The sequence below is a fragment of the Hemicordylus capensis genome, chromosome 3 (genome assembly GCF_027244095.1).
Source record: "Hemicordylus capensis ecotype Gifberg chromosome 3, rHemCap1.1.pri, whole genome shotgun sequence".
NCBI lineage: Eukaryota > Metazoa > Chordata > Lepidosauria > Squamata > Cordylidae > Hemicordylus > Hemicordylus capensis.
Window position 1 is genome coordinate 265,153,728 of NC_069659.1, and position 144,179 is coordinate 265,297,906.

Genomic DNA, 144,179 nt, shown 5'->3' on the forward strand with positions numbered 1-144,179 from the left:
ATATTCGTAATAGTAGTAGTAAATTGTTTTCATACTCAAACTTGCAGCATTGGTTTGGTCCAGATAAAAGAAGGGCTGTAGAGTGTCCAATACTAAACTGGAAAAAGGGGTTCAAAGCTTGAATTATACAACTTTCTTGAAAAGAGAACCATATGGCCCCTTAACCAGCTGTAATATAGCCCCACTTTGCATTATTAGAACTCTTGTCTAAAACTAGTGTGTCTGAGTGGACTTTGTGAAGTTTATTAAGGGATACCTCCTCCCTCTCCTCCCACATAATTTGGCTCAGTCAAAGCAATTACACACACACACACACACACACACACACAATTTGTAAACAAGGCATTTTATGGTCTTCACATGCTTACTCCCCCCTTTTCAGTTTCAGTTTAATTAACCACTTGTACATGTTGGTTCTTATCTGATTTTCTTCAGTTATTTGCTCTGTTCCTGAAAAATATCTCTTCCCTAATAGTCTTTGTGAAATAATCCAGCTCTTGCTCATAACATCATTTTCTGTGTCAATAAATTATTATTTTCCAAGACTCTTAATCTATCCTTTCTATTTGTTTTTACTACAGTCTATAATTTGCACTTGGTGAAGAATCTTGTTCACAAGCTCTCTCTCCCCCCTCCACAAAACACAAACACATATGCACACACTGAGATCTGGATTCTAAAAAAGGCAGATGGATCGTGTTCTAAACTAGTATAAGGCTTTAGAAAACAGTATTTTTGATAACCGATTCATTAACACAGTTCTGGAGATAAATGAACTGAAATATACTCTTTTCAAGTTGTATCTGGTCACCTGATGTGAGTGCTAAATGACTTGCACCCCACCCCATTAGCAAGGACCTCTATTTAGCAAATAAAACTTGATCTGACTGACCTAGGGTATCTTCACACATGCAATGGTGGCAAGTTGGGCTTCACCACCTGCTGGTTCCCGGTGAGGACACATCACAAGTTTAGTGCATTTTGTGAAACCCACCAATGTCTGGTTCCCAAGCAGCACTTCTCATCACCCAGTTTCAAATCTTGGTTATAGATTTGTTTTCTAGATTATTCTTCAGATCTCTTCTCTGTTTGCCCCCTCCCTTACTCCACTTCCTTTCTTTTCTGCCCTTTTCCTCACGCCTGTGTTGCCTCCACTTTCCTTAGACACGCCTTTCATAGCCAACTGCCTGATTTTTATCCTTTACTTATATGCCCTCTGGGGTGTTCCTATCCCTTTGCTTGTCTAACATCCTGCTCCTTTTTCTTTTCAGTTTTTCAGTCTAAAGTTTCCCCACCTCCTTCTAATCCTAGACCATTTGCGCTTTCCCCAAACTTAACTTTCACTTCCCTCAAAAAAGGTACATCACTTCTGAATCTTCTGTTTAGGTTTCTCATTTTTGTGACAGCCAGCCCACCAGTGGCTACAGCTAACAAACAGGCAGAGGTAGCCTGTTGAGTAAAAGAGCTAATGCCATGTGACAAATAATGTAACAGAATCCAGAAATAAACATTTATCGTTAAGCAATCCAGTTAAGCATTTAAATGCCATCAGTGTCAATGAGGCATAATGCAAGCTCCACTTTCATTGAATGCTACTGCTTAAATATCATAGAAAGATAAGAGATACTGAATTTCCAGGATTTAAACGCAACTTAAAAAAAGACTTAACAGGTTTTTTTTAACTGATTTTAATAACTTGTCAATGACTTAACAAAAAAGTATTTTATAATGATTTATTCATCTTTGTACAAGAAATGGATGGAGACATTTTGTGCTGTGCAAAGTATACAGACCATATTCTGAGGGTTATATCCAAATACTTTCTGCAAGAGCAAAGACGGACTCAGTGAAAATTGTGCCACCCTTTGCACAAGTGCAAAATAGCACAGTAGAAGGTGAGGGTTGGATGCAAATCTAAGGTTGCAATTCTATGCACACTTATTTAAAAGTAAATCTCAGTGAACACAGTGGGACTTACTTCTAAGTAAGCATGCATAGGATTTGGCTTTAAAGCACACACATATAAATACATCCAGTATAAGTAAGGCTTCCTTCCACATTAACAAAGGACATGACGATACAGCTGAAAAATTGATAACTTCTAATAAAATGAATTTTCAGGGTGACAATTCCAGTTTTTTAGAAAATACTGCTGCCATTATGTTTGCGGTTTATCTTAAGGACAGCCCTTCTGAAACCTACTGAAAAGTAACACTCTACTCCATGAAAAGATGATAATACATTACTTATACTTAGTGTACTACTTATTCCAAGTAAAAGCTCTAGGCCAGTTTATATATTCTTTGCCAAGGGCCAAATAGACATTATGGGGTTGGGAGGTCCACATGGCTACTGCTGACTGTCATCGTCTCCCAGGCATATCCTGGTAATGTTTAGTAAAATAAACTTGTGATGTGATGTCATTGTGTTCAACATGACTGTTTCCCACTCCAGTTTACAGGATGTAGCCTGCAGGGGCAGGGAAATGCTGAACACATTGATGTTGTATCACATTTTCACTAGACATTACCAGGCAGATGTGAGTTAATGCCAGCTGCATGTTTTCTGTGTTGTCCAGTTAGGTCCTAAAGATATAAAAGGATAGTACATTATATGTGAAACCCGTGTTCAGAAGACTTCAAAGGCAGTGTCTCTGAAGCAGTTCTATTTACTGTATGTCATAAAAATTACTTTGAATAATTAGTCATCAGAAGTGCTTTGTTGGCTAAGACCAAAAGAAAAAGTAATATGACCACATATGTGGAAAGTTACCATTTATCTTTAAGAAAGAGCATGTCAAGTGAATTTAAAAATATAATGTTTAAAGTAGGTGGTAAGCCTTGCAAAAACAAGCTGCATAACTTTTGTAGAGAGAGAAAGAGCAGAGAGGAAAAAGAAAAAAGGGAGTGGGACAGAAAATGGGAGAGCGGAACAGAAAATGGAAGGCAGACACACAGAAAGAAGAAAAGACAGACTGTAACGTTCACTATGGATTTTGAAAAACCCCTACATTACCAAACTGGTAAAATAAGGGTTATATGATTTCTAAGCAATTAGAAATCTATAGAAAGTTAAATAAGCAATATTAACTATTACTATGAATTAACCATTTCCCGTGAGTACAAGGTCAACTTGCATCCTTTCCCAAGGAAGCATCTTGGACCACTAAGTCGGAAAAACACCACTATGAATCAAATAACTGACACATGCCTCATTTCAGTCCTCTGTGTGTTTTCCATTATGGAAGTCTTGCTAAGTGAAGTACCACATTAATTCCATTGGCAGAAGATCCATGCATATGTGCACAAATCTCTTGCTTCTACTGAAATTAATGGGGCAGACTCAGGAGAACATTTGTATAGCTACCATTTTCACACATTCCTCAGATTATCACTATGCTGAAGATACAAATGCTTCCAGACATCATAAATGGGTCCTGAGCAGTTCTATATATATAGCCAGTATAGTTTCCATGGATGATATCTCTACATCTCATTAGTTCTAAATGGACAGCCTTGCTATTATAGTAAAGACCTGCTCATTATCAACTAGCACTTGCTATAGAAGGCAATACTACACTTAGACTTCTTATCTGTAAAAGGTTTTACACCACTAGAGTGCAGTCAGTGTTTGAAGAAGTCTGAAAGTTATAATCATCCACAGGTTTAGGTCCCTAACATTTTTAAAATCCCAATCCCAACTGATTGGAAGTAGCAAAAGTTCTGCAGCTATGAATTAATCAGTATTCTTAGAGAGCCAGGTGAGATTTTCAAACACAGTTAAATAAACTCACGATCCAACCAATACACACTGACTGAGAACTGACTGTCTAGTTCCCAAAGATGCATTTGAAAATCTAAGAACAAGAGTATTTTCTTCACAAGCAGAGGGTCACTTAGCTCTTCTCAATTTAGGAAACAGTTCATTATTTCCTTGTGGCTCGAGTCATTAAACATGATGCATCAGTTTACACTTCTTGTGATCCAAGTAAAGATACATACTTTCCACAATAATCTCAGTATTACACTATTAACTGACCAACAATTTAATTCAGTGCACAAATCTGCTGAGGGTCAGGAACGTTTCCTTTCTTCCAGAGCACTTTTAGAGCGTGAACAGAGCGAGGACGTTTTGCTCACTTGCGCAACAGCGTGCATGTAGAGGAACTGGGAGATTGTGTGTGTGTTCCAGTTGTACCCCCACAGTTCCTCATTATGTGTGTACTTCATTAAGAGGTCAGTCAGTCTCTTTAAATACTCTCTGTAACCCATGTGACACAACACAGGACTTTTAGCAGTCACGTGGAATAGTGGGGAGAACTTACCCAGAGCATATAAAGAGGGAGCCTGCCCAAGCTTTAGGTCAGAACAGAAACCTTGGTCAGACAAGCTCAGGAATTACACAGCTCCCTTGCCTCCAAGGATCAGGAGCTGGTTGGAGGATTTCGAACGACTCCCTTAGCTGTGATTAGTGGGCAGCACATGGACAAACGTTTTTTCTGTTTATGGAAATTACTTAGCTGCCTGATGTTCTTCTCCTTTCTTCTCCTTCACTGAACATGCATTCTTTAATATACAATTTTGGCTCAGCTCTGGCCCTGTGTGCACAGTTTAAATGGTTGTTTGGAGCAGCAATATTGTTAGTGATGCCAGTAAAAGTGCCCAATCGGAAAGTTGGCCCCATTTTCCAGTATTGTAGAGGATGCTGAAGTGCCACTCTAGGCTTTGTACAATTTAAGAGCTTTATCCAAGCAGCACCATACCCCTCTCAAATCATGCAGGACAGCAAAATAACTTAGACTGGCCCTGGTTCTACGGGTTTCAGGTATTTCCAAAAACACCTTAGAGGGTTTTTTTCCCCTTTTCATTTTGTGTAAATCAAACACTATTTCTTAACTTTGGTTAAAGTGAAATTTAAGAGTTCTGATTAACGTTTCTATCAGTTTTAAAAGAGAACTGCCCATGCACAACATTCTGCATTTATACTTTCTATTGCGACTAAAACAGTATTTTTTACTAAATGAAATTTACTTTCATTGTCTTTAAATGGAGTAACCACACTGATGATGCCACCTAATGGGAAATTTCAGTATTTAGTGCTCCACAGAGGGTTGTTACTCTTTAAGTCCTTCCTCTTTCAGTTGTTCAAGTTCATGCAATAAATCTTTGCCAGCTTCTCCTGCTTTGGAGGCAAATGAAGCAGCAGCCTGTATAAAGCCCAGCGTCTTCAGGTTTCTCGCATAATCTGCAAATACTGCATGGATTAGTTTCTGTAAAGCACAGATTAAGGAACACAGAACTGAATTAATGGGGACAATCAAGAACTCTTCATACTTGTTTGGTAGCATGTGGTACAATTTGAATGGGAAAGTTGTTATGAATTGTGATGGTTAAAGCAAGCATTATCTGAGAAAATGACACCTCAGAACTTTGTCTAGGAGAGGGATAGACAGACTCCAGGCTTTTAGGATTAATAAGTGTTTTTTGTTAGGGTTGTTTTTTTTTTTAAACTAGAACTCCTTGGTGCACCAACCAAAGCCCAATGCAAAATTGTTACTGGAAGCAGTGGGGTGTCGAAAAGAGACACATACTTAGACTTAAGGCAAGTGGTTTCCCGAGCACATGTTCAGCCCATGAATTGCTTTGATACCAGAACTCAGATCACAGTCCTTTCACAGAAAAAATCCACACCTGGTTTTCCACCAGGCTCTGTTCATTGAACAGAGAGGAGGACCATCTGAAGGGCTGTAACATGCAGAAGTCTGGAGACTCTACAAATCTAGGTAAGGCCACTCTTTTTCTCCCTAAGGCGACTGGGCCTGGAATAGGAAGACATCTCTCTGTAATGAAAGTGAGAACTGAACATTGGGACAAAGGAGGGGGTCTGGTCTGAGGATTGCCCTACTTGCAAAAAATGCAAGGGATGCTGAGCCAGCAGACAGGGCTGCCAGTCTGGAAACCCTATGAGCTGAGACGATGGCTATCAGCATAGTGTTTTGACTGAAAAGAACAGACACATCGTTGAATAGCTCAAATGGCTGAAAGTACCGGGTAATTTGTCAGGTGGGGAAACTGATGACCCACCAGATAAGAGGTGCAAGGTTAGTGGCAGCCCTTGCCATGGGGATGGGAACCAGTGATCAGGGACAAAATGTCAACATGACGTTTGCTAATGTGGCCCAGCTGAAGCCAATTGCATGCAAGGTAGTGCCGCCCACCCCAATTTCTTCCACTGTAGCGGTCCTGCCTAAGCTCCATGAAGTTAGACACAGCCAGGAACAGATTCCCATGCTTACAGCCTGAACAAGACTGGGTGTACATGGCACTTCTAGAATCAGTGGGTCTTCAAAGCAAGGCAGCAGGAAGAAGACAGATCCCATCCTTCTGGACCATCTGTGGGGATTGAGGGAGAGCAATTTGTGTGGGAACAAAGAACTGATTGGGTGTGGAGGGGGGCTCTCCCTTGCAGTCAGCAGCCTAGCCTTCCCTGCTCCCCCTTGCAGCCTGGTTCACATTCCCTCTGCCTCAAATCCAGCAGTTAGAGAGAATATCCTCTGTACCAGCTTGTAGTGCAAAGAAGTTGGGGTGAGAGGTGTAAAAGCCCAGCCAGAGCCAACCAAAAATTAAAGCAAAGATGGGACAAGGAGGGGGCGGGGGGTAGAAGGGGAAGGGTAATGCAAAGGAAGAATGCGAATCCCTATGAGGTTGGTGGGGGGGGGCATATGCCTGGGCACACTTCCCCTCATGATTCTTCCTATGAGCTTTGTTGCATGCCAATTCCTGAGCAGGAACAGGAAGGCTGAGACATAGCCATGAAACTAGTTTGGTTTCCCCCAGTGAATAAAGACTGCAACCATTGTGTTTAGTCTTATGACATTTTCCTTGGTTAGAGAGCAAGGATTAAAGCAGTCGGGACAGGCTCCTGAAACCAGGCAGTGAATCTCCATCTGTTCACTGCAGAGGCAAGAGAAATACCGGAAGGGCCTCCTAGTCCAACTAAGTATTTCCAAAGAAAGACCGTGCCCTACTGGATGGAGAGGGGACCATTCCAGTGTCTAGACCACTGGAAGGCAACAAATAGGAAGAAAAGCCTTTTGTTGTTACTGTACTAACTAGTGAGTCAAATGCATTCCTGATCTCAATCTACCTTCTGCTCATCCTTAGTCAAGCGCATGAAAATGCTTGAGACTAGTTGTACCTCCTTTAATATATTGCTCATTATCATTAGGGCCTCCTCTGGAAATTCCCCCCTGAAAAATGCCACTCTTCCCTTCTTCTTAGAGCACAATTGTGTGTTTAAGTATAAACACACTGCATAATACTTAACTTTCAACTAGCTTCTTTATTAATACAGAATCCTACTAAATAGAGACTCGGTGCATCATTTCAAAAGGATATTTGCATCTTCATTAACTTCAATTGTGCCATACTTGAGGCAGGCTTCAATAAACAAGGCGGCCCTATCAAAATACCTCATGCTGTTGAAGAGAAGAATAAACGGTTAGGGTACAAAAAGAAAGCTTCAAGTTATTTCTGTTACTATGTACCAAGATCCTCTGAGGAGTTTGCCACAGAAGTTCATGCTATTACAGATCGCTCAGTGATATCTTTGCTACAAATTTTTCAAAGGGTCAAGGGTTTAGGCTCCCAATTTCAAATAAGACTTAATATGGTAGAAGTAAAAATAATCTTCTTCAGTCAATGATTCAATGAAGAACATCCATCCAAACACACTAATAAGAGAGGTACTATACACCAGGATTTTACTTCTTGCATTTTGCAGTCTTTTGTTTACTGTCCTACTGTTTACAACTGTTTATGTGAATGTTGTATGTGGTGAATTCTAAAGATCTGCCAACAGAGGTTAATACTTCAAATATCTGATGAGGTGGGCTTTAGTCCACAAAGGTTTATCCTACAATAAATCTGTTAGTCTAGGATGTTCCTCAAAGACTCTCTTTTTGCTATAACAAACCAGCACAGGTACACCTTTGGAATTGGTTACTCAAGAGACCACATCCAATGAGAACACAGCAAGTTGCGTACACGGTTAAAATTATCTGTCAGAAAACACATTTTCGAACTGAAAAATAAGACATTTTTATTTTTATTTAGAAAGGCCTTTAAGTATTACTGTGGATTTAATTTCCAATTGGACCTGTCTGCCTGCAGCTGCAGCTTTCTTTTGCGTGTGTTTATATTAATGGTGCTAACTGTATAATTGTTATAATTTTTTATGTATGCCTCTTTGAGTATATATCTATAGAGGATAAATATTCAAAGTGACATACATAAAATGTGCTAGTTTTTTAATTAGATCTGTATTTTTATATTCCAGCTTCATATTTTAATTGTGTAGTTGTTATAGTCTTGTGTTAACTTTTGTGTGAACCGCCTTGAGATTCTTTTAATGAAAGGCAGTATAGAAAGTTAGCAATCAATCAATCAATCAATCAATCCTATTCTATGCTTTTAGAGCAAAATGTGGTCATAATATTTTGTTTAAATAAAATGAGACAAGAAAAATGCCTCACTTTACCTGTGTAGCATCTCTGCAACTCTCAGGAAGCAACCTAGGGAAAGGAGGACCAGGATGGCCTTAGATTTCTGATTGATTTGTGGAGAACAAAGATGATCAACCCAACGCTTCAAAACATCAGCACATTCCTCCACATTCAAACGAACCTATGAAAGAGTGGAAATATGTGAATAAATTTTAGAATGCAAATCATGGCCTCCGTGTGAGCAATAAGGTAATTTGCAAAAATCTGATTTGCAGCAGACTTCATTCCTTCTTATAGGTACCAGTTACCTATCCTTTGGTCAAAAGCTTAGGAACATAGGGAACATAGGGAACTGCTATATACTGAGTCAGACCATTGGTCTATCTAGCTCAGTATTGTCTTCAGAGACTGGCAGCAGCTTCTCCAAGGTTGCAGGCAGGAATCTCTCTCAGCCCTATCTTGCAGAAGCCAGAGAGGGAACTTGGAACCTAGATGCTCTTCCCAGAGCAGCTCCATCCCCTGAGGGGAATATCTTGCAGTGCTCACACATCAAGTTTCTCATTCATATGCAATCAGGGCAGACCCTGCTTAGCTATGGGGACAAGTCATGCTTGCTACCACAAGACCAATAAGGAAGAATCTTTGCAAATAGAGTCATGAATCTAAATCTTGAAACATCTTCAAATCTTGAACAATCAAACACATTTAATTTGTATTCAATAAGTACTGAAAATGAAAACTTTGGTGAAAATGCATTGTCACCATTCTCAAAATCTATGGTCCAAGACCATGAGAGTCTTTGTAATGTTATAGTTTGAGTGAAATATGTCTCCCCCAAACTAAAGCATTCTTTCTCAAAGCAGATCATCAGGAAATAAGCAGCAGAGCTCAGAAGCCAAATCTACAACAACAGTTCCAGTGGAGAACCAGGAGGTGATTGATGCCCAGGAGCTACACAAGTTAGAGAGGAGTCATGAAAAAAGACCAGTTGGGGAGCACAAGAAAAGAGCTTGATCTACAAACTGTAGGTTATTCCCATAAGCAGTTGCTTTCAAAAGGCAAGGGTACTGATTCAAAATCCTTTCCCTTTTACTGATACTTAGGAAGCTGCCATATACTGAGTCAGACCATTGGTCCATCTAGCTCAGTATTGTCTACACAGATTGGCATTGGTTTCTCCAAGGTTGCAGGCAGGCATCTCTCTCAGCCCTATCTTGGAGATGCCAGGGAAGGAACTTGGAACCTAGATGCTTTTCCCAGAGCACCTCCATCCCCTAAGGGGAATATCTTACAGTGCTCACACATGTAGTCTCCCATTCAGATGCAACCAGGGCGGACCCTGCTTAGCTAATGGGACAAGTCATGCTTGCTATCACAAGGCATGCTTGCTACCTGCAAGTTTTTAAATAGGAAATCTACAATCTTCTTCCAAATAAATATTACTAAAGTATAAGATCTGTCAATGTGATGTTTGTTCTATAACATGTGTTCGCCAAAATATTAAAGTATTAAACATTCCGGTTGTGAATTGTTTTGCATTAGTATAAACAAACTAGGAATGTGCCAGCATTTTTCTTCTTCATTTGCCTGTTTAGAATGTAAGTATATCATTATAAATTAGCAAGAAGCACCTCACATAGAATAGCAGAGCAAGAAAACTGCCTACTTTTGCAAGCCACGCAGCTCGATTCCATTCACCATAGGTTTGCAGATAACGACACGCGTCAGCAGCTTTATCAATTAAACACAGCAACTGGACACCCTCTGGAAAAAGATACCCAACCTTAACGAGTTGCAATTTAAGTGTGAAAATTCACAAAGGCCCTGTGGCTAATTCAGGCTATCCAAGAGACCCTCCAACCAGACCCAGCTATCCTCATCTGTGGAATGCAAAAGCTCTCCTAGCCAGAGGCGTATCTAGGGAAAATAGTGCCTAGGGCAAGCACTGAAATTGCGCCCCCTGTCCAAACATCTGACACCCATCTGATTCTCTGTACATAGTGCAAAACTGAATATGTGTACAGTGACTTATATTAATTAAAAAAAAATTTTTTTTTTAAATTATCTCCAAAAAGGTCAACACACTAAGTCCGGGGCAGAGGCCTGATCTACCTGCCTCACGTGGTGGGTAGACCAGTCCTCTGAGGTGGGTCAACTCACTAAGTCCAGAGCATTGGCCTTCTTTGGAGGACTGGTTTACCCACCAACCCCAATCAACAGACCAGTTCTCCCCAGAAAAACAGCCCTCCCAAATGATGCTCTTTAAAAAAATTACCTGTAGCCCCTTCGGGGGGCTTCCTAAAGGCTGTGGGGGGGGGGGTCTGCAAAGGTTTCCCCTCCCCTCTCTGGCCTCTAGGGCCTCGCAGGGACCATTTCAGCATGTGCGGTGGCCTTTTTTTTTTTTAAATGGCCACTGAAAACAAAATGGTGACTGCGCATGCTCAAATGGCCTCTGCGAGGCCTGGCATGGCCTAGGGCCTCACAGAGGCCATTTGAGCATGCGCGGTGGCCATTTTGTTTTCAGCAGCCATTTTAATTTTTTTTTATTTTAGAAAAATGGTGCCCCCCCTTCAAGTGGCGCCCGGGGCACGTGCCCTGCCTGCCCTACCCCTAGATACGCCCCTGCTCCTAGCCCAATCTGCTGGCAAGCAAATTTTATTACAAAGAGTTGCTTATGTTTTCTGTGTTACAAAATATTACAGAGTCCTATGGATCAAGATAGTTTTCTAAAGGAATTTGTTACAGTGCAGTGTTTTGTAAAAGACCTTTAAGTCCCCCCACCTCTTTCCCCCCATTTTAATGACCTATTCACACAAAATGTTATGAGTATGCTCTTTTCTAAAATGTGTCTATTTATCGATTTGCAAAGAACAGTCCCAACTGCCTATATTTGTAGCCAGAATGTCTAAAAAGTGCTTAAAACTGCAAACCAAGCACTTCAGCCACATAGTCTCCTCCTTCTGCCCCAAGCACTTTTCAGACTCCAGGGAACGGGCTCTGATGTATGTGCTTAAGAATTAGATCACAGTGCAAGGTACATAACCAGAGGAGAGATGGGATCTAAACTGAAGTTACTCTCATGCTCCAGTGCACAATACATTCTCAGGATATAAGTAGTAGAAATACAATATAAGTAGTAGAATATAAGTATATATATTTATATTCTACTTATATATTCTATACTTATATATTCTACTTATATTTTATATTCTATAGTAGAAGTAGTAGTAGCACCATCATCATTGCAAACTGATCCAGATCCTCAAAACAATCTTTGTTTTGTTTTTGATGACAAGAATCCATGTTTTCCCAAGGCAGATGCTCAGAACCAAAATTCATTATTTTTCTTAACAGAATACTGTTCTCAGCAGTATTTTCCCACTCATATAGTACTAAGCAACACTCAGTTCAATTTAGGTTTACATTCAGGTAAACATGCCAGAGTCACTATGTCCCACTTCTGAACTGAAGAAAGAGAAGGAATATTTCACCTGCCAGTTTTCCATTTGCAATCATGTTAGTTGCTACCAATTTGATGGTACTTTGGGAAGGACCTGAGGAAGTGACTGTTGTGACCAGACATGCCTTGAGTGAATCACAGTAGTAATAGGGGTTCTCTGCATTTGTTTCCAAAAGTAGCTGCACAGCTCTATCAGTCTGGAAAGGAAAAAATATATAGTTATACTGCTTTCAGTACATCCTGCGGGCGCCAAAGATGCACTGCATAAGTTTGAAATTTTTTTAAAGGAAAAATATATCGCAACGTATATCAATGTCTATTGTCAATGTATTCTTATTTTTACATGTATTTTACATTTATTTAGCTATCCTGCTCTTTCTCCAAGGAGCCCAGAGCAATGTAAATGGTTATGTTTCTCCTCACAACAACCCTGTGAGGTGGGTTAGGCTGAGAGATACAAGACTGGCCCAGAGTCACCCAGTGAATTTCATGGCTGAATGGGGATTTGAACTCAGGTCTCCCCAATCCTAGTCCAACACTTTAACCACTACACCACATTGGCCCTTTTTAAAGAAACACTTTAAAAAGTGCTTCTAGTCTGCTAATAAACTATTTGCATTATCCAAAACCAAACAAATGCAGATGTCTAAAACCCGCATCTAGCAACACAAACCTGGCCCAGAAGTAGCAGCTGGTCAGTGCATTTCCTGGTGTGATCATAATTTGATCTTTTAACTTCTTGGAGATTGACCCTTTCAATCTGGAATTTCTGCAGGGAATATGTACAGGGTTAAGAAACTGAGAATGGCCGTTCATAAAAAACAATGAGCCATGCAGTTGTATAAGGATGACCGACAAACCCAGGGGTGTCACAACTGAAGGTCCCATTATTATGGTTTAAACATTACAAATTCCTCATGTAGTGACGCTATCATGGCGAGGAACATAAAAGAACCCACACGGAAAAGACAGATGACAACCCAGGGGTGGGGGGAACTTGTCAAGTATATTCTCTTTCATTTACTTCGCCTTGTCAATAAATAATGTGTAAATTTGCCCTAAGACAGAAAGGGAAAGGGAAACTGAGAGGAACAGTTGCTGTCTCAGGCAAAAGAGACAGCAATGATGCATGCCATTTAAAGAACAGTACATTCTGTTGGTGTTTGAGGCTTATTATAGAGGTGGAAATTACAGGTGGTCAGCAAGAAAACGGGGAAACACATGGCTATGAGAAGGCATTGGATGGATGTCAAAAGACAGAGCGAGTTAAGCGAACTAAAAATGGCAAACTCTCATCTATATATCTCTATATATGGAAAATAAGCAGACCTATCAAAACCAGAATTACGGAACATAAGAACTGCATTAGGAATAAAAGAATGCAGGCCTCTCTAGTTAAACACTTTGTGCAACTGAACCAGTAGGGAATATACATTTTTGGTGCACTGAGAAAGGAGCATTGGTTCACTTATCGTGAAGGCTTCTTCTGGTTGCTGAGGCCAGGGACATCTCTATGGGTTATCCCTCTCAGGAGCTCCAAGGCAGGACAGGAACTAATTGGTTAAAAAGAAAAGACACAACTACCCAAGCCTGAGGGGGATAACCCTGCCCCAGTTCTTTCGGGTCGAGATAGTATAAGAGTACAGGCACTAGAAACATAATTCAGAAACCGTAAAGAGGGGGAAAACAGATGCAACCTGAACAGTAGAGAAGAAACACAGATGCTCTGAACTTGTGCTAAACTGGAGGTAATAGATCTTATCGATATCAGGCCAGAGCACCAATTTGCTGGGTGGGCCAAGATGTCCCTGGCCTCAGCAACCAGAAGAAACCTTCATGGTAAGTGAACCAATGCTCCTTTCTCGGTTGCTGAGCTGCCAGGTACATCTCTATGGGACATACCACAGCTGGCCAACCTGGGCGGGAGCACTCTGGCCTACTGTTGAGGAAGTACTTGCTGTGAAACCCGCCTCCCAAAGGAGAGGCATAATCATCTATTTTGTAATGCCTCATAAAAGTAGACGGAGAGGCAGGGGCGTAACAAGGCTGGAGTGGGCCCAGAGACAAAATTTTAAAATGGGCCCCTCGCTGATGCACACACACACACTTCACAATATATAGTCATGTGACTTGCCTCACGTGACTTGCCTCTGGGGGGCCCCTTGAGGCGTGGGGGCCCCCAGGCAGCCACCTCCCCTTGCCTAATGGTAGTTACACCCCTGCGGAGAGGCCCAAGTAGCGGCCCTGCATATCTCTTCCACGGATGCATTTGTTGAAAAAGCCGCCAATGCCCTTGGTGAATGTGCGAGGATGGAGGGTGATCTGAGATGTTGGGCCTCATAAGCCATAGCGATGCAGGCCTTTATCCATCTAGCAATTGTTGTAGATGATACAGCTGATCCTATTGCTCACGGATGAAAGGAAACAAACATGGCTTCTGATGTTCTAAAGGAAGCCGACCTCATAATATAAACCTTGAGGCAACGCCTGACATCTAGTTTGTGCCACTGCCTCTCTGTAGGATGAGATGGCTTGGGGCAAAATGAAGGAAGAAAAATGTTTTGTGAAAGGTGAAAAGGCGACGGCACTTTAGGACGTACAAATGGATCAGGAATGAGCCTCACAGCGTCTTTTAGGAAGATGCAGTGGGCCTTGTTGATCGAGAGAGACCTCAGTTCAGACACACATCTGGAAGATGTCACTGCCACCAGAAATGCCAACTTGAACGACAGCACCTTAATAGGGATGTTATTAAGAGGTTCAAATGGAGGAAACTGAAGAGCCCGAAGGACGACATGTAGATCCCACGAAGGAAACCTATGAGCCGTTGGTGGAGAGATTAAAGAGGCACCTCTCAGAAAATGACATAAGTGTGGATGCTGAGTGTTTTGAGCCGACCCGCTGGATATTAGCGTAACTAATGAGGCTGCTTGTCTTTTGAGCATATTAGGACGCAGCCCTTTTTCCAGGCCCTCCTGAAGAAATTGGAGGAGATGTTGCAAGGAGGCCATGCCACGGGGAATGGAGCGATGGCCCATCCAACGTAAAAAGGTTCACCAGGTATATTGATAGATTCTCTCCGTGGATGCCAGCATGGTCTTTAGTACATTTTCAGGGTACCCGTGCTGACCTAATATTCGCTGCTCAGTCTCCAGGTGGTTATACGTAACCATTCTGGGTTCGGATGATGAATTAGGCCCTGCAAGAGTAGATCGTGGTCCGTGGGTAGCTCCCAGGGAGGTTCCTGCGATAGATGAAGTAGTTCTGGAAACCATGTCCTTTGGGGCCAAAACGGTGTGATGAGCAGGACGTTGGCCTTTAGTAGGCATATCCTGCGAAGAACTCTGGCTAGCAGGGGGGTCAGAGGAAACGCATACAGCAGGCCTTGCGGCCACAGGCTCAAGAGAGCATCCACAGCTGTTGCCCCCTGACTGGGAAATCTGCTCATGAACACAGGCAATTTCGCGATGATGAGAGCCGCAAACAGGTCCATCACCGGGTCCCCCATGTGCTCCCTGATCTGACTGAAGACCCTTGGATGTAGCGACTACTCCCCTGGATCAGTGTCTGAGCGGCTGAGCCAATCCGCTATCATGTCTAACTCTCCTTTGACATGATGAGCTATGATTGACTAAATTTTTTTTCTGACCATGCTAGGAGAACTGCCTCCTGTTGTAGGGACCGAGACTGAGTCCCCCTGTTTGTTGACATATGAGTTTGCTGTTGTGTTGTCCGTTTTAACCAACACATGAGTTGCAGACAGCTCCGATTTGAAGGCTAGCAGAGCCAGTCGGATGGCACGTAGTTCCTGCCAGTTTATACTGTGTGCCCTTTCCTGAGGGGATCACAGACCTTGCTTTGAGCAATTGCAACAGAATGCCCCCCAGCCCCTGTTACTGGCGTCAACAGAAGGACCCTGGGTGGATCTAGGAAATGCTTGCCCCTCAGCAAGTTGTCAGATATCAGCCACCATTGGAGTGAGGACTGAACATGGCTTGGGATTTGAAGCAATAGTTTCCTTTTTCCTGCGATGGCCTTCTGATAGGTGAGCAGAAACCATTGCAGGTCGCGCAAATGGTAACGTGCCCACTGAACTGAGTCCAGCATGGCCACCATCAGGCCCAGCAACCTCGCCAAGGCCTTCAGTGATTACTTTGGAGTTGATAGAACCATCCTGACCTGTAACTGATGAGAGAGTAAATGATCTGGGGGCAGAGTCAGATTGTTCGCTTCCATGTCCAGAATTACTCCCAGATGCCGCAGCTTGTAAGATGGCGTCAGCTGACTTTTTTTCCTGGTTGAACAGAAAACTGTGAAGACTTAGAGCCATCAAGGTTCAATGTATGTCCTTCTGAGCTTCTTGTAAAGAGCGAGATTGAAGAAGCAGGTCGTCCAAATATGAAAATATTCGTACCCCCTGTAATCGAAGATGCGCCACCAGTGGAGCTAACACTTTTGTATACACACGGGGGGCGGAGGAGAGACCGAATGGTAGTGCCACATATTGAAAATGTTGGCCCGCATATTTGAATCTTAGGAACCTCCTGCTGTCCAGATGGATTGGGACGTGCAGGTATGCTTCCTTTAAGTCTATGGATGAGAGTAGATCCCTGTGGTGTAGCGCTTTGGTGACCGATCGGAGGGTCTCCATGCGGAAGTGTTCCTGTCAAACCCATTTGTTTAGGAACTTCAAATCCAGCACGGCTCTCTTGGAACTGTCCTTCCTGGGCACAGTGAACAATATAGAATAAACCACTCCTCCCTCCTGCAAAGCTGGGACCAACTCCACTGCTCCGATGTCCAGTAGATGTTGAATGGCTTGGAGTATCTCTGAGTGTTTCGTGAAGGCATGGGACCTCAGGATCGGTAGAAATCTGTAGGAGGGAGGAGTGTGGAATTCTATCTTGTAGCTGTAACGAATGATCTGCAGAACCCTATTGTCCATTGTTGAATCTTCCCATGCCTGGATGAACCTGGACAAATGCCCTCCAAGCAAGGTATGCTGCCCGTCATTGCTGTGACTTTGACTTTGACTGCATGGTGGTTGACTTGAAATTTGCGGAACCCTTGAAAGGGTAGCGCTATCGGTTCCAGGAACCTCTCTGGCCTCTATTATCTCCCCTGCCCCGAAAGGGGTGAAATCCACAAAAAGGCTGAGCAGACAGTTGGTTAGTCTGATTATACTGAAAAGACCTCTGATGAGGAGGCTTTTCAGGCCTCTTAGAAGAAGAAGGCATTGTTTTACGCCTATCTTTAGACTCCACCAGAATATCCTTCAAAATTGAATCCCCGAAAAATTTGGAAGAGTCATATGGGACCGTGGTCAAATTAATCTTTGAGGTAGCGTCTACTGGCCAGTTTTTAAGCCATAGATGGCGTTGGCCCACAACAGAGGAAGCCGGGACACGAGAGGATGGTGTCCAACGTGGCATCAGCCATAAAAGCCTGTGCTTTTTGCAGTTTTAGCAACTGTTGACACATTTTCCCTGGGTCGGAGGGTGGGTTGCTAATCAAGTCATCCACCCATAGTAGTGAGGCTCTGGCTGCCATAGATGCTGCTGCTGCTGCACATGTGACCAGGGTGGAATTATCATGAATGCGCTTGAACGCTAGTTCAGCCTTCCTGTCTCCTAGGTCTCTCAGGATGGCCTCGCCATCCTTTGGAACTAAAGAACCCGACACCAACTGAAAGATCAGGGCATCTGTACTTGGAGTCTTGAACATATCCGTTGCCCCTGCTGGAAGGAATAAAACTTATTAGCAATAGACATCGGTTTGCGATTTGATGCCGGCTGAACCCATTCTTCCTTTATCACATAATGGTGCATAATGTAGGGGCTGATGTTTATCCTGTGGCTGCACCTGTCCAGGTACCTGCAAAGCTCTCCACCACAAAAATTCAGCATAATTATTTGGCAGCATATGGTGGAATCCACAGGTATGTTCTGGCTGTCTTGGTGCTTGAGAATGTGTCGATATCGAGGCTTGTTGCGACGTAGAAGGCTCCGTCGGTATTGATCATGAAAGCTGTGTCGGTATCAATGTTGAAGGCTGTGTCGATATTGGAGGCAGTCTCAATCTTGTAGACTGCGTCAATGTCAAGGGCTGTGTCAATGTCGAGGGCTGTTTCGGCATGGATGGTTCCATCAATGTTGAAGAATGCAGCAAGGGTAACTGCTGGACCTGGAAGGGTGAGCAAGACGGAGTTTTCAGTGGGTGATCAGGCTCCTCCTCCTCCATCTCGACATCGAGTCCAGTATGCAGAAAACCATGGAAGGTGGACCCTGACGGAGTACTCGAAGCCGAGTCCATCAGGTCCCTCAGGTCAGTATAATGTTCTCCGTCCTGTGGCCGCAATCCTGGTGTCCTTGGTGTTGAGGGAGATTGGATCGGGGTCCGTGCAGGGGACAACAAATGGCTCACTCTCGCCCTCAATACCGGGGTGGTCGATGTTGGCGGGGCGGGTAGGGCCAGTTCCGTCGATGTCGATATGGCTAGTTGCACCATAGGCTTCTGTGAGCTGTGAAGAGCAACAGAGGTGGACTCATCCGAGTTGCCTTCAAACGTCTGCGCTGCTGCAGGGGAAGGAGTGCGGTGCTTCTTCATGAGCAGCGCCCCTGTGTCTCCGGATTTTGATTTCCCCTTGTGCTCAACTTCATTATGTCCCTTTCTGAGAACATCCTTTGGTTTTTTAAAGCCATTGTCAGCAGATTTCATTGTGCTCATCAATGTGGTTTTAGACTGCTGCTGTACAGTTCCACGGACATCATGCTGTTTCTGATGCCATGGAGCTCGATTCCGAAGGCACCTTCGACATCGTAGTGCTTGTTGCCGGCTCCAACATTGACTGCACATTCGACATCGATGGGGAGGCTGGCGAAGTACTCGGGCACGGTGTTGGCGGGCGAAGCGCTTCATCATACAACGCAGCCCAAAGGCGCAGCGCTCTATTTTGTCTAGTTTGTTTGGAGAAGGAACAACAAACTTTACATGTTGCAGTATTGTGTTCCTCTCCTAGACACATCAGACACACCTCGTGGTAATCTGTTGAAGGCAGTTTTGCGCGGCATTTAGTACACCTTTTAAAGGTCTTTTTAGTTTCCATGGTTGTCAGGCAAACAATCTTTTGACAGAACCAGTCTGCTTAACAGAGTCAGTCAGTTTTCCGGTTCGAGGTCAAGCACCAGTAAAGGAAAAAACAATCTTTCGCCAAAGTTAGTCCGTAATACAAATCCAGTCACTTTGCCGATCCGAGTTAAACTGTTAGAAAAATCTACTAATCCAAGTCCATTGTCTGATCAGTGAAAGAAAAAATAGTTCAGAGGAGCTACAGCTACGAGGTTTGAACGCTAAGGCAGTCAAAGAGAAACTGGAAAATGGACGCCCCAACCGCCTTTTTTAATGACTTAGCACAGCACGTGCAGGCGGGGAGGGGCGTCACAAGGAGCTAATCAATCAGCCCGCGAGGTCCCTGTGCAGGCGCAGAACCCATTCCTTATGACCTCAACGGATCACGATCCAGATCCTTCTTTGCCCTAGCCCTTGGAAATACCAAATCCCCTTTAGCTGATGGCTCAGGATTTATGGCATCTTTGGACTTCAAACCAATAGTCTTAACTTTTGTCATGAGAGGCGTAAAATCCTCTGCCACAAATAACCTTTGGGAGACAGGATTGGGGTCTATGTCCTCTCCACCTGACCATTCACCCTCCTTCCTATCAATGGGAACCTCTGGGTCTGGTTCAGGGTCCTCAGGATTAGGTACACTGTCCTGGTCACCGTTGGAGGCCTCTGAGGAATGGACCTCCCGCCTTGCAGCTGAAGCTGAAACAGGCTGAGTATGTTTAGTCTTTGCCTTAGCTTTTTTAGGCGGTGGGCTAGCAGAGGCACTGGATGCAGAACTAGGACTAGGTGATCTACGCCTAGTGCCCTTCTTGGCCTTTTTAGGTTTCTTAGGCGGCCGCACCTGGTATACTGTATCATTAATTGCGTTTTTAAACCAGGCCTGCCATTCCGGTGGTATGATTCTAGGCAGTGTAACAGGTGCTTCAGATACTGCTGCTGTTGGATTCACTGATCTTTTATAGCCAGGCTAATCTCACTCCTGAGCTGCTTGTGAGCCTGAGGTCTTTGGGGATGATGAGGAGTGCCCCTTCTGCCCCCCCCGCGACACATTTTTGGTCTTTCCAGAGGCTGGCGCCATTTTTTGAGCAGAAGAAGAGGAAGATTTTAAACTCACTATGCCCCGCTTAAAAGCCAATCAGTCTAATCTTCTCTGAAGTCGGAAGGGGGTCCTGCCTTCTGAAAATGAGCTCCCCTTCAGAGGCCTGGCAGGCTACAGAATTGGCAGTGCGCTGGGCCACAGAGGATCGCATTTCATGGCCTGAAGGTGGGAAATGCACAGCTGGCCCAGCGGCGTGTGGCGTGGGAAGCTGAGAAGCGGCCAGCACCCATGCTGTGGCGGCAGGGACCTCGGGCAACTGAGCAGCGGCCGAAGGCACTGCCAGCTGAACTGCAGAGGCACAAACGGGCAGATCATGGGCGGCCGTTGCTGCTGCATTCAGAGAGCCGATGGCGGGTGGCGGGCCTTGAAAGAGCTGCGAACACCCCGGCCCAAAATTCTTTTGCGGTCCCCTGGGCACCACCACTAATATAACCCCTCTGTCCCCCTGCTCCATACGAGGGAAGGGGATGGGGCGGCGAAGGGAGGAAGAAAAGAGCGAAGATAAATGGGGGTTGCGTTTGTTTGTTTTTTGAAGTATTATTGTGAGAAAGATAGTTGATAAGAAAAGCTCAAGAAAGGGGGTTGAAAGTGAAAAACCAAAGAGAAAGTTGTTAAAAATGCAGAGCTGAGAAGAAAACGCTGCCTGGAGCTGCCAAGGACAGAAAGAACTGGGGTGGGGTTATCCCCCTCAGGCTTGAGTAGGTGTGTCTTTCTTTTTTAACCATTTAGTTCCTGTCCTGCCTTGGAGCTCCTGAGAGGGATAACCCATAGAGATGTACCTGGCAGCTCAGCAACCGAGAAAGTGCATGCACACGCACGTTAGCCTTTTGCATTGTGATGCTGACCAGGGCTGCATGGAGGCACACTGCAGCCGCGCATGTCTGCTCTTTGTGCCCTCTCAAGAATGCACGGAACCGTTTCCATGCACATCTCCTGTTATAATATAAATCAAGAATAAACCATAACCTCATTTCAGCCAGTGACAGAGGGTCAATGAATTCAAAAGATTGTAAACTGTACTAAACTTCCCCAAGCAAAGCAAGCAGTGTCAACTTAAGTACGCACAGTTAGGTACTCCAGCAGTAAAAATGATTATACGTATATACCTAAATATGAACACCCAAAATAACATGAGAGACTTACTAGTTGAAACATCTAGCAATACCTGGAAATAGGAATTTTCACACAATGTATCAAAACATATATCTAGTGGACTGATCCATTTTTCCAGATGAATGAGTGAATCTCCTGTTTTTGCAGTTAATGTTTTGTCCTGGGAAAAGGCATACAAATAATGGGCAGCAACAGTCCAGAAATGCAGTTCAGATTCATCCCCATACAGTCTAGGAAAAGCAAAGATCTGAATTAATGGTGCTATAACATATAAGGTTTTGAAAGCCTGAGGGCCATTATTATGATTTTCAAAAATCAATAATTGCAAACAGGTAATTATGAAAGTAAGTAGCATATGAAATACAGGTGGCCCTCGTTATTTGTGGGTATTCCATTCTTGCCTATAGGCATGAATACAGAAAGTGTGAATAACAAAACCTTACCCCTATAGGAATCCAGGGGTTAGGTTCCTGCACTCAAAAAGGGCTAAAAAAGCAGTGGCAGGGGGTGGGGGCAGAAATAAGAAGAAAATACTGCACCTTATTCTCTAGGTACTAGAGAACATAGGTCTCCAGCAATACCTGCCCTCCCCCCTCTGATCTTTTGTGGGAAATTGTGGGGATTTTTTTTAAATACAGAGCCACAAAATGGCTCTGCACTGTAAAATGGTGGCCGGAAATAACGTCGGAGAATTTGCCTGTTTAAAGAAACCAGGTCTTTAAGAGACCTGCCATGCACAGGATCATCCTCGGGTACGCCTTAGAGTATTTACATACATACATACATACACACACACACATATAAATCAACAAAACAAAAACCTAACATTACATTCAATACAAATGATTAATAGCCTCATCCTCAGCTATAATGTTAGAAGACGTGCTTTGGTCTCTCTGTTCTGGCTCTGTGAGCTAGCACTATTTCCTGTGACAGGATTTAACAGTAACTAGTAACATAACTGAGATGGAAAGGAGATGGAGTAGAATTTGCCCCTTGTCCATAAAATATGATGTTAAGGCAATGGGAGTAATCCTATTAATAGCTTCATCCTCAGCTATAATGTTAGAAGAGGTGCTTTCGTCTCTCTGTTCTGGCTCTGTGAGCTAGCACTATTTCCTGTGACAGGGTATAACAGTAACTAGTAACGTAACTGAGATGGAAAGGAGATGGAGTAGAATTTGCCCCTTGTCCATAAAATATGATGTTAAGGCAATGGGAGTAATCCTATACATCTTGTACAGGTACAAATTTGTGCTAGCAAAAAGGAGTTAGTGGTGACTTGATAGGCATTTAAAGGTTGGGAAGGATGGCATTATTCCATTTGCCTCAGAATGTGAGCTCTCTTCAATATCTACTGTAGGGATACAGATGTATTAGAATTTGAAAATACAACCTGTATTTATTTTCTGACTTACACAGCAACATTTTTCAGTCTCTCCAATGTTTCAGTTATATACAATGCACTCACAAAGACAAGCACAGATCATAAGAGAAATTTCTCTCATATCTGTTGTCTGTATGTTGCCTAGCATAGCCTAAGGAAAACAATAAAATAATAGAAATAACAAGCTGAACCCACAGAGAGCATCTGTGTGCTAGGATTTTGTTGGTCTCCTTGCCCCACTGCCACAGTCCCTGCTTTCTTGCTCAGTGTCAGCCGTCCCTCCCCGCTACCTGCCCACTCCCTGGTCCCTCCACGCCACCTGTCTGCCCCCACCACCCATCTGCCCCCTACCCACCATCTGTCCGCTCGCCCGCGACATACAACCTTAATGCATTATATATATATATATAGAGAGAGAGAGAGAGAGAGAGAGAGAGAGGGGGAGAGAGAGAGAGAGAGAGAGAGAGAGAGAGATGTCTATTCAGATGAACTTCACCTGATGTTTGCAACACAACTAAGGTCAGACAAATATACACACTCTGCAACAAACTCCCTTGCATATCTCATTGTATAGGTATATATTTAAGTAATGAGGATCCTGATGTAGAAAATTTATGTATTTATGCATGACCTTAATCATGGGTATTAAAATGTCCACTGGTTTTAACAGAAATATCTCAATACTCAGACATAAGACTACATGATAAGTAACTGCAAGATAGGGCTTGTGCTTTTGACTTCAACAATTTCTCCATTACCTTGATATCAGTAGACATCGCTGTAAAAGGCTGAACTCTGGATCAAGCAAAAGTTTCTTTATGTCACTAGAAAAAGAAAAAAACATATATTTGTAGCATATTCTACTATACTGTGTGGGTACACCTAGATAATGCAACTTTTAAAAGAAAATGAAGCTTGTGCTCCATGACAAAATGTAAAAATACAAATCACATTTCAAATGTGAAAGAACTTGAGACATGGATTAAAATTGCATTTAACTGCATGAGCTAGATGCCAAGAAGAGATTACCATTCACGGCACTCATCAGCTTTGATAATACTTAACTGGTTGCCACTTGGCCGTAAAACTACTTAGACTTAGTCTCCACTATTACTGCAGTGTCTGATGTGGAGGTGTCCAGAGATTCCTCTTGTGTGGTTAGGTTGGATCAGTTCCAGTTCGAGATTCCTAAGGATGTGGATAAGCTGTTTGGAACGGTGCGGCCTACCACCTGTTCTCTTGACCCTTGCCCAACATGGCTTATACTATCAGGCAGGGGAGTTGTTGTAGAAGGCCTAGTAGAGATTATAAATGCTTCTCTGAGGGATGGCAGGATGCATTCTTGTCTTAAGGAGGCAATTAGACCATTTCTGAAGAAACCTTCATTGGATCCCTCAGAGCTGAACAACTACAAGCCTGTCTCCAACCTTCCGTTGCTGGGCAAGGTAATTGAGAGGGTGATGGCCTCTCAACTCCAGGCAGTCTTGGATGAAACCGATCATCTAGACCCATTTCAGACTGGCTTTCGGGCAGGCTATGGGGTGGAGACTGCCTTAGTTGGCCTGATGGATGATCTCCATTTGGGAATTGACAGAGGAAGTGTGACTCAGTTGGTCCTTCTGGCACTCTCAGCAGCTTTCAATACTATCAACCATAATATCCTCCTGGAGCGTTTGAGGGGGTTAGTGGGAGGCACTGTTTCGCGGTGATTCTGCTCCTACCTCTCTGGCAGGTTCCATATGGTGCCCCCTGGAGGCTGTTCTTCAAAATCTGAACTTTTGTATGGTGTCCCTCAGGGCTCCATATTGTCTGCAATATATTTTTTTAACATTTACATGAAACCGCTTTGAGAGATCATCAGGAGATTTGGTGCAGGGTGTTATCAATATGCTGATGACACCCAAATCTATTTCTCCATGTCAACATCATCGAGATAAGGCATAACCTCCCTAAATGCCTGCCTGGAGGTGGTGATGGGCTGGATGAGGAATAACAACGAGGCTGAATCCAGATACTTATTGTGCGGGGTCAGAACTCAGGAGATGAGTTTGGTCTGCCGGTTCTGGATGGGCGTCACATTTTCCTAGAAGGAACAGGTACAAAGTCTGGGGTGCCTCTGGATCCGAGCCTCTCCCTGGTGGCCCAGGTTGAGGTAGTGGCCAGAAGTGCCTTCTATCAGTTTTGGCTGATACGCCAGCTGCATCCATTTCTTGAGATAAACAACCTCAGGACAGTGGTACATATGCTGGTAACTTCCAGACTGCAATGTACTCTATGTGAGGCTGCCTTTGTATGTAGTCAGGAAACTACAGTTGGTCCAGAATGTGGCAGCCAGGTTGGTCTCTGGGTCATCTCGGAGAGACCATATTACTCTCATACTGAAAGAGCTACACGGGCAAAATACAAGGAGTTGGTTATAACCTATAAAGCCCTAAACGGCTTGGGCCCTGGGTATTTAAGATAACGTCTTCTCTGTCATGAATCTCACTGCCCATTGAGATCATTAGGCTCATCTGGTGGCTACTCGGGGACAGGCCTTCTCCTCTGCTGCCCTGAAGCTTTGGAATGCACTCCCTGCTGAAATAAGAGCCTCCCCATCTCTGACTTTTAAAAAGTTTTTAAAGACACATTTGTTCACTCAGGCTTTTAATTAAATATTGTTTTAATAGTTTAAATATTGTTTTAAAAATTTAAATTGTTGTAATGTTTTAATTTTTTCTGTTGTCATTTATTTTGTTTTATTGTAAACCACCCAGAGACATAAGTTTGAGATGGTATAAAAAATGTTAAAAGAATAAATAAAATATTCTCCAAGTAGGAATACAAAAGTGAAATATAAAACAGACCCACTGTAACCATTCTAAGCATTACTTGGCCAAAAATTCTCAACTGAGAACTTCAGGTTAAAAATTCAGGAACATTTGGGGATGGGAGAAGGCAGTAAAAGGCTTTTTAAATTTCATGGGGGCTTTCTGTTGGTGGCAGAGGATTGGTAGTTCAACACATGGTCTAGCAGGAAACTGAAACATTCTTTGTTACCATACATGTATATAGATTTATAAATCTGTCAAAGTTTACTGGAAAATACAAAGTTAAAGAACACTGGTTACATATTTAACTCTAAAGATGCACACTAAGATTGGATGGGAGAGTTGCAATCAAAAATAACCATGTTGCTTAAATACTTCAAGATTAACAAAAATTCGAACTACAAGATACTTACTTGGATAATGAGTGCAACTGTTCCTGCAGTAGGTTTTTAACATTTTCATTCTCTGGATAATTTCTGCAAAGTAAGCACCAGATTGAATAGGCAAATACTGAGTCTCATCTCATCTGCAATCAAGCATGTCACAGAGGGCTGCATACTGCACCCTCTTGTATAGATTCACCCTGGGCACCTCCTTCTCCCTATGTCAGATCGCTATTGTGTTGGGTTCTAAGGGAAGTCCCTCCTAATACCAATAATTAGACAGGGACTCCTTACAGACACCAGATAGAGTGTATGTAAAGCTTTCTTATTGCAATGCAATATTAAGTACAAGTCCACCCATGGTAACAGAAGCAGTGGACACAGAGAAATCCTTGACGCTGTGGTCATAACTGGCCACATTTGGGGAGGTCTTTAAGAAATGCAACTCTCTTAACTCAAACCAAATCAAGCAACCTTTAAATGTGCTTTTATATTTTGAACTTTTAATTAATTTGTGTAATTTCATAGCTGAGTCATTCTAAAAAAGCTAAAATAAGTACTGCTTTTCATTCTGTAAATTCTTTATGCATTGCAGTTTGGTACTGCAACAAGTAAAATGTCTATCCCTGCTGCATCCAATCTGGTGTTCCATGCATATCCAATGTTCGTATGAAATCCCTGCTAACTTGGCAAAGAGGCACCTTTTAACATGGTGACTCTCTTTATCTCTAGTGACTGCTGCTGGTGTCTATCTTGTGTTTCTTTTTAGATTGTGAGCCCTTTGGGGACAGGGATCCATCTTATTTATTTATTATTTCTCTGTGTAAACCGCCCTGAGCCATTTTTGGAAGGGTGGTATAGAAATCGAATAAATAAATAAATAAATTTCCTATGCGCGCAAGTTTCTCTATTTCATCTCATGGGAGAAGTAGCCCTGGGATGCATGCCTACACTGTTCTACTAGTTGGAGCAGGAAAGACTCAAAGGTAGAGAAAGTTCTGTGTTCATACATCACAGAACCTGAGCATGTTCTGCATTTCACAAAGCAGCTCAATAAAAATCCACTTAAAAGAAATGCAATGATGATCCATTATCACTTCTAAACTCATTCAACTCAACTGCTTTGGAACTGGGTCATCATATACATATAGCCATGTTATAAAACTGGACATTTGAATATAAATATTTTTAAAAGCAGTCTTACATGTGTGAAATATCCAGAGTATATTTATTATTCCAAGGTTGGTGCAGCAAGAATGCTTTTAAAGCTAAGGAAGCTCTTGGAACAAGAAGGTATGGGCACCACACAGGTTCTGAAAACAAAAGAGGAGGGGGCAGAAACAACAATCAGTTTCATTTGTTAACAATGATGAAAGGCCCACAGCATGGATAGAAAGAAGGACCTTTCCTTACATACAGCATCCTTTCTATGTCAGTGTTGCAGATTGTAAGGCTGAGAGACGGTGGTTTGATGAGGGCTACCCAGTGACTTCCTGGCTGATGGGCCAATTACACTCATACTCTGAGTGTGACAGAACAGATAAAAATGGCATCTAATGCAAAGAAGTATATAGTGAAGATCATATGAGGAAAATGACCACACAGAGCCAAGGTTTTATCCATGAGTGTTTTGATACTTTGTGTATTAATAAGAACTAGCCAGGCCGGGCGCAGAACACCTGAGCCTCTAGTTCGCTGGTGCCACTTCCTCCCCCCCACACACTTTTTCACTTTCCTGCCCCATCACTTCCTTCTTGCCCTGCCCACCCCCGCCTGCCACCTTCTTCCCCCCACCGTCTTCTTCCCACTAGCCCGCCACCTCTTTGTCCAGCCATCGCCAATCGCCGTCGTTTTCTATGCCTGCCTGCCCACCAGCTTCTGCCATTCCCGCCTGCCCCTATCCAGGCAGCTGTTTACAAACTCTCGCAACAGCTGCCACGCATGGGATTAGCAGCGGGTACACCTACAAGATCTGTCTCTGTGTGTGTATGTGTCTGTGTGGAGAGAGAGAGAGCGAGAGAGAGCGCACATAGGTGGCCCTTCACTGCAGTCACAGATCTGAGGATTTTGTAGAACTTACTCCTGATAAAGAGCTGTGTTCAAAATGTATAGGGCTCTTACTGTTTGATTAAACCCCTGTTGAGAGTACCTGTGGCTTTGCTCTGTGTCACATTCCTTGAAGCAGCAGTAGCTTCCAGTTTTGTTTGTTCACTTGTATTGGAGGGCAGAAAAACTGTGGGTGCCTTATTGGCAACAGACCTATAAGCAGAAGGTGCATAATAGGGGGCAGGTGTGTAGACTCAGTGAGATCTCTGTTTTGTTGCATTGGGGATAACACAGATGAGCTATCAGGTTCTGGAAGATATGTAGCACTATGAAGTTGAAAAATACTAACCTATGCTTCTAAAATCTATAAAAATGCTGTCCTTTTTGGAGATTTCAGAGAGGAAAAAGTAGTTCTTATTTCTCTACGACTCTTATAGTACAGTACTTGCTGTCTTTCAGTGTTTTCTATGTGAAATTCATTATTAGAATTCTAATTATTTTGCTTGTCAATTTCCTACCAAACTGCTCAGTTGTGTATATGTCATTTTTAAACACAAAAATAGCAAAGTGCCAGAATGGAAGTGCATGTAGCTGAATGCCAAGTGCTCATATCCGCAAAATAGGTCTATCTCAAGTTCTGAATATATGGATCAGAATGTAAACAATGTTATAGTTTTACATGGAGGAAATACACAAAACATGAAGGACTGACAAACACATTTCCCAACTTGCTTGCAATCACGACAATGAAACTGATTTTTCTACAGGAAACAACCTGACTGGGTTCAAGTGGATTAAAGTATGAAGATTGCAATATCCATTCCAATTCCAATCTAACCTGCATCATAGTGAGCAGAGGAAAGATTTTTCTTCCAGAAAATGGAATTTCTGATCTCTACCAACCCCTGCATCTCTCTCTGGAGCATCAGTCTGTCTCACAACTAATAAAAGAATGGCATGTAATTGTTCATATAATACATTTTGTTATATTTTTTGGCAATGAGTCCTCACATCAAGCATGTGGCTGATGACCAGTGGTGCCCTCCCTATATCCCCCTTCAGTTTAGTTAAAGACTCTGATGTGAGTACTGATTGCCATATGTGGCTTGGTTACACAGGAAACATTTGGATGCAAAATAAGCCACACTGGAGTAGAGTAACACGAGCCCTACAAACCGTACCATGGCTTAAAACAAGATTCAAAGCAGGTTTGAGCTAGGTAATATTTCCACAGCTCATCAGAGTTTCATTGTGATATAATGTGTTTTTGTTACTCTGGCTTTAGTGCATCAATCACATTTCAAATATCGGTCTCAGCAACAAAGATAAAAGCCCGACAGCCTAACAATGAGATCACAAGAGAATAAAGATGGTTTATCAAAATACAAAAATGATGGGGGAAAGACACATTCTCTAGAGATAGATAACACAAGCTATTTCAATGAAGTCTCGGTGTTTTCAAATGGTATCTTGAAGTCGAATGAACATACTAAATAAGGTTATAATAGAAAATCTGGATTTGAGCCAAACTATAAAGCCATAAACAATAACTGAAGTGGTATCTATTCTCTACACACTGACATTCTAATACAACAGCAGAAAGTGTGATCTACAACATCTGCAAAGAGCACAGTGATTACATATGCAAAAGAGCACAGAAGTAGAAAGGTAAGTTTCAGAAAACAGTGACAGGAAGAACAGTAGTGATGTGCACGGTCCGGAGAAGTCCGGACCGGCACCGAAGGGGGGCCTTGTTTTTAGGGCGGGGAGGGCTTGCTTAGCCCTCCCGCCTCCTTGCCCCCGCCAGCGCCCGTATTTAACAGTATAGGGGCGCTGGAAACCAGCCGCCCCCCCCCCCGCCGCCGCCGCGAAATAACCCCCAAAGCCAGCCAGCCCTCCCTCCCTCCCAGCTAGCTGCCCGCCCGCCCGCCCGCTCACCCGCTCACTGGATAAGAAACGAGAGGAACTCCGGCACAGAGCTCCTCTCGTTCGGAAGGCCTCCTGCAGAATGGCGGCTTGCGCGCGCGCGCATGCGCGCGCCGCAAAGCACACCATTCTCCGGAGACCCGGTCTACCCGCCGGGAAAGGGCCGGGTAGACCAGGCCTCCGATCGCTGGGTAGACCGGGCCTCCGATCGCTGGAGGCCCGGTCTACCCAGTGATCGGAGGCCCGGTCTACCCGGCCCTTTCCCGGCGGGTAGACCGGGCCTCCGGAGAATGGCGTGCTTTGCAGTGCGCGCATGCGCGCGCGCGCAAGCCGCCATTCTGCAGGAGGCCTTCCGAACGAGAGGAGCTCTGTGCCGGAGTTCCTCTCGTTTCTTATCCAGTGAGCGGGTGAGCGGGCGGGCGGGCGGGCAGCTAGCTGGGAGGGAGGGAGGGCTGGCTGGCTTTGGGGGTTATTTCGCCGCGGAGGCGGCGGCGGCGGGGGGGGGCGGCTGGTTTCCAGCGCCCCTATACTGTTAAATACGGGCGCTGGCGGGGGCAAGGAGGCGGGAGGGCTAAGCAAGCCCTCCCGCCCTTAAAGGCATACCCCCCACCCGGACCCGGACCAGGCAGGGCCGGACCGGTCCGGCAGTTCGGCCATTCTTTGGAATGGCCGCCGGACCGGTTTGGGCACACCACTAAAGAACAGTGCTTTTTGAGCTCACAGAATCTGCAGTTTATTTTAAAGACTGAGACTGTATAAACATTTTTGTTATGAAACAGACAGAATTACTGATAATGACCAAGGTACAAAGAAAGAAGTAACTCTTGCTGTGTTAATCTTCGAAATAGATAAATCTAATATTTTAACGCAATGAGGCTGTTCTCATGCGCAGCCTAACCCAGGCTAGGGATGCCCAGCCTGGGTTAGGTTGCTCGTGAGAACCACCAGGATTGGGCCCAGTTCCAGCAGGGCAGCATTGCCTATCCCGGCTTTTTAGCCTGGCTGATGAGATTTAGGGAGCAAGCGCTCCCTAAACCCAGGCTAATTGCTTGTGTGCGAGCCGGGCTGCTTCCACGATGGCCACACACAGAGACAGTAGAGCACCCGTCTCTTGGAGGAATCCCCCAATGCATCCACGTGTCACATGGAGCATTGTGGGATTCATGGAGGCTGGGACAAGTCCTGGCCTCAGATTGATACATCCTGCTGTGGGAGCGTGCTCGGACTGCCCCAGAGCTCTAGGGTGGCTAGAGATCTCAGCTGTGGTAAAATCCCCCAATACATCACACTCCTTGTGCAGTGCACTGTGGGATTTCTGGAGGCCGGGCTGTGTTTCCCTCTCCTCCAGAATGCCACGCCGCTTGCCGCAGTGGTGGTGTGTGCACGGCCGAGCAGTACAGTGAGAGGATCGCCATGGTTGTGTGGGGGAAGGTAAGTATAATCCTGCCTTCTTTCCAGCCTTCACTAGTCCCAGGGATTTTGGCTGTGTGAATGACCTTACTGTGCAGAATAGAAGCCATGGTCCGCAAAGAAATGTTGTTCTTTTCATTCACCAGTAAAGGTAAACTGTGCTGTTGAGTCAGTGTTGACTCCTGGCAACCACAGAGCTCTGAGGTTGTCTTTGGTAGAATACAGGAGGGGTTTATCATTGCCTCCTCCCATGCAGTATGAGATGATGCCTTTCAACATCTTCCTATATCGGTGCTGCCCGACATTGGTGTTTCCCATAGTCTGGGAAACATACCAGTGGGGATTCGAACCGGCAACCTCTGGCTAGCTACTCAAGTCATTTCCCCGCTGCACTATTACTCAAATACTCTTTAAGATAAAATATCCAAATAGTTCTGGAACATGACAGTTTTAAAGCACTACATTTTCAAAAAAATGTTTAAGTGTTAGGGCACTTTCCTAATAATTACTAACATTATTTCCTAATAATGACTAACATTAAACCACCCAGAGACACAAGTTTTGGGCAGTATAGAAATATGTTAAATAAATAATCATTGCTTTAGATCTAATGATCCACTTGCATTCTTCGTATGGACCAGTGTTTCTCAACCTTTTTGGAGTCAAGGACCGCTAAATTCTTCGTGCAGAGTTTCAAGGACCGCTACATTCTTCATGCGCAGTTTCCCGGACCGGCAGTTAGTAAAGGGGTTTCAAATCTATCTATCTATCTATCTATCTATCTATCAGACTTCTATACTGCCCAAAACTTGCATCTCTGGGCAGTTTACAATTAAAATAATATAAGCATTAAAATAATTAAATTTGGAATCTTTTGCAAACATGGAATATTAGGGGTTCTTAACCTTGGGTCCCTCAGTTAAACTCCCATAACCCCCAACAACAATGGCATTTGGCCATTATGGGTGGGGATTATGGGAGTAGAAGTCCACCAATGTCTGGATACCCAAGGTTGAGAACCCCTGAATCTAAAAGCCTGGGTGAACAAATTTGTCTCCAGTATGTCTTCAGTATGTGTGGGGTGGGGGTGGAGGTGCTTGTGATTACTCAATGGAGAGGGGATGTTGGGCCATTAGAAAAATTCAAAAGCTACATGGGGGCAATGAAAACAACGCACAAGCAAGCTTTTGAATCCCCCAAAATGCTTCATCAGGCTGGATGTCAAGCAAAGCAAAAAGGAGGTGAGGAGAGCAGGGCAAGCTCAGTAGAGCCGGAAATCTACAGTTTAACCCTCTCATGATGGAGGTGGAGTTTTAGCAGGAGTTGTGTAGTCACAGGGCAGGATCCAGACAACGTTAGTCACGACCACCCACTGAAATTAATTTAGTCATCTCTCATTTGTGTCAATGCTGCTTGGTCATGATCACCTGACTTGATCTGGATCCTGCTCTTAGATGTGCACTTTGTGAGGTGGACCTAATGAAACCCGTGCAGCTCCTCCAAAACTCGTTAAATTCGTTACATGGCAGGTGCTGGGAATGGGGTTTTTTTAATGGTGAAAGAAAGTGTGAAGAAGAGCGGTGGAGACCTGGCATTAAAAGAAAGGGGGTGATTCTGAGATGGCGGAGGGTGTGGGGCATTGTAGTGGTAGATGCCTCATTTTCCTCGCTGGGGAGACGAGGCACTGTTCAGGGTGGGTGAGGCAATGGTGCACCGGACTGCACTCGGAAGGTCGCCTGGGTCCAAGAGCTGCCGCCACTGTGCTTGCGCACCAGAGTGTAGCAAGTGTTCCCCATCCTCTCTCACAATGTGCACTTCTGTGCCCCCCTCCCAACTCCCCTGCGGGAGCCAATCACACCAGCCTGCCTTTGGGGCCACGCAGCTCACGTGGTCCCACATGCTGCCCGCGCATACCTGCGAGGTGAGCCAAGGCGGCCCTCCTCCCTCCCTCCTCTGCTTAGCCCTCACTGCGGCATGATCCCGGCCAGAGATTGTCCCCCGCAGCCGGCGAGGTCATAAAGGGGACCGCCGTCCTCCACCGGCGGTGCAGACCAGGGGGTTACAGGGGGCAGAGGGACCACAACACCACACCGATGCAAGAGGGAAACAGCGTTCCCTCTCAAGGCGCCTCGACCACAATAGGCAGCTGGGTTTCAATCAATCAACCTTTGGCTGCAAACAATGAGCATGCAAGAACCAGCAGCCCTTCAAGTGGCAGCCCTTCAGGTGGCATACCTTCCACACCGCATACAGTTTGAAGCTGTAAAGATAGGGAATAAAATAGCTGTAGGAAGATCACAGCAGCACGTGGAGGCAAGGGACAAGAAGGTGATACTCTTCCTCTTCCGTACCATGTGCAAAATTGAGGAAGTGAGTGCCTTGATTGCAGTTGTTGGGGGGGGGGGGGTTTGACTCCCAGTCAGGGACCGGCGCTCAACCCTTCGGGGACCGGCAGCGGTCCCCGGACCGGTGGTTGAGAAACTCTGGTATGGACTTCCACTTATAAACCAGGATGTTTACAGCCTCCCTTTCCTGCTGCAGCCCCTCCCATGCACTGAAAAACTGCTTCTTATGATCAGAGAATGTTCCAGAGCAGCATGAAACGTAGAGTGGCGAGCATGCAGCCAAACAAACAAAACAATTGGGGACTCCACCGAATGCATACAAATGATGCAAACGTCTTCTCTGATTGAGAATGGATATTTTTTGAAGGTATATGCAGTATAATTAATACTTTATATGAAAGAGCCAAAAAGAAACAGAATCTTTTAAATCAGAAAGTTATTTATTTACAGGAGAACTTTAGTTGTGGGACTGCCTAGGAAGACCTCTCTTCTTTTACAGCTTTAATGGTTGTAACACAGCCACCCAGAGGTGTATCTAGGGAAAATAGCACCTAGGGCAAGCACTGAAATTGCACCCCCTGTCCAAACATCTGACACCCAACTTTCAGATAACTTTACCATAATATCAGCTGAAAAATGCAAGTCAAACTTGTTAAACTTTTCATCTTTCAAAAACTATTTAGCAGTGGAGGGAGCCAGAACAAAAAATGCTGCAAAACTACCAGTATGCTGGGGCTCATGAAATACCCAAATACAGGTGAAACTCGGAAAATTAGAATATCGTGCAAAAGTCCATTAATTTCAGTAATGCAAATTAAAAGGTGAAACTGATATATGAGACAGACGCATTACATGCAAAGCGAGATAAGTCAAGCCTAAATTTTTTATAATTGTCATGATCATGGTGTACAGCTCATGAAAACCCCAAATCCACAATCTCAGAAAATTAGAATATTACATGGAACCAAGAAGACAAGGATTGAAGAATAGAACAATATCAGACCTCTGAAAAGTATACAGTGTACTGTGCTTGATTGGCCAGCAAACTTGCCTGACCTGATCCCATAGAGAATCTATGGGGCATTGCCAAGAGAAGGATGAGAGACATGAGACCAAACAATGCAGAATTGCTGAAGGCCGCTAATGAAGCATCCTGGTCTTCCATAATACCTCATCAGTGCCACAGGCTGACAGCATCCATGCCACGCCGCATTGAGGCAGTAATTGCTGCAAAAGGGGCCCAAACCAAGTACTGAATACATATGCATGCTTATACTTGAGGTCCGATATTGTTCTATTCTTCAATCCTTGTCTTCTTGGTTCCATGTAATATTGTAATTTTCTGAGATTGTGGATTTGGGGTTTTCATGAGCTGTACGCCATGATCATCACAATTATAACAAATTAAGGCTTGACTTATCTCGCTTTGCATGTAATGCGTCTGTCTCATATATCAGTTTCACCTTTTAATTTGCATTACTGAAATTAATGGACTTTTGCACAATATTCTAATTTTCCGAGTTTCACCTGTACTATGTGGAGGTATACTTGGAAAACTAAACAGAAGTGCCTGTCTAATTTTTTACTATGCAATGTAGCATCACTATTAAGCATCATTAAGTGTCACTGCTTGGAATATATTCTAGTATTTCAGAAAGACAGTTAAAATGAGAGAAAGAGAGCAAGAAACTCCCAGTGGGCCTTCATACTAAGGATTTCACACTGATTCAAAGACAAACTCACCATTAATAGCCATATTATTAAGACATCGCATTTAACTCACATCACAAGAAGCAAAGTAAAAGCAAATGAATACAATCCTAGCTCATAAGCTTCAGCTCAGTATTCACAAGCCCTGATTCTCTGTACATAGTGCCAAACTGAATATGTGTACAATGACTTATATTATATTTTATTTAATTTTTTTTAACCTGTAGCCCCTTTGGGGGGCTTCCTAAAGGCCATGTGGGGGCTTTAAAGGTTCCCCCCTCCCCGCTGGCCTCTAGGGCCTTGCAGGGACCATTTGAACATGTGCAGTGGCCATTTAAAAAAAATTTTTTTTTAAAAAAAATGGCCGCTGCAAACAAAATGGCCACCACACATGCTCAAATGGCTTCTGTGAGGCCTGGCATGGCCTAGGGCCTCACAGAGGCCATTTGAGCATGCACGGTGGCCATTTTATTTTTGGTGGCCATTTAAAAAAAAATTTAAATGGCGCTCCCCTTCAAGTGGTGCATGGGGCACATGCCCTGCCTGCCCTACCCCAGATACGCCCCTGCAACCATCATAATGGAAATTTAAGACTACAATGCTATACATTCAGGGGAACAGCTGTTCATTTTCGACTTCCTTGCTGTTATAAACTATTATAAAACCACTGGCTGACTTACTGCACAGAGAAATGCTGAGGGCTGCAGGACTGCCAGTGCCCCATGGGTCTATAAACACATTGATGGTGTTGCGCGTCAGGGGTGTACTGCTCTGTAGATATGCAAATGCATCTGTGCATGAAGTTGCACAAATGCAGTTGCACGATGTGATGCCCATAAGAAATAATGCGCATCACATCACGCAGCTGCCCTGAAGCTCAACACCATGGACAATGTTTACATATGAAGGGATGCCAGCAGTGGTGCATCCATTGGCATTCCCCTGCACAGTATGTAGGGATGTGCATAAGACCGGTTCTCCCGGTTCGGTTCGGATCCGAACCGGGTCCGAACCAGACCAGGGTGGTTCGGTTTGGGTTTTGCCGAACCACCCCCCCGGTTCGGTTCGGATCCGAACCGGTTCGGATCCGAACCGAACCGGTTCGGATCTCAAAAAATAGCTGGTTTGAAAGGGGACCTTGTGTTCTACCTGCCACCCAAATTTCAAGTCGATTGGACCTTCCTCTGATTTTTGGCGATTTTTTAAAGTTTTAGTGACTTTGGGGCAGTTCGGGGGCATAGCATGGGATCTGGGCAAAAGGAGTGGGGTGGGGTGGTAGTGCCTAATGGGTGCAGGCTACCACCCCAATTTCAGGGGGATTGGGCAAAGGGCTGATTTTTGGTAAATTTCTGAAAATGTCATGTCTTTGGGGCAGATTGGGGCATATTGGGGCAGAAAGTGGGGGCTGGGGCAGAATAGTGGGGTGCGGTGGTAGTGCCTAATGGGTGGAGGCTACCACCCCAATTTCAGGGGGTTTGGACAAAGGGGTGATTTTTTGAGAATTTTTGAAGTTTTACTGACTTTGGGGCAGTTTGGGGGCAGAAAGTGGATCTGCCCCAAAATAGTTGGGTGGGGTGGTAGTGCCTAATGGGTGGAGGCTACCACCCCAATTTCAGGGGGATTGGGCAGAGGGCTGATTTTTTGAGAATTTTTGAAGTTTGGGTGTCTTTGGGGCAGATTGGGGGCAGAAAGTGGATCTGCCCCAAAGGAGTGGGGTGGGCTGGTAGATAGTGCCTAATGGGTGGAGGCTACCACCCATCCCCAATTTAAGAGTGATTGGGCAGAGGGGTGAATTATGGTGAATAGAAAAGGTGTGAATTCTCATTCTATCATAGCAAATGAGATATTTTTCAATTAAACAACTCTCATGACCCCACTTTCACTTTTTCACACTTTCCTTTACTATGAATAATATGAGGAAGTAATCAATTTAGCACACTTCACCTTATGAAGACAACCTCATACAAATAAATTCACCATAATTCACCCCTCTGCCCAATCACTCTTAAATTGGGGATGGGTGGTAGCCTCCACCCATTAGGCACTATCTACCAGCCCACCCCACTCCTTTGGGGCAGATCCACTTTCTGCCCCCAATCTGCCCCAAAGACACCCAAACTTCAAAAATTCTCAAAAAATCACCCCTTTGTCCAAACCCCCTGAAATTGGGGTGGTAGCCTCCACCCATTAGGCACTACCATAACACCCCACTATTCTGCCCCAGGCCCCACTTTCTGCCCCAATATGCCCCAATCTGCCCCAAAGACATGAAATTTTCAGAAATTTACCAAAAATCAGCCCTTTGCCCAATCCCCCTGAAGTTGGGGTGGTAGCCTGCACCCATTAGGCACTACCACCCCACCCCACTCCTTTTTCCCAGATCCCATGCTATGCCCCCAAACTGCCCCAAAGTCACTAAAACTTTAAAAATTCACCAAAAATCAGCCCTTTGCCCAATCCCCCTGAAATTGGGGTGGTAGACTCTACCCATTGGGCACTACCACCCCACCCCAAAATTTTGCCCCTGGGCCCCTTTTTACCTCCCCGAATCGATTCGGATTCGGATTCGGATTAAATCCGAATCCGAACCAAATCAAGGGTGATTCGGGTGACCCAGATTCGGGCACAAAACAGAACAGCGGTGATTCGGTTCGGGTCCGAGCCAAATCACCCGAAATCCCAAATTGCACACCCCTACTAAGCACACACACAGAGAAGAAGCAGGAGGCGGAGTGTGGATTCTATGATAGCATATTAGAGTGGATTGATGGTGTCTCATTGAAAATCTCATTTGCTATCATAGAATCCACACTCAATACCTCAGAAACAAGAGAACCCTGTACCCATGGGGGTGCCCCTACCAGAGATCCCTGTACCCCATGGGTTAGAAACCCATGGGGGTGGTTGGCACCCTATTTGCACTACACCACCACTTGCTCTGGGCCACCCCAGCACCCCCATGTGCACTTATAGGGCTGCTGAAAGCTCCATTATAACTTATTATGAGGAAAAACCTTAAAGACGCGTAAACTTCAAAAATCACTTAAAAATCACCTCTTTGCCCAATTCCTTTCAAATAATTCTGATAGCTTCCTTGCCCACCCTAGGAACTACCACCCACCACACTGCACTCTACGACACCCCTTTTCCCCCGACGTGAAGCTATACATTTGCTGCAATCCTAATTATTCTCTATGAGGAATTCAAAAACACTTAACAATTCACCAATAATCAGAGGAGTGTCCAATTGCCTTGAGATTTTTTGGGTGGTAGGCACCCATGCCTGTCTACCACCCACCCTGCTTTTGTGCTCCTAGGTCCTCCACAACAGGGGATATGGACTGGTTCGGGTCCCATTATACTCAATGAGAAAAATAATTAAAAATATTTCAAATATTCATAAAAAATCATAGGGGTGTATGATTGCTTCAGGGTTTGCATGGTTGTTGGCATCCATGAGTGCTCCACAATAAGAAATAATGGCCTGGTTCGGGTCCCATTATATCCTATGAGAGAAAAATAAAAATATTTTTCAAAAATTCATAAAAAATTGTATGAGTGTCCGATTGCTTTGGGGTTTGGGTGACAGGTACCCCTGGGTGCCAGCTACCATCTGACCAATTTTCAGCTTTCCGAACCGATCCGAACCGGTCCGAACCGGTTCGAAACGAACCACCCCCAGTTCGGTTCGGATTCGAACCGAACCAGGGGTGGTTCGGTTCGATCCGAACCTCCGAACCGGAACCGGTTCGGACCCGAACCGGTTCGGATCCGAACCGGTTCGCACATCCCTAACAGTATGTCAGTGACTATTCTTATAAACCAGGAAACTTGGCTTCCACTTGTTTTCTTATCTATTGCTCTTTGAAACAGGGGGCACCCTCTACGCCGACCATTTAAAGATACTGCAATCTAACACTGCATGGTTAGACTTTTCTTCTGTACCTGACAGCTCTTGCTCATCCATTCTAAAACAGGCCGATTTCATTGTCATCTCTAGCACTCTGATGCATCCGTCATCTGATGCTAAGATCACTTTGTCTGAAGTACACCAATCAACATCGAGTACTCGGAAGTTGACATTTCTTCCACTTCTGAGACTGCTTACCATCTGTACCTTAAAAATGCAACAGATTTGGGCTTCAGAAAGGTTATAATCATCAAGACGTCTTCCTTTCCATGCACATCATTATTTTTGTTCATAGAAATAAACCATTTTTGTGTCTCTCCAAAGTGTTGGTTTTTTTTAAAGAAACCACCAGTTTGGAATCAGTATTTTTGAAATAATTTTCAAAAATATACTCAAGTCATGGGTTGAGGGCTGGGAACATCTCTGAAGCCCATCTTTAAAAGCTAATCTTTAAATTGAAAATCCTGTTGGTAAATCTAGTCTTATGTGTCCCAGTAATGCAGCAGAGCTCTTCAAACTAAAAGATCACTCAAAAAGCTTTGTAATTTATTATTATTTCCCATTCTCAAGTACTGTGTGGTTATTTTGTTTTGCCAGTTCTGATTTAAAAATAAGACACCACACAAACCTTTAACTATAACTAATTAACACTTGGTAGTTTTTTTCTCTCATGGCTGATTAATACTATTAATATATGAATAAATAACAACAATAACAATAATTTTGATTTCTATACCGCCCTTCCAAAATGGCTCAGGGCGGTTTACACAGAGAAATAATAAATAAATAAGATGGATCCCTGTCTCCAAAGGGCTCACAATCTAAAAGAAACATAAGATAGACACCACCAGCAGTCACTGGAGGTACTGTGCTGGGGGTGGATAGGGCCAGTTACTCTCCTCCTGCTAAATAAAGAGAATCATCACGTTAAGAGAATAAAGAGAATCACCACGCCTCTTTGCCAAGTTAGCAGGGAAAGAGACTGAATTTGCATATCAGATCTAATCTACTCAATTCAGCCAATGGTCCCTACAATACAGGAACCACATGAGGCTGTTGGGCTCCTGGGGCGGCCCCCACCATGTTGCGGCACTCCCAGCCACAACAAAGAAAGGCAAAGAATCCCCTGGAGTCAGATGAGAAGCTGGCAGGGCAGGGATGCTGGAACCAGGATACTGGGTGAAGTGTAGGAGGTGGGTGAGCCAAGGTCTCGCAAGACTCCAGGATCTCACAAGACATGCTGTGATTGTGGGTAGGCATTTCATCAGCCAGCTGATTATGAAGCAGCCACAGAGGCTGCAGAGGAGGGGGGGGGCAGGAGCAAACAGCCAACCTGCAGAGTGGGTGCGAGTGAGCTTCCCACTCCTGCTGTGTCCTCCGTGGCATTCTGAGGCCTTACAGGGAGTAGGGAAGGTTGACTGAGGTATCTGGAAGGTGACACTTGAAAACCTACAAGCTTTAAGCCTCAAAGAGGCTTTACTTGTAGGGGAGTATGGCAAGATAAATATTTAAATGGCTTGGTTACATCTATTAAGCAGAGACCAACTATTGGAAAAACAAGGAAAATCTAAAGTTCATAGATAGTTCTGTTTGATTAAGCTTCTGTGAGGAATACATTTAACTTTTAAGAGAGGCCCCAGGCCTGCAAATCATCAATAAAATACATATACAGTTTAGTAACCTTTATTGGCAGACATATCTGAGTGATAGCTAGCAATCTGAAAGAGCCAGGACACGCACAATTCAATTATACCAATGATACTTGTAAACATCCTTCTGATTTCCATATTTATATTCTTGCACTTTTATTTAAAACATATTCAGAAAAGTAAAGCACGATGGGTATTAGGGAAGTGCACGGAATGGGATTTGTGTTCCGTTCCAAGCTTGGAAAGGAACACAAATGCCCGGAATGTTCCATCAGAAGAACCAGTTAAGCTGGTTGTTTCAACTGAACTAGTTTGGAACGTTTCAAGTGTTCCGAGCGCCATCTTGGAGGCCTGTTTTTCCCTTGCTGATTTTGGCACTGGCTTCCAACTGGCTTGTGATCTTCTTACATCTTGGTTGGCTTGTTATCATACAAATCAACTTGATTTGTATGACAACAAGCCAGCCAAGAAGCAAGAAGATCACAAGTCGACTGGAAGCCAGTGCCAAAACCAGTCAGCAAGAGGGAAAACGGGCCTCCAAGATGGTGTTTGGGGCACTTGAAACATTCTATAGAACAGGGTTCATATAGAACAGGGTTGTTCTATACTGAGATCAAAACAAACCCTTTATTTGAAGCGTGTTCTGTTTCAAACCCAAACACACTTGAAACAGCCTGTTTCGAATTGGAACATTTTGAGCTAAAAACATTCTGGACATATCTAGTGGGTCTTTATTTACCTCCTTGGTATCCCAAACTTCAGCCCCATCATTGTACATTGCTATCAGCTTTTGGTTTCCTTTCCCAGGGGCAAAGCGAATTTTCCTCACCCAGCCTCGGTGTGTGGGGATGCCTCTGGAAGATAAAGGTTAAAGGATGTGAATATTCTGCTTGAAGAATTTACTCTTTGATATGGCAAAGATTTATAGAACTACATTTTAGAGACCATCTAATGGAAGAGTGTTGAGGGAAGGGAGAACTTCAGGAAAGGAAATGTTGTCTGTCAATATAATCTTCACTTCTGCCCTTTGACCATATTCTTGCTCTGATTAAATATAACATGGCAAATTATCATTCAGTACAAATCAGTGGATAATGTTTTAAGAGAACAGTGCTGTGCCAGCATTATGGATATCTTGTATCAATTTCTGGAAGAGCTGGAAATGTTGTGATCCTTATGGACACATAAATAAAACACCAGCAAGCGAGAGGGAGGAACCGGCAGCTCTAGGTAACATGCAGATATGGCAGTTTCACAAAAAACTTGAAGGGGAAAAAAACTGAAAGGGGGCGGGGGAAACACCAACTGCCCCAATTCAACTTAATGGAATAGAATTCTTTTGGATTTGGACAACTAGGAGGACAGAACTAATGATGAGGAGAGGGGAAGGAGGGTTTGAACAAAAGAGTGGAGATCTTTTCATTCTGTTGCAGGTTCATACTAGTGATGTGTCCGGACCAGTCCGGAGGCCATTCTAAAGGCCTCCGGAATGGTCCAGACCTGTGCGGTTCGAGGTTTGGGCGATTCGGGTGGCGGGTTGCTTTAAGAGCGGAGGGGGTTTATTTACCCCTCCCGCTGCTTTCCTCCACCAGTGCCCATAGTTCCAGTAGTAATTGGGGCGGCAGGATATCTCCCTGCCGTCCCTTCCCCGTTTCACTTCTAAAGGCTCCCAGACATCTTCTGCGCGCACGCACGTCACGGAGACGTGAAGCAGGACACAGCAGCAGCAGCCGTCGCAGCGCCCCCACACAGCGCCTAATTGATGCCACCCACCAGGGCTTGTAAAGTGGGTCGCCAGTGCCGGACCGCAGTTCGGTTGTTCCGTGCACACTCCTAGTTCATACGTGTTCCTAGTATTTCTGAAAAGTTTAACTAACACATCTCCACTAATGACTCAGCAATGGGGGCAAATTTCGATGGCCTCCACTTCTCCAGGAAGTGCTCTGTGACACCCCAAAATAGGTCTGTGGCAGTTGAGACAGAGGGCTTCCGTGGGAAGGGAAGGTTGTTGAAATTCTCACACACACAAACACACACATGCAACAGTAGTCTGGAACTCTTCAGAAGCACTAGTGCTACACCATTGTTTCTCCTGTTGAGCCAGCGCTTCTTTAGTTATGTTATCAGCCACTGTCATCTTTACTTGAGGAACAAACAGACCTAAGCCCTTCTTTGCTTGTGAATTGTTGCCTGTTTCTTCCTGGCCTGCCTTTGTCATTGATCTGCAGGCCTGCTCAACTTCGGCACTCCTGCAGATGTTGGCCTACAACTCCCATAATCCCTGGCTATTGGCCACTGTGCCTGAGAATTATGGGAGTTGTAGTCCAAAAACAGCTGTGGGGCCAAAGTTGAGCAGGCTTGATCTAGAGAGTGGTGGATACACTATATGGCCCCTGTTCATCTTGAAGATATTGTCTCATCTCAAAGAACCGAGAAATTGTGTTTCACTTTCCTACACGCAAACAAGCAACCCATTGTCCTACTGGCTTGTCTGGAGAGTGTTAAAACAAAGTCAAAGGGGTCTGATTCCAGAAGGGGTCTGATTGTTGTAGGTGCCAAAGCATCAGGAGAAACCTGTACAGATACCAAGGGGCACAGCAACAATAGAGCAAAGAGAGAGAAATATCCCTGGGCACTGGCAGGGTGATATCATGCTTTTTGGCATCCTTTTATGCTCATCTAAAGAGAGAGTCAGGGAACAGAGGCCTATCTTCACTTTTTGTCCCAGGCTCCACTCCAACCTTGTTACATGTCTGCAGATACTTCAGGCTGTAGCAGCTTGCAGACTGATCTCTAACACTGGATATAGCTGTAATTATTGTTTGGTATACTTATGAACTGTAAAAAGACAAATGTCTTAGTTTAATGTTTTTTAATGGTAAATCTTACATGCTAAGCTACATAGTTCATTTGGTACCTTTAAAGAGCAAACTAAGTTTAAATAAGATACAAAATAAGTATTGCTTTTGGTTCATTATTTTCCAAAATACTGCAAACCGCCTCCCCACACAAAACAAAACAAACTACCACATTTTCTTTCCATGGCTTCAAAATTTCCAGAAATTTTACATATCTACTCAGGACAAATGTTTGTTTTAAAGCAAAGTTTCTGAATTAGTATCCTCCCATCTCCTTGCTTTTGCAGTACCATTTAAACATTCTTTTCAAACACATGCTTCGAACTAGGTCACATTCATATATGACTAGGATAAATTGGTTCCCACCAAAGGCAAAGAACACAGATCTCCGATCAATATGGTAAGCGATTTGGTGAAGGGTTCCCTATGCAAGTATGAAAAATGCCAAAGTATTTGAACTCATGTAAACACCCAGGATTTCTAGTTTCTCAGAGTTTCCCTAGTGCTGCTGAAAACTGCCTGAACTACATATATATTGCTTTACACAAAGCGACTTACCACACAGAATGCAGCCTGAAGTTTGGCTTCTTGGTGACAACCATATCAACTGAAAAATGTGTGAATTGAAATTGAGTGAAATTCTGTGCAGATTCCTACCTGGATACCCTGCCTTTTAAATCCCAGAAATTCAAATTCCCATCATCATCTCCGAGAACCAAGATATCTCCTTTCCATGCAATGCATGTAATGCTACCCATGCTTCCCTACAAAGATTTCAAATGCAGAAGTTAAAGCCACACTGAACAAAAAAGCATAAATTTAAGGCAATCTAACATATATACTTGGAACACATAATCTGTATGATTTTTAGAAATCTTGTAGCTGATCCAGGCTTTCCGAAGCTGAAATTATTGCTTCAAAACCAGCAGGAATCAGTCACATTATTCATTAATCACATATAAAGCAAGTAGCTGCACTTGTAGCAACACACAATATTCCATTAAACCCCAAGGAGAATGTTTACATAATATAGGAGCTATTTTGCCATAATTATTCTTATCTCGCCAGACCATAATCTTCTCTAAAGTATTTACTAAAGCCATCAGTGGCTGGATCCTTAATAGCCGGTCGCCCTTTGTGAAAACTGCCACTATCTCTAAAAACAGATGCACTGGCAGCTTGAGAAGAATGATCTATGCAATATCTTGGTTGCTGGCCTATACAAAGAGAGAGAGATCACACAGTGAGCAAGCTTATCAACCTTTTTGAGATGCTTTAAGGAATGGGGCGGGGGGGGCTGCAAACGGAGACTGAGCACATAACAGGATGACATTTGAAAGACAACCAGTAGTCATTTAGGCTACAAATACTTTGCTGCGCCACTCCAAGGATGAGTAACCCAGACACTTTAGAAGACAGATAAAAGTTCTTGATCTCAAAGTTCCCAGTTGTTTTGTGGTTACTACAGCTGAAAATTGCCTCCAAGAGTCCATCTAGCAGTTCTTTTGTTCCTTGGATTTATCAGTACAGAAGATTCCAGAAAACCAGTAGCTTATCTTCTCAACCACATAATAAGTTTTGCATAGTCTCTTTTATGCTATCATAACTTTAGCATAAAATTGGCTTTGGGAGAAAAGCAAGATATTTTCAAACATACATAATTTATGTTTGAAAATGTTCAACACACATCTGAAGTTTCTGTCTGAAAGGAAACAGTTTCTGAAGGTACAAACTTTGAAATTACAGTCCAGAGGCGGCAGATTTGGGAGGAAATGGCTTCAAAAAAGCAGTTTTAGGACTGTGGCAAAGGGCTGAAATTTATAACATTTCAATTAGGAGGTTTACAAAAACTTAAGAGAACGTTGTTCTTTTAAAAACTTAAATTATATGGCCACAAGAGGTCAGCATTTCACAAATGTAACTAAGATTACAAAGAATATGTATTTAATTGTGCTACTGTAATTCAGAGGTAAAGCAAACAAGCATTTCTGGAGCTTCACAGCCTCTGGAGCAATCCCACAAGACACAGTGGGAGAGTACAGCAGTATACCAAGTGCTTGGAGGATTCATGGCTATTAGGGATATGCACAGAACCGGTTCCGTGCGCACCCAGGAGGACGCGGGGGTGTGTGGTTCCTTTAAGGTACAGGGGAGGCGCTGCCTACCTGTCAACCCCCGCCCTCCTGCTTCGCCCCTCCCCCCGCTGGCACTCTCGTAAAAAGTGGGTCCGTGGGTCTGCAGCGTGCCTCCCTGCAGCCCCGGTCAGCGGTGCCCTGGAAAGGGCAGATGTGTGCGTGTGCACGGCACGCACACACATCAGCTATTTCCAGGGCACCACTGACCGGGGCTGCAGGGAGGCACGCTGCAGACCCACGGACCCACTTTTTACGAGAGTGCCAGAAGGGTGGGGGGAAGCAGCATGGCAGGGGTTGGCAGGTAGGCAGTGCCTCCCTTGTCCCTTAAAAGGAAACACCCCTCTTCCTCCAAACTGGCTCAAACAGCAGTCATGGAACCAGCTTGGCACTCCCAGAACGGAATGCCAAATGGTTCCATGCACATTCCTAATGGCTATTGGGTCTGCTGCCAGAGGAAATAGGTACAGTCTAAATCCATGGACAGAAGTGCTACATCCATGTTAAATTTCCCTGTTGCAAGTATGAAGTTCCATGTGTGACATTTCACTGCATGAGCAATAAGGCAACTTACTGGTTCACAGGGTTTACCTTTTGCATATAACATGTTGTTAAAAGACATTCTCTAATGATTCTTATTAGTTAAAATACTACAACTGATTTTTGTTTCGTATAAGATAATTGGGTGGTTATTCCAGTCTTCAAAGTAACACTCTAACCTAAGTTTTTATCTTGCAAGGTAGATTTTTTTGTTGAAATATTTTTTACATTATCTTTACTTTTTTGAGGGTTGAATGCCCTCCAACCACTAAGTAATACCAGTTTGGGTTCTACTGACTTTCTGCCTGGTTAACACATAAATCAAACTTATTTTTCAGCTTTGTGAATATAAAAATTATGACCACTTTTCTCTTTTACTTCTATACTCTGCCTACAAGGGGCATGTTCTTCTGTTAGTGATGCGGGCAGAACAGAGTAAACTGCTAGACATTTATATTTTCTAAAAATGTGCTATTCTAAAAATGTATATTTTCTAAAAAAGTAAATATAAATTATTTACTCTTCTTCATTCCAGAAAACTTGGGCGCAGACTGAAATTAGTTAGTCTCATCAACATGAGTCTATCTTTTTATAACATGCAGATCTTTTGTAGCCATTTCACTAGTTCCAGTTCCCCTGCTACATACCCATTTTTGCTTTTCTTACCATCCAGCCTAATGAAGGATTCTCAAGAACTTGGAAGTTAGTTGTTCAGGTTTTTGCACCACTTTTTGTTTGCCCTAATAAAGGTATAATTAGAATGTGGCTTTTGGATCCTCCCCCCACCCTCCCCAGCAAATTATCTGTTATTAAAGACATATCCTTCTATGACTAATACTCTAATTAACATTAACATAATTAAATAAATTCAGCATTGAACTCACGTCAGGAGGAATTCTTGCACTGTCTTTGACAGAATTCCCCTCCACTGTCAAGTGAAAGACTTGCCCATCGGTATCTGTAAACACAAAGTGTTCCCGAGCAGAGATGTTCTGGCTCAGTTCGGATTTACTCTCAGCCTCCTGCAGTAAGCTTTGGAAGAAAAACAAAATATTTCCCTTTTTGGATCAAAAAGTTCAGGTTCACTTCATGAACACATTATTTATTTGAGGATCTATATCCCACCTTTCCATTTCCAAAAATGGAACTACTTAAGAAGGTTGATAAAGTTGAAACTCAATAAAACAATACAAAGCAATACACAAAATGCAGCAAAGAAAAAACAGTAAGGAGCTAATAACAAAGCAAGAACATTATTAAGTGACAGATAAATCAAGAGGTTGTTAAAAGGGCAGGGGGTGGGGGGAGAAATTGGCAGTGAAACCATGGCCAAGATGAAGGCACATGTACTTCCCAGAGAAAAGACTTCTATCGCCTGGGGGCCACAATAAAAATGTCTTACCACATTTCACAACCAAACACATCTCAGACGACAGCAGAGTATATAGAAAGACACCACTGGATGACAGCAATGGACAGGCACAATGACAGACATCCAGACTAAGCCTGAGCTGACATGCCACAGTTTTCCATTGCATGGGGGGGGGAGGTGGAGGTTCTGCTACTGCCGTTCCCTCTACAGCCGCCTGGGCCTACTGAAACTGCCATATATCTAAACTAGGGTTCAGACTAGGGCTTGGAGAGACCCAGGGATATAGTTTTGGCTGCGGAAAAAGGCAGGAAGAATAGCAAAAAATGGCATTCTTCCCCTTCAACCGCAATGGAAAATCCTAGCATGTCAAATGCAGCTTATTCTGGATGTCGGCCAGTACACACTTACAAAATAAAGAGTAACCTATTATTTCAACAGGATGAATACACATTCTTCAGTGATAAAAACAACTGGCCTATAGACACAAAAAAACTCCTTAGGAGTGAACAGCTGCTTCCATGAACATACCAAGGTTGTTCTCCCACTGCCAGAGCATAGCTCTGTGCCTCTCTTGTCAGATGTTGAGCTTAGAAAAAGCAGAGGCAGCTGAGAAGTCCTGCAGCCCGAAGACAAAGTTTGCCACACAGCCCCACTATAATATGCACATTCATGGTATGCAATACTGGATCTGGTGCACAAATCAGCTTGAAATCCATGGTATCATAACAGAAATTCAGACAGCTTCTAAGTGACATTTGTGGATAACGTTTAGAGAGTATAGTGGTTTTGCAAACCAAAATTCGATCATATGTATGGAATTTGTATACATATAAGAACTTTCATGTAACCTTAAGTTAGGGATGTGCACGGACCGGTTCCTGGGAGGGTGGAGGGGGGTATGAGCGTGAGTGTTGGCCATGAGCGTGGCAATGCTAATTGGGGCTGCAAGCAGGAATACTGCAGCTCAGCATGTCCAATTTTTTAGAGGTTGCTGGAGGTGGGGGGAAGCAGCAGGGTAGGGGCTGACAGGGAGGCAGTGCCTTCCCTGTCCCTTAAAGCTACCTCCAGCTACCCCCAGGTGACTTTTGAACCAGTTCGGATGCCAGTGGACCAAACCAGTTTGGCGCTCCAGAAATGGAAAGCCGAACTGGTTCCGTGCACATCCCTACCTTAAGTGTCAGGGACAGATCTAAATGAATGAATGAAGATGAATGGTGAAAGGCCTTGTGCACTAGCAAGGACTGGCTGGATCCAGGTGAGTGTCAGCTATTAAAACAGAAAGGCACATTAGGCAGACATTTAAGTGTACAGAGTCAGAATCTATCACATCAGTATTTACTTCCTATTCCTCCTACATGGCTTCTACTCCCCTTTCTATATCTCAGTGTTGTCTCATTATCTTTGAAGATAAAGGTAAAGGGTGCCGTCAAGTTGATTTTGACTCCTGGCGCCCACAGAGCCCTGTAGTTTTCTTTGGTAGAATACAGGAGGGGTTTACCATTGCCTCCTCCCATGGAGTATGAGATGATGCCTTTCAGCACCTTCCTATATAGCTGCTGTCCAATATAGTACCAACAGGGATTCGACGTGGCAACTTCTGCTTGTTAGTCAAGCATTTCCCCACCGCGCCACTTAAGGTGACTCTCATTATCTTTACCAACCAAAAATATTCAAAATGCTGCAAATAGCCAAAGGAATAAACGAATAGAATACATGTTGCCTGAATACTTGCGAACAGTTTGAGCATGGAATTTAGCGACTACTAGCAACGGTTTACTAGTCAAAAACAAAATGTGTGGTGAGCACATGTAAATACTATTCTGAACTGACCACTAAGAAAGTCCTTATTGTGACTATTATTAAACAGATGATTTATTCACAAAGGATGCTATTTATATCTCAAAATGTTGCCAAGTTTTGTTGGACAGCTAGCAAAATCTGGCAACAAACATTAGCCTCTGCACAATGAAAGGGCTCGAATTTACGCTGCATAGGTGGACATTTTCATATACAGTATTAATTGTGCTACTGTATTATGCTTAATTACTTTGTTTTTAACACTTGTATTGAGTATTTGCTGGTCTGTGACTACATCAATAAAGATTGATTGATTGATGACACACACACACACACACACAAGTGCGGGCGTATACTCACTCACTCAAGCTGCAATGGGAGTGAACCCCATCAAACTGTGGGATTTACTTCCAAGTAAAGATGCACAGGATTGCACTGTTAACCATGATTAACAGGAATGCTACACATCAGCTTCCAGGCCATGCTTTGGCTTTTTACACTGCTCTCACACAAAGGTGTTTCAAAGGCAGTTGGAATGGGAGGTCTTGTGGTAGCAAGCATGAACCAGGGGGACCCTTTGCTAAACAGGGTCCCCCTGGTTTGCATTCAAATGGGAGACATGTGAACACAGTAAGATAATCCCCTAGGGGATGGGGTCGCTCTGGGAAGAGTATCTGCCTGCTTGCATGCAGAAGGTTCCAAGTTCCCTCCCTGGCATCTCAAAGAGAGGCCTGAAAGAGACTTCTGCCTGTAATCTTGGAGAAGCCGCTGCCAATCTCTGTAGACAGTACTGAACTAGATGGATCAATGATCTGACTCGGTAGAAGGCAACTTCCTGTGTTACTATGATTTAAATCACAACATGATCATTTAATTTCCAAAATTACAAACAGCAGAGTATCTCTGGAAACAAAGCAGTGAAAGGAAACCCGATACAGTTTCTCACTGAGAACAGTGCCGATACCTGATCACAGAAGATTCTAAACTGCTCAGTTCAGTATCCGATACAACTGTTTGCCGGGCCATAGCTTCACGGGCTGCAAGCTGCTTCTTTTTTAAGCTCTTCAAGTTATGCGAAGGTGACCATTCCTGACAGAACAAGGCATTACTTTTCACTTGTAAGGATTACTTATCAACTCTAAATTCAGTTCAGATTTACTTGCAAGGGAAAAAATACATATTAATTAAAAAGGCAGCAATATGCAAGTCAGATTCCATTTCCTTCCAGTCTGTTTACATTAAGAGGGAGCGGGGAGGATTTCTACACCAGAGGATATAAACGGCATAAATCATTCCACAAGCAAATAGTCATATTTCAAACTATGCAAGATTTACTTATAATTTACATTTCTGATGAGAAGCTGACAGAATGAATTCCTTACCAACGCAGTAATTGTAGGGAAGTTTTTTGGCATTTCTCTAAGGAGAGTACATGTTCTGATATCCCACAGTTCCAAAGGTTTGTCTTTAAATACAACTGCTAAGTACTGCCTGAAATGAAAAATAAAATAATTTGTTCCACACAGCAGGAGCACAGAGCACTGGGCAATTCTCCTGCACAGACTCCAGTGAAATGAATGGAGCCGCTCCCTCAAGCCTAGCCCCACAACTTCGGCCTTCTCTTTCTTCTGCTAACCTTTTGTAAACCAAAACACATACTGCATCATCACTGTGTTGCAATCCCCTGCCCCCATCACCTGCTTTATTTTAGTAGAGCTGTTTGTACAGCCTGGGAAACTACAAGAGGATAGCATCACGCTAGTAGTGGCCGGTGCAGGCGCTGCCGGGGGCCAGCGGCGAGAGGCACCTTTAAGGGCAAATTAATTGGTGCTTACCTCTGCTCTTGCTGCACCTGAATGCTGCTCGGAGCAGCAGGGCACCATCCAGCACTTCCTGCAGCGGGGATCGCCTCCACTACTCATCTGGCCGCCCGCGGGGGATCGGCTCCACGGAGGCCAGGTGAGTGGCAGAGGGAATCCCCCACCGCAGGGGCTGCTGGGCAGTGCGCTGCTGCTCTGAGAGGCGTTCAGGTGCAGCGAGGGTGGAGGTAAGCACCGAATAATTTACCCTTAAAGGTGCCTCTCGCCGCTGCGCCCACCCACCCCCGGCAGTGTCCGCACCAGCCGCTACTGAATCATGCCCCACATTTTGTCTAGAGTGAAGGCCAGGGGGGAAACACTGAAAAATTCAGAATATAAGTTCTCTTCCAGCAAACTAAAAGGATTGGAGCAGAAAGACTAAAGAAAACTGTGGGAAAAGTTAAACTGAACGTATGCATAACATGAAACTGCAGAATGAGTTTACTGCTTATGATGTGCATAAGGCAAGTGCCTTAATTTACAATTTCTATGCTTTCTGTTGCATTACATGAGTGAATGTGTAAGCATCTCTCATTTGTAAGTTCTTTCCTAAGCTGAAGTTTGAAGTTATTTGCTGAAACTTTCATTAAGGTTTATTCATCTACCTTCCTTTCTAGATAGAATTCTATACCTACTACTGTGTGTACTTGCCAGAGCCAAGAGACTTAGAGCCTATTCCCACGATCACTAGAAAGTGGGCTTGAGCCTACTCGCTTTCTAGGGATCGTCAGAACCACCGGGCTCGTGGGAAAGCCCGGTGGTTCCAAGGTGACTAGCCCACCTGACTCCTCCTCCTCTTAGATGAGGTTAACAGAGTGAGTGCTCCATTAATCTTGTTTTTTTAATCGTGTGCATGGCGACACACGAGTAGACCCCCAACTGGGAGGCTACAAGCAGCCTCCTGGTGTCGGGGGTCCCCCCAGAATGCCCCGTGCACGTGTGCAAAGCATCCTGGGATTTCCGGGGGCTAGGAAGCCCCCGCTCCCCATGACGGAGCCAGTAGTTGTGTGGGTGGCCACACTAGCCTAGGAGTTTGGTCGTGTATGGGGAGAACGGGCTTAGTCCACTCTCCCCGCCAAACCCCGTCTTGCACTTCGCAGAGGTCATGTGAAGCGCCTCTTAGTGTAATTCAGTGCAAGATAAATATACCTGCTTTTTCTGTGTTAATCCACTTACTTCAAGTGAGACACCTTTATCATTTCAATAGCGGGTTCATCGTTGCCTCGCTCCCCACGAAATGCAATGCTTCTACCTAAAAACACAAGAGATACAGAATGTGTAAAGCACAAGCAAAGCCTCTGTAATTGTCCTGTCAAATACCTTTCCTTTCACCACACTGATCATCTTACATTTTTGTCTTCCTAGTCTATGTATTAGGTTCAGGCTTTGGTGCCTGCAATAACACACTGGAAGAACTTTCTGTATGATGGACACAGGCCAAACGAGATACTGAACATGAGATGATACAAGAGCTTTGGCTCCAAGCCATCCCATTACACTCCCTCTCCAACAAGAATGAAACCTCCAATTTCAACCTGTATTTTGCCATCATTTTCTTCCACCTTTTTTTTTTGCTTTCATGAATTAAAAATAAATAAATAACTCTCTGTGTGCAAGGTTCCAAAACAGCTGAACAGTCAGAACTTTACACTGAAAGTCTCCAATGTGCCTTATTCATACAATCTATTGCTATGGGTGCTGTAAGACAGGGAAGGTACAAAGAGATTCAGGCCTTTAAAAAACAAAATCCTGATATTCAATACATATGAAGCCCTATATATGTTAGCAGATCAACCTGATATTTCCATACATGCAGATTAATATCGGTCACCTTCAATTCTGCCAGCATTTCTAAAAGTGAGTGCATGAGACCAATTGTCCTTGCGTTCTTGGCAATCAGCCTACAGACAATCACAGGGATTCCCAAACTGTACGTTTCAATATTTATGAGATCACTGAAAGGGATGAATGGAGCCAGCAGTACTTAATGGCCACTGGATGACATGGCTCCAAGTTGTGCAAGGAAAATGTAGGGGCGGTTGAAGTGATATATCCCTCCCATCCACATGAGCCAGATGGATGGGAAAGTGCATGGGTTATGGAGCCAGGTGAATAACTGTGTTTGGGAAATGCTGACTTAACCAGGTTTTTCAGCCAATGCTGAATGTATTTGCATTCTCAGATGGAGTTATAATGTATTCAGTTTTAATAGTGTTCAATCTTTAGCTGACAATAGCGATTTCTTCTCATGCCCTAAGGAGGAGTCATAAAATGAATCTTGACTCACAGAGATAAGATTGTCTAAAATGTTTTTTTCATACAGACTTAAAAAAAACTTACATAAACTGCCCCATTCAATTATATCATCTTTGCCATTCTAACAGAAACAAAATCAACAGACAGGATCCCGAAGAAGCTAACATCACATAGATATAATTCCTCATCTACCTTGTCACAAGCAATTATGCTTCATAATATGTTTACCTGTGGGGAGATCAACCAACTGCAGCTCATTTCTTACTAGCCCTACATTATTGGGGGTTGATGTGGCAAAGGAAAGGAAGCCGCTCAAGCTTGTCCATTCAATGCCCCTGTCAGAGAAAAAGTGTGTTCACTGCATTAAATCAGAATAAGTGTCCCAGTTTTAATATAGTAGTTAAGCAGCAGCATTCCAGCAAAAGAAAGATTTCCCTTATTCAGATATCACAAAATCTACAGCAGCATTCCAGCAAAAGTAAGATTTCCCTTATTCAGATATCACAAATCACGAGTGCACAGAGCATGCTGGAGACACCCCCGAGCCAGGAGGCTGCTTTTTAGCCTCCCGGTCAGGGGTCTCCTTGTGAGTTGCCACGGCACGGAGCCGCACCGTGGCAAAACACAATCCGGAAACCCTGGTTAGTGGAGCGCTCGCTCTGCTAACCTGGGCTAAGGGGAGGGCTTTGCAAGCGGGTTACCTGCTTGTAAACCACCGGACTTGCCTGTGAGCCCGGAGGTTTACATGACCAGCAAAAATAGGGCTAGGCTCTCGTAGCCTGATTTTTGCTGGTCGTGAGAATAGCCTCAGTGAGTGCAATTAGGAGTTACACTACACTAATTTTATATACTAGCTCTACTCTTCAAAAATGTAAGGCTCATGGATTTTATATACAGTGCAAATTGTAACTGCCACTTTAATGGAACTATGGAACAGAGAGATGCAAAATCTCACTATTTTGAAACCTCAGAGTAAAACTCAGAGTAAAACTGAGGCAACCAAATGAAGTCACTCTTTAACCAGGTTAACAATAACTTCACTGAAGAAGTAGTGGTTTGTACCCAAAGGGCCTTTTCTCCTGGAGAAAGGACACCTTTGGTAGCAACCCAGTGACTGCAGGCTGGACGAGGGCTAGGGGTAGAGAATTAAAACGGAGAGGTCTACTTTCCTCCACCTTACCCTTTTAAAAACTCATACTTCACAATCCAAACACTTCTGGTTAACAGGGCAGTGGTGGCAGGGTGTCAAATGAACACCTACAAATTGCCATACATGCACTAAAGTTCCATATATCTTTAGAGGGGAACCCTCAACTGATTGCCTGCTCACAATTTTTCCAGTTTCAAACTTAGATTTTTCTGCCTATTTTTGTATGGTTTTTGTAACATGATACAATCTTCTCATTGGCAAGCTACCTATTGCATCTTTAGAAAAAGAACTTCATTGTTAGACTCACAGTAGACTGCTTCTATTTGTGCAAAGTTTGTAAATGAGGGAGAATATTTTATCTAGTGACAGATAGTGATTTATCCTTAAAAAATAAGGCCTTGATTCTCAGGACATCCCATTCTCTTCCAAGGGAAGGGTAACCTAAGAAGTATGTCCTGTGGAAATGCCACTCACAAAAGAAACCAGGAATCATTCATGGACTTTTAAAACTATCCAAGCTAGGTCATTACTACTTCTTGTGGCAGCAAATTCCAGAAGTTAATCATGAATTGTGTGAAGCACTATTCTTCTATACCGAATGTGCCAACAAAATGTCTAGTATTTTGTGAAAAGAAGAAACATTTTCTGTCCATTTCCCCCCAACACCATTCCTTCTCCCTCCCTCCTCTCAGCTAAAATGCTCTAAATGCTTCAGCCTCCCTAATAGGAGGGTCGTGTTCCTATGTCGGCACAGCTGCAGGCAAAAAGGCAAAATAAGAAACTTCTAATATGTACATGTTCGTTTAACATTAAAAGTCAGTAACAAGTTATTCCCACCCGTGCAATCCATTCGATACACTGCAGACATGAAGAAACATCAGTGAAACCGCTAGATGCCAGTTCTGCTATTATTGTGATTGGAAATCGTTGCCAGCTATACTGCTATATCAACATTGTTAACACTCAGTTCTGTCCATTAGATCCAGCAGGATTACAGAGGAGTAGAAAGTAAGTCTAGTAGCCCACTTTTACTTACAGGCATCAGCACTAGGGAGGTGCACGAACCGGTTCAGTGCCTCCTTTGGGAAGTGCCAAGCTGGCTTGGGCAGCTGCAGCCAAACTGGTTTGGCAGGGTGGGGAGTGGTTCCCTAAAGGAGCAGGTAAGCAGGTCCTTACCTGCTCTGCTGCCATCCTGCCGCTTTTATGGGTGCGGTGCTCGCTCGAGCAAAGGCCGCATGCAGCTTCAGCACTATTCCCTGCAGGCTGCGTGTAGCGTCAGCACACACGTGGCCATGTGCATGCTGACACCGCGCACCACCTGCAAGGAACAGCGCTGCAGCTATGCGCAGCCTTTGCTTGAACGAGCGCACACACGTAAAAGCGGCGGGATGGCAATGGAGCAGGTAAGGACCTGCTTACCTGCTCCTTTAGGGAACCCCCCGCTGGCACGAATGGCTCGTGCACATCCCTAATCAGCAGTACACTGGTTACGTGTATAAAGTAACCAAAGTTGTAAAATGGACATATTAAAAATTAACAATCTAAGACAACAAGGTGTCCATAATTTCAGAAACTATATAGCAATAACATGTTCTTCCCAAATTAGATTTAATGTCATTCACCTCATACAAAACTGAGAAAAACTCTTTCTTTCAAGCTAAAGAAACATGTGCTTTTAGTCATCTGCCCATCTTCACAAAAATAATTTTTAAATTTCATGTTCTATTCAGTTCCTCTCAGTAGTTTGGAGGCATATGGGGATTTCAATTTAATTTAATTTAATACCTAAATTGTTGAAAATGTTTTTAATACTTTCATACCACAGCATTTATGATTAGGAAAAAGCCCAAGCTACACTATCAATTATTAAACAGAGAAAAAGATGAAAGTATAACTATGCTTAAAGTTATGCATATAAAATTGTATAATGCATTGGTTGAACTTTAATGAGATAAAACATTTTAAATACTTTTAAAATTAACATTTGTGAAATATTAGCACTAGTATTTAAACTTTAAAATGTTACAACATTAATATAAAAATATGACAGGGTTCAGAAGATTTCAGAGGCTGAACAGGAAACTAAAGTTAAAGTTCCACCAGCAGTTAGTTACTTACTTAATGTATTCATTCATTCATTCGATTTCTATACCGCCCTTCCAAAAATGGCTCAGGGCGGTTTACACAGAGAAATAACAAATAAATAAGATAGATCCCTGTCCCCAAAGGGCTCACAATCTAAAAAGAAACTTAAGATAGACACCAGCAACAGTCACTGGAGGTACTGTGCTGGGGGTGGATGGGGCCAGTTACTCTCCCCCTGCTAAATAAAGAGAATCACCACATTAAAAGGTGCCTCTTTGCCAAGTTAGCAGGGGCATGTTAGCAGGGGCAAGTTAGAAGGGCTTTACATGACTGAAGAGGAAAGAAATTATACAATGATTAAAAGCAAATCTTCTTTCCCCAGGTATGGCTGTATGCAATATAAAGCCTCTAAATGATCTTGGCCACAGACCTCACAACAATGTTAACCATTACTTACTTCTAGTTGTTACTTGTGGTCTGACCTATTTAGCAGTGGCATAAGTCAAACTCTGAACTGGGTTGCCACATGACACAGATCTGATATGGCTTAAAATCCCAATTAATAAAGCATGAATGCTTCAAGGTACTGTGGGGTTGTGATGGGAGCCCTAACATAACTTCCCCAATCCCCCTGCATGTGTGCTGCTGCACAAGAGCCTGTAGAGTCCAGAGCACTCCCTGTGCTCTGGAAGAGCTCTGGAAGAACTGGACATGTCATTCACCCTTGCAGAACCTTTCCAGAACAGAAAGAGAGAGGGCCTCTTTCTTCCCACCAGCCTTCCACTTTCTATTTGCACCTCTCTGGCTTTTTGTTGTTGCTTTTTTCTCTAGAAAAAAATCAAACTGCCCATCATATTTCTGTGATTTATAATCAAATTTATGCTAGGCAGAATTATGTATGCTGGCTGACATCCAGTCTAAATTACTCATGAGTACTCCCACTGAAATTAATATGACAAGTTAGTCATGAGTAATTTAGTCTGGATGTCAGACTTAAACAGCTGCAATGTTTTAGAGCAAGCAAGGCTAATAATGTTCAGTCTTGATCAACAAGCACATTAGTAACCAGTTCAAATATTGATACTGCAAAAGAGCATCAAGACTAATTTTCACAATGAATCAATGTTTTCATAGAACTAGAGCTCTATATGCCGAGGAAGGTTACCCTACTGAAAAATTATCTGATACACTATTTATGATTAAGGCAAACACTTGCATTGCTTATAGCACATTAAACACTTTAATTTTCCTTTCCCCAAAGCATCATAAGCAATTAAAAGAAACTCACTTGACTTCACAGGAATGGATGCTTAACTCTTTATGTAGAAGCCCACTGGTAAGATTATACACCAAGACAGAGCCATTGCTTGTACCTGCAAAAAGTCATTTGTATATTTATAAAAAATTACAGAATCAGAAGGTTACCTTAACAACCTTCAAAACAAGCAAAACGGAATTTGTCAGACTGACCTTTTCACCTATTTTGGTCAGTTAATCCACACTTGAGTAATTAACTGGCCACTAGCAATGTTATCAAGCTGCCCAAATACTATGGGGAAAATCTTATAAGCCAGCTCCTTCAGTATAACAGGAGTTGGGTAGATGCTTGTGCAGGACACATTTCCCATAGACTGGAGCTCTACTTTTAAATACTGAGTCAGTCAATCATGTGGAATATACTAGGTCATTCTGAAGGCCAGTTCTGGCAGAATACCATTGGGCTATTCATTCCAGCAGCTACTTAATTAGGAGTTTCCCACATTCACAGTTCCCCCCCACCCCAATGATGGATGTAATATATGTAACATTTGTCTAACTAGTTTGTCTTAAACTAGCAGAATTATCACATTGGTCTTGAGATTTATTTCATACACACATGCTTTTTGTTAAAAAAAAAATCAGTGAGAAGTTTAAATCAGAGCAGTAGAAATTCTGGATTAAATACTTTAATAGCTGGCATAGTGCAAGGGAACATGGGTAGCTGGAGCACTGCCCATGCCCCTGTGTGCATGTATGCACTGCCAATGGGTCTGTGATGCAGTGTAGCAGCACTCCACCATAAGCGCTTTGTGACCACAGTTGCAGCCTAAATCCATTAATTACGTTGGACAAATGCAACAGCACTGGGAAAATTTATGTTAGGAGCTCCTGTAACCTGATTAAAGAGTGCATTGCATTAGCATCATCAGCTAAATGAAATTTATAAAAAGGATCTTAAGGTTGGGTTTGTGTATCAAATGTTGAGATTTGAGAATGAGCTGTGTGAAAATGATGAAATATTAGTCTCTAAGATGTGTAAGTTGTTGCTTTTGGAGGAGACAAGAGATGAAGTGGTTAAAACGACTATGATAAAATGAGCTCAAGATGTGGGTCATAATATAGATATGGCTGCTTGGGAAAAATTATGGAAAACTGGTTTAAACTTTACTGCATGTTATACTTTAAAAGAAAATTATTATAAGATGATGTATAGGTGGTATCTGACACTGAAAAAATTAGCTTTAATGTATAAAAAATGTTTCAAACAAATGTTGGAAATGTGAACAATGTGAAGAAACCTTTTTCCATATGTGGTGGTCATGCGGGAAGGCAAAGGCTTTTTGGGATATGATATACAATGAGTTGAAGAAAATTTTAAAAATGACATTTCTTAAGAGGCCAGAATCCTTCCTGCTGGGAATAACTGAAAGAGAGTTCTCCAGAAGAAATTTAACATTTTAAATGTATGCAACCACAGCGGCTAGGACAGTATATGCACAGAAATGGAAAGACACTAAAATGCCCCCAAAATAATACTGGTTGATAATTTTGGAATATGGAACATTTTGGAAAAATTTTGGAAAGCTTACAGCATTAATAAGAGACAAAAATTTGGAATGCTTTAAAGAAGATTGGGGACCATTTCTGCTTTACTTAAAGAACTATTTTTCTAATATGGACTTTTCAGTAGGGTTTGAAATATAGTAATAACAGCAAGTTGGGTTGGGTAAAATCGAGTAGTAATATGGAGTATGTATGTTTTGAATTATTATAGCAATGGTTTATATGTATAGTTATCATGAACCACGCAGATAGGTAAGAGGGAAGTCAATATTTACTTATGTGTAGAAATGAATGTAATTTGAATGTAAAGCTATTGTAAAAGCCAATAAAAATTTAAAATGCAAAAAGAGTGCATTCCATTAGGACAAAGTCATATCCTTCTGAGCTGGTTGGCATTTGTGGGGCAGAGTTACTAAGTATTCAGCAGGGGATCATTTTAGTTCACAACATTTCCAGCATTTTTTCAGTACTTATTTATTTGTTTGTTTGTTTGTTTGTTAAATGTGTATACTGCCTTTCATTAAAACAATACGAAGGCAGTTCACACAAAAATTAAAACAAGACAGAAAAACTGTGATGGAGACTGAGGAGTGAATAGCAACTGGGAGAGCATTCCTAAGTCTGTGGGCAGCAACAGAGAAGGTCCTGTTCCGTGTGCTCGACAGCTGAGCCTCCCTCGTTTTCGGCACCCGGAGCAGAGTCCCCTCAGATGACCTCGTCAAGCAGGCAGCAACCCTTGGGAGCAGGCAGTCCCTCAGGTATCCTGGGCCCAAACCATTAAGGGCTTTAAAGGTCAAAACTAGCACCTTGAATTGGACCCGGAAACAAACTGGTAGCCAGTGCAGCTCTTTCAACATGGGTGTGACATGATCCCAGTGGGCAGTTCCAGATAAAATAATTTCTGCCGCATTTTGCACTAGCTGCAGTTTCCAAATATTGTTCAAGGGCAGCCCCACGTATAGCACATTACAGTAATCCAGCCATGATGTGACTAAGGCATGGGTAACTGTGGCCAGATCCGCCTTCAGTTTGAAAATGCATTGTTAGCCAAGATGAGGCTGTTGACTTCATTTGCAGAAGCTTGTTGAAAATGTCGACTCAATGTGCTGCAGCTGTGATAAAGGTTAATTTCATGCTAGGGATCATTAGGAAGGGGGTTGCAAATAAAACAGCTAATATCATAATGCCCTTATACAAAACTATGGTGCGGCCACACCTGGAGTACTGCGTACAATTCTGATCACTATATCTAAAAAATGACATAGAACTGGAAAAGGTGCAGAAGAGTGCAACCAAGGTGATCAGGGGCCTAGAGCACCTTCCTTATGAGACAAGGCTACAATACCTGGGGCTATTTAGTTTAGAAAAAAGATGACTGCGGGGAGAGATGATAGAGTTCTAGAGGAAGTGGATAGCGAGAAATTTCTCTCTCTCACACATAACGCTAGAACAAGGGGTCATCCCATGAAATTGATTGGCAAGAAATTTAGGTCTAACAAATGGAAGTACTTTTTCACTTTTTCACACAACACATAATCAACTTGTGGAATTCTTTGCCACAAGATGTGGTGAAAACCGACAACCTGGATGGCTTTAAGAGGGTTTTGGATAATTTTCTGGAGGAGAGGTCTATCAACGGCTACTAGTCTGAGGGCTACAGACCACCTCTAGCCTCAGAGGCAGGATGCCTCTGAGTACCAGTTGCAGGGGAGTAACAGCAGGAGAGAGGGCATGCCTTCAACTCCTGCCTGCAGGCTTCCAGCCGTATCTGGGCCATTGTGTGAAACAGGATGCTGGACTAGATGGGCCTTGGGCCTGATCCAGCAGGGCTGTTCTTATGAATGGAAGGAGAGCTATGTTCATAGAAGGGGGCTTAAAGGAGGGAGAGCTATACTTGCAGAAAGTGTCCTTCTGCACTCTGAAGATCCCTTTCTATGAATGCAATTCTGCTTCTCTTCATAGAATGTGTTTCCTCAGATACAGTGGTAAGTTTGGTTCCAAGTTTATGGCAGGAAAATACACATTAAGTAAATCTATTTGCAGTTTCCAGGATTAAGAGGAACCCAATTCACCTGTTCTGCAAACAACATTTAGTAGCAAAAATAATTCAATGGCTAAAACAGATCAAACACATTCTATTTTAAACAGAAATAACTCCCAATATGTATTTGGTTTATTGCACATACTGTACATATTACTGCAAGAACATCAAACATGCACCAGACTTCACTGGTTTAAGATACCTACCAACAGCAAGAAGAGGCTGATACTGCTTTATATTTTTTGTGGTAAGAGGTGGGCACATGCGGATAGCAAACGGAGGCAAAGGAAGTCCTGAAAGAAGGCCTGTTAGCAGAAACTTCAGGAGCACTTCTTGAAAATAGTAGCTTTTTAGTTGCTCTTTGTTAGAAATTGTCCCTTGTCCTGTTTTATTGCAATACAAAGAAAGTATACCTGAACTTTGTTTTATTTACCAATACTAATTATCAAGCACAACTGTAAATATAGTATGTATGAATCGTAACCCTATTTCTACCCAACTCTTTGTTGCTCTGATTTCTTATAACAGTATCTGTCACTACATTAAAAAATTAGCAAACACCATGTCACACTGAACAGAAAGGAGACTGAAGTCCCCATAATTAATACGACAATTATTTCTGTCTGCTAAAATAGTTATTTAAGAATTCACATTGACTTTGTCAGTTACAAACTCAGCTCATCAAAACAAAAATCCTTAAACATACAGAAAAACCCTTTCACCCAAGTATAATGCTTGAACTGAATTTTACCATGTTCCTTAAGCTGCGAGTTGTCCAGTCATGCTTCACAATTATATCAAAACAAAGTATATTTACAAATAATGTTGGCTTTTAAATGAAAAGCTGTACATCATCTTTATATTTTTAAAAAGAATATTTTCAAATTTCAAAGAATTTACCTCATAAAAACCTGAGCAAATAAACTGAAGGATGTACATAGGAAGCTAGTAACCCTTTCACCCTTCACCCCCAGCATTCAGTTTTGAACCAACATCGTTCCATACAATTCTCTTTTTAGAGGCTGGAAAACATCTAGTCACACAGTCTTACCTATCATATTTTCTAATGACAAGTCCAGAAGCTTATTCTGGTGTGCTCCAACAGGAATTCCACAAAAAGAAACAGCAGAATACAAAGGAGACACACTCATATTGCTGCAAGGATGACAAAAACATCATAAAAATTGAGCTTGCAACATTCCACCACACACTAGCATAACCAAGACACAGAATCCAGGTGGACTATACAAAAAAATGGGTTGGGCCTTGCAGACAGCAGCACCCCCTGATAGGGGTCAAAGGGGACAGGAAATAGACATTTCCCATCCAATGTAATACATCTTCTCCCATAAAAGGCACTGTTGTGGTGTGCATAAAACGTTCCCCTAACATGAAATAGTTGAACAGTTGTACATGTGTGTATGTATACACACACATGCACACACACACATATGCATACATACACACAGAGAGACACACCCCTTAGAGGGTCATTTTGTTTAATGCACAGAGCATACTAACTACCTGCACACAAAGTCCATCATAATGCTGGGTATTGAGACTGTTAAAATACATTTCAATTCATGGAATAATAGAGGGAATAACTGAAATCTGATAAGAACACTACAGCTCTTTATCTAAACAGTGCTTGTGCTCCAAACCCAATGCTTAGTAGCCAGATAAAATAGATCCATTCCCTCTTGCATATTTCGCTCAGCTTAGAATTGCAGTAGACTTGCAACTGTAGAGAGGTCCCCTCTCTAGGGTATGACAAAACCTAGCAGCGGATGGGTATAAAGCTGATCAACAGGAATGCGTAGAAAGATCACCTTAATCGCTTTAGGTGGACATCTAGAATTTGTGTGGAATGCTATGTAGTTTCCAAAAAGTTTCACCCCACACAAAATAAGCTTCATGCACACCTGCATTTAAAACCATGGACACTGTTTCAGGAGAAACAATTTAGTGTTTGTCTTATTAAGATCCAGCTAAGTCTTCGACATACTGGAACTGTCTGTGTTGTACTTCACTGCTTATGTAAATTTTAAGTTCAGAGATGTTGCCATTGCCCTATATATACTTTATTATCTCTACTAGTTCCAGGAAAATAACTTTACACTGAGGGAAATAAGTATTTGAACCCCTGCTGATTTTGTCCCTCACTACAATGTATTTGATCCCCTGCTGATTTTGTCCCTCACTTATTTCCCTCACTACAATGCAAATCCATTGCTGACTTTTGGGCACTGGGCTTTTGAGGGTTTGTTTGTTGTTATTCTGTCTCTCACAGCTACAATAAACCTACCATTCCAATTATAGCCTGGTCATTTCTGTGTCAGAGGGCAAACGGACAAAATCAGCAGGGGATCAAAGACTTATTTCCCTCACTGTATATCCCAGACTGACAGCGTAGCTACTTAACTCAAGATAGCAAGGAAGTTTGCATGCAAGTTTTTTTTAAGATTGTGAGCTCTCTGGGGACAGCAAACCACCATCATCTTATTCTCTTTTCTATGTAAACTGCTTGGAGAACCATTTTTTGTTAAAACGCAATAGCTAATAATAATAAGTCAGTGGCATGGCATAATAGCCCTCTGGCACCCACGTTGCATCTTAGGTGGCAATTTGTGGATGGCCAGTGATTTCAACTGTAGAAAGAAAGGTATGCCATGTTTTTGACTATGACTCCTAGAAATGCAGCAGCATAAATTGCCTTCATGTATTCCCTTTGTTAAAAGAATAATAAAACAAACTGAATGTGTAACATTACCTAGTGTGAAGGCTTCGAGGTGAAATGGTTGACTTCAGCTCCCATATCATCACCCTACCATCACTAACTATGAGAGCTGCAGAATTTTCATTAACTGGACAACACACCATACTGAATGGACGAACAGTCTTGGTAACCCTGATAGCATCACACTGACTTCGTAAATCATAGACCAGCTCCTGAATAGGGTCGGGTTCTGTGAATATCAAAAGTACCAGATATCAGATACCTACAGTAGTTAAGGAAAATGAAGTTGCTGTGCTCTTCTTTCTGTCACTGTTACATCGTCAGTAAGTCCATACATGTCTCACATCTTCAGTCTGTGCCTGCCAAATTATGTTCAGGTTTATTTTAAAGAACATTATGACCATCTTGATAATTTTACTGTGAGTAAATTATCTGTATTGTGTAGTCAAATATCCTCAATCTACTGAGATGCTATGATCCTGGTTTTAACTGCTGATAGCCCAAGTTTGAAAAAAAGTAAATGCATATTTTGGCTATAAGGTTCTGATATCAACCACTGGTTTCCTAGATATTAGTAGCATCCTCACCTGCATCTTCATTTGGTGTACCACTTATGCTACTGGCAGACCTGCGAACTCTCAGAGTTATACAACCATTTTCATGTAAACAGAACAATCCATCGCGTTGAAAACATGGGATCACCTAGATAAAGACAAAGAACAATACCTCAAGTTAATATTCTCCAAGCTGCTGCCTTCAAAATTAATAAGCTAACACAAATCCCATCAGCTGACATCCCGACTAGATTTACTCACTTTCAATGGTACTTCCATGAGTAAATTGAGTCAGGATGTCAGCCATTGGTATTAATAAGGAGAAATAGTAACACCTGAGTCAAATATGCTTTAAGTGCTCTTGTACTGGACCAAGACTAAGTATGGAACAAGACAGGGATTGCCAAGTCAGAGGAGATAGAACAAACCATTGAATAACATTCTGAAGACACAAAACTGCTAGCCAATTATTCCAATCATTCACATGATCCTATAAGACACAAGATAGCTTGAGCAATTTGGCAGATTGTTTGTTTAAAAGAAATTGCTAAAATAATGTCACTCATTAAATTGTTACTATATAATGAACATACTGTTTGGATTGAATGTGATTAGCCTTGTAGCTAATATCAAACTGAAAGTGTTCCGATAAAGATTTGAGTCTCCTGTAGGTATTCAGCACACAACACAAGAAGTCTTTTAACAGGATGCACTCTCAATATCACTTATAATTAATATCACAGATATTAACTGCATTGCAATGCACTTTATTATTATTATTATTTGATTTTTAAACAACCTCACCCAGATAGCTCTAAGAGGTTCACAAACAGATTTAAAACAATAATTCATTAAAACAAAATTAAAACAAGTTTAAAATAATTTCAGTACTCCCTAAAGGCTAGGGTAAAAAGAATGTTTTTAAGGCTCTTTTAAAGGCTGCTAAAACTCTTAAGCCTCTAATATCCATAGGGAGCATGTTCTAGAACCCAGGAACAGCTACAGAGAAGGCCCAATCCCGAGTCGCTGCCAGCTGTGATAGTGGCAGCTGGAGCTGGACATATCCTGATAACCTTAAAGTGCAAATCTGATAAATGTTGAAGATGTGGGGGGAAAGAGGTGGGACTCTTACATCAGTTCCTTAATTGTAAGGTTATCTCTCCACTGTGGAAAAAGATAAGTGACCTATGTCAATTTAGGTATAGTGAGGGAATATCCTCTTAACCCTGTTTCAGTTTTGTTAGGATTGTCTCATGTTGTTGATCCAATCCAATCTTTATTACGGTCATAGACCAGAGTGATGTTGCAAGAATAACTCCAATCAATGGAAATGCATTGTAAGTGTAATGTATGTATGTACTCTTCTAAATAAACTAATTAAAAAGGTGCTGTGAGGATCATTCTTAAGAAGGCATAACCCAGTCCCAAGCTGTTCAGGGCTTTAAAATGGTAATTACCAGCACTTTGTATTTTACCTGGAAACATATCAGCAACTACAGCAGCTGTTTCAAGACAGGCTAATATTATTTCTCCAAGAAACCCCAGAGACCAATCAGACTGTTGCATTTTGAACTAACTGAAGTTTCTGGACGACACAAAGGCAGCCCCATGTAGAGTGCGTTTTAGTAGTCAAGCCGAGAAGTTACCATTGAGCGCATCACAGTTTTGAGATATTTATCTTCAAGGAACGGATGCAGCTGTCACATCAACTAAAGTTGAAGGAAAGCACTCTTGACCATAGCCTCCACTTGAGACACCAGGTCATACCTTTTCCTTTAGAGGGGAGTATAACCCCATCCAGAACAGGAAGTTCTATCACATCACTCAAATTATGACCCCCTCACCATTAGTCTTGTTTGGATTCAGCTTCAGTTTATTATCACTCATCCATCATGTTACTGCCTGAAGGCAGGCATTTAGCGGAGCTATGCCATTTCCTGATGATGATGTCATGGAGAAATAGATTTGGGTGTCATCAGCATATTAACACCCTGCTTCAAATCCCCTGATGATCTCATCCAACGGTTTCATGTAGATGTTAAAAAGGCATCGGGGATAGGATGGAGCCACGAGGAACACCATACAACAGATCTCGTTTCACAGAGCAACTATCCCTGAAATAGTTGAAATCTACCTGAGAGATAGGATTTGAAATCACCATTTGAAATCTACCTGAGAGATAGGAACAGAGCAACAGTGCAAGGCAGCACTGCAAAGCAGTACCCTGGAGAGAGGAGAGCTGGTCTTGTGGTAGCAAGCATGACTTGTCCCCTTAGCTAAGCAGGGTCTGCCCTGGTTGCATATGAATGGGAGACTTTATGTGTGAGCACTGTAAGATATTCCCCTCAGGGGATGGGGCCACTCTGGGAAGAGCAGAAGGTTCCAAGTTTCTTCCTTGGCATCTCCAAGATAGGGCTGAGAGAGACTCCTGCCTGCAACCTTGGAGAAGCTGCTGCCAGTCTGTGTAGACACTACTAAGCAAGATGGACCAATGGTCTGACTATATGGCAGCTTCCTACGTTCTGATGTACAACCCATTCCCAAGTCCCTCAGACAATTCAGACGGATACTATGGTCGATGTTATCGAAAGAGAGATGCAAAAGAACCAGTAAAGTCACACCCTCTGTCGATTCCTTGGTACAGATCATCCATCAGGCTGACCAAGGCCCATAGCCTGCTCTAAAGCCAGTTTGAAATGGGTCTAGTTAATCAGTATCCTCCAAAACTACCTGATCAGCCACCACCCTCTCAATCACCTTGCCCAACCAAGGGAGGCTGGATATAATTATCCATCACTGAAGGCTCTAGGGCAGATTTCTTAAGTAAAGGTCTCACATGGAGGCATCCTGCCCATCTCCAGTGAGGTACTTATGATGTCAACTAGGCCATCTCTAACAGCCTCCCTACTAGATGATATAAGCCATGTTGGGCATGGATCCAGAGCACAGGTAGTAGGCCAAACACCCCCATGAAGCTTGTCTATATCCCTAGGAGTCATAAATTGAAAGTGATTCATTCGAATCAAAACAAGAGGACACCCCTACCATTGACTCTGCAGTAACAGAGTCAATGGTAGTAACAGAGTCAACAGAGTAACCACTCTGAGCCATTTTTGGAAGGGCAGTATAGAAATCGAATTAATAACAACAACAACAACAACAGTAGATTCCAAGTCAGATTGAATCAGAGATATTTTATCTGCAAAAATGTTATTAAAGGCATCACAGTGGGATGATGATGAATTTAATTCAAAATTTAATTTCAGAGAGAAGGAGACCCGAGTCAATCCTCCCACAATTCTGAACAACTCTGCTGGACATGAACTGGCGGATGCAATAAGTGAAGAATAGAATTACTTCTTTGCTGCATGTATTGCCACAGTATAAGCCTTTAAATGGGCTTTGCATTGAATATTGTCAGATTCGAGTCGCGTTCTCTTGGACTTGTGCTCCAATCTTCTCCCTTGCTGTTTTAGCTCCTGTAGCTGTTCTGCATACCATGGGACCAATTATGAAATATAATGGAGAGGACGCTTAGGGGAAATTGTGTCTATTGCCCTGGTAAGTTCCCTATTCCAAGTCTCCACCAGGACATCAACAGAATCACCAGCAGATCCAACTCTAAAACCTTCCAAGGTCTCTTGGAATCCTATAGGATCTAATAGCCTTCTCTGGTGGACCACCCTAATAGGCCCTGCAGATGTGGGTTGTGGCCAGATGGTGGTTCGTCCATGACAATGGAGACACTATATGAGTCCCCACGGATGGAACACCACCCTGAGCTGAGCAAAAACCCAAATTGAGGGTGTTACCAGCTGTATGTGATGGCCCTATGTACATTTGGGATACGCCCATAGTTGTTATGGCTGCTGTGAACTCCTGAGCTGCACCAGACAAACTGTTCCCAAAGTGAACACTGAAGTCCCCCCAACCAAAAGGCTGGCCAAAATCAACTCCACAACCAGCTCTGTCAACTCAGTTAGGGACTCCTTTGGGCAGCAGGGTGCTTGATACACCAGCAGAATCCTCAACCTATCCCTGGTCCCCAGGCCAACATACACACTCAATTTAGGCCAACCTTTATCACAGGGATTCTGGTAAGGGAGATTTTATTCCTATGGATCATATCTACTCCAACCCTCCCTCCAACCTACTTCCCCTAACCTGCTCCACAACCGAGTACCCAGATGAGCCCAAACTGGGCCACTAGTCTCCCCCAGCCAGACATTAGTTGTGAAATGTTCATCACATAATAGCCAGGACCCCCACTTCCTTAAATGGATCTGCTGATGGAGGGATCTCTCTAGGGATGGGTTAACTCCTCAGGGCTTGCCTCAGACTAATGTGGAAGTGATCCAAGCTCTTCAAACAATTGGGGAAAATCCAAATCACTGGAGAAGCCAATCCAGGCAGCTTGGAGCTTATTTACTGAATGTATAGAATAATTTTCTACATTTGAGTATAAGCTCAAAAATGTAAACAATTTTTGGAGGACCTTTATTCTTTTTCCTCTAACTGGCAGGAGTCAGCGGGTTGGAGAACCTCAGGGTCAATTAATTTTACTGCTGCCATTACTGTAGTGTATCTCGGGACCACAGACTCTCACTTCTCCAGGCAGGTCAGATGCCACTGTTCCAATTGGGGCAGTGCTTCCTTACTCAGGAGTTGTTCTTGCCCTTTTCCTTTTCTGCTGGCTGACAGGTATATCAGCTGGTCAAAGAACTTCTTGGTTGATGAACTACGCTGCAGCAGCAGCTTAATTTCTCAGGGCTTCAGGTGGTCCTCCAAGTTCTCAGCCTCTCACTAGCAGTGGTGGCAGGAGAATTAACTGTAGTGCCATGGAGCAAGGAGAAAGCCACCTGTCCCCATGTCAGGACAAAAAGCAGTAGTGTTGCCACAAAGGACCCAAGTGCCTTTTCTCTTTATCTTCTTGCTGTTGCACTGACATATTGCTCTTCAGTGCGCCAGAACAAAGATGCAGTGGTGCTTAGTATTTGAAGTCTTTACACAGGCTACTGCAATGCATTTGGATAGCAGTAGCCCTTGGGCAGACTCCAGATTCCATGGCACACCACACTTCACTCTGGTGCACTGCTGCACAGCACAGACAGACAACAGGAGGGGAAGGAGGAGGCTTCCAGGTCCTGCACAGCAGCACTGCTGCCTTTTTCCTGATGTTTATGGGGGGCTTCTCCTCCTAGGTTGCTCAGGTATATCCTCCTGCCACCCCACTGATAGGAACATAGGAAGCTGCCATATACTGAATCAGACCATTGGTCTATCTAGCTCAGTATTGTCTTCACAGACTGGCAGCGGCTTCTCCAAGGTTGCAGGCAAGAATCTCTCTCAGCCCTATCTTGGAGATGCCAGAGAGGGAACATGGAACCTTCTGCTCTTCCCAGAGCAGCTCCATCTCCTGAGGGGAATATCTTACAGTGCTCACACATCAAGTCTCCCTTTCATATGCAACCAGGGCAGACCCTGCTTAGCTAAGAGGGCAAGCCATGCTTGCTACCACAAGACCAGCTCTCCTGATGTTGAGACCAGTAAGTAAAAGGTGGGGAAGTAGAGGGTGAGAGCCTGCAGAACTTCCCCAATCTCAGAAAACTCCTCTTGAGGCTCAGTACTGAACTTAGCACAGGCAGATTAAGAAATAAAACTTCAAAAGGCAATATGCCTGATTTGACACCAGAAACCACCACCATGTGGAATTTACCAAAAAGCTATTCTGCACTGATTATTTTCTCTGATTTTGGCAAATAGTTTTTAAAAAATCTCTCTCCATAAAATGTAGTTGTTGGTATACATGGGATTATTTAACAGACCTAACATGTTTCAGGTGTGTGCATATTCACATGGGCATACATTTATCCAAGAAATGATTCAGTGTCTCAATACTTTTCTAAAGTTTTAAATCTGAGTAAGAATCACAGGAAAGTGATGCTACTGAAGCATGTAAATTGTTTTTGAGTAAGATTTTTATGGAGAAATACTTTCAAAATGCCACCATCTCCATTGTCATAAATTTATCCTATCCACATGAGCAAGCATGCATGTTTTATTCCCACACATTTACAATAGCTGTGATGTTTAGCTTTCTTTTTCTCTAGCTCACATAAATTAATGATTCTAGAAGACTGAACATGCTCAGAGAAGCCCTCAGACTTGACTTAGCTGCCTAACCAAGCAGAGGCAGATGTTCAGACAAGCGCATGTCATTGGTGGAGGAAGAGTCTAAAAAACCATAAAATGAAATTTCCTTTCACCATGGGATTGTTTCCACCCTGGTAACTTTTATAATGCTACAAAATGAGGTGGAATTTGCTGCAGACTTTAAAGAACTTAATTAAATAGTACTGGGCACATCAGGGTCTAATTTTCTCCCACCTGGTTTATTGCTTTGTAGTGCATGTTAACCACAAAAATATAACCATCCCCAAACCACAATAAAAACCTACAAGTATTCCCTATCTGTTGTTTTCATAGCCTTCTGCCAACATAACCACTATTCCCCATTTATTGGCTCAGAGTCCCTCAACAACATGCACATATCAAATTGGCAAAAATCATCCTGGCAAAAGCACTGACAAAAAGACAGAAGTGACCCCATTACAACAGCTGTCAGTTGTAATGCTCCTTCAAGGTTAGTTTTTAAAAAATGTATAGCATATTTTTTGCCCTAGAACCTTTGTTTTCCTGCTCCCCAATGAATCCCAACTGCTGTCTTGGGTGATTTCCACCTAGAGACTTCAGTAACGAGTGGAATACAAATTCATTAAATACATACATACATACATACAGTCTATCAACAGTTATATCTGTATTCAATATGTAAAGCTAAGCAAACGAACCAAGGTATAAGATGACAAATTTTTTGGAAGATGCTTTGTGAAAGGAAGCTGGTTCAATTTAAAACAGCTATTTAGCGCTGAGGGTTGCATTTCGGCTGAAATGAATTCCTGTCCCTCTCCACATATCAAACAACTCATCTATAGTCATGGACATACAGAGCCAAATGGAATTAAAATCTATAAAATGAAGATGAACACACAGTTCTGCAAGATGAATTAACTTACCTGCAAAAAAGGCACTCCTGTTCTCTCAATTGCTATCACGCCTACTGTCTGGTTTACTTCGAGGTCCAGAATCAAGATTTCTCTTGGGTAGAGTAACAACATGTAATTTCTTTTGGATGGCAGGTAGGATAGCTGAAGACAGTCATTCAGTGTTACTGATTCAGCACTGGAACACATAACAAACAAGTCCTCTTAAACTACTTCTAACTGCAGATGGGCAAGCAGGAAATGTTTTTTCAAAGCATTTAATAATAACCAAAACCAAATACCCAACAGTTTGCAAGACAGTACAAAATTAAACAGCTATGTGTAACAGCTTGCAAAGTGGTGGTTCTTTTTATATTTAGCAGGAGGAGAGCAATTCTCCAGCGATTATTGCTGGTGTCTACCTTGTGTTTCTTTTTAGACTGTGAGCCCTTTGGAGACAATGAACCATCTCATGCATTTTTATTTTTATTTTTATGTACACTGCTTTGAGAACTTTTTTTGTTGAAAAGCAATACATAAATAATAAAAGTTAAACTTTGATAACAGCTACAAAAGCTATTTTTTCCTTTAATATCTGGTAATGTAAATATAGAAAAACAATCTCACCATATTTGTAAAGAAATCAGATCTAGGGAAAACTTGGGGAGCAGAACAGGACAAGCACACATCTGCAGAACCATGTACTTAAGCCCCATTGGAAATAACTGAAAATCGGGATCAGACCCACAATATTTAAGGAAACATTCAAGACAACTCCAAAACAGGCCCTTCACAACTGGGCTATATAGAGACTGCAAAAGCATAGTCAGTTTCACTTGTAACAAATTTGAGGATTCTGCTCATTGCAACATAAATAGATATAGGCCTTACATGTCCTTTAAACTGATACAAAAATATTATATTCTGCAATGAATTTCAAAATGGTATGCCATCAAGCCTTTTGTTTGAAACAAGCTTTCAGTCATATGCATTAGCATCTGGCGTTAAGCACTGGTTCACAATACCGTCTGATGAATTTGTTCAGACTATCATCGACAAATTAAAAGATATTCAGGATGAAAAAAGGAAACAAGATGGAATACATCAAAATGCAATGGCAGATTTTCTTTTTCTAAAAAATATGTCATGTCTTTTTTTAAAAAATGAAGTCTTACAGACATTTTTAAAAAGACACCAGAATCACAGATTTGCAAACATCCCATTCATTAGAAAGGGATTTTGTAGAAGAAAAATTCCAAGCAAACTGTTAACTCTCAGGCAGATGTTGACCACCAGATTTCCTCTGAGCATGCATTCAAAAGAACACAAGATCAGCTCTGCTGGATCAGGGCTAAACCCATTTAGTCCAGGATCCTGTTTTAGTCAGGGGCCCACCAAATGTATTTGTGAAGTCCACAGGCAAGAGATCAAGGCATGCCCATGCTCTTAACATGGCTCCCTTGCAACTGGTATTTGGAGGCATCTATAGCCATCAGACTAGCAGCCATTGATTGACCTGTCCTCCATGTATTTGTCTAAGCCCCTTTTAACACCATCCAAACTAGTGGCAATCACCACATCCCGTGGCAGAGAATTTCATAGATTAATTATGCGCTGTGTGAAAAAGTACTTCATTTTTTTGGTCATAAATTACCTGGCCATTCAGTTTCATTCACCCACAATCATATCGGAATATTGTCATTTATATTCATGGTACCCAAGCATAACTCTGCAGCAATTGCTATGGTCTTCATAACAGTTTCTGGAACTGCCACAATTGCAAAAAAAACACCTTGGGAACTGCCATCCCTCCTTCCACAGTGTTTTGTTGCAATACTGATGCTTGGACTCTGGTTTATAATCACAACCATTTACAGGAAACAGTCACACCCACCACAGGAACATACAAGCTAAGGTTCTAGGGCAGTGGTAGGTAGGCAACCTTTGGTACTTCAGCTGTTGTTGAACTACAACTCCCATCATCCCAGCCACGGCAATCCAGCTGGGGATGATGGGAGCTGTAGTTCAACCACAGATGGAGTGCCAAATGTTGTCTACCCCTGTCTTATCCGCTGCTAACTGAGCAAAGAGACACCTTTTAAAAGTGATGATTTAGCAGGGGAAGAGAAACTGGTCCTATCCATCTCCAGCATAGCATCCCTCCAGTGACTGTTGCTGGTGTCTATCTCGTCTTTTTTTAGATTGTGAGCCCTTTGGGGAAAGGGAGCCATTTTATTTATGTATTTATTTTATTTCTTATTTTATTTATTTATTTATTTTTGTGCTGTATAGTTCTCAATACATGCTTCGAGAACTTTGGTTGAAGAGCGGTATATAAGTATTCATCATATTAGGGTATGCAAAGTAAACTTTAGTGTGGAATCCACTTCCCCAGGAACCTGTCCATAAACTCCAAATACCTGAAAATGTGGGTAAGGGTTCATGGGCTACTCATGTAACACACCTTAAGGAAGAGCTGTGATTGACCAAGAGTAGAAAGTATTGTAATCCAAATGCAAGTGGATTATTTGTTGAATGTAAAACCTTCTTTGGGCACAATCATCTTTCGGAGTGAGTCAGAAAATCCCAGTGTCACCTCTTCCCCATGGTAAAGATATAATAAGAATCTGCATAACAGATCTGTTTCTCTAGTCTGTAATCCACCACCTGAGGCTAGTTGCCTTGACTTGCCTAATGGTAACACAGTCCCAGAGTCGCTTTTCAGACTGGAGATGCACTCACAGCCTCCTTACATTTCCAAAAGGAAAAGGCAAGTAAAAGCTTTTTGAAGGAAAGGCTATCTCTATGGAAAAAATGAATTGCCTCTTCAAAGTCCTTAAATGCAAGACCTCATCCTGAGTGCCTCACATTTCAAAGTTATATTTCAAAGCAGGAAGCCCTTTAGTTTTGACAATGGAGTAAAATGAATGACCAAAAGGTCTCATTTCAGGGATCGTCAGGGAATATTGTTCTTGCCTTGTCACATTCCAGCTAAATCAATGAATAAATAAGCACTACATTGGTTCATCCATATATAAGCCTTGTGAGCATAGAAGAGCACATGCCCTTAATACTTACCTTGGTTTTTCGTTAGTGATGAGAATTTTAACTTTGTCCAGGGCCTTTTTAGCCCCTGCAGCAGATACCAGCTTGTTATGAACAGGACTAGAACGCGGGCTGGAAATGTAAACCTTTTTCCCTGAACTGACCGGGGCCTTGGAATGAGAGAAGTCCGAAATGAACACTATTCCCTCGCTTGTAAGCACTGTACCAAGAAAAAACATTTATTATGGTAAAAGATGAGGAGGAATTTTCTCATAGTGTTTCATTTTTTTAATGTAACTTTGGAATTAAATGTGGTAACAATTTTATGAATGCCAAAATCGTTGGCAAACTCATAAAAGGAATACTTTGGGGAGAGAGAAGCAGATGGCCAATTACAATTCATTAGAGAGCATAGAAATTGGTTTTAAGTGTTCAATCTGTATTTCTTTTTGTTTTAACAGTGTAGGGTCATTGGCAGAGATGGTTGGTCTTTCACACTACAATTTTTAACTAGCAATAGCTCCCCAGAAGTATAACACAGCTTAAGATAGCGTTACCCCAAATGATGGCTTCTCCAAACCCAGCATTATCCTTTCAGAACTTCCACCTCTTCCTACCTACATAACTCATATGCCTAATGTGAAATATGTTTATACCCTTCCAGCAGCAATCCAATGCAAATCACTTGGGAGAATGTTCTGTTGAATTCAGTGAGATCTGCTTTTTAAAAATATGCTCAGGGTCATGCTGCTAGTTCCTCTCATACATGCCCCCCCTCAAACAAACACATTAGCCTAGAAAAGAGAAAACTAAGGGGAGATATAATAGCCAGCTTCAAATATTTGAATGAGTGAACTTGCTCCCCAGGGCAGGAGCAGAACTAATAGGTTAAAGTTACAATCAAACAGAAGATGGAAGGGATTCAAATGTCAGAGATCCTGTAGCGGTTTCCTGCACTGAGCAGGGGGTTGGACTAGAAAACCTCCAAGATCCCTTCCAACCCTACTAGCAATGATTCTATGCACATTCCCATGCTCGCTCACATGATACAACCTTATTGCCAATTTTTACATAAAAGAAGACAAGAGTGGAGGGAAAATGCACCAATTTATTACGGAATTTAGTTTCAAATAGCTATTTTAATGCATTAATTAAATGCATTATTATTACACTATTTAGCGTACTATTTTATTGCAGTGAACCATTCATATATTCTTAACCTATCAAACAACTCAATTAACCGAGTCACATATTACTAGGCAAATGTTTTGCCCATGTTTTCTCTAGATTATGGGTAGCTGGATGGCAGCACACCCACACAGAAGCAGAGGGGCCCTGCTAACTTGGCAAAGAGGCACCTTTTAAGGTGGTGATTCTCTTTATTTAGCAGGGTGGGGAGTAACTGGCCCTATTCACCCCCAGCACAGTACCTCCAGTTACTGTTGCTGGTGTCTACCTTATGTTTCTTTTCAGATTGTGAGCCCTTTGGGGACAGGGATCCATCTTATTTATTTATTATTTCTCTGTGTAAATCACCCTGAGCCATTTTTGGAAGGGTGGTACAGAAATTGAATGAATGAATGAATGAATGAATGAACGAATAAATTAAATTAAATTAAATTAAATTTATTTAAATAAACCTGGCTGTGTCCAACTCATATGGCATCTCGCCTCTTCTGCACTATTCTGTTGCCAGTGTTTCAGCTCAGCAGACTAAAGGCAAAGTCACTCCAAGACAGAAGGGGCTACAAATGTGCTGTACTCTCAAACTCTGGGCTTGATTTGAGTATATTTGATTGACCATCACTACTTGCTCCACAAATAGTCTCATTTGGCAATTTCAGATTCAGTTCTTTTCCAAACTATGAGCTCTTTCTCACAATCAGTGAAAAAAGGCTCAAGGGAGAGCAGAGAGGAAGACTGCTAGCACTTACCTCCCCACAGACGATCCCTCTTTCTTTGCTGGGCGGCTGGATCACCCGCCCAGATGATTGCTGGCTGCACCTGGCAGCACGAAGGGTCAGGGCCTGGGAAGCGTCTCCCCACCCCCACAAACTCCCATAATGCATCACACAAAGTGCCAGGAGGCCCGCAGTCTCCCTGCTGTGGCTGCAAGCAACTGGGGCTAGCAGACAAGCAGAAAAATGGGGCTAAGGAAGTGCTTGCTCTCTTAACCTCCTTTTTGGAGTCGGGCTCTTGAGAAGGGTTTGCCACTGCCGGGAGCCAAGTCTGGGCTTCCCTAACCTGGTTTTGCCTGCGCATGAGAATAGCCTCTGTGTCCAAGATCTCACATACTAATTGGTCCCAAGTTAATCAATTACTGTTCTCATTTATTATGTGGGCAGAAAGAACATGGATCTCTTCCAATCTGCAGTAGATCAGCATGGGTTCTGAACTCCCAATATTTAATAACAGCAACAATCAAAACGCTCACCCTTTCTCAAATGAGCTACTGAAAAAACAACAGCTTGGTAGGCAAACCAGGATGTTTGTGAAAACTAAATGTGAGCTGGTTCTCAAAGTGGATTGCTAAGCTGGGCATGTGCTCAGAGGCACCCTACTCCTTAACTTTATTTCTGACATGCCCAACACCCACTATATTACACTTGATTTCAGATAAATCAGTTCTATTAAAACACAGAGTAGATCCCACAAACCTAAAGTCAGGTCACTCCTCTTTATTGTATAACTTTGCAAGTTATGATCCAACATCAACCTGATGATGATGATAATTAATAAGAAAAACTTTGTTAGCTGCCCCATAACAAATTGTTCTCTGGGCGGTTTACAACACGAGATTTTTTTTTAAAATTAAATAATAACAGACCGGGGCAGGCGGAGGCAGGAAAAAAAATACAAAAACAATTTTTAAAACATTTTTTTAAAAAACCAGTTACAATCAGATCTAAAAATTTAAAATTTAAGATATTACCCTTATTGAGTCAAAAGGCAGTAAGTACTTTTCTACATGATACTTACATGTTAAATTTGAAGGATCAAAGGGATCAAATGAAAAAGACAGAATGTTTTCTGCATAACTTTTCTTCCAAAGCTTGGTTCCTGTATCTGCATTCCACAACACGATGAAATTTGGCGGGTGAACTGCAAGTAGCAGATCTCGAGAGGCATCTTGATTCCACAGCCATTGCATGTCTGCCAAAAGAAAAAAGAAAAAGAAAATAGACAGTCTTAAAGCCAACAGTGACCCTATCCTTTTCAGCAGATATTTTTCTAATATAAATCAGAAGAAATGGCATACTGGAAGCATCAAACTAAAAAAAATAAAAAAATCTTTATGTTGCATAAAGAATAGCAAAAAAAACAAAACAAAACACAATGATGTAGGCATTCCTGACTTTCAGCACAGGTAAACAGGTTACTAGGATGTGGAAAATACCAATATTTTCTATTACATTTTGTTCCGTGAAGAACACCATTCAAAAAGTCTTGCCTAAACATCAACAAGTAGCAGGAGCCATTCATCCAGCATCTTCTTTCTTACCTAAACACATGACCCTTGGAGTTTATCACGAACCAAGCCCAATTTTGCTTACAGACCTTGCCAGCATAGCTGGCATAATCATCACAGAGCATGCATCATGACCCTATGTTCACTGGAAGAGCTTTGCTGCCAGACAACCCGATTTGGGGGCAGCCCAGAGAGCACCCATCTATCTATATCACTTTGGATGGCTGAAACTATGAGATCGTAGTCCCTATGGCAAACTTTTCACCTGCCTGGGTTTGGCAAGACCCACAGCTGGTCGCTCATCATGACTCATGAGCAAAGCATGGGGCAACGTACTTCAAGGTCAGAATAGCAAAGACTGAATGGGACACCCCCACCCCTCTCTCTTTCACAGAGAAGGCAGTAGCTAGCAAGCAGACTCTATTTCAAAAAGGTGAAGCAATCAGGAAAGGAAAGCTCCCTTCCACAAAAGATGATCCTGAAGCACTCCTAGGGAGTCACATAGATAAGTAGGGCATTTCCTAACACAGTCTGAATTAACAATCAGCTGGCAAGGACTCCAGGAAACAAGTGGATCAAAACCGAAGATATGTGATTTTGCACACCTGAAGGCATCCTATTCTTTAGATAGTCAATCCAGCACAGCCCTATTCAACCCGTACAAAACACCTACATAACTTGACTCTTGCCTCTTGTTAGGCAATTTACACTCAAAAGTGACTAATGCATGCAAAGAACTTTGTTGTGCATGGAATCTGCCAACATTAGGGTGGGTAGAATGGTTTGGAAACATTAGGGGCACAATTCAAGGTATATGTACCTCTGGCCAAAGAACATGGCCTTGGAATCTGTTTGGATCACTATCCTGCGGACTCTCATACTGGCAAGTTGTAGCTCTTTGCTCCTCACGTCTATCCCCCACTTTTCTGCTGTCCCCCCAAGAAGACGTCTGCCAGCGTTCAATGGATGCACCATCTTACCTGGGAAGGATAAGTAAACTAACCTCTTACACTAAGCTTCCTCACCCTCTCTCTTCAGCCTCCCCATTCTTCAAAGCACTTTCCACAGCAACCCTTAAGCCAGGCTCTGGTCTAAGCACCTTAGCCAAGCCGATCGATCAATAATTAGAACTTCAAGCTAAATTACTGCCAGCTACTCTTGCCTAGAATATCAGCTAATATTTATTGTCTTTCCTAACTAAACTCTTGCAGTCTGTACCCCCATATAACTGTAATAATACTTTTGGACTGTATTTCTACCTCTTTGTCTTTTCCAACACACCAAAACTTGCTCAAATTGATGCTGGAACCAAACTGCTCCCTCTAGCCAAGCTAATTCCCCACGCTGAGCCAAAAGTACAGTCGGAGTGTCTAGCCAGTGCTCTGGGGGAGTTCTGGTAACAGCTTTCACTACGAAGAGATGGTGGCCAAGAATTCCTGAGTCAAGGCGAACCTCACTATTTGTGGATCCAACATCTGCAGTTTTGCATATCCGCAGTTGGGTAATTGACACCCTACCTTGTCATATGCAGTGGGAGGAGGAGGTCAAAATGGGTTAATTTGAAAACTGATTTTTCGTGGGAAGAAGCTGAATTTGGGACTATTGGTTGGGGGGGTATTGCTGGACACCTGGAGACCCACAGAGCATGGTAGAGCACTTACCCCCACTCTTTAGGGTCCTATCCCATCATTTCACCAAGTTTCTGGAGCCTCCAGGAACCTAACCCCCTGAGTCCCATTGACTCAATGACTTGGTATCAGGGATTCCATTATACATGGTTGTAGCAGAGAATGTAACCCCTGCAGATACTGGGGTTTAGCGGTACAATATACCTTCACACATGTTGGGGAGGAGGAAGAGAAGTGGTTTGAAAACAACTGAAAAACTGACATTAACAAACTGACATGATATTAGATGACATATTCTAACAGATTTGGGTGGGAGCCAAAGAGCCCATTAGGTATTCACAAGCTGTTCCACACATGCAGTAGGACTGCATTAAGTTTTCCCACTACAGATTGTCATACTGCACCAAAAGAAACAGGTCTCCTGAATTTCAGATATGAATCAGAGGTTGAAAAGAAAAGCCTCAAAAACCCCACTGGCCTACAGAATAGAACCAGATCTGTGAAAACTAGCTTTGGTCAACATCTCTAAAAAGTGTGAAAGGTTCAGTTCATTCCAAGTTATGCAAGGTAATATCGTAATGAAGCAAAATAATGCAAATAATGCCCCCCCCATCTATTTTCTGACATGATTGTTTTATATAAGTAATTAGAGCAACAATATCCCATTGGCTATATTGCTTATCAAGAAGTTAGTAAGACAAAAACTGACTAACAAAACAACAGAAACTTCTTTAAATATATCAGAAGCAGAAACCTGCCAGGGAAATGGTTGGACCCTTACATAATGAGGGCATGAAAGGAATTATTAAGGAGGATAACGAGATTGCGGAGAAACTGAATGAAAAGCTTTGCATCTGGATACTGACCATATACCTAATCTGGAACTGAGCTTCTGACAACTGAGTGTCAACAGGCATGTGGATAAAGGTGATCCAGTTGACAATGGCTCACAACACTAGAACAAGGGTTCTAGTTTCAAGGGTCATCCCATGAAACTGAACGCCAGGAAATTTAGGCCCAACAAAAGGAAGGACGTTTTCACACAGCACATAATTAATCTATGCCACAGGATGTGGGGATGGCCACTAGCTTGATGGATTCGAAAGGGGCTTAGACAAATTCGTGGAGAACAGGTCTATCAATGGCTATTAGTCTGGTGGCTATAGGCCACTTCCATCCTAAGAGGCAAGATATTTCTGAATACCCATTGCAGGGAAGCAACAGCAAGAGAGCATGCCCTCACCTCTTGCCTGTTGACCTCTTAGAGGCATCTGGTGAGCCACTGTGTGTAACAGGGTGCTGGACAAGATAGGTCTTGGGCCTGATCCAGCAGGGCTGTTCTTATAATGGGACTTTCAGTCAAGGCATACCTAAACAATTTTTAAAATCATGGATTGTACATCATTACCGCTCCCTGACATCAACATGAAACCCTCAGTCAGTTTTACTGTACTGTAATACCAAGAGCCATTATCAGAAGATAAGGAACTGTCACATACAATCCCAACAGAGAGCTGGATCTCATCCATATTATGGAAGATATATGGAGTGTGGCACATGCAACACACAGTGACCAAAAGCTGGTCACCTATATAGGAGTCAAAAGGATTGCAAACCTTCTGTTCTAAAGCTATTTCACAGCAGCCCAACAAGCTTACATAAATGAGTCCTGATCTTACAAACAATGAGTTTGTAAGATACTGTGCAATATAGGGGTGTGCACGAACCGGTCCGGAGGCCATGTTGGAGGCCTCCGAACCGGTTCGGAGCCGGACCGGTCTGGCGGTCCGGCACTGAGAGGGGTCTAACTTTAAGGGCGGGGGGGTAGAACTTACCCCTCCCGCCGCTCTTCCCCCTCCAGCACTGTAGTTTAAAGTGAAGTTTTTGGGGCGGCAGCGTTCCTCGCTGCCGCCCCTGCCCCCGTCGTCACTTGTTAGTCTCCATAATAGCAGCACGCATGCACACCACCCAGTGGTGCCACAGACACACACACAAAGCAGCTGCCACTCTGGTCTTCCCTTCCACTTGCTCTATCCAAGCTATAAGAAGGAGCTCTGTATGGAAGAGGTAGAGGGCAGCACGGATTGGCAGCAAGCATCTTTGAATCGCTTCCTGCAACTTCATTCCCCACTCTCTGGCTTTTCAAAAGGCAGTGCAGAGCAAGGAGCAGTGGCCGCTGCCACCACTAGGCACAGGGAGATGGGGGTGGGGAGGGAAATCGTGTGGAGCAAGTCTGTGTGGTACTCTGTGGGGGAAACTGGCATGGTGACAGCTGCTTATCACACTGCCTCAGATGCTGAGGAGACCTTGTCTGGGTATGTACATTGTGACTATAGGATTCCCACATCATCATCATCATCAGATGCAACCAAGATAAATTTTAAATTACTTCAGCAGCATTACATGCAATGTAGTTAAGAGAGAAAATCTTTGGGTCATTTTGGGTGATGAAAAATTTTACAAGCCAGCTTGGTAAGCAAACTATCAATTATTCATGGAAGCACATATTGGAAATTTCATTTCACCAAGATGCTGAGAGTTTTACTTCAGGAATAAAACCCATCTATAACTGATGATAATGAGGAATGTGAGTAGCACTAAAAACAGCAGGGGATGCAGAGCTTCTTGAAGGAAAAATAAGTGTTTGAGGGAGCTTAAAGACATTAGAGAGTACCAATGCGGCAATACGTTTTTAAAGAGAAAAACAGAATACATTTTATTTCTTTTTGCTCAAGCTACTATCATCCTGTACTTGAAGACAATCTCCGTATAGAGTAGAGCTGTTCACTGAAGAAGATTAAAATTGAGCAATTTGCTTCTATTTATGGGTGGAATACCTAGCAGTTACTCTATATAAGTATTTATCAGCTTTCTAATACCATATATGTATTTATCAGATTTCTAAACTCTGCAATAAATCCCCTAAAGCTGAAGTGCACAACGTATGGCCAGGAAGAGCATTTTGGACAGCCTGCATTCAAGGGTGTCTAAATCTGGAGGGCTTGCACCCTTATCGTTTCTCTCCAGCCCAGTCCCAAGACTTGTCAGCTGCCTGCTAACCAATTCTGGTGCTGCTCTGGGGCCAGCCTAGAAGACAGGTGGCAAAAGCAGCACTGGGCATGTAACTGCACGCAGCTGTAGAGCTTGAGTTTTGGCAGACTATGCCTGGAGCAGAAGTTGTAGAAACTCCCATGAAGTATCCAGTGCTGCTGCTTTGACTTGCTCCAGTGACAGTGGGGAAACAAGGAAGCAACCAAGCAATGGGCAAATGCAGGGGCAGCACCACCTGCAGGAAGACAAAGACAATAAGCGGTAGCAGCACCAGAAATGGCTGTCTACGGATTTTCAAATGATCTTACTTTTAAGGAAAATTGCAAACCTATCTATAATGTGTCCCGGCAGCCCAGCTGATTGGTTGGGCTGCGGAGGCGCCTGATTGGCTGGCACACCCAGGAGGAAGAGAATTGGCCGGCTGCGAGCCAGGGCCGCTGGTGGGCCCGGCCTGCTGATGGGTGGTGGCTGGGGGCCCGGCCCGGCCGCGGCAAAGCGGTGGCGGGCCCAGCCAAGGGCCGAGGCGGTGAGCGGCTGGACAGCGGGCCCTGATACCGGGGCAGAAGGTGGGGGTGGGGGAAAAGGTGGCAGGCCTGTGGCCGGCTGCAAAGACTGGCAAGCGGCGGCAGTGGACACGACAGGCTGCGGAGGCGGCACTTGGCGTGGCGGGCCCGCCGGTGGGACAGGCCGTGGAAGTGGGTCTCGGCTAGGCAGCGCCGGGACCGGCCGCCGAGGCCAGGAGGAGCCCGTGGGAAATTGGGGTGGGAGAGAACCGGCCGGCGGGACCTTCCTGTTCGCCGCCCGGGAGGAGGAGCGGCGGTGGCAGCCCGGTAAGTAGAACTTTTAAAAATGCAGGGGCCGGGGGGAGGGCAAGAGGGAGTGGGGCCGGGGGGAGGGCAAGAGGGAGGAGCAGGGGGAGGGGAGGGAGGGCAGGAGAGACTGGGGCAGGAGGGTGAGATGGAGGAGAAGGTGAGAGAGGGGGTGGGAGGGGGAGGGAGGGCAAGAGAGAGTGGGGCGGAAGGGGAGAGAGGGCAAGAGAGAGTGGCGTGGGAGGGAGGGGAAGAGAGGCAAGAGTGTGGGGCAGATGGGAGGGAGAGAGAGTTGGGCAGGAGGGAGAAGGGAACAGCCAGCCCCAAAGAGTGCACAGATGCTCTGTGCGGGTTGGCTAGTTTTAATTAAACCAGGAAAAACTCCCATTGAACTAATTGGCCAACATATTCCAGTCTTTCATCAGTGTTACCAACACACTGGGGCTGCTGCACAAGAAGTTCTGCTAGGAACTAATCTGCCTACTTTCCTTTTATCATCATCTTAATTGATAATTACCATCTTCACAAGTTAGTCCACTTCCATCTCAAATATTCATGCACGCAAATGTTCATGCATCCACCATCTTGAATTGGAGTGGATGACATCATCACAAACTACACCGTTGAGGTGTCCCTATGTGTCACTACAATTGTACCAAATTTGATCCAATTCAAATTTGGTCCAAGGCAGTTACAAGTTAGCCCCCTTGTGCCTCAAACATTCAGGTGTCTGCCATCTTGAACTGGGATGGAGGACATCATTATAAGCTACAACATTGAAATATCCCTATTTATCCCTACAAAGGTGCCAGGTTTGGTCCAAATCAGTTAGGCGGTTCACAGGTTAGCCCACTTGTGCCTCAAACATTCATGCTTCTACCTTCTTAAATTGGGGTAGATGACATCATCACAAGTTACACTGATGAGGTGACCCTACAACTGTACTAAATTTGGTCAAAATCAGTTCCCACTTGCACCTCAAATGTTCACACGTCCCGGTCTTGTGGTAGCAAGCATGACTTGTCCCCTTAGCTAAGCAGAGTCTGCCCTGGTTAGATATGAAAGGGAGACTAGAAGTGTGAGCACTGTAAGATATTCCCCTTTGGAGATGGAGCCACTTTGGGAAGAGCAGAAGGTTTCAAGTTCCCGCCCTGGCTTCTCCAAGATAGGACTGACAGAGTCCTGCCTACCTTGGAGAAGCTGCTGCCAGTCTGTGTAGACAATACTGAGCTAGATAGACCAATGGTCTGACTCAGTATATGGCAGCTTCCTATATTCCTATTTCAGTTTCAGGGTGATTTCAGAATACCTGTTTTATCTCTAGATTGCATCCCAATGGGATCCATTGTGCATCTTTTAATTAATCTTCACAACACTTCTGTCTGGCAGGGATGCTGTGGCTGGATGGGAACAGGAGTATAGAGATTTGGGCTCCAGGACCAGCAGTCTTGCCTTTATGCTACCTTTTGCAAACCAGTTCCTCCCCCTCCTTCAAACCTGCCCCCCCCACAAAAGGTCAAATGAGTCCTTGCCAAACAACAATCACACACACATTGCTTTGCTTGCAATTTGAAATTGTGAGAAAGAGGTGCAGATTATTTATTTACTACCACTACTAAAGTTTATAGTCGATTAGATCAGGATGAATTCATACATTATTGGCATTTTATGAATGCATTCCATCTCTTGGCTAGAATCAGTGGACTAGTTTGTTAGAGACTTATCCTATTCTTGGTAAATAAACTTTTAAATTTCACTCCTATTTTAGACAAGGAACACTCAAGAATAAAGCTGGAAATACTTGTTCTCTTAACATGTATGATGAAGTTGGGGGAAAGTCATATCTAACTGAACTTTGTATCTTCCTGAATTTACATTATTTTTGCACGGAATCTCCTGAAAACTAGCATAAAATCAAATATCACATATTTGACAAGGGGAATAACCTTTGCAAGCCATTAGTGAAAGAGTGAAGAGTTCATTTTTCATCAGCCGTTCATCTTTAAAAAACTCATTCATTATCTATTATTCATATTTATATACCGCCTGATATATGCACCTCTAGGTGACGCATTTAAAAAATGATTCATGACATAGCCCATTGTGGTCTTTGTAAATGAAGATTGAGATAGCAGAGGAACTTGTTGCAATGTTCTCTCTCAGAGTACAATTGGATAGTGTGTGCATTAGTCTGGGACTACCATGGGAAAGCTTGCAGGCATAGACACCAACAGAACATCTTCAGTGGTTGAAAAGCAGAAAGGTGATATCTCATTCTTAAAAAGGAATTTGCCTCCAAAGCATCAAATGAAGCAACATCATTGGGTTGTTCACCAGAATCTTCCTGTTGCAGTAATGAAAATTGAGTGTGTAATATCAGTCGTACGATCTGTTGTAAAAAAAAAAAAAAATCTGCTCTCATGGTTTGTCTGGAGGCAGACAATGGTGATCTCTTTTGCCATACAGAGGTGTGCTAGCTAAGCAGAGGGCAAGTACTGAAGCAAAGCACACTGTTACTCTCAGGGCAGAAATCACAGATTTACTCCATAAAGAAAGAAGAGTAGTGTCAGAAGGCTTTTGATAATGATGAACAGTGTTGTCATCCAGCATTTGTTGCAGATATCACATATCACTTCAACATTATATTGAAAGAAAAAAAGACAGCTTATAAGTGACCAGTGCTTTCATCACATTCCAGAGTAAATTGTCGTTGCTCAAATTATTTTGCCAAGTACAGAGGGTTCCTTCTTCTACAGAAGAACCAAATGGAATACACAAAATATGCAGACTTTCTAGCAGCATAGCAACTTGAATTTGAAATCTGTTTTCAAGAATAAGTTTCAGATATATTCAGATTGCTTTTCTTTTATTATTTATTTTTATTTGATTTCTATACCACCCTTCCAAAAATGGCTCAGGGTGGTTTACACAGAGAAATAATAAATAAATAAGATGGATGGCCCCCTGTCCCCAAAGGGCTCACAATCTAAAAGAAAGATAAGACAGACACCAGCAACAGTCACTGGAGGTACTGTGCTGGGGGGTGGATAGGTCCAGTTACTCTTCCCCTGCTAAATAGAGTCTCCACTTTAAAAGGTGCCTCTTTGCCAAGTTAGCAGGGGAGCAACAGAAGACACTGAACCAACACTACAACTGGAATTACCTGAGTTGCTGACTTGCTGAAAACCAAGTAATCTTCATTACTCGATTTTTATTCTTCTGTAGAAAAAAAAATACCTTAATGTTCTTTAGCTTGCACTGAAATTCACTTGACTATTTGGGACTACATATGTTTGTGAACAAACATTTTATCTGATGAACATGAACAAAACCAAAATGAAACCTTGTTTAGATTGCACAAACCTGGAGACCTGCAATTAGCAAAATAATACCAGAAACAGATTTTCTTTGAAAATAAGCAGCATTTCTAACTAGTAATGTGAACATTAATGTAAAATTGCTGAAACTCCTTTCTCCACCTCAATCTCTCTTAAGGCACTTCAAATCCTCTCTCGTAAAGTCTCTCTAATCCAATGCACGCATACTCAGAAATAAATGCTGCCAAATTCAGTAGAGCTTGCCTCTCTTGTAACTGTGTAGGTAAATTGCTGCTGTTAAATTTTCTTTGCAGCTGTTTGTGAATTTAAAATGTATGTTTGCTGTATAACAAATGTTGTTTGCTGAGACATGTATTTTCGAAACCGACTAACTGAATAAAGTGGTATAGCTTCTCTAATAAAGACTCCTCTCTTGGTTAACTTGCTTAAAATCTCTGCTAGAAGCCCAGCAGAGGTGAGGAAGAGCACAGCTGATTCCCCCTTCAGCGCTGCCTGGAGTGAGAGGCCAGGTGGGTGCTGTTGGTTCCTTCTGCTGTTACCTGCCTGCTCCTGCTTCCTCTGTGGGGCTGCTGCCTGCTGCCTCTGTGTAACATCTGTGGGGAGTGTGTGCAGGACTGGGACAAGCTCCTGAGTGACTCAGTTCCTGAGGTCACCTGCTGAGCTTTGGACCTTTATAAGAACACTGCCTGTGGCGGCAGGCCCATCACCAGCGGGGTCGCCACTGAAGGGGCAACACCAAAGGGGGTTGCCCCTTTGGGGGATAATGAGGGTGACCAGGCTGTTTGGCCCAAGGTTCCTTGTGGGTGTGTAAGGGTGGGTGGGTATTTTAACTCGGCTTCTTTTTGAAATCCTAGGTGAGTTGAGTTAATGAGTCTGGGTCTCTCTGGAAATGGGGAGGCAGGGGGTGTATCCACTGATTATGGGGCAATTATTCCAGTGGTGGTGGGGAATAAAAGAAGTTACATTGACAGGTCAGCAGGCTGTTGCAGGGGAAGGGAAATCAGAACTTAATTGCTGTTTCTCCTTCTGGCTGTCCTGCCAGCTCTTTGACCTTGGAAAGCAATGCCAACCACCCACAGAGCCTCATCTTGCTTCTTTGTAATGCCAGGTTAGTCCAGAATAAACCTGAAATCATCCATGATTTGATTCTGGATGAAGGGGCCGATCTGGTATGCATTGGGGGAGGACTTGGATTTGATTGGGGGAGGCTGCTGGCCCAGTCTGGTCCCAGTTTCTCCCTCCAGGGTACACTGTTGAGGAGCAGGGAAGGGGAAGTGGGTGGGGAGGTGGAGTGGCTGTGGTCTACAAGAACAATATCTCCCTTGCCAGGATCCCTGTCAAAGTGTCTGACCATATTGAAAGTGTGTACTTAAGTCTGGGAACCAGGGATAGACTGGGACTTCTGTTGGTGTACCGATTGCCCCGTTGCCCGACAGAATCACTAACTGAGCTGATGGACTTGTTCTCAGGCTTGGTGGTGGAGTCTCCCAGGCTTGTGGTGCTGGGCGACTTCAATGTTCACTTTGGGACCAATTTGTCCAGGGCGGTTCAGGAGTTCATAGTGGCCATGACAACTATGGGTCTATCCCAGGTGGTCTCTGGACCGACGCATAATGCTGGTCACACTCTTGATATGGTCTTTCACTCTGAACAGGGTGGTGTTCCATGGGTGGGAACTCTGGTGATTCCTGTATCGCATCTGCAAGTTGACGTCCTGTGGAGTTCTTCAGGGTCGTGAAGGGGCTAATATGTGCCCCTTCCCCCTTGAATCAGTACTTGGAACCAATAATTACTCACTGTGACATTTTTAATGAGTTCTTTGTGGACAAAATCTCTTGTATTCAGGCCAAATTAGATTCAAACTCCACAATTGTTACAGAGTCTGATGCCAAGGCGTCCAGCAGCTCCTCTTATGTGATGACCCTGGATCAGTTTCAGTTCGTGACTCCTGAGGATGTGAACAAGTTGCTTGGAATGGTGCTGCCAGCACCTGCCCTCTTGACCCTTGCCTGACATGGCTTATACTATCTGGCAGGAAGGCTGTTGTAGAGGGCCTGGTAGATATAAATACTTCTCTGAGGGAGGGCAGGATGCCTCCTTATCCTATGGAGGCAATCGTTAGACCGCTTCTGAAGAAACCTGCCTTGGATCCTTCGGAGTTAAACAATTACAGGCCTGTCTCCAACCTCCCATGGCTGGGCAAGGTGATTGAGAAGGTGGTGACCTCCCAGATCTAGGTGGCCTTGGAGGAAACTGATTATCTTGACCCATTTTAAACTGGCTTTCAGGCAGGCTATGGGGTGGAGACTGCCTTAGTCGGCCTGATGGATGATCTCCAACTGGGAATTGACAGAGGGAGTATGACTCTGTTGGTCCTTTTGGATCTCTCGGCAGCTTTCGATACTATTGACCATAGTATCCTTCTGGAACGTCTGAGGGTGTTGTGGGTGGGAGGCACTGCTTTGCAGTGGTTCCGCTCCTACCTCACGGGCAGACTCCAGATGGTGTCTCTTGGAGTCTGTGATTCTTCAAAATCTGAACTTCAGTATGGTGTCCCTCAAGGCTCCGTATTGTCTACGATGTTGTTTAACATCTACATGGAACCGCTGAGAGAAATCATGAGGGGATTTTGTGTAGGGTGTTATCACTATTCTGATGACACCCAGATCTATTTTTCCATGTCAACATCATCAGGAAAAGGCATAAGCTCCCTAAATGCCTGCCTGGAGGAAGTAATGGGCTGGATGAGGGATAACAAATTGAGGCTGAATCCAGATAAGATGGAGGTACTTATTGTGCAGGATCAGAACTCGGGAGACGATTTTGATCTGCCAGTTCTGGATGGGGTCATGTTCCCCCGGAAGGAACAGGTATGCGGTATGGGGGTGCTTCTGGATCTGAACCTCTCTCTGGTGTCCCAGGTTGAGGCGATGGCCAGAGGTGTTTTTTTTCAGCTTTGGCTGATACGCCAGCTGCGTCCATTTCTTCAGATGAACAACCTAAAAACAGTGGTACATCTGCTGGTAACCTCTAGGCTGGATTACTGCAATGTGCTCTATGGGGCTGCCTTTGTATGTAGTCCAGAAACTGCAGTTGGTTCAGAACGAGGCAGTCAGGTTGGTCTCTGGGTCATCTAGGAGACCATATTACTCCTGTGTTGAAAGAATTACACTGGCTGCCAATATATTTCCGGGCAAAATACAAGGCACTGGTCATTACCTATAAAGCCCTAATCAGCTTAGGCCCTGGGTATTTAAGAGAATGTCTTCTTTGTCATGAGACCCACCACCTGCTAAGATCATCTGGAGAGGTTCACCTGCGGCTGCCGCCAACTCATCTGGCGGCTACTCGGGAATGGGTCTTCTGTTCTGTTTCTACTTGGGAACCGGCCTTCTGCAGCCCCTCGACTTTGGAATGTGCTCCCTGTTGAAATAAGAGCTTCCCCATCTCTGGCAACATTTTAAAAGGCACTGAAGACACATTTATTCAGCCAGGCTTTTAATTAGATTTATAGTTTAAAAAATTTTTAATACTGGGTTTTGAATGTTAATCTTTTAAATGATTTTAATTGATTTAATGTTTTAAATGATTTTAATTGTCAACCGCCCAGAAATGCAAGTTTTGGGCGGTATATAAATATTTTAAATAAATAAATAAATAAAAGAGAACAAACACTTTTCTGCAATTAATGTGGCAACGTGGCCCTCTTGCATTTGTAAAAGTGCAAAAATAGCCCTTGGAGCTATTTAAGTTTCCTCTGTCTAAATGGCTGAGGTAAAAAATCTATTTCCTTATTATACAGATGTCGAATGCCTGCGACGACCAGTGAGGTAACAAGCCAGTATGGGACAAGGGACTGACAGAAGGTGTGTGCACACAAACACCATGCTGACCAAGCAAATGCCAGAGGCCAGGTGAGTGTAGGAGTAGCAGCAGTCGCCACGTGGGATGCTGGTGGGCCACTGCAGCTTGCAAGTGCCAGCGGTACCTCCAATATTATTATTATTATTATTATTATTATTTTACATTTATATCCCGCTCTTCCTCCAAGGAGCCCAGAGCGGTGTACTACATACTTGAGTTTCTCTTTCACAACAACCCTGTGAAGTAGGTTAGGCTGAGAGAGACGTGACTGGCTCAGAGTCACCCAGCTTGTTTTCATGGCTGAATGGGGATTTGAACTCGGGTCTCCCCGGTCCTAGTCCAGCACTCTAACCACTACACCACGCTGGCTCACTTTAATTAATCACTTTAATCACTTTTTTCAAAAGGTACCTCTCGCTACCCACCCACCCCCAGCACCACCCTCACCAGTTGCTGCTGCCAGATACTTGGGCATAACTTTATTTATTTATCTATTTATACATTTCTATACTGCCTTCGTTAAAAGAAAACCGCAAGGCGGTTTACAAAAATTAAAACATACAATAAAAGCAATAAAAACACCAAGCAATAAAAACACCAAGCTAAAAACATATCAAACAAGCATAAAAAACAAGACAACAGACAACTTCTAGAGGTGTCAACATTAGGAACATAGCCTTATACCGAATCAGACCACTAAGCCATCTAGCTCAGTATTGTCTACGCTGCTTCATTATTTATGTCTAGTTTACTATTAATGGTTTGAAGTAACTCCCAGATTTCACCAGCAGACCTATCCATTTGGGAAATCGTTCCCACTGATAGTTTTCTAGCCATATAAGTTTGTGATCCAGTTGGAATATTTTTATTCTTAGACATTCTAATATACCAACCATAACCTACATTAACATATTAGATGTTTACAACAAAATTAACTCTTTAAACAAATATGCACCCCCTATAACTACAAAAGGAGAAGTACAATGTTCACTTTGATTCCACTTTATCATATGTTAACTCAACAACTCAACAACTAAATCCAAACCGATGTAGTGAGTGTTGTTCTATAATCCACAATAGTTGCTTTGCCTTGCTTTCAGTTCCTTTTTTCCTTACTCTCAAAGGTTTCAGGCAGGAGTCTATCCTAGGCCTACTTGGAGAGGTCCAGGATTGAGTTTTGGACCTTCTGCATGCAAAACAGAACTTTGTTGATGGAGTTACACTGGCTGCCAATAGGTTTCTGGGCAAAATACAAAGTGCTAGTTATAAAGTTATAAAGTGCTAGTTATAAAGTGCTAGTTATAAAGCCCTAAACGGCTTAGGCCCTTGGTATTTAAGAGAGCGTCTTCTTCACTATGAGCCCCACCGCCCATTGAAGTCACTTGAGGAGGTCTGTCTCCAGTTGCCGCCAACTCGTTTGATGGCTACACAGAGACAGGCCTTCTCGGCTGCTGCCCCGAGATTGTGGATTGCGCTCCCTGCTGAGATACGATCCTCCCCATCTCTGGCAATTTTCAAAAAATACCTGAAAACACATCTCTTCAACCAGGCTTTCTCAGCTTTTTTAAACTTGTTTTTAAATTCTTCTGATTATTTAATTGTTGTTTTACAATGTTTTTAATTGTTAATTATTGTTTTTATGCTTTATAATTTTTGTTTTAATTATTAACTCATTTTAATGGTGTTTTAATGTAAACCACCCTGAGCCTTTTGGAAGAGCTGTATAAAAGCTTTAATAATAAATAAATAATAAATAATAAAAGGATTGAGAATTATTGCAAGGAATTTAATTTTTTCACAGAAAAAAATCATTGCAAAGCAAAAATTACTAATCCAGCTTTGCTTCACAGCTTTCACCAGCAGTAAAGTGCAGATTCAAACAATTCCTTTTGGATACTCCTCTTGCAGACAAGAAACAATGAGACTAAATACTATAATCTGACTAAAGACTAAAGACTAAAGACTATAATACTATAACATTATAATACTATAATGTCTTAGCAATTGTCAGCTATTGAAAATGGTTAGTATTTTCATATCTGAAACCTAAACACCTTGCATGGGGAAAGCCCAACAAAATCAATATGAGTAAAGCAGGTAGCAAATAATGACATTTAGAAATGCGTATTCATCTTATAAATGATATATATTTATTTCTATAGTACATTTGTGCATTAAGATGTCAATTAATTTCTTAATATGCTTTCAATGCCTGTTACCTTGTATAAAAATGTGTGTTGCACACTGATATATTTAGAGGAGTGTTTTATTTTAGTGATGCTTAGCCACAACGAGTTCACTATGGTCAGGATCCCAACTAAGGCCAAGTACGCAGATCTGATTGCCACCGTAGTCACTTAGTTGCGGATGTCAATCTCCCTCATGCTATCTGCTGGTTTACAACCCACAGCAGCAGCTGAAATGCAGTTACTGAATTAACTTGCTACTGCCTTGCAACCAAATTGCCCACTCCTGACTACTAACATGCTTAGAGGAGTCCTTAACAAAGACCTATTGAGGCTGTTCACACAAGCAACCCTACCCAGACTTGGGCAACACTACCTGGGTAGGGCTGCTCTTGTGAAGGGCCAGGATCGAGGCTGATCCCGGTGCTGCCTCCCAGGGTAAAAGGGTGCAAGCATGCCCTTTTACCCAGGTCTGGCGTTGTGTGCACGCTTTTACTGCAGACATACCTAACAGACACAGAGCCGGGCGCCTAGAGCACTTGGCTTGAGGGGAAATCCTTCAGTGCATCGCACTCCTCAGTGCTCAAATGAACCGCACGGTGCATTTAGGGATATATGGAGGCTGGGCTTCATTTTCCTAGCCTCCAGAGCTCTGCACTGTTCAGAGCAGCGTGGATCGTGTGGGAACACAACCCACACACCACACAGAAGACCAATTATCATCGGGGGGGGGGAGTTAGACCCTGCCTTCCCCCACACCCAGCCCTCCCTGCCCCAGTAACAGTCATGTGAATGACCTTATTGTTTGCCATATGCAACAGGGCTCAAATGTCATTACAGGCCTAACTCTGCAGGCCCTATACCAGTGATCTCTCTAATTTTTTTCATCTGTGTGTGGAATGAGTTTTATTCTGGGTGGTAGTGTCAAGGTAATATGTGTGGGATCTAGAATTAACTGAGTGGACATCAAAAAATTTGTGAGCACATGCACGCCTTAGAGGGAAAACTGCCCTGTACCTCTTTTCGCAGAAAATTAAAGCAAACAGATATGAGCATCAGCATCTATATATTTATTTCTCCTAGGCGTACTTTCGCTAATCCCATGTGTGGCAGCTCTCGCAAGAGTTCGCAAGCAGCTGCCGGACTAGCAACGGAGACAAAAATAGGGATGGGGAGGCGGCAGCAGGCTGGCCCGGCCGCCAGGATCAGGTGGCAGGCCAGCCCGGCCTCTGGGAATTGGCGGGCGGGCAGGAGAAGGTGGCAGGCCAGCTTTCCGGCTGACCCGCCAGGCAGAAAGCGCTAGGCGGGGGCGCAGAAGAAGCAGGCTGCTCCCTCCAGTGGGCGAGTGGTGGGTGGCCGGCAGGAGCAGGCGGCGGCCCAGTTCAGCTACCGGGAGCAGCAGGTGGTGGCGGGCCAGCCACTAGGAACAGGCAGCAGCGGGCTGGCCCACCAGCCAGAAACTGCAGGCAGGGGGTGGGGGAGAAGCAGGCGGGTGGAGGTGGAGAAGCGTGCTGGCAGAGGCACAGATACTCTGCACCCAGCCCAGCTAGTATTGAATTAAATACACTGGCTGACATCCTAACTAAATGTATTAGAGGAAGCCCTATTGGAATTTAATTTTTTAGACTACTCCCTGAGTAGTACAACACAGTAAGCTAATAACTGCCATGCAGGCTAAGTGTTTACTCAGGACAGTTTATGTTTATTATAATGCCTCCTCAGTCTGATTAAGGCAATCAGGAAGAGGACAGATAACAAACCATAATGGGACAAGGGACTGACAGAAGGTGTTTGCACACAAATAAAATAAAACCAAGAGAAACAATGAAGAACAGCTGTGAGGCGCAAGGAGAAAGAGGACACTATATGAAGAATTTAGGGGAGGAATGTGTTGTGATCCTGAACAACTTTATTTTAAGAGCAGCAAGTAGAAAGGAAGCAAGGATTTATATCCTAAAACTTCTTCCATTCACAGGAAGTGTTGTTTTTATACATGGGGCGAGGGCGGGGAGAGAACCGTGATTCTGTCTCTGGAGCCCCATGTAGGGATGGGCCCGGACCGGTCCGGAGGCCATTGTAAAGGCCTCCGGACTGGTCTGGACCTTGGTGGTTCGGTTCGGGGGTGGGGGGTAGCTTTAAGAGCGGTGGGAGGGTTTACTTAACCCTCCCGCTGCTTTCCTGCTCTGGTGCCGTAATCTTCAGAGTAATTGGGGCGACAGGATACCTCCCTGCCACCCCTTCTCCGCCACTGGTCTGCAAACCTCCCAGGAGTGCTTTGCGTGTGCGTGTGCACGTCAGAGACGTGAAGCGTGCGCACAATGTGCGCGCACGCAAAGCACTCCTGGGAGGTTTGCAGACCAGCAGCAGGGAAGGGGCGGCAGGGAGGTATCCTGCCGCCCCAATTACTCTGAAGATTACGGCGCCAGAGCGGGAAAGCGGCGGGAGGAGTAAGTAAAGCCTCCCGCCGCTCTTAAAGCTACCCCCCACCCCAGTGCCGGACCGCAGTGTGGCGGTTCCGTCCACACTCCTAGCCCCGTGTCCCCCACCAAATCTGAGTGCTAGAAACCAATTTCCAGGTTCCAGAAAGAAAGCTAATTAGAGAAAAGCACCTCTCCTCCCTTGTGTCCTCAGCAGTGCTATATGGTAGATATGGTAGGATTCCTTATTCTGAATGTTACTGTCCATGTAGTACACAGGCCATAGAGAATGTGGGTCATGTTTTATTATACTGTAATTTTTATAGGGATTCGCGTGAATCATTAGTTTTACCCTTGATTAAAGACCTACCAGGCAGAGGAGATGAAGCATCTATATATATAATTCTCCTGGGTGTGCCCAGGAGAAATGCGTCCCGGCAGCCCAGCTGATTGGCTGGGCTGCAGGGGGCGCCTGATTGGTCCTGGCACACCCAGGACAATGGCGGCGGCGGCCATGGCCGGGGAGCCAGGCAGGCCCGGCCGCGGAGTCGAGGCGGCGGGCCTGGCCGGGCCCGGCCACGGAGGCGCGGCGGGCCTGGCCGGGCCCAGCCACGGAGGCGAGGCGGTGGGCCTGGCCGGGCCCGGCCGCGGCGGCATTCTTGGGCCCGGCTGCGGCGGCGGGCCCGGCGGCGGCGGGGGCACCCTCGGGCCCGGCGGCGGCGGCGGGGGCACCCTCGGGCCCGGCGGCGGCGGCGGGGGCACCCTCGGGCCCGGCGGCGGCGGCGGGGGCACCCTCGGGCCCGGCGGCGGCGGCGGGGGCACCCTCGGGCCCGGCGGCGGGGGCACCCTCGGGCCCGGCGGCGGCAGCGGGCGCACCCTCGGGCCCGGCGGCGGCGGCGGAGGCACCCTCGGGCCCGGCGGCGGCGGGCGCACCCTCGGGCCCGGCGGCGGCGGCACTCTCGGGCCTGGCCGCGGAGTCGAGGCGGCGGGCCTGGCCGGGCCCGGCCACGGAGGCGCGGCGGGCCTGGCCGGGCCCAGCCACGGAGGCGAGGCGGTGGGCCTGGCCGGGCCCGGCCACGGCGGCATTCTTGGGCCCGGCTGCGGCGGCGGGCCCGGCGGCGGCGGGGGCACCCTCGGGCCCGGCGGCGGGGGCACCCTCGGGCCCGGCGGCGGGGGCACCCTCGGGCCCGGCGGCGGGGGCACCCTCGGGCCCGGCGGCGGGGGCACCCTCGGGCCCGGGGGCGGGCGCACCCTCGGGCCCGGCGGCGGGGGCGGGCGCACCCTCGGGCCCGGCGGCGGGGGCGGGCGCACCCTCGGGCCCGGCGGCGGGGGCGGGCGCACCCTCGGGCCCGGCGGCGGGGGCGGGCGCACCCTCGGGCCCGGCGGCGGGGGCGGGCGCACCCTCGGGCCCGGCGGCGGGGGCGGGCGCACCCTCGGGCCCGGCGGCGGGGGCGGGCGCACCCTCGGGCCCGGCGGCGGGGGCGGGCGCACCCTCGGGCCCGGCGGCGGGGGCGGGCGCACCCTCGGGCCCGGCGGCGGGGGCGGGCGCACCCTCGGGCCCGGCGGCGGCGGCACCCTCGGGCCCGGCGGCGGCGGGGGCACCCTCGGGCCTGGCCGTGGAGGTGAGGCGGCTGGCCCGGCCGCAGCGCAGGCGGTGGTGGGCCCGGCCGCACTAGAGGCACAGATGCTCTGTGCCCGGGCCCACTAGTATATTTTATTTCTCTTATCAGACCATCAAACCCACATTGCTAATAACGTGGCTAGGTTTTGTGTAATAGCAATGAGTATACGATGGCATCTACTGGAGTAATCTACTGGAGTAATCTACTATATTACTGTATATTCATAAAGTTATTGTTGCTATATTATTGTATGGACTTGATTTTGTGCTGCCCCCCCCCCTTCTTGCTTCTGTACTGGTCAAAGACTAATAAAGTGTATCTATCTATCTCTCCTCCCTTGAACAAACAGCAGATGCTCTTAGGATTCAATCCATTAAACTTTATCTATTATTAAAAAATAATTAATCAGTCTTTGGACCAAATTCCTATACACATAATCATCATCATCATCTCTTACTATTTTATTTGTAAAAGACTTAAACAATAAGCTACCTGGACATTTACCTGAAATTAAGTTCCACTGAATACAGTGGGATTTACCCCCAAGTAATCATGCACAAATTTCACTGCAGGTGTTATTGTGCAATATGCTATAAACAAGCTTCCCAACCATCATAACTAGCTTTCATACAAAGATTTTAGAACATTTTAAGATCAAAAATCAAAGCCATCATTTATCTCTGTAAGCATGAAGTAGAGATGTTTTCTTTTTAAAATGCTTTTCCTTTTTGTTTGTAACTCATTCTCTAGTGCAATGTTGGTTAAAGATTTTTTTAAAACACGGTAATGTCTTGCATGCAAAGCAGAGTACATACAATGGATTACTTGAACATAAATAGAGCAGACAAAATAAGCAAATGGAGATTACTCACTGAATTTTAGCAAATATAAGAATGAATCTTTATCCAACATTATTCCTTCTTCTAGCTAGTAAGTGCACTTATTTTCACAACACAATGCAAGATACAAATAAAACAGTTTCTTTACCCTGGATGGGTTTTGTATGCTCTTGGATTTCACAACGAGCAGCTCCTGTAGCCACATCCCAAACAATGATCTTTCCAGTGGCATCAGCAGAAGCCAAACGCAAAGAATAAGGCGATCCAATATTGTGATGGTAGTTTTCTTTAGCCCATTTAACCTATGGATATAGTTAAGTAAAGCTGATCACCATTCATGACACAAATAGAAGCATTTTACACTATTAAAAAAATAATTATTTTTGACACACATTGATAACAGAAATAGTCCATAATATGGAAACGTAAGTCAACTAAAAGTAGCTTCTTTAGATAAAACATACCATGCTCTTGAGAGGTCAGTAATATAGAGACAAGTAATACAGAGACAAGTAATACTTCATAAGTGAAACAGAAAAGTAACTAAGTATTATGGAACAAGAACAGCAGCTGACATTCTGATTACTGAAGCACATGTGTTAGGAGGCTCTGAGGATACAGACCAGGTGCCCTCCCACGGCTCACCCTCACACTGCTCCCTACACAAGTGCTGTTGTGCCAGAGGATTAACACTTCTGATGCTGCTTGTGCTCCAGAAGAACTCTGTAAGATTGGAAACATGTCACTGAGCTCTGCACTTTATGGATGCTAGCCACAGAGTACAATATATAGCTATACCAACTTTGTTATATGGCAAATAGGAATTAATCACACACCTATATTGTTCACATTAAACGGAATGTGATTAATCACCTTCTCAAAGGATTTTTTTAAAGTTACCTTTACAACATTAGCTTTGTGCCTTTCCAAAACCTGTAGGGTCTGAGCCGTCTTGGGATCAATCACCAGCACAAGAGAATGGCAGCCATATGCAATCAATCCTTGCCAGCCCCTAAAAAAAAAAATCATATTGTCAAACATGGAAAAATAATTTTGGTGAGCTTTTAGTCAGTGTGCAGTAGCTGGGGTGTACAAACAGGACAAAAGAAAGCAGAAACACACAAAATGCATGATTAAGCTACTCAAGATCTAAAATGTTTGTTGCTGACAACTCCAACACATTTCAGGTAAAGTCAAAAAAACTGGTAGGATCACTACAGACCCGGGAAAAGGCAGCCACTCCTATGCATAACTGCAGAAAACGGTTGCTCAATTTACATATTGTAGGAAGATCAGTTTATTTATTTATTTAGCTTTATTCTCTAGCAGTGATAGCATTGTCCCTTCATGGCTATGTGTGTTATTGTACCCACTAGTCATTAGGCCCGTTACATTAACGGGCGCTAGTGGGGCCGGCTACCTTTCTCTCTCCTCCCGCCCCCACCCCCGTCTCCGGCGGGGCCGAGTGCGGCCGCCGCCGCCAGCAGACCCAGTCCCCCCGCCGCGGCCCCAGCTGAGAGCCACCTCCGCGGACTGTCACACTGGTGGGCTCGCCACACCTAGTGCCGCCTCCGCGGCCTGCCATGCCCGCTAGCGCCGCTTGCCAGTGTTTGCGGCCAGCCGCAGGCCAGCCACCTCTCCCCCCCCACCTTCTGTCCCGGTATTAGGGCCGCCCGCTCACCCGCTGGCCACCTCACCGCCTCGGCCCTCGGCAGGGCCCACCACCGCTTCTCCGCCCGCCCGCTGCCCACCTCGGCCCTCGGCAGGGCCCACCACCGCTTCTCCGCCCGCCCGCTGCCCACCTCGGCCCTCGGCAGGGCCCACCACCGCGTGTCTGCGGTATATACATGCTGGAGCGGGTGGCAGGGCAGTCTCCTCGGGAGGTTAAGCTGCCCAAACGCAAGCGCCCAAAGCGGCAGTTCGGCAAGAGGCTTTGCACAGAGAGGAGCTCTGCTTGCGAGCTCCTCTCTGCCTCTTAAATTGAGGGCTGTCTACGGCCGACAGCAGTCGGCCAGGGTAAGGGGGACTCGGCAGCTGGGAAGGAGGGAGGGTGGGCGGTCGGCGGCGGCGGCCACGGGAGCAATTTTTTTTTAAAGTTACATGGCCTCCGCTCCACCCCCGGTCCCGGCCTCCGTCTCCCTGGCCTGGCGGGGGCAAGTGCCTGGGCCGATTTGGCCCTTAAAGGTAGGGTGGGCGGACGGTGGAGGGAGGGGGAATGGCGGCGGGGGGCCAGGAGCCCCGTTACTAGCGCCCGTTATTCAACGGGCCAACATTCACTTGTCCACTATATCATGGCATTAAGACTACAGTCCCGGGCACACTGGCTTGCAAGTGAAGAAGCCTTCTGCATCGGTGGGGCTTTCTTCCGAGAAAAACTGCACAGAACCAGGCTGTCACCCCCTCAAAGTCTGATCCCCTACCCAAAAGGTCCTCCATTTACTTTCCCAGATATATCTGGACACTTATCGCAACGCTTTTCCCATCCACCGCCCGGGCCGGGACTTTTTCCCGTCCACCGCCCTGGGCCGGACTTCAGCCCCTCCTCCACTCACCAATCCGCCGCGCCCCGGTTCTGAGGGTTGAGAGCCCCGGTGAGGGTTCGGGATGACAGCTTGATGTTTACCACGTAAGGCTGCATGGCGGGGGAGGGTGGCCCGGCCAGTGTGGCCGACGGGGAAGAAGACACAAAACCACAGACTGAAGACCAGAGAAGGAAGCGATATGCTCAGACTGACTGAGCACCACCAGTCCTTGCCCCCAAATGGTCCGGGTTGCTCTGACAACTGCAAAAGTTTGGTTCCGCTTTCCTGAGACTTTTCTTATCTGAATGTTGTATAATTGGTTGTGTTTATGTCTGATCTATGATCGTAATAAAACGATTCATTCATTCCTGAGACATTTTCCGCATAGCCAAGGGGAACTCTGAACAGCCTGGAAGGAGCCACACACCCAGCTGCCTGATTTGATGCTCCCCAAGCCTCTATGTACACGCTTTCGAGAGTATCAGACAGGAAGCCTGTCCACTAGAGAAGCTTCAGGGCAAAGGAGTTTCCGACTTTATTCGTTTACATCGGAAATCCACCCTAAATCGGGGTCAAAATTAGAAAAGCAAAGCAAAAAGAGTGACAGCACCAGATTCATCCCGCATCTATGACACCCTGGAGATTTGTTACGATTGGGGCACGATTTCAACCTATCTATAGCAGATTTCAGTTGTAGGGCTGCTGCTCTCTGAACCCCGCCCCCTTATCTAATTGATATGGCATTGAAAAGGCTGGGAGAGAACCCACGCTAAACTCCTAAAGTAATTCAAACGGAATGTAAAAGGACAGTATCTCAGTGACTCGGGTTTTTCATGTATTCGTTTATTACATGTAACCCACCTAGGGTTGCCAGCATTTCATTGCCAGAATGAGGGACACAAGTTCCAGAATGAGGGACACAAGTTTGTGGGGGCTGGCTGGGGGGGGTTGGGGCTGGGAGGTGTGTGCAGTGGTAATCGAGAGCCTGAGCATCATTGACGTATTTGTAACTGAATGATGTGCTATTGAATAAATTAGGGGCAAATGCTATCCCAAGAGGGACCAACATTTCATCCCCAAAATGAGGGACATCCTGCTTAATGAGGGACAGTTGGCAACCCTAGCTACAGGACTATTGTTCTCCCTGCCCCGATTTCATGCTCACAACAGCCCTATGAATTGATTGAGAGGTAGTGACTACAGAAGCAAGGATTTACACCCAGGTCTCCTTGTGGTGCAGTGGGGAAATGACTTGACTTGCAAGCCAGAGGTTGCTGGTTTCAATCCCTGCTGGTATGTTTCCAGACTATGGGAAACACCTATATCAGGCAGCAGCTATATAGGAAGATGCTGAAAGGCATCATCTTACACTGTGTGGGAGATGGCGGTGGCAAACCCCTCCTGTACTCTATCAAAAACAACCACAGTGCTCTGTGGTCGCCAGGAGTCGACACCGATTTGACGGCACACCTCCTTGATTTTAGTCTAACATTCTCTCCGTGCTTCCACCACATTGTATGGTGCCTGTACATGGCAAAAATCTTCCCATATTTGTTTATTAGTAACAAGTGAATGTTGGCCCGTTGAATAACGGGTGCTAGTAACGGAGCTCCTGGCCCCCCGCCGCCATTCCCCCTCCCTCCGCCGTCCGCCCCCCTACCTTTAAGGGCCAAATCGGCCCAGGCACTTGCCCCCGCCAGGCCGGGGAGACGGAGGCCGGGACCGGGGGCGGAGCGGAGGCCATGTAACTTAAAAAAAAATTGCTGCCGCCGCCGCCGATCGCCCACCCTCCCTCCCAGCTGCCGAGTCCCCCTTACCCTGGCCGACTGCTGTCGGCCGTAGACAGCCCTCAATTTAAGAGGCAGAGAGGAGCTCGCAAGCAGAGCTCCTCTCTGTGCAAAGCCTCTTGCCGAACTGCCGCTTTGGGCGCTTGCGTCCCTTGCGCCCAAAGCGGCAGTTCGGCAAGAGGCTTTGCACAGAGAGGAGCTCTGCTTGCGAGCTCCTCTCTGCCTCTTAAATTGAGGGCTGTCTACGGCCGACAGCAGTCCGCCAGGGTAAGGGGGACTCGGCAGCTGGGAGGGAGGGTGGGCGGTCGGCGGTGGCGGCCGCAGGAGCAATTTTTTTTTAAAGTTACATGGACTCCGCTCCGCCCCCGGCCTCCGTCTCTTTCGGCCGAGGCGGCGGCTCTGCCGCCGCCTCGGTCACTCTCCCCCGCCGCCGCTTCTCCGGCTTCTTCGGGGCGGCCGCTTCTGGCCACCCAAGATGGCTGCCGGGTGCCGGCGATCGTGTCTCCCTTGCCCTGCTTCGCGCATGCCCAGAACAGGGCAGGGAGGCACGGACAAACGCTTGGTGTCTGTCCACGGACGGACACCAAGCGTTTTATTAGAGAGGATTTGCTATGAAACATTGTGCATATAATCCTTTTGATTTTTTTAAAAAAGTTGGGTTGATTCCCCTCACCAGGAGATTCTTTGCACGTGCACAGAGACACTGTTGCTTTACATTCATTTCAAATAACAGAATTATAACTGAGTCTGGTCACTGGGAGCTTTCTCAACTTTTTCACTGTGTACATATACACACGTGGACAAATTTTGTTGGTACTCCTCCACGAAAAAAGAAGAACCCACAATTGTCTCTGAAATAACTTGAAACTGACAAAAATAATTGGCACCCATCATTGTTTATTCCACATTTAACATAAACCAGACTTTGCTTTAGAGTTTTGATGCAACAGAATATTTCAAATAATAACACAAATGAAAACGGCATGGACAAAAATTATGGGATCCTTAACCTCATATTTTATTGCACAACTTTTAGAGGCAGTCACTGCAAACAAGCAATTCCTGTAGCTCTCAGTGAGACTTCTGCATCTGTCAACAGATAGTTTGGCCCACTCTTCCTGAGCAAACTGTTCCAGCTGTGTCAGGTTTGAAGGGTGCCTTCGCCAGACTGCATGTTTCAGTTCTTTCCATAGATATTCGATAGGATTCAAATCAGGGCTCATAGAAGGCCACTTCAGAATAGTCCAATGTTTTGTTCTTAACCATTCTTGGGTGCTTTTAGCTGTGTGTTTTGAGTCACACCTGCAACTGAAACAGAGCTTTCTGACACTGGGCAATATGTTTCATTCCAGAATGTCTTGATAGTCTTGAGATTTCATTGTTCCCTGCACAGACTCAAGGCAGCCCGTGCCAGACACAGCAAAGCATCCCCAAAACATAACCGAGCCTCCTCCATGTTTCACAGTAAGTATGGTGTTCAGGCGCGTAACAATGATAGGGCAAGGGGAGACAGTTGTCTGGGGGGCCCCACTGCCTGGAGGGGCACCCCAGAGGCACCTCATGTGACTCCCCATTGCCCCCTGCCCAGCCCCATAGCCTCTCAGCCACTTGCCCTCTTCGCCGTCTCTCCTGCTTGTTCTGCTGGTCGCAATCGAAGCAGCAGGCAAGCTGCAAAGAGCTCCTTTTCTCCCGCCTCTCAGCTGATCGGCGGGTGGGCGGGGCTTCCACGAAGGCCTCCGTGTAGGCCGCAGTGAAGCCTGAACTCGAGTAGGGCCCAAGCAAGCCGGGAAGGAGGAGGCAGCCAGAGTGTTCTCTGCAGCAGAAGACCCCTTGCTGCACTGCTTAACCCAGACCAGCATTTGCCAGGTAGAGTGTGAACTCCTTTTTGTGGTTACCTTTCCCGCCCCCCCCCCATATATAGGGATCTGCTTGCCATAGGGCTTGGATAGGGGGGGGGGAGGGACCGAGAAGTCTCTGAATATTTATTTTGAAACAGCTTGGAAAATTTGCTGACTTAAAAAAAACTATCTAAAAAGTCCTATAAGTGGCTTGTTTCATGGCAGAAAATTGCAAAAACTTCTGGAACAGTATTTTATTAATTTTATTCATTCATTCATTCATTCATTTATAAATGCACTTATGTTCAAGTTGTTTTGCAACCCAGAAGGTCTGAGTGAGAACTGTGAAGCATGTGTGGTGCTTTTATTTTATTTTTCTTGTGTGTGAACTGCTCCCCAATAACTTGCAGGGACTTCAGGGTCAATCTGGCCAACATGTGAATGCAGCACCTCCATTCCAGAGGAGATGTGTCTTAAAGGGCTTTAAAAGCCTCCTGTGAAAAACCTCCTGCAATCAAACTTGACTGAATTTGTTCAGAATTCTGAGAAAACAAACATAGGCTCACCCTGCATGGTTGAAAGTCTCCTTTGCTAATCTGCAGCGAGGGGCCCATTTTAATAATTCATCTTTCTAGTGTGTTCTAGGCATTAAAAGTAATACAAATGTATAGTACTCAATGTATATCACTATATATTGTGACATGTGTGTGTGTATTCAGTGAAATGTATTTGCAGGCAGCATACTTATTTTGGAATATCAGACTTAAATCCTTGGGGGCCTGGGGTGTGCGGAGGCCCTGGACTTTGAGGGGGGGCCATTTTAAAATCTTGTCTCTGGGCCCACTCCAACCTTGCTACGCCCCTGATGGTGTTCTTTTCTTTGAAAGCTTCATTTTTTCGTCTGTGGACATAGAGCTGATGTGACTTGCCCAAAAGCTCCAGTTTTGTCCCATCTGTCCAAAGGGCATTCTCCCACCAGCATTGTGGCCTGTCAATATGCATATTAGCAAATTCCAGTCTGGCTTTTTTATCTTTTGCTTTCAACAGTGGAGTCATCCTGGGCTCTTCTTCCATTGAGCCCACTGTCACTCAAAAAGCGATGGATGGTGCAATCAGACACTGATGGACCTTGACCTTGGAGTTCAGCTTGTATCTCTTTGGAAATTTTCCTTGGCTTTTTGTCTACCATTCTCACTATCCTCCTGCCCATTCTGGGGTCAATTTTCCTCTTGCAACCACGTCGAGGGAGGTTGGCTACAGTTCCATGGCCCTTAACTTCTTAATCATATTTGCAACTGTTGTCACAGGAACATCAAACTGCTTGGAGAAGGTCTTAGAGCCTTTGTCTTTAATATGCTTGTCTATAATTTTCTTTCTGATCTCCTTAAAGAATTCTCTCCTCTGCTTTCTCTGGTCCATGTTCATTGTGGGACACACAATGATACCAAACAGCAGAGTGACTACTTTTCTCCATTTAAATAGGCTTGTATGACTGATTGCACGATTGAAGACATGTGTGATACTAATGAAAGAAAACAGCTAATTTGAAAAACCACTCTAATCCAATTATTTATGATCTTTTCTAGGGGTACCAACACATGTGTCCAGGCCACTTTAGAATATCTTTGTAGAATAAGCAATACTTTATCTCTTTTCACACTTGCTTTGCTTTACTCAATGACATATCAAAGGCACTGAAGTATACATGGGACAATTGCTTTTCATTTAATCGCTTTTCAGGAGGCATAAAACACTTTTGCAATGAGCTGTAAGGGTACCAACAAATTTGTCCACGTGTGTACTTGCCTGGTGGTAATTGTCCTCTGGCTTTTATGCATTTGCAAAGGTCTTTGAGGATATTTCAGACATATTTTCATTTAATTTCATTCAGGGAAGACAGAATGTTGTTGAGAATTAATGTTTTATACTCCTCTCCCTGACCTTTTCCTAAGGCGGTGCCAAGATAAGGGGAATTGATCTAGGCCTCTGCTCAGTTTCCTGAATAATGGATTGATATCTAATCAGTTGATTCCAGTTTTCTTTATGGGCCTACATACTCACGGCAGCAGGTATTGATCAGGTTGGAGATTTGCATGCGCCCAATCTCTTCTCTTGGCAATTTCTGTAGGATCATGTCATACACAGCAAACCCCTTCTACTTTCCCTAAGCAATCAAGATGGCTCAGAATATTTTAAAGAGACCTGATGTCATATATTTTATCTGATATTATATTTGTTATACCTAGGGAAAGGTACATCTTGAACCATCCAAGTTCATTCTTTGTATGGCTGAGAAATTCTCTTGATCCTTGTTGCCATATGTACTCAGTAGGTGGTATCCTGATTAAATTACTCAATAGTGCTACTAGGAGTTATTCTAAAAAACTACTAAATTTCCATAGGACTTCCTCTAGTAAATTTAGTCAGGATATCAGCATGTGATCATGAACAGATTCTCGTGAAAAGAGAATATAATGAAAAGATGGAAGCTTTCCTGCTTCATTAACAGACAGTAGTCTGATACTTAGCAAGGTCTTCTTGTTGAACAGATGTTCATTTCTATTGCCAGTGAAGCAAACCTGGTACTATAAATATTAATGCCTCCATTTGTGAAGAACAAGGTCAGAGGACTGCAAAGCTTTAGGAAAAAGTCAGGTACAGGAGTATGAAACATTCATTCTGCACAACATTCTGTCTTCACTGAATGAAATTAAATGAAAATATGTCTGAAACATCCTCAAACACCTTTGCAAAATCATAAAAGCCAAATGACAATTACCACCAGGCAAGTAACATCATTCAATGGAGAGAGAGAAAGGCTACAAAATATTTGCAATTTTACAAAAATACTCTTTAACGATTGGAACTTGCCTATGCTGCTATTAGTATTTTGGAATGGATATTATGATATGGTCCTTTGTTTATTATGTAACAATTCACAAATGAATGTAAGTTCCTGTCCATGCTTTTTACAGAATATGGAATCTATTAGAGAACATTTTAGATAACATCTAATCTCCTTATTGTCACATTTTATTGTGTTTTTCATATATCAAGTTTAAAATAGCACACACTGGCTGACATTCTGTTGAATAAGAGACTTGCATATTGGGCTGTATACAAATATGTTAAATAAATAAACAAGTTGTTCTAGTAAGAACTAATCTGCCTACTTTCCTTTCACTATCTCTACAACTGGATGAAATTTGGTTCAAATCGAGGTCCACAAGTTAGATCCCTTGCACCTCAAATGTTCACATGTCCACCGTCTTGTATCAGGGTGGCATCATTATAAACTACACCATTGAGGTGTCCCTATGTGTCACTCACTACAACTGTACCTAATTTGGTGTAAATCCGTTAGACAGTCCTCAAGTTAGTGCACTTGCACCTCAAAAGTTCACACATCTGCCATTTTGGATCAGGCTGGATGACATCATCACTAGGGATGTGCACAAAGATCTTCGGTGCCGACGGGGGGTAGCACTTTAAGGGCGGGGGAGGGTGTACTCACCCCTCCCGCCGCATTTCCCCCGCTGGTGCACTGTCATTTTGAAGCCCCCTCGGGGCGGCAGCGTTCCTCCCTGCCACCCCATTTCCCCCATCAGTCGGAAGTGGCTGGAAGTCGCGAGCGCGCGTGCGCCCATCATGCATGTGTGCACGCCCTTCTGCCATCAGGGTGGATGATATCATCACAAACTATGTCATTCAGGTGTCCCTGTGTGTCACTCACTAAAACTGTACCTAATTTGGTCCAAATCGGTTAGACAGTCCAAGATAGTGCACTTGCACTTCAAAAGTTCACAGTCTGCCATCTTGTATTGGGGTGGATAACATCATCACAAACTATGGCATTGAGGTTTCCCCATGTGTCCCTACTACTGTACCCAATTTGGTTCACATTGGTTCAGGCATCACAAAGTTGATTGGGGGGGGGGGGCACACGGACACATGGAATGCTGAGTGATCTTTCCAATAGGCTAAAAACAAATAATAAAGCATGCATGTAAAGAGTCTCTGTTATGTCTCCAGGAGGCTGCAGACCACTCCCACAGTGATCCTGCACACATGCTAGAATGTCTGAACAGCACCTAATCATATTCAGTCATATTAGCTGGGCCAGGCGCAGAACATCTGCGCCTCTAGTTCTCCCCCACCACCATCACCGCCCACCTGCCCACCCACTACCATTTTCTCCCCTGCCCGCCTGCTGTTTTCTTTGCCTGTCCACCTGCCACTGCCTTCTCCCCCCCCCCATACACCAGGCCTGCTGCCCGCCCACTAGCCCCCACCTTTTTCTCCCCACCCACAAGCAAGCCTGTCTGGCACCGCCACTTTCCTCTCCCCCTGCCGGCAGCTCACTTGCAAACTCTTGCAAGAGCTGCCACACATGGGATTAGCGATGGGTATGCCTTAGAGAAATATATATATATACTAGTGGGCCCAGGCGCAGAGCATCTGCACCTCTAGTTGGGCCCAGCCATTCCCCACCCCCAGCATACCTGGCTTTCTGGCTGGCTGACTGGCCACTCCCCCCACCATCCCCCCGGGCAGGGCGTCTCACCCTGGTGGGCGGGCCAGGGCCAGACTGTCCCACCACCGCCTCCTCATCTCTGCGGAGTTTCACCCACCGGCCCTCTGCCTCCGACTCCTGGCCACCACCATTATTTCTCTCCACTTCAGTGCTGGAACTCTTGCTCACTCTAGAGCATCTGCGTGCTAGTACTTGATTGCTCCCCTCACCACCTGCCACAGCCCCCCTTACCTCAGAGATCTCCCCACCCTCACCTGAGCTGCACTCCTGCTCCTCCTCCATCCCATTGCTTCCATCCCCCTCACCCCTCTTGGTCATGGCTCCAGCACTGCTGCCACCTATTAGCCAAGCTACTGCTGCCACCTATTGGCCAAGCTGCAGCCACACCCTCACCCGAGCCCCACTCCTGCTCCTCCTCACAGGAGCAGCAGCAGTGGTTGACTGGGCTGTTCCTTGCTGCCGTCGCCACCATGGCCGCTTGTCCCCCTGAGGCCGCTAACAGGCCTGAGCCCATCCCTTGCCTGCCTCCCTCTGACAATAGCCTCAGTAGCCCCAAACAGCAGCAGTGGTTGACTGGCCCTTCCTTGCTGCCAGTGCTGCCATGGCCACTCATTCCCCTCAGGCTGCTGAAAGAACATCTTCCTACCAGTAACAGTTGCATTCCAACTGACCTTAACCATCGCAGGCATCTCCTCCTTATCTGCATATAGAATCCCCATTGCCCAATCATCACAGTGCCACAGGCTCCTCCCTATCTGCATATGGACTCCCCACTGCCCAATCAGGTGCTTCTGCTTGTGAACTCTGTCAGTCAATCACCTCCTCCCTCTCTGTCAGCCAATCTCCTCCTTTCTACCACGTCCCCACGCATGGCCCTTCTTGGAGAATTAATAATATAGATATAGAAGATTTTAGCAGCTCAATTAGGTGCAACTTGGACATTCTGCCTCTCACAAGACTATGCAGAGTGTGCCAAGTAGGAGGAGACAGGTGTGCAGTCAGTGCTTTTCATGCAGTGAGTGGCTGGTTGGGAGGGTAACAATTGTCCAAATTGGCTGTCAGGAGGCCCTTGACTTAACTGTTGATGGCAGAGCAAACAGAACCACTGGGGAGGGCCTGTGGCCCTGTGCATCTGGAAAGTGGACACTCTTTGCAGTATAGATGAAGCAGCATTGCCAGGACAACACTGCTGCTCATCAGGGAGGTCACGCAAGACCCACCCAAAAGCAGGTGTGTTGTCTGGGCTGATATGTGAATGTCAGTACTGCCAAAGGCTGTAGCTAGAGAAACGGCTGAGGAGGAAACCAGGGGCTGGCAGCTGTCTCTCTTCTGCCAGGTGGGAGGCCAAGCAGAGCTATCTGAGGGAAGGAAAAGGAGGATTTAGGTGAGGCTGAAAACCTCCCTCATTCCCCTCTCCCAGTCTGTCGCCAAGAGAGGTAAGAGAGGACTCAGCCAGGGCCTGTGAGGCTACATCAGCCCTCAGATATCCAACAAATTGTTGAAAACTGTGTCCTCCCCAAGGATAATTTTTAGGCTGGTCTCTGGCAGCCTTTTCTACAATATATTATAATTCAGCTTAATACAAGCCTTGTGAGACTGGCATGTAGTTTCATACTTTGTCAGTGGTTTATCCTCTCTGAGTGGGCAGAGTGAAGAGAATCAAAGGAAGATCAAGCAGCTGGGTAGTATGGGGACTCCGGGGAAGTGCAAAGCAAATAATGTCTCTCCTGCTGTTCTATTACTCTTGGCTCTGCTTGATTCATGCTTTCTATAATTACTGGAGGTTTTGCTCTTCTGAATAGTGTGTTGTGTTGATAAGCTGTTTGCAAAGGGTGACTGCTATTTTCACTTTTGTCTTGATTGAATAGACCTGTGAGATACCAAGGTGACAGCAGCTTCATATGGTTTGGAGTTGTACATTTTTTTACAATGCTGCATTGTAATAACTGGTAAATTTAATCCTCTGGATGCAGAGATATAAATACATTTTCAAAATGATGCTTTGGAAAATAATAGGATGATTGTTTCCCAGACAACATGTTGTTCCCAGACAAAGGATAAGACATGTTGTACCAGCAAAGGATAGTTTTCCATGTTATTCTTGACTAAACAGGAAGAGGAGTCAAGCGTGCATCTCTGTGTTTGCATTGCACAAGATAAATTTTGCCCCAGCGCGAAACTTTTAAGACTGTTCAACTGTCAAGCATAGGCATGATTCAGAAATAAGTGACTTATTTCTATGTTGCTCGAAAGTATGTACAAGAGTACAGTTCACAGTGATGTCATATAAGAAATATCAGAATATATCTTGATATTCCCTCCTCACATTTACTCTTTTCTCAAGAAGAAATGTACAGGAGCTAAGGATATATTCAGGACTGTATGCTGCCAACATTCAATGTGCTGGTGATTATCTTTAAAGTCCTGCACGATTTGGGGCTAGAGTACCTGAAAGACTATCTCCTGCATGAATTTGCCCAGCCTATCAGATCTGGCATGGGTCTCTGTCCTGGGTGCTTCCCTGACTGTGCGGGAGGAAGTGGTGTAAAATCCCATGGTTAACCCTAACGTTTTGATGCTGCGGTTGGGTTTTACACTACTTCCTCCTGGGAGAGAGTGAGAGAGAGAGAAGAGGAGAGAGGCGGGTAACTGACAGTTTCACCTTCCCCTGCTCCTCCCCTCAGTGAATTTGTGCACAGGCACAGAAGACTCAGGAATTGTTTGCATCTGGCATGTTCTCCAACAAAGCCTTGCGCATAGCAGCTGCTCTTCCTTCAACCCCATCCCGTGATTTATGAAAGAGCACTGGGCTCTTGCAAAAAAAAAAAAAAAAAGCGTGTGTGTGAAAAATAGTCTGCCGTGCAAACCACACTTCTACAACTTACAAGGAAGCCCATTGAAATAAATCATTTACTTCTGAGTAAACCCAGCAAGCCTGAAAACTGTTCTTAAAACTAAAAAACTCAGTTACTGAGCCTATCCCACGATCACTGGAAAGCGGGCTAAGGGAGCGTAGCCTGCTTTCCTGTGGTTGTCAGAACCACTGGGCTAGCGGGTGAGCCCAGTGGTTCCAAGGCAGCTAGCCGACCTAAATCTCCCTCCCCTGAAACAAGGTTAACGGAGTGAGAGCTCCATTAACCTTGTTTTTTTGCTCATGTGCCACCGTGGCGTGCGATGACACACGAGTAGACCCCTGACCAGGAGGCTACAAGCAGCCTCTCAGTCTCAGGGGTCCCCCCAGAATGCCCTGTGCTCTTGCGTGGGGCATCCTAAGACTTCTGGGGGCCATGTGGCCCCCGATCTCCACAGCCCACACTGGTTCCATCAGTGATGACATCAGATACAGGGGCACGGCTTTGCTCCCAAATGGGGCTGTGCCGCCCTGTTTCAGAGCAACTACCAGCAGTGCTGCTTTCATAGCATGGCCAGGAGCTGCTCTCTCTGCCTTTAAAGGCCGTGCGGCCCCATTTGGAAGTATATTCTGGCCAGTGCTGCATTCACAGCAAAGCCAGGAATGCTCTCCCTGCCTTTAAAGGCCATGCTGCAAATGCAGTGCTGGCCAGTATTTGCTCTCAAAGAGGGCCATGAGTCCCTGTTTGGGAATTAAACCACGCTCCCTGAATCTGACATCAGATGCAGGGGTGTGGTTGGGGCACCAGATGCGGCCCCTGATTGGTGGCAGCCCAGGTTCTTTGAACCCATCCGCTGAATGGTGGCTCTGGCCCGGGAGCGCTGTGTATGCTCCAGTTCCAGAATTAATGTTAGAAACAATCTTAACAGGAACCTAAGAGAAGCAAAAGGCCAGGGCAAAACCAGAGAAACAATAAAGGAATGTCATGAGGAGTTCTCATTCCATGAAATCCAGGGCCGTGTCTGAAGCATCAGACAGTGAAGAGGAATGCTTGAGGATAATAAATGTTGATAGCCACCGTACCCATAAGGTTAATAGCTTCATTGTACTAAAGTGGGACCCAACATGGGCACTGTAAACTTTATTATCTTCCACTTGTTTTTTCTGGAAGGCATTATGACTTTATAAATAACACCTAACGCATACCCAGGGCTGGCTTTAGCATTCTTCTTAGTTAGTTTATCAGTGTTTGGTTGTCCCTAACTCTCTTCAGACAGTGCACTCAACAATGGTGAGCAACTAAGCTGAGCTTTGCCCCCTGTCAGGTAAGTGGCCTGGGTGACCGCCCTGCTCACCCATCCTTAAGGCTGGCCTGCCCACACCATACCCTCAACTGATGTTTCAGGAATCTAGTAATATGCCTGTAGCTCAATTCTATGAGCAAGGCAATAGCACTTCTTCTGGCTCAAGCTGCTAAAAGGCTGTTTCCTTCAATTCCCTTTTTTCAAAACATGCCAACTGATTTACAGCATTCCTCATTAAGTGCCACCTAGAACACTTAACGAGACACTAAGGCTAGTGTCTGGGTTGTGTTTGTCAGAGTGGTGCAAAAATCATAATTTGCACTGCAGTAGTCACGGATAGCAGGTTTGGAGCCTGTGTGCTTTGCCCTTTGACTAACCATTCCTTCCCTCTCTATGGTCATCAAAGATACTATCATTCCCCAGTCTTGGTGTTGTCACCGCACAGAGATTTGCATTATCTTCTGCTAGATAAAGAGAAGTGATAGGTTGTTAGCAAAGAAAAGTGGTAATTGAGAGAGATAGATACTTGGGACAAAAATACTTTCATAGGAACTTGCACTCCTATGAAACAGTCTATTTCTATTTTAACACCTTTTAATACATGATACTAGCAAGATGCCCATCATTGTGACTGGCGGCAAGGCATGAGTTGAGCTTTGTATATTACAGCAATCTTATATGGGAAAGAGCACATAGAGGCATGCATCACACCCTCCTTGTCAATGGAGCCACCCAAGCGGGATGGTAGGCAGGTTCTCCCCACCCACAATACTGCCCATAAGAGTGCAGCTGTGTTTTGTCCCCTCTTTTTCGATGTGTGTCTGGGGCTGGATGCAGGAGCAAATACCTGTAATTCCCCAAGCAAAGAATGAGAAAGGGATGGAGACAAACCAAAGGCTGCCACAAGTGAGAGGTGATACTGTCACCCAATGTATGCATGGGACGTGGGGTCCTCTCTTGTATCTGTGGCCAGAAATTGTACACAGTGCTTGCTTTTTTGGTTTAGAGTTTTTGTCTTACTTCCAGCTGACTGGCTGAATGCTGCTTTTTGCATTTTGTTTCTTAAATAGGTAATTAGAAATGTTGTTATGCAGAATTATTGTTTCTAGGCTTATTGAAATAATTGAAAATGCTTATATAACATTTATTTATTTATGTGATGAATGTTTTTGTTATTCATCAATAAAATGTTATCAATTTTATAGGGGGTTGTACAGAATGGTATAGAATTGTTTGAAACTCTCAGATTCAGGAGTTGGGAAGGCAACTGTTTAAATTTTGATCTGTATTTAATAATCTCATAAGTATGAAATACTGCTGTCTCCTTTTATTCCTAGTTATGCATTTTTAGTAGTTCTGATGGGTCCACTTTCAGTACCTTGATCTATGTTCAGGAGGGCTTTTTAAAATTTATTTGGTTTTATTGTTTGTACTAGAAGTGTGATTGTTTTCTCTTCTACATTTGTTTTAATCTCATGCTGGTTGCTGACCGAAATAAAGAGATTTGATTTGAAATAATTGAAAATGCTTATATAACATTTATTTATTTATGTGTTGAATGTTTTTGTTATTCTTCAATAAAATGTTATTGATTCTATAGGGGCTTGTACAGAATTATTTATTATTATTTATTCTATTTTCTATTCTACTTTCTGTTCTAATAAACCAGAATGGTTTATTGCTATGCAGTTCTGGTTTTGATATTGTTATGTTGATAAGGATATTGCACTGATATTGACTGAATTATAGTTTATATGCTATGATCTTCCCAACCATGATCTAGGAACATAGGAAGCTGCCATATACTGAGTCAGACCATTGGTCCATCTAGCTCAGTATTGTCCACACCGACTGGCAGCGGCTTCTCCAAGGTTGCAGGCAGGAATCTCTTTCAACCCTATCTTGGAGATTCCAGGGACGGAACTTGGAACCTAGATGCTCTTCCCAGAGTGGCTCCATTCCCTGAGAGGAATATCTTACAGTGCTCGCTTCACATGTAGTCTCCCATTCATATGCAACCAGGGCAGACCCTGCTTAGCTAAGAAAATAATTGTCTGAGTGCTCATGATATGGCACATGATACTTTGCCCATTGCCTAGATGGGTAACCACCTGGGAATCCCATGTTAGCCATCCTGAGTACTATGATAGAAGAAAAGCAGGATATCAATGTCATATATTAAAAATAATAATCAATTGTGTTATTATTTGTGAACAGTTTTCCTTGTGGAAAGTGGCATACAAATATGTTTAAATAGTAGAACCTGTGACAAAATTGTCATGAGTATTATTGGTGAGGAAGGGACAGAATAGGATATTGATGGGCAGTAGGAAGGTGAGAAGTAGGACTGGATATGTCTTGACAGTATTCTTTATATTCCTGTTTATCTGAAGTATATTTTATTTTTAATTCATGATGTTGCTTTCATGATGTTTCTTCTTTCTTTTGTTTTGTTAAGGTTTGTTTCATTTTGTTTTAGGATGTCCTCTCTTTGTTTTTGTATTTGGCATTTTCTCCTCCTATTTCCTTTATGTAGCCTGTAGGGACGTGCATGAAACCGATTTTGCATTTTGTTGCAAAATGGCTGAAGCATTTCATCAAAACTGTTTTGGTGAAACAACTCAAAACATTTCTAGTGTTTCGGCCATAAGGAACAATGGAGGAATTCAAAACACCCCATTGTTCCTCATAGGACTCCTAGGGACACTGAAGTGAGTTGGATGATAAGGCATGATGGGTGCTATCTACCACTTAACTGACAAAAGGAAAGGGAAAGTGGGTGAATTTAAACAATATCTGAACCCGGGGAAAGGTTAAAAATGGTTTAACATCTCTCACTTGCCCATTTCTTTTGTCAGTTTGGTGGTAGGTAACACCCAGCATGTCCTACCACATAACCCATTTCAGTGTCCCCAGGAGCTACCCATGGGGAACAATGGGGGTGTTTCTAGTTCCTCCATTGTTACCTATGGTTGGAACAAACTGCACTCACAAGAGTACACACAAGTTTTGCATTGCAATTTACAATGCATTTTGCAACTCTGCCTTGAGAAACACCACAGACGCACATAGAAAAGGGAATCTGTCCCTCTCAAAACAGAACACACATTTCAAACAGTCAAAAAATGGCCCAAAAAAGAATCACTGACCCAGAATCCATTGCCAGCCACAGTGCCTGCACTGTAGTAACATCATTGGCACAAGTTGCTCTCTTGCACACAATTATGACTCCTTGAGTTCATAGCATTGCAGCAGCTGCCACAGCAGCACCCTTAGATGCAAGCACAGCCATAAGCTCAACTAGAGCGACTTCAGCTACATTTTGAAAGAGTAAACCTTGCAATGAAGATTCCAGAGCAGACGAGAGGAGTGAGTGAAGCAGAAGTAGGGATGTGTGGAACCGGTCCGGTCTGACGGTTCAGTTCGTGGGTTCATGATGGAACTGAAACCCTCCCCCCCAGTTCCGTTGGACCAGAACCTGAATGCCAGGTCCGGTCCACGGACTGGTCCACAAACTTTTTTTTTTTTAAAGTTTAAATATAAAAATCAAGTACCTGTAGCCCATTCAGGGGGCTTGCTGTAGCCACAGGGGGGTCAGTGCAGGTTCCCTCTCCCCCTGTTGGCCTTTGTCATCACTGCTGCAGCCGGGAAACCATATCCTTTTTGGCCCTTTTGGGCCTCGGTAAAAGCGAGCGGCCGCCATTTTGGTTGACACCGCGCATGCGCAAATGCCCTCTGCGAGGCCGTGGATGTGCCTGGATAACTGTGTCTGGATAACACCTGTCTGTGTCTGGATAACACCATGGCCTCAGATTGGTGCTGGGGCCCAGCTGACTACCTGACACATGGGTCAGGGCACCCATTAATTTCATTATGGGCCATGGCAGTGGCATGTGTGCATGTCTGCCTGTGTCAGCAGCAATAATGGGCAGACTATGACAGATCTGGTTTTAGGGTTGGCCCTAGTAGAGCAAAGTGCCAGTGATGTTACAGTGGGTGAGTTGGTGTGTCCACCAAGTCACTCGCCCTCCATGGCCAGCATGGGATAGCCCAGTAGGGGGAGATTGGTCTTCAGGAAGACCAGCCACTACACCAAGTCAGCTTGCAAGTGTGAGTGATAGGGTGTAACCACATTCCAGGCCATTGGGAACACCCTCTTGCTCTGGACACTGATTGTTGGGCATGAGAGGAACCATCCAGCAGCTGTCACCAAGTCTGGCCAGACTTGGTGATGCATTGCCCCAAACTGGATTGGGACCATCTCCCGGCCTGCCACTGGCACCTGCAGAGCACATTGCTCAGCACTGCTATAGGGCTCTGTGGGCTCCTCCTGTACACCTGGCAAGGCACCAAGGAAGACTTCTGTGGACTACCAGGTGGAACGCTGAGGTGGAAATACCCTGCTCCCTTTGTTGCCTACTGCCACTGGTCTGCAGATCAGCAGTGAAGTGCATGCTTGGGTCAGGTGCAGCTGTATGCAGCAGCTTTGACACAGCCTCCCTGCATGCCCAGTACATGCTGCATGCTGAAGGTGGTGCATGAGGGGATATAGTCGGAAGCAAGCAGTAGGAGCAGCCACTGGAAACAGGCAGTCTCCACCACTTGGAATGACTGGTCATCCAAAGTGATCATCTCGGCAATGATCTAGGACTAGGCGATGAGACGAGGCGCTGGGTGATCTGACCACTTGCCCACTGACTGCACCCACTGCACAGGCAACTTCTTTTTCTTGGGAGCAGAAGCAAGTGCTCTAAAGCACACCAGGCCTGTTGCTGCCAGCAGGAGCAGGGAACCCCGGGTGATGCTCTTGCACATGCTTCAGCATCCCCAATCTCACAAGTCACTTTGGGTTCTTCTCCCTGCTGACTTGTGCCCTACAGTGGGTGCAGACAGCATGAGTTGGCTCACCAGGGCAGAGCTCAAAGTGGTCCTATACCATGCTGTCATCAGAGCCGGTTCAGCCCTGTTTTGGTGGTGGTGGTACTGTGGCTGCTGGTTCCTCCTGGGGACCGCCACCGCCGCCACTGCCCTCAGTCTGGGGCAGAGAAGGCCCAAGACACATAATGACTCCCCCCTGCTACTTCTCAGTCTCAGACCAGGGGGTTGCATTGCCAAGGGTGACTGGGGAGGATGATAGGACTGATCAGTCTGGGCTGGTAGCTGACAGGATCACCTCCTCCTCCACTGCCACAGGAACAGCTTCTTCCTTGACAGGGGAGAACCACCCCCTAATTGTAGCTAAGCCGCTACTGGCTGCTGCATTGCAGGCCCACCCTGCAGGACTCGGGGGAGCAGGCCCCGCTTGCCATTGGCCAGCACCACCAGCATCACTCCTCTGTCTGACTGCCATTCTGATTTTGCCTCTGCCTTGCACTCTTCTGGACATCTTGGTGTTTGTTTGTTTCTTAAATGCAAGCTGAAGGCAGGTATTTTAAAAAGTGGTGTGGAGTTTGAGGTGGTCTATTTTGGCTGTCTGTGCCACATACAGTGCTATTTATAGCACTGCAGTGCACACAGAAAAGCTAGAACTACTAAATCCCCCCAGATAAAGATGGGATAGAACTAATAAATAAAACTAAATCCCCCCAGGCTTTAGATGGGAGCGGGCAATAATGGGATAAGTCTAGGGAGGGGAAGGGAAAGAGGAACACTGTGGCCTCTCCAAACCCACCATTCTTGTCCTACAGTCCTACCTAGTAACTAATCCCTTCTCTAAACGAGGCCCTATTTGGGGGTGGGGTGTCAGAACTCTAACCTGACCAGGGATGGGAGGTGGGCTTACTCTCCAGCGTCTTCTGCTGGAGTCTAGCCAGGTGCTGCTCTCAGAGGCACCCAGGCTGATCAGACATTGGGACTCAACAGCCAGGGGTAAGGCAGGTGGGCACTGGAAAGGCACCCATACACCCCCCAAAATGAAATGAAAAATGAAAAGCTGGAGTAGGGAAAATCCAAGTTTCAGAACACACCAGCCTACAAAATTTTTTTTAAAAAATGAACTCCAATCCAGACACACAGCCGCAGCAAAGGTGCAGCTTGGTGCTGCAAAAGAAAAAAGAAAAACAGATAGCACAACACTCCAGTTATTAAAGCCATTGAGGGCTGACTACAAGAAGAAGAAGAAATCCCCAACAACACCCAGTTAAAGCTACTGAGGCTGCTGGTACAATTAAAAGCAAAAGAGAGGAGGGGGAACAGTTGGTTGGCACTGCAAAAAGAAAAAGTGAGAGAGAGAGAGAAGCCAGTAGACACTCTCTGTCTCTCTCCCCAGTGGGCCCACCACTACCAGTCTGCTCTGCTGCTGCAGTCTCTGATCCTTCCTCCTCTCCTGATGTATCCTCTTCAAAGAGGCACACTATACGGGTTCTCTCTCTGCCTCCCAGTCCCTTTAAATACATTTGAAACTCCCTCATTTAGAGCCCTCCCCTGCCTCAGCAAATGGGGGCACAGTTGCCCATGACAACACTTGATTTGAATGATAAGAACCCAACCAAGAAGCAAGGAGACTGCAAGCCAATTGGAAGCCAGTGCCAGAAACCAATCAGGAAAGGGAAAACAGGCCTCCAAAATGGTGCTCAAAATACCAAAACATTTTGATCAAAATGTTTTGTTTTGAGCTCAAAACAGCCCCTTTATTTTAAGGGTGTTTTATTTTGAGCTCAAAACACTCAAAGTGGCCCATTTTGAATGGAAACATTTCAACCTTGAAATGTTTTGCACTTCTCTAGTAGCCTATGTCTTGTTAATAGCAAATGTGGCCACCTGTTGATGGTTTTGCTTCCTTCCTACTCCCAGTTCTTTCTCTCACTTTCCTCTTCACAAACTTCCAATGTTGTTGGTTGTGTCCCATTGATTGACAGAAGAACCTTCCTTCAGAACCTTCATGCTTTCTGTGCTCTGCTTCTTTAAGGATGATTTTTGGTTCTGTCCAGGCTTTCCCACCAAAATTAACATTATTGGGCAATACCCTCCTACCCACACACTTAATGGAAACTTATGAAATCTCTGTATCTCTCTGCATGCTCGGTCAGCAACATTTTATTAGATTAAATCATATATTTTCCCAGTGAATGGCATCCATTTGAGAGAAACAAAGGACAAACATTGGGCTGAAAGCTAAGAGTGTTTTTCAAACTTGAGTGATCTCACTGGTTGAGTGACAGGAAGATTTAGTCCCCTCTCAGTTGTGCCCCAAATTGCAGCCTTTCCCCTTTGCCCCATATAATTCAGTGGGAACTCCTAGAACTGAGCATTATCTTCTAATAATAATGAATCATCTTGACTATGAATCACATACCTACAGCCGCTAGGTTCTGTACATAAGTAAGTGATGGTCCCTGCCATCACATTCACAATCTAATAATCCACAAGCAAAAGAATGCCCCTGGCCCTCCTCCTGCTTCTCCCAATCCCTGTCAGTATCTGCACCTAAAGTGACAGACTGCAAGAGAGGCTTCCCTCCCTCTTCCTTCTCAGTATGTCTACATAGATTGTAGGCAGTGCTACTGAGGAAGTGAAAAGGCAGGAAAAGGCTGAGGGTTTGTTTGTGGGATCCCCCCCCCAAGAGTACAAATGGGGAATAGAGCAAAATGGTGGGGACTCTTATGCCACTCTAAGGTACTGTCGGTTGTGTGGGGCAGCTGCATGTAATGGTTACAGAACCAGGGACTCTTAAGAATGAGACTGGAGATGAGGAATCATCTTAACAAATGCAGGGCTTAATACTGAGATTCTTTCCCTGCATGCAGCCAGAGAGAAATGAATATTGTTCTCTTCTTTCCAAAAACTTCAGTTGTCCATCCAGTCAAGTTTAAATCCTGGAATGGACTAGCCTGTGAGTTACTCAAGGCATTCTAAAACAAGGCATTCTAAAACATCTAGGAATGTGTGCATTAGAAACATCACACTATTATATCTGGGATCGCTGCTGCCTGAGAGAAAGTAGGACAAATATTTTTCCCCTCCCCTATTCCAGTATGAGACAGTATGGACAACAAAAGCAACAACAAAACAAGTTTCTGTTGTGTCTCCTAGATGAGGAGTCTGAATTGATAATCTGGCAACACGGATGTCGCCATCTCTCCTGGAACAGAGGAGATGTGGGGGAAACAGCTCAAGAAAATTGGCCAAATCTTACAGAAGTGTTAAGATACGCAAATCTTTATGTGAATTAACATATGCAAATATGAATTAATATATTTGCATATGTTGATATTTATATACACACACAGAGAGAGATTTACATATTTTAACACTTCTGTCAGATTTGGCCAGTTTTCTTGCTACTCATTTGGTTCTTTTTAAAGCTCAGTTTCAATGTCAGTGTGCAAATAAGTTTGGAATCCTGGCATACCTATTCCTAGACTGGGCCAAGATATCAGCAGCAAGACAAAACATTCCAAATGGAGAATAACCCACACCTGGCCAGCAGAGGGAGCAGAAACACCATTTCTGGGTTTTCTTGAAAAGGAATCCATAGAACTATATAAACAAAAATAGTGTACAAATTGGAAAGAACCCAGCATGATTCATACATCAGCAGGAAAAATAAAAATAAAATAAAAAAGACTGGGCAGCACTAGAAAACAAATGGGAAACAAAAAGCTGAGAGAAAAGTCTCAAAAAATGCTGAAAGCAGAAAAATGTGTTGGAAAATACAATAGCCATTATTGTGACTTATGAAATGTGTGTGTGCAGCAAAAGAAGCACATGCAAATTTAAAGTAAAGTAGAGTGGGCACTCCTGTGGAGAGGGTCATTTTTGCCAGTCTCCCTTTCCCTCTGAAGTGCTCTGTGACCCCTGCAAATATGTCCCTAAGGGCTGTGGGCACAATTGCCCACACTGCTTTACTCAGGAATGCAGCAAATGTGTGAGAACTTTCTTTGATGAACATGCATTTAATAAATCTGCATGTTGGCTAATGTGCCCAACATGATACATGGTTTCACCTTCTTTGGGTGCAACAACAACAAAACTGCAATCTCTTCTACATATTGTGGCCATTCATTCAAAGTATGTTGTCTCATTGAGTCAGCATCTTCTCTGCCCAAATATTCCAAACAGATTAGCTCGCATCATTTAGAGTGGAACAAGCCAAAAGTAAGAGTGAACAAGATGTGACATTATGTGCAGGGTTCCCAGAAGGCAAAGAATTAAAACATTGGCTCAAGCAAAGCAAAAAGAGTACCGCTGAAGGCAAGCAAGGGCACTTGAGAATAATGAGCCAAAGGCAAAATTGCTTCCTATGTCAAACTGTGTGGATTGTTAGACTTGCTCTGTGGGCATGATTGGATACTGAACACTGAGCTTTAACAGAAAAGACAAGAAAAAGAAAAAAAGAAGAAAAAAAGAAAAGAAATCTGTCAATGTCAGCAGTGAAGGCAGGCTTGGTTCCATGTAGCTGAGAAGACAGATAAGACCTTCTCTTGTATCAGATAAAATTGTCTGCTTTCTCACCTGATATCACCAGATTCTTTTCTTTTCCTTTGTTTTTGATCTTAATAAAAATAATTTTTTTTTTTTAAGGAAAACTGATTTCTGTGACATGTATAAAGTATCAAGCACGTACAGACTTAAGAACATAAGAAAAGCCCTGCTGGATCAGACCCAAGGCCTATCTAGTCCAGCAACCTGTTTCACACAGTGGCCCACCAGATGCCTCTGAGAAGCCCACAGGCAAGAGCTGAGGGCATGCCCTTTGTCTTCCTGTTGCTCCCCTGCAATTGGTATTTAGCAGCATCTTGTCTCTGAGGCTGGAGATGGCCTATAGTCACCAGACTAGTAGCCATTGATAAACCTGTCCTCCATGACTTTCTCTAAGTACCTTTTAAAGCCATCCAAGCTAGTGGTCATCACCACATCCTGTAGTAGAGAACTCCATAGGTTAATTATGTGCTGTGCACATATATTTGCCTAATATTTTCTGTCTCTGCTAGTCACTGAAAGGGACAAAGAAGTGCTATGTAAGGATGTCTCACTGTTGAGATTTCATCAGCCATCGCTCATATACTTGTGCCTGTCTTCACAAATTTTAAGAGCTAGAAGGATGTTTTTAAAACAAAAAGCAAGAAAGATAGGCTTCTCCAGATATTGAATACTGCACCCAAGGGCCAAATTCCACACTTTCACAGTTCAGTCTCGGAGAACAGATAGCCGTGACTCACTTCCTTAGTGTAGGAAGTGAGTCAGTTTAGCTACTTTGGCTCAAGTGGCTGCTAACATGGTTACGGAAAAATGGGGAGGAACTGAGCTGGTGGTGTGATACATAGTTCTGGCTTGTGAATAAGCATATTCAGCTTATATGCAAATGAAGCATTGTTAAGGAAGTCCCGCAGAGATGCACTGGACTTCAGAAAAGGAAACTTCTCAAAAATGAGAAGGCAAAACAGAACCTGAAAAGGAAAGTCAGGAAGGTCAAATCGCTCCAGAAAACATGAAACTTATCCAAAACCACAATAATAGAAGCTTAGTTGGAATGTATAATAAGAAAGAGGAGAGGTGCCACCAAGTTCAGGAGGATGCCAGCATAGCTAACAAGTACAGTCAGGGAAGCCATAAAAGGGAAGAAGACTTCCTTCAGAAAATGGAAGTCCTGCCCAAATGAAGAGAGCAGAAAGGAAAAAATTCAGGCCAAAAAAGAATGCAAGCAGACAATAAGGGATGCAGAAAGAGAGTTTGAGGAACATATAGCTGCAAATGTCAAGGAGAATAACAAAAACATCTTTAAATATGTCAGTAGCAGAAAACCTGCCAGGACGGCGGTTGGACCCTTAGATGATGAGGGCATGAAAGGGATTAGGGGAAATACTTAACAAGAGGTTGCCAGTTCAGATCCCTGCAGGTACACCTATATTGGGCAGCAGCGATATAGGGAGATGCTGAAAGGCATCATCTCATACTGCATGGGAAATGGCAATGGTAAACCCCTCCTGTGTTCTACCAAAGACAGAGCTTTGTGGTCACCAGGAGTTGGAACTGACTTGACACCACACTTTACCTTTAAGGAGATTGTAGAGAAGTTCAATGAGTTCTTTGCATCTGTTTGCATGGCGGAGGACACTAACCATATACCCACTCTGGAACTGAGCTTCTCCAACTTGCTTCAGTTGTGGATTGGTAACTGGTTGAAGGCCAGGAAACAGAGGGTAGGCATAAATGGACAGTTTTCAAAATGGAGAGAAGTAAGAAGTGCGATCCCCCAAGGATCTGTACTGGGACCAGTGCTCTTTAACTTGTTCATGAATTATCTAAAAGTTGAGGTAAGCACTGAAGTGGCCAAATTTGCAGATGACGCTAAACTAGTTAGGTTAGTGAAATCCACAACAGATTCTGAGGAGCTTCAAAAGGATCTATCCAACCTGGGTGAGTGGGTGACAAAATGGCATGTGGTTCAATGTAAGCAAGTGTAAAGTGATGCATATTGGGCCAAAAAACCCCATCTTCACATATACACTGATGAAGGCTGAGCTGTGGGTGACTGAGCTTGGGGTCCTGGTGGACAGCTTGTTGAAAAATGTCAGCTGAATACACCACAGCTGTGAAAAAGGCACATTCCATGCTAGTGATCATTAGGAAGGGGACTGAAAACAAAAATGCTAATATTATAGTGCCGTTATACAAATCTATGGTGCAGCCACATTTAGAGTTCTGGACACCATATCTTAAGAAGGAGACTGAAGAACTGGAAAAGGTGCAGAAGAGGGCAATCAAGATGATCAAGAGCCTGGAGACTTTTTAGACAGCAGGCTTTACTCCAGGTTTACTGTGAGGCTTTACTGAGAGTCCGGGCATATTTATTTAGGACCAAGGAAAGGAAGTACTTTTTCCACACCATACATTTAAAAATCTATGAAATTCTCTGCCACTGGATGTGGTGATGGCCACTAACTTGGATGGCTTTAAAAGGGGGTTAGACAAATTCATGGATGATAGGTCTATCAATGGCTACTAATCTGGTGGCTATACACTACCTCAAGACTCAGAGGCAAGATGCCTCTGAACACCAGTTGCAGAGGAGCAACAGCAGGAGAGCATGCCCTCACCTATTGCCCATGGGTTTCTCAGGGGGATCTGATGGGCCCCTGATTGAAACGAGATGCTGGACTAGATAGGTCTTGGGCCTGATCCAGCAGGGCTGTTCTTATATTCTTGTGCTTCTGTATCTTATAGAAGGGGGTGCTGCCCTACCCACAGTGACCAATCACATTAACCTGCCTAGACTAGATTTAGACACTCAGCTCTAATACTGATACATAGGTATTTGATTTCCATTCTTATGCATTTCAAAGCTATAATTGATGCCTAGTCTAGATAAATGACTAGCTAACAATGCATCTGGATGGTATCATTTCAGATTGTAGAGGGGGTTAGTATGTTTGAATGCTTCCTCCCAATCTCTACACATAGAAAATAAGAAAGCCAAGGGCCCGATTAAGACATTATGCTGTACCAGTGTACAGATGTCTGTATACTCATATATGTGTTTGTGTGAATGACTGTACCTCGATCCATTTTAAACGTGAACCTGGACACAGACCCTTTAAATGCATGACACAGATAGGAAGTGTACTTCTGTACCTGAATTCAATATAACATGTGAATGACTGTACCTGTGTACAGATCTGTACCTGTGTACACTATACACTTGTTGTATGAGTGTTGAACACAACGTGTGAATGAATGAATGGAGAAGACTCATCTAGTGCCCCACTCTTTTATATTTAGCATTCTATGTGCAGGGTTTTTTTGGTGGTTTGCCTTTTTTGTTATGCATTGATCCACCTGCAGTCTGAAATAGTAAAGTGCAGGGTATGTTTTAGCTTGTGATGAGCTGTTTCTCCAGACCAGGTCTCAGAAATATGCTAGTATATTATGAATAAACTATTATCCATGAATAGATGCTGAGGAAAATAATCATCCACCTTAGAAAGATGCTATTATACAAAACTCGCAAACCATTATGAAAACTTCTCTGATACTACTACTGCATTAGAAGTACAATTGCCAAAACCAGGTAAATCTTTCTTCAAAAACTGCCTTAACTGAAATTTCCTTGGTCCATAGACAATGAATGAGCTTTGCATAAATCTGCTATCCTTCATTAATGATTATATGAATTGCCGCAGTGACTGATAGAAGCTATTTTCACATTTAAAACTTTTTCAGTGAAGCATGTCAGAAGTGAGAAATGAGGAGGGGGGGAGTTCTTGGTATTTTTCCTATTATTGGACTATTTCCAGTTTGAATTTTAGATTTGAAAGAGCTTATGTAAATGTTTCCCTCAAGAACAGTCATGATTTGATCTGACTTTGAAATAGTGCTGAAAAAGCAAGTTTTATGTTCACTGCTAAAAATTAATGTAGAAATAAAGTACCTCACAAGAACCATCACAACTGACATATAAAAATGTCCTGTGCTTACAAATGTCTGAAAGAGGGAGAAATGACATTGCTGAAATATTATATCAATTAGCAGAGTTGAAAATACCTTCAGCTTCATGAAGAATGTGGTTGTCAAAAATACTTTTAAACAAAGATATTGTACTTGCCTAACTGATTATAACTGTGGATTCCAGTTCTTTTAGGCCAAATGGTTTACCTCTTCAAATGTCGGTATGCATAAGGACCACAATTTTGATCTCATTTTAAAATCAGTGTCTTTATTTTATTATGTTATAAAATATCAGTGTCTATATAACCTCAACTATAAATAACTTTCCAAAATATAAACTAGCATGAGATGATATAAACTAGCATAGGATGATAACATATAATAAAAATGAAGTAAAAACCAGCACAGGGCAGACGAAAACATAAAATAAAAACAAATATGCAAAAATACAAAGCAAATATGAAATGCGGCAGTTAAAAGCAGAGGGTGACACATCCTGATTTAGGAAGCATCAGCTCTGGTGCTGCTGCACTGCAGACTAACACAGCTCCACTGTCGGGGGGGGGAAGAGAAATTCTACCAATCTCCCCTGTCCCCAGAAGCATTCCCTTTTTTATTTTTATTTTATTGTTAGATTTATATACTGCCTTTCATTAAAAACAATCGCAAGGCGGTTTACAAAAGTTAAAACACATAATAAAAATAAATTAAAAGTATTTAGCTAAAAATATAAAACAATCTGATATTAAAATATATAATATACAAATACAAAACACTATACATGGATAAAAACATGCAGAAACAGCAATAAAACAATCATGTAAAGGCCTGGATAAAAAGCCAAGATGTAACCAGCTTTCTAAAAACTGTGAGAGTCTGAGGAGCGAATGGCCACTGGGAGAGCATTCCAAAGCCTGGGGGCAGCAACAGAGAAGGCCCTGTCCTGAGTGCACGACAACCTAGCCTCCCTCATTGTCAGCACCCGGAGCACAGCCCCCTCAGATGATCTCGTCAAGTGGGCAGAAACCCTTGGGAGCAGGCGGTCCCTCAGGTATCCCGGGCCCAAACCGTTAAGGGCTTTAAAGGTCAAAACCAGCACCTTGAATTGGACCAGGAAACACACTGGTAACCAGTGCAGCTCTTTCAAAATAGGTGTGATGTGATCCTTTGACCCGGAAGTAGTTCCCTGAGGGCGGCATTACCTCTTCCAAGGCAGAGAAGCACTTCTGGGGCAGGAGAGATTGGCAATAATCACATCCACCCACCCCATGGGCGCGCATGCTGCGTTAATAAGGAGCGTAGCACCAGCACATTGTTGGAAGCTCCGGTGCTTCCTTAATCAGTATGTTAGTCAGAGATTGTTTCACGGACAAAAACAGTATAATCTAAAAAGCTTTGCAGAATGAAAATGTCCTTAAATCACACTTAAAAGCCATAAAAATGAAATCTTGATGAACCTCCCTGGGGAGAGAATTCCATAAATAAGCATCATTGCTGAAAAAGGTACTGCCCTTATACTGACCAAATGAAGCTCAGAAGGGGGCCATTCAGAGAGCAGGGCCTCCAATATCAAGCAGAGAGCTCAGGTTGGTTTGTATGGAAGTTGGCAGTCCCTGAAATTACTGGCCCCTGGCTCCAGACCAAGTAAAGCTTCAAAAGCTAGAGCTGGCACTCTGAATTGGGCCTGGGAAATAATAGTTCTCACTTGCCTTAATGTATTACAGACAGAAGCTTATATAGTAGTAAACATCATACATATTTGGAGTAACTATACCTGAAACAGCTCCAGAATTCCTGATGATGTCAGCAAAACTTTGTAGAAGAGCTGTTTTTGAGCCCCTGGTGGTAAAACTGCCGCCCTGTAACCAGAAGGTTACAAGTTCGATCCTGACCAGGGGCTCAAGGTTGACTCAGCCTTCCATCCTTCCGAGGTCGGTAAAATGAGTACCCAGAATGTTGGGGGGCAATATACTAAATCATTGTAAACCGCTTAGAGAGCTTCCAGCTATAGAGCGGTATATAAATGTAAGTGCTATTGCTACTGCTATTTTTGCCCACTTTGCCAGTTGGGTAGCTCTGATAGCCCACGGAGGTTAGACGGAGCTACTGTGTTAAGCCTCAAGTTCACAATGATTCCTTAATCCACCATTTTGTCTGCAGTGTGTGTTTCAAGTGGTTTGCACTCATTAAAGGATCCAGCAGGAGTATACATATAACAAAATTCATATAACATACAGTGTGAATTAAAAATATTATTTTTAATAATATTAAAAACATACTGTGAAGCGAGTCATGGATCCATGCTTGCTGCTTCCGAGCTTTTCACCAGCCTATTGGCAGTACTCGAGCTGTGCACCAACAAATGACATCATCACAATTGTGACCTACTCCCATTGGGAATGATGGGAGTAGGTTGTATCTATGATGACACAATGTGTCAATGGCATAGAGGAGCCCCTGCCATTGCTAGCAGCACTGATGGATTGGTCAATGACTCTGAAGCAGTGAGTGCAAATCCCTCTTGGATTTGCTGCTCACCAGTGGTGAAGTGCTGCAGGGACGGGCAGGGACGCAGACCGGGTACTTATTTCCTCCAGGGTCTCAGCAGGGACGCAAAGCCCTTTGTTTTCTAAATAGAAATAATGTGCTGCTCTTGCTATTCCAACAGTTTGTTACATCAGTGGATATCAGGCTGCAATGGATTCTGTTACCATCCTTACTGTCTTCTGTTACAAGGAGTATCCTCCACCCTGCAATCCAGACTGCTCTTCTGAGTGAATAGACACATGAGGATCAAGCTCTGTAAGATTAGGAAACCATCTTTGACCCTGCTAATAGAAACCACCACCACCAGCCCCATTATTGGATCAATCTAAGGGTGTGTGTGCATGAGGTGGGCGTGACTATGGGGGCTATCATGGAGAGCCACTGCACTTCTGAATTTGTGACTGTACCACTGCTGTTCATTGTGTAGTATGTAAGCTGTCACAACTTTGCAAGCAGCACATTCTTTTTCTGGCAGAGTAGGACTCTCATCCAGGAAGGTCTATTGCAGATCTCTTGCCCACAGCTTTCACACATGCTGTTAAGAGCTCCATGAAGTTTCTCTCATACTATTTGGGCACATGTGTAGTTGCAGCTTCTCCCACCTGTTTCTCACTGCCCCCTTTCTGTCATCATTTCAAGCAAAGACTCCAATAATGAGATCCCACACTGCAGATTGGGAAGGGTAGTGGACAACAAGACCCAGAGCCTGCTAAGTTTCCCATTTCATTGTGGAATTTAAAGGCATAACATAAATTTCTACATTGCAACTTAACAACCCTAGTCCCAGGTGATATTTAAGATGAATTTCAAGGCAGCTGTAGGGCACAAGGAAGTGGGCTCTTGAATGGGTCCCTGAACAATCAGGTTCCATTGCCTTACCCAATGTTCCGTAGCCTGACCCTTGTCGACTCCTGACAACAGCTGAGATATTCTTATATGTATTTTTCCTAGTCAGTGAGATGTAACTTCCTCTCTGGATACTTTATGGGTTTTTTATGGCCTCATTTTCTTCTTCAAGGAACTTCTCAGAAAGAACAGTGGTATTTTCCCCAAACACAACATATGGTCTCTTCAGCGCTATCATCCACTGAAGTGTACTTTCTGTCTATGCATGTAGTTTTAATGACCAGTTTTGACAGCGCAAGAGATCAATTGGCAAATCTCTGGACACATTGGCAGCCTTATTGTGGTTGGCTTTATTTACAGTAGTCTGTTTATAACTGCTCTTTTTTCTGAGTAGTATGAGAAGGTAAGTCAGCCTTCTGATTTCTAAAACTAAGATTTGGGAATGTGGAGTAGATAGGGTGCATAAAAATAAATCCAAAGAGTTCAGAAGCCATTCCCATTGTCAGTTTCCCTGTCCATTGCTCTGAGGGCAACTCTTACAAAAAATATGAAATATAAAAGCACAGCACACAGTGGCTGACATCCTCACTAACAGTGTGGAGATGAACCAGCAAAATGCCTCTGTAGCATTTACTAATACACAGTTGCACTGTGTGCACCCATGGGGAGCAATTTTTGTTGATCCATCCCCCGGAAGCACTCTCTTTGACCTGGAAGTTACAGGGTTCTGTAACCCTCAGGGGTGTATTTCTGGGCCACAGGGAGAGCTTTCAGAGGGAGGTGGATCCATGAAAGGTTTTCCCTCAAAAGTTTTCCCCAACATTACTAAAAAATGCTGCAGAGGCAATTTGTACTTTGTGCCATTGCACTGTTAGTGAGGATGCAAGCCAACATTATTTTGCAAATATGTAAACAATAGCATGCTCCACAAGAGGGCTCTAAACCTTTCTCTCAGAGACTGTGCCTTCCTTGCATAAAATAAAGATGTTAAGTTATATTACTCAAGGAAATACTTCTATTGTCCCTTTTCATTTTAAACTAATAATTTTTTTTAAAAAAGATTGTGAGGCTTTACAGATTGGGCTTCTACCCTGAATCTCCTTCAGAAGAAAGTGTGTGCATTCACACACCAGCCAAACCTACCACGAAGTCCCTTTGAGATCCTTGGACCCACTCCACACACAAATTGTCTTGTGAATTCTAGCTTCTCTCGAGGTATTTCTGGGTTTTTAAAATGCTGGTTTTAAGCAACTTTTTCTGAAAATGCCAGAGCAAATAGGGAGAGGCACTGATGTAGACTCATTAGCATGATAAGAAGGATACTCAATTTAGAAATGCAGATGTAGCTCTTTAGTACTTTCTCCCCCACTCCATTGACTAGAAGGAAAACAAGAAGGAAAACATGTGACCTTGCATCAAAACAAAACCTGAGAGCAGAGGGGAGAGCAGAGCTGTTTCCCTCAATGCAGCGAGTGTGATTCAAAGTGGCTTTCCTCAACATTTACCTGGCAGCATGAAGCCATGTGCGAATAACTCCTGTGTGGGCTTTGTGTGGCAAACAGAATTAAAATATGTACACTTCTATAGCAGCCTTTTGTACTTTATGCATTTTTTTTAAAAAAGATATCCAATTACAGCTCTTATAGGACCCTATACAGACAATCTTAGTTTTAGGGTTACCAGTCCTCCAGGATCAGCCTGGAATCTCCAAGAATTAGCATCAATTTTCAGGAGACTATTGAAAGCAATCCTGGAAACTTTAATGACGTGATATTGGGGAAAATACTAGGAAAAACAATTGGTGGAAGGGAAGGGACATCTCCAGAAATCGTTTCAGTCCATTTGTTGACTGAACAAATAGTCAAATTTGTTGACTGACTTGGCAACCTCATGTATGATGGAATTTGCTCTCGGCACAGTTTCAGAAGCTCTCATGTTGAAATAAATGCAGTATTGTTCCCACACCCTAGTCCCAAGGAGCACTCAGACACAATAAGCTTGCGTAAAGGGAGCCAAATTTATTGATATAGTACAATTAGCGAACTGTGAGCAGCAACTCCACCCCTTAAACAGTGCGGGCCTAACTAGGCCAATTTTGGATATTGCTGTCCTCACCAAGGCCCCCTACATGGGCGACACACCCTGGCTGAGAATACAAGCGGGACTGAGCCCATTTCATCCCCATCCTTGCCAACCTGTCTGGGTCAGGGCAACTCCCAGGGTTTCCAACACCCCAAGCCGCACAGCCTTTGAGGCGTGGGAACCCCTGAAGCATTTTCTCTGGCAAATCACATTCCCTGAGCCACCAAGCCTCATGGGATTGATTGCCAACTTCACATTTTTCTCAAACTGCCCAAGGGTGCTCACTGTTCTCATGTCATGTGTATCTCCACCCAGCCTGCACTGTTCCTGCTGCACCCTGTTAAGGAAAGGCACAGAACAGAGTAGGCGAAAAAGACCCCTCAGCCTGAGCCAATCTGCCAATGGGGCCAAAAAAATCCTACTCGGCCCCCAAAAGGACAACCAGCTGAAGCCCACTCTGTGCCCTGGGAGGGAGGGAGGGAGGGAGGGAGGGAAGTCGGCCAGAGCCCAAAAGAGGAAGGGGACCTGACGGAGCCGCGCAAAGAGTGTGCTGTCCCTGCCCCCTTCCTAGCCTCGACCAATTGGGGCTCTCCTTGAGCCTGTGCTTGGGGGTGGGACAAAGAGTCTGTCCCCAGCACAAGGCTATGGCTGCACACATTTCTCTGGTTCATTCTCTATCCATCATGGAATTGTTTAGGCCTACTATTTTGACCAACTTTGATTTTTTATTAGGTGTACATCTAGGATTATGCAAGCTTACATGTAATAATGGGCCACTTTGGATAATACATCTGAGTTGTCCCTATTCATCACCATGCAATTAGAATGTACTTGTTTGCCCCTCATTGAGTGGTGGCTAGGGCTGACTTGGATATATTATTCAGCTGACCCAATGTGAAGTATGGATGTGACAAATAGGTGTGGGATAACCCAGGTACACCAGCACTGGTGCCAGAGCCGGATTAACCTAGTAGCAAAAGCAGCATTTGCTATGGGCCCCGCACTTTCGAGGGCTCCACACCAAATCCTTGCAAGCTTTTCTCCTATTCCTATAACCTCCTCTCATGTCTGGAGATCTCTCCTCCTCTCTGCTTCTGCAATCCACCCTAGGCGGGAAAAGAGCCGTTGCGATCTTAGTGCTCACCAGTCACCCAGCCCTCACAGCTTCATTCATTCCTGTTGAAGGGAAACTTTTCTTTGCTGCCCAGGCAGTGTTCCAAACAGCGAAAACCAGGGCGTACAGCAGCCCAAAGGAAATTTCCATTGGCTCTAGCCTCTTGGAAAGTTCTTGTCATGCTCGCTTTCCTTATGATGCTGGATGAGATGGTGATGCCCATGTCCCACCGCCCTGCTCCCAGTACCCTGAAAGGTGCTAATTGCCTTATCCACTGTTTGCACATTAAAATAGTAGCTTTTAAAAAAGCCGATCCAAGGAAAAAACATCTGCTGTTAATATCAGAGCAAGATTTACTCTGGGGATGAATTTGAATAAGAATATTTGTTTTCATTTGTTTCATTCATTCATTCATTCACAACTCAATGAATTACTTTACTATGCAAGTAAATAATTTATGTTTTAATATTTATGTGCATTTTTCAAATTTAGGGCCTCGTTATAACATATGCTACAGGCCCCGCACTAGCTTAATCCAGCCCTGACTGGTGCAGCTACCTGCTGAGCATACACTGGATGACAAACTGTGTTGTTTAATGTGTGAAAATACTTCATTTTTATGCAAGGGAGGGAAGTCTCCCAATTCTCATTCAAACCATTCTACTCTCTAAAAACATGTAATTAGACTGCTGGTTCATAGCTTGAGATGATAGGTTGCTAGGAGATCTTCTACCTGCTATCCACTTGCCGATAAATCTAAGTAACAATAGTGTAAGTAGAGAAAACAGCTTCCTTGGATAAAGGCTGCTGGGAGGACTGGAAGATGGATCATTATTCAGATTGTGCCACGAAGCAAAATAAAGTTCCTGAATTCTCCAGAAGAAAATACGATTATTTCACCAAATAGGATATATATTCCGCCCTCTAATACTATTATCATAAATGTTGGGCCTGTGTACCACCAGAAATATCAGATCAATGTTGATCCGATAGTGATATGCAAAAATAAACACAGAAATAAAAATCAGAGAGGCTGAAACGACCGCCCCAACCCTGTCAATAACAACATCAGACCAGCACTGACCCATTATTTTACTGATAATCCTTACTGGAAATTAGTTTGGAGAGAAAGTCTCTCCAAGCTGGCTGCAGACCTGGATTTAAAAGACTGCACCCCAAAATCAGGGGGTGGTGGGCAGTTTTCTCTCTAATTTTTTTCATCTGTGTGCAGAATGAGGTTTGTTCTAGGCAGCAGTATCAAGGAGGTGTGTACACATGTATATTCAGAGTGGGACCTGATTCAATCTGAGTGAGATCTAAAATTAACTGAGCAGACATCAAAATACATGTTTGTGCATGCACACCTTAGAGGGAACACTGGGAGTGGATAGGGACCAAGGTAACCCCCCAGGAAGTTACCTCGTCAATGGGTGCTTCCTGGGGGATAGGGGTGTGCACAAAAATGGTTTGCCTGATTCGGTTCAAGTCTGAACCGGACTCAAACCCAACCAGGCATGTTTAGTTTTGCCTCCCAAACAGATTCCCCCTGGCCCAGCTTGAATTCGAGCTGGTTTGGAGGCTCTACAGGGTTCTATTTTTTTCAAAAAAATTTAAACAACTCACTGCCTCCAGGTGGTGTTGCCACAGCCATGGTTGTGTATGTGTGTCTCCAGTTGCTCCCCCTCATCCCACCAACCTCCCTCCTGCTCTCTAAAAGGCTGTTTTGGCCTGTTTGGGGGCTGTTCCAGCACTTTCTGATGTGGTGGTGGCCATTTTTGAGGCCACAGCACATGAGCCTTGGCTATTTGCATGGTTAGGTGACCTGGCTATGCAAATGGTGAGGGAATATGCATGGCAGCCTCCAAAATGGCCACCACCACATCAGAAAAGACCAGACCAGCCCCCAAATGGTCTGAAACAGCCCTTTGGAGAGCAGGGGGAGGCCAGTAGGGGTGGAGGGGGAACCACCGGAGATTCCCCAGTAGTCACAGCAGCACCTATGGAAGTGGTGAGTTGTTTAAAAAAATTTCCCACTGTAGAATCCCTGAGCTGGCCCAGGGGATTCGACTCAACTTCAAGCCAGACTAGGCCCAGTTTGATGGTGAACAGGCTTGAGGTCAAGCTGGTTTGCACTTCCCTACTGGGGGGTTACTGTTTTCCCCACCCCCAATTTCAGGGTTATGGTTCTTAAAAACCAGCCTGGAGCCATCTTGGAGAGTCACTCTCTCCAAGCCCCCAGACAGGGTTTGTTCCTATATTACTATTTGAAAGAAGGATTTCTGATAGGACAGGAGAAATTTTAGTTGGAATTCCGACTATCAGGGCTCCCTGCTGTTGTATCGGAAATCCTTCTGATAATGCCAAATCAGTCCAATATTTCTATTGGACCGATATGATTGCGCAGCCCCAATAACGACTGAGCTTTAGAATATCTATGAAGACATCCAAAGTCAAATAAGTTAAAAATATCCATTATTCTGAGTTGAAGGAGATTTCTTCCTTCCTTCTCTCAAATCATCAGTTGTTGCTATTATTAATAACATAATAACATGAAACCTAGTAAAGTTGCCAGTTGCAGAGGGAGCAACAGCCGGAGACAGGGCATGCCTTTATATCTTGCCTGTGGGCTTCCCAAAGGCATCTGGTGGGCCACTGTATGAAACAGGATGCTGGACTTGGATTAGGCCCAAAACCCTCTCCAAGGGTCTTGCTCCTAATCCAGCCAGGCTGTTTTTATTCCAACCCTTAACTTGGCAATCTGTTAACAATCCAAACACACACCACACCCATGGGCTAAAACAAGTAGGGTTGCTCATTGTAACTATGGTATAATTCTGGATATATCACTTAAATTATTCCAGTTATTAAACATGAAGTTCAAAAATTAGTTACTAGTGCTTAATGCTTATTATAGCCTCTTATCATTGCCAGGAATTTTGGATTTTCAGAGCAAGTATGTTAAAAAAATACAAAATAAGACCATCCATTATATTTATATTAAACAAATAGCATTAAAACATACTTTGCTTTTTCCAAAAGATTCCCCCACTCCTCAAAACACATGTAAAGCAAAACTGAATGCAGGACTGATTGAAGTTTACATTTCTGCCTTCAAAATTGTTATGGACAAACTCTGCCCACAATAATTATTCTGCTTTTTATGACTCCCACAATATCAATAATACATAAAAATTATGACTAAATGACAAAACTAACCCCACTCCGAATGTTACTGGGGGACTTTGGAAACAATCGCTAATGTTGTTTGCATATTTCATGAAATATGGTATGACTAAGTTTGGGCATGATCAATTTTAATTTATGTGATAGATAAAATTTGGTACAAGTAACTAATTGGGAAGTAAGTTTCCCCAGATTCTTGCCAAACCCTAGTCTGCACATATAGGTTTTCAGTGTTAAACCAAATACCCCTAATTGACTTGATTAGTCAAGGATTTGCATGAAGTTGCTAGTTCGAACAATATTTTCACTCCTGAACCAGTGCACACAATTGAAAAAGAGAATGTGTGTGCACATATGTCTTTTTTTGCACATTCTGACATCCTCTCAGCACATTCCTTTAGAGTGTGTGTTTTGTGTGTGTGTGGTGCAAGGAGTAGTTTGAACTGCTGTTCTGCACCCAACAGAAATAAAGAGACCTTTCTCATGAGCAGTGGGAAAGGGCTACCAAGTTTGCGGGGAGGAAGCTCTAAAGAGCTTACCTTCCCACAGACAAGCATTTTGCTGCCCCTGGGCAGACGGATCGCCCACCCACATGATCACTGGCTGCTGACGGCCGCTCTTAAGGTCAGGCTGCTGGGTCGTGCAGCCCTGCCCCCCCCCCACAGTCAGTGTTCCCTCTAACAGAGATTCCCAGATGTTGTTGACTAAAACATTGCAGTTGGGGATGCTGGGAGTTGTAGTCAACAACATCTGTGAATCCCTGTTAGAGGGAACACTGCCCCCAGTGCATTATGGGGGTATCCCCTCTCCTCCCTGACACACAACCAAGGAAATGAGGTAAAGGGAGTGCTTGCTCCCTTAACTTTGTTTTGAAAGGTGGCTCCGTAGGGGGGTTTGCTGCCATGGTGCCACCATGGTGCTGCTGGGATAGGGCCCGATCCCAGTGGTTCACACGCAAGTGCAAAATGGGGCTGGGCTCCCTTAGCCTGGTTTTGCACAAATGTGTGAATAGCCTCACTAGTTAACTGGACAAGAGGCAGAGGCGTAACTATAGGGGGGCAGGGGGGGCACGTGCCCCGGGCACCATCTTTTCTGGTCACGTGGGGGGCGCCGCCATGACCAAAATTTTGTTTATTTTTTTTTAATTTTTTGTTAATACAAATGTTTCCTGCTCAGTGCAGCAGCACTGCAGCAGTCAAGGGAGTGCGTCGGTGCCCCCTTCCCCACGAGCGGTCCCTTCTGCGCCTCCTGCGCCCCCCCCATTGCTTTGCTAGTGCCTGGCGGCCAGTCAGTGGCCTGGCTTGGCGGCGGCGGCGGGTGCTTGTGAGGAAAAACCTAAGTATAATGTAGTATGTTGGGGGGGCGGGGGCGCAGTGGGGGGGGGCGCCATTTCAGTGCTTGCCCCGGGCGCCGTTTTCCCTAGTTACGCCTCTGACAAGAGGACATCAGGACACGTGAGGAAAGTGTAATGGCATGTGCACTCTTAGTAAATCTCCCCCTTATTAATCATATAGGTCAGTTCAGAGAGGAAAACTATTAACTGTTGATCCTATAATAAAAAGACTCGTAGCGTGTTCAGCCATGGCCAGAGAGGCCCCAGGCGGGGCAGGCGGCCAAATGGAGCACTGCAAGATCAAGGAGCTGGGCTAGAGGGGCCAGGGGAAGGGTGGGGCGAGTGGGGGAGGAGGCAGTAGCAGACAGAGGCACAACTGAGGAGGATAAGGGTAAGAGCAGCCTGATATGGCAGGGCAGAGGTCCAGTCAGTGGGGGCAGGGGATGCATAGATTGTCAGGAGGGATTTCAGGCAGGCTCGGCCAGTGGTGAGGGGCTGTTGGAGGGCGAGTGGTGGAGGTCTCCGGAAAGAGACTGCCACAGTGACTCCAAGGAGCCTGGAGGTGGAGGACTCAGGTGAATTAAACCCCCTCCCCTCAAAAACTCTGAAGCTCTGCCTGGTGGAGGTGAGAGGGAGAAGAAAAACAAGAGAACAGCCACGGAGAGACCAGGGTCATGACAGCTTTATACACATATGAGGCCACCATCATTCTATTTACAAAGTTTTCGCAGTGGCACGAATTTTCAGATAGGATCTGACCTTGTTCATATAAACTGACTAGTCTAGCTATTGCTATTGCCTTAATTATTCATGCTATTTCACCTGTATCTTGTCAGGATTCTATCCTACAGAAATCACCTGACACTCTTTGTTCTTAATTTGTCTGTTACAGTACTTGAAAGATTGATTTGCAATTAATGTTTTATTAATCTACTTTTCCTCTATTCCAGATCTGTTTGCATCAAATGTTGTGACTTCTTCTCTATGGTTGAATATTAATGATCGTCTGTCATCTGAGAATGAGCTTGGATCGCACATTTTTACATTGTTTTGCTACTTTATTAAAGGCATTTATAGGTCTTTTTGACAGTATAAGATGAAAATAGCAATGTGTTTTTCTTCTTCAATGGATTTATGTCCCATTGGTTTCATTAAATTATAAGCTCCATTGTTGTAAATGCATTGGGGATGCACTATTTTCCTTCTGCATATGAAGTTTTGCCTTGGAATGTCGAGTATTGTTTCCCTATCAAAACCATGTCCTTTCCCCTCAGCATCCAGTATGCCTCCTATACTTAGAAAGATGAAGAGAGATTAAAATAATCAAATCACCTGTTTTGCTGCAATCCACCTAGCATTCACATAGTTTAAAACACCGGACACCTCTCAGAGACAAACATGATAGTGGCTCATGGAAACACATGGTATGTGCAATCACTTTGTAAACAATGACATATTGAAATGAATGAGCCCCATTAATTTCATTCATTACTAGAAACAAAACAAATGCCACAGCCACAGATGAGTTCCAAATTTCACGTTTCATTCATTTCTCTTTTCTTTTTGTTTTCCCCAGCAACCAGAGTATATCACAGGGAGGTTACAGGGAAGGGAAAGAGATAGCAGGGAGATTACACTACACTGGCCAGCCTTCAACTTTAAAACATTTTAGCAAATGTGTCCTGCTTCATGATAGTGTGTGGATTCTTTCCACACCTCCGCTCGTTCCCTCCCTGGCACTGCCCAAGTGCATGGAGATCTGTATTTACCAAGCCACCTATGTGGCGGTGGCACAGTTGCAGCTTCCATGCATGCCTGGAGGCCGTTTGTGAGAGATTGTGTGTGTGTGCGTGTGCTGTTGGCTCCTTCTGCTGTCACCTGCCTGCTCCTTGCCTCCCCTGTTGAACTGCAGCCTGCTGCCTCTGTGGAACACCTGTAGAGAATGTGTGCAGGACTGGGGCTGGAGTTCTTGGACTTGGCAGTTCCTGGTACCACCTGCCCAGCTCTTGGCCTTTATAGGAATGCTGCCTATGGCGGTGGGCCCACCACCGATGAGGCCACCACTGAAGGGGCAACACGAAAGGGGGTCGCCCCTTTTGGGGAACCAGTTCAGGGGATAGCAATAGCAATAGCACTTACATTTATATACCGCTCTATAGCCGAAGCTCTCTAAGCGGTTTACAATGATTTAGCATATTGCCCCCAACATTCTGGGTACTCATTTTACCGACCTCGGAAGGATGGAAGGCTGAGTCAACCTTGAGCCCCTGGTCAGGATCGAACTTGTAACCTTCTGGTTACAGGGCGGCAGTTTTACCACTGCGCCACCAGGGGCTCTTTAATGAGGGCGAGGGCCAGGCTATCTGGCTCAGGATTCTTCCTGAGTATGTAAAAGTGGGCAGGTATTTTAATTTAGCTTCTGTTTTAAATCCTGGGTGAGTTTAGTTTTAATGAGTCTGGAGATTGGGAGAAAGGGGCTGTATCCACTGATTGTGGGGCAGCTATTTCAGTGGTGGTGGAGAATGGAAGAAGTAACATTGACAGGTCAGCAGACTGTTTCAGGCGAAGGGCAATCAGAAACTTACCCTGCTGACTGTTAGCAGTTGCCCTGCTAAACTGGCAAAGAGGCACCTTTTAACGTGGTGATCCTCTTTATTTAGCAGGGGGAGAGTAACTGGCCCTATCCATCCCCAGCACAGCATCCCTCCAGTGGCTGTTGCTGATGTCTATCATGTTTCTTTTTAGATTGTGAGCCCTTTGGGAACAGGGATCCAACTTATTTATTTGTTATTTCTCTGTGTAAACCGCCCTGGAAGGGTGGTATAGAAATCAAATCAATCAATCAATCATTTATTGCTGTTTCTCCGTCTGGCTGTCCTGCCAGCTCTTTGACCTTGGAAAGCAATGCCAAACACCCCCAGAGCCTCGTCTTGCTCCTTTGTAATACCAGGTTGGTCTAGAATAAACCTGAAATCATCCATGATTTGATTCTGGATGAAGGGGCTGACCTGGTATGTATTACGGAGACTTGGTTGGGGTGTGCTGGTGGCCCAGTCTGGTCCCAGCTTCTCCCTCTGGGGTACTCTGTTGAGGAACGGGTGAGGGGATGTGAACAGGGAAGTGGAGTGGCTGTGGTCTATAAGAACCTCTCCTTTGCCAGGATCCCGGTTGAAGTGTCTGACCATACTGAAAGTGTGTACTTAAGTTTGGGGACTGGGGATAGACTGGGACTTCTGTTGGTGTACCAACTGCCCCACTGCCCAATGGAGTCCTTAACTGAGATGACTGACTTGGTCTTGGGTTTGGTGTTGGAGTCTCCCAGGCTTGTGGTGCTGGGGGACTTCAATGTTCACTTTAAGACCAATTTGTCAAGGGCAGCTCCGTTGTTTATAGCATCCATGACAATTATGGGCCTACCCCAAGTGGTCTCGGGACCGACACATCTTGCTGGTCACACACTTAATCTGGTCTTTCACTCTGAAGAGGATGGTGTTCCATGGGTGGGGACTCCTGAGATTTCCCCATTGTAATGGACGGACCACCATCTGCTTAAGGTTGGACACACGACCATGTCTCACCTCCACAGGGGCGAGGGGCCTTGTAGGATGGTCTTCCTGAGAAGGTTGTTGCATCCAATAACTGAGAACTGGAACAACCAACCAACTCACTAGGGCAGTGGACATGATTGCACCTAAGTGTCTTCTTCGACTCACTTTGAAACTGGCCCCTTGCTACAGGGGTTGAAGCGGCGAGGAGGATGACTAGAGCACAAATGAAGAAAGACTCAACTTGAATCCAACAGATTATTACATAGAGTGCATTTGAAGATCTATGCTCAGGCAACACCTGTGACAAAGTATCACATCCGCAAATTCACGTCAGCAGAGTCATTTCCCCTTGAATCAGTACTTGGAACCAACAATTACTCACTGTGATGTTTTTAATGAGTTTCTTTTGTGTGGACAAAATTTCTCATATTCGGACCAACTTAGACAAATTTCTCTGTTTCCACTCTGTCTGTCTACTCCATGCATAATTATATATACCTCTATCATATCACCCGGAAGGCACCTCTTTTCCAGACTAAAAAGCCCCAGATGCAGTAGCCTAGCCTTGCCTTAATTATTATAGAATTCTAAAACTGTTTAAAAAATAAATCCATTGAACCAAAAACTTTGTAAAAAGATAAAATTAAAAAAGTAGTCTTATACTTGTAACACCAATAAAGGTGTTTCACCAGTAAAGGTGCTTCAAATAAAGGGCTACTTTAGACAGATAAGATGCAGGTCTTCTGTTAAAATCATCATTAATGTTAAAACTGATGAAGAGACTTAGCCATAACAATCTATTTTTATCGTTCAGAATTAAAATAACTAAGAGGTTCATCTGTCTTAATATCTGTAAGTTAACAGATGCTGAACTTGTAGTGGACCACACGATTAAGTAGGCTATACTTGGCTTTCCATTCCATTGCTTTCCCTTTCCCATCCCCATGGATACACAACCAACACCCCAGCTTGAGGCCTGATCTAAATGTATGGCCTCTGGGCATGTGTGGAGGCCACAACCATGCCACCACTGTGTGGGCAGCTTGGTAAATACAGACTTCCGTGCGCTTGGGCAGTGCCGGGGGGGGGGTGAGCACCAATGTTGGCAGCCACACTGGCTGGTAAGAAGTACTTTGCATTATTTTTCTCACCATCCACTCCCCACCAGCTCCCTTTGATTTAGAACCAGTCCATCCGAATCAGGCTTGGTTGTGTTCAACTGAAGACCAAACAGGCCCAGTTTTATATGAACCGGTTCTAATCAAACAGTTTGTGCACATCCCTAATAAGAAGCCCATAGTTATTTTTGGCTGGGGAAGTTCTTTCTCTGTGAAGACTGAGCATTTGTAGGTTTCTCTATTGGTCTGTACTAAGCAGAGAGCTGGACTAGAATACTTTGAAGGTCCCTTCCAGTTCTGGCATTCTATGGTTCTGATCTTTCCAATAACAGTTCTCAATTACCTTTTACATTTCCTCAAAGCATTGTCACTAAATTTTACTTTGTAAGCAGCATCTAGGCAATATTTTGCATGGAGATATACATTCCACTCATGCAATGACAATAACCCCTTCCCTCGCAACCCCCCTGTATCTCCCTAAAATATGTAGGTGAAAGTCCCTCAATCCTCAAGGGCAAATCGGGGCAGCAGACAGAAGAGGAAGATTGATGAAAATCACCCTTCTCTCCTTGCATACGTGGAACATACTTTCCTAAGCAGACTATTAGTCTGGCTGCCCTGTGTTCCCCTACTTTCCCATTCCTTCTGCTTTGTTTTTAATAAAAATGAATAGAATCATAAAAAGAAAAACATGTTCTTGCACACCCATAACAACTACACAGTTGCAGGTCTCTCAATGATGTAAATAAGTAAAACTGATGTAGTCCCAGTTCCTAAACTGAGACAAGATCTATATTAGTAGTAGGAAAAATATGGTCCATGGGCCGCATGAAGTCTTTGACATATCCAAGGTACATGGAGGGATTTTGAAAATGCAAATATTTATTTAATTTATTTAATTTATGTAGTTATTTATTTAAATGTAAGCTCCTGGTTCTCAAGACATTAAACATAGGTTTGGAATTGATATTATAAAGCCGGAAAAAAGGCCAAGGAAGGACGCAAGAACAAATTTTACAAACTACTACTTTGCATACATAACTCTTGTAGTTTTTATGCAGTGTGGAATGAGTGAATGTGATAACAGCAGGTGGAGTAGGATTGTGTGTGAGCTATGTATGCCAGTGTGATATAGTTGGACAAAGATTTGAAAGAACTGGGTTCAAATCCCCATGCAACCATGAAGACCACTGGCTGACCTCAAATCAATTTATTTATTTATTCAATTTTGATTTATTTATTCAATTCAATTGTTATCTCTCAGTTTAAGCTTCCTCATAGGGTTGTTGTGAAGATCAGGGAGAGATTTATTTTCTCGTATACTATGTATGCGTGAAGAGTAGGACAAAAACGTTATAAATAGTCACAAGAAGCTATCAGACTTAGAGGTATGTTTTTAAAAATAATACCAAATTGTAGTTAAATCTACAAGCTCCCTTCCAGAATCAAGCTCTCCTCCAACAATTATTCCAGTCACTTTCTTTCCTTTGTTCTATACCATTTTTGTCCCCATTCCCAGCCCTCTTTCCTTTCATCTTTGAAATTCTATTTCTATAGAAGAACAGATTGATCAAATCAGGAATGCAAATATGTATGCTGTTATAAGTGCTATCATCAATAAAGTGCTCTTTATAATCAAGGGCTGCATCCACCTTGGAAATTATGAATAAAAATCAGACAAAGAATGCAGCAGTAGGAAACTGGAAATGGACAGAGGTACACTACGCAGGATTGACTCCTGGAAGTGTGTAGTTAAGCAGATTCTTATTTAGTTACATACATCAATAAACACTAT

The 144,179-nt window shown here is 44.2% G+C and overlaps 1 protein-coding gene across 6 annotated transcripts; it reads right to left on the bottom strand.

Moving 5' to 3' along the window:
• Nucleotides 1-1,719: 1,719 nt before the first annotated feature.
• WDR11 (WD repeat domain 11) lies at nt 1,720-101,315 on the bottom strand. 6 transcript variants are annotated; one of them, XM_053307549.1, is made up of 29 exons: nt 100,944-101,315; nt 99,292-99,403; nt 98,540-98,693; nt 78,148-78,321; nt 75,202-75,388; nt 72,157-72,322; nt 65,114-65,228; nt 64,560-64,755; nt 62,841-62,944; nt 61,996-62,172; nt 58,214-58,298; nt 53,919-54,025; nt 52,611-52,686; nt 50,958-51,066; nt 50,540-50,664; nt 47,291-47,438; nt 44,392-44,498; nt 41,616-41,730; nt 39,263-39,434; nt 27,085-27,193; nt 25,911-25,973; nt 23,446-23,511; nt 21,353-21,530; nt 12,637-12,732; nt 11,995-12,160; nt 10,170-10,267; nt 8,539-8,684; nt 7,397-7,477; nt 1,720-5,270 (listed from the first exon to the last, which is right to left on the bottom strand). In XM_053307549.1, the coding sequence occupies exons 1-29, from the start codon at nt 101,027-101,029 to the stop codon at nt 5,114-5,116; spliced, it is 3,675 nt and encodes a 1,224-aa protein (XP_053163524.1). In that variant the 5' UTR covers nt 101,030-101,315; the 3' UTR covers nt 1,720-5,113. The 6 variants fall into 6 exon arrangements, with proteins under 6 accessions (XP_053163524.1, XP_053163528.1, XP_053163526.1 ...); XM_053307553.1 differs by lacking the exon at nt 100,944-101,315 and adding an exon at nt 100,812-100,925; XM_053307551.1 differs by lacking the exon at nt 100,944-101,315 and adding an exon at nt 100,239-100,373.
• Nucleotides 101,316-144,179: the final 42,864 nt, after the last annotated feature.

Bases quoted from the DNA above. Each gene is read 5' to 3' on its own strand.
- WDR11 (XM_053307549.1), bottom strand. From the start codon at position 101,029: ATGCAGCCTTACGTGGTAAACATCAAGCTGTCATCCCGAACCCTCACC. The intron at 78,322-98,539 runs GTAAAGAAACTG...TTCTTTTGGCAG, and splicing joins GCATACAAAACCCATCCAGG to ACATGCAATGGCTGTGGAAT. The intron at 58,299-61,995 runs GTAGGTATCTTA...GACTTTTTGCAG, and splicing joins TCAGCCTCTTCTTGCTGTTG to GTACAAGCAATGGCTCTGTC.